This window comes from Salmo trutta, chromosome 16 (genome assembly GCF_901001165.1).
Source record: "Salmo trutta chromosome 16, fSalTru1.1, whole genome shotgun sequence".
Taxonomy (NCBI): Eukaryota; Metazoa; Chordata; class Actinopteri; order Salmoniformes; family Salmonidae; genus Salmo; species Salmo trutta.
The window spans coordinates 28,417,913-28,550,750 of NC_042972.1; the positions used below are offsets into that span (position 1 = coordinate 28,417,913).

The 132,838-nt window shown below is 40.1% G+C and overlaps 6 protein-coding genes and 1 non-coding gene across 15 annotated transcripts; 2 read left to right on the plus strand and 5 right to left on the minus strand.

The window, feature by feature from the left end:
• Positions 1–18,451: 18,451 nt before the first annotated feature.
• trnar-ucu (transfer RNA arginine (anticodon UCU)) lies at positions 18,452–18,541 on the plus strand. The gene is given in 2 exon segments: positions 18,452–18,488; positions 18,506–18,541. It is a non-coding gene; the product is annotated as a tRNA-Arg (tRNA).
• A 12,651-nt stretch (positions 18,542–31,192) lies between these two features.
• Positions 31,193–91,078, minus strand: LOC115150485 (homeobox protein Hox-C6). 9 transcript variants are annotated; one of them, XM_029693842.1, is made up of 3 exons: positions 90,190–91,078; positions 71,655–71,782; positions 31,193–31,944 (listed from the first exon to the last, which is right to left on the minus strand). In XM_029693842.1, the coding sequence occupies exons 1-2, from the start codon at positions 90,728–90,730 to the stop codon at positions 71,670–71,672; spliced, it is 654 nt and encodes a 217-aa protein (XP_029549702.1). In that variant the 5' UTR covers positions 90,731–91,078; the 3' UTR covers positions 31,193–31,944; positions 71,655–71,669. The 9 variants fall into 9 exon arrangements, with proteins under 9 accessions (XP_029549702.1, XP_029549704.1, XP_029549701.1 ...); XM_029693844.1 differs by lacking the exon at positions 31,193–31,944 and adding an exon at positions 33,990–34,971 and having other exon boundaries at positions 71,659–71,782; XM_029693841.1 differs by lacking the exon at positions 31,193–31,944 and adding an exon at positions 33,990–34,971 and having other exon boundaries at positions 90,190–91,077.
• On the plus strand, positions 35,338–36,312 carry LOC115149799 (putative uncharacterized protein ENSP00000383309). The gene has a single exon (XM_029692626.1). It carries the CDS (start codon positions 35,338–35,340, stop codon positions 36,310–36,312), a length of 975 nt encoding a protein of 324 aa, XP_029548486.1.
• LOC115150483 (homeobox protein Hox-C4a-like) lies at positions 46,669–49,527 on the minus strand. The gene is made up of 2 exons (XM_029693835.1): positions 48,266–49,527; positions 46,669–47,699 (listed from the first exon to the last, which is right to left on the minus strand). Exons 1-2 carry the CDS (start codon positions 48,702–48,704, stop codon positions 47,308–47,310), a joined length of 831 nt encoding a protein of 276 aa, XP_029549695.1. The 5' UTR covers positions 48,705–49,527; the 3' UTR covers positions 46,669–47,307.
• On the minus strand, positions 57,272–61,868 carry LOC115150486 (homeobox protein Hox-C5). Its single transcript, XM_029693847.1, has 2 exons — positions 60,043–61,868; positions 57,272–59,076 (listed from the first exon to the last, which is right to left on the minus strand). The coding sequence occupies exons 1-2, from the start codon at positions 60,548–60,550 to the stop codon at positions 58,862–58,864; spliced, it is 723 nt and encodes a 240-aa protein (XP_029549707.1). The 5' UTR covers positions 60,551–61,868; the 3' UTR covers positions 57,272–58,861.
• Positions 81,768–85,102, minus strand: LOC115150484 (homeobox protein Hox-C8a-like). The gene is made up of 2 exons (XM_029693836.1): positions 83,951–85,102; positions 81,768–83,368 (listed from the first exon to the last, which is right to left on the minus strand). The coding sequence occupies exons 1-2, from the start codon at positions 84,384–84,386 to the stop codon at positions 83,016–83,018; spliced, it is 789 nt and encodes a 262-aa protein (XP_029549696.1). The 5' UTR covers positions 84,387–85,102; the 3' UTR covers positions 81,768–83,015.
• Positions 91,079–118,485: 27,407 nt separating the features above from the next.
• LOC115150487 (homeobox protein Hox-C11a-like) lies at positions 118,486–121,694 on the minus strand. The gene is made up of 2 exons (XM_029693848.1): positions 120,875–121,694; positions 118,486–119,561 (listed from the first exon to the last, which is right to left on the minus strand). Exons 1-2 carry the CDS (start codon positions 121,578–121,580, stop codon positions 119,329–119,331), a joined length of 939 nt encoding a protein of 312 aa, XP_029549708.1. The 5' UTR covers positions 121,581–121,694; the 3' UTR covers positions 118,486–119,328.
• Between the last annotated feature and the right edge of the window lie 11,144 nt (positions 121,695–132,838).

Sequence of the window (132,838 nt, forward strand, 5' to 3'; positions counted from 1 at the left end):
GTGACACACCGCCCCAGACCATGACGGACCCTCCACCTCCCAATCGATCCCGCTCCAGAGTACAGGCCTCGGTGTAACGCTAATTTCTTTGACGTTAAATGTGAATCCGACCATCACCCCAGGTGAGACAAACCGTGACTCGTCAGTCAAGAGACCTTTTTGCCAGTCCTGTCTGGTCCAGCGACGGTGGGTTTGTGCCCATAGGTGACGTTGTTGCCGGTGATGTCTGGTGAGGACCTGCCTTACAACAGGCCTACAAGCCCTCAGTCCAGCCTCTCTCAGCCTATTGCAGACAGTCTGAGCACTGATGGAGGGATTGTGCGTTCCTGGTGTAACTCGGGAAGTTGTTGTTGCCGTCCTGTACCTGTCCCGCAGGTGTGATGTTCGGATGTACCGATCCTGTGCAGGTGTTGTTACACATGGTCTGCCACTGTGAGGACGATCAGCTGTCTCCCTGTTGCGCTGTCTTAGGCGTCTCACAGTACGGACATTGCAATTTATTGCCCTGGCCACATCTGCAGGCCTCATGCCTCCTTGCAGCATGCCTAAGGCACGTTCACACAGGTGAGCAGGGACCCTGGGCATCTTTCTTTTGGTGTTTTTCAGAGTCAGTAGAAAGGCCTCTTTAGTGTCCCAAGTTTTCATAACTGTGACCTTAATTGCCTACTGTCTGTAAGCTGTTAGTGTCTTAACGACCGTTCCACAGGTGCATGTAAATGAATTGTTTATGGTTCATTGAACAAGCATGCGAAACCGTGTTTAAACCCTTTACAATGAAGATCTGTGAAGTTATTTGGATTTTTACGAATTATCTTTGAAAGACAGGGTCCTGAAAAAGGGACATTTTTTTGTTGTTGCTGAGTTTATGTATTTAATTGTCATGACTTTGCTCTGGCATTATTAGAATGTTTTTGTACATTCTAATAATGCTATGTTGCATTTCTTTTGCATTGCGTAAGGCAATGAATGGACTATATACTTCATTCTCATTATTATACTAAATCAGCCAGTTATTTGTATTATACGCTATGGTTTAGTGGAACATTACACAGGAGTGCTGTGTAACATGTTAATACAATGCAGTAACTTGAGTAATTACTGTGTTCATTGCATAAGCCGTTTAGTGTAAAGTACTTCCATGAATTCTCTGTTCCTCTTTTAACTCTGATCACAATGGCTCCCAGTCATCAGGAGCTAGCAGGAAGAGAGGGCTGCTGCAGTACAGTGGTTTGATGTTTGTCTTGATCCTGGATACTGAATAAATCATACAGTCACCAGCTACGGGCCTCTCCATTACAGGGTGTGCAGGTGTGTGTCTGAGAGAGAGAGAAGAGGGGCCGCCATCTTAAATGGGTTTGTCTGGGGGGGGCTTGATGAGGCGGGACATGGTGTCTGTATAATGGCCATTCGCTCTCTCTCACACAAAAACTCTGACTTCAGAGCACCTGCATACTCAAAATCAAATCAAATTTTATTTTTCACATACACGTGGTTAGCAGATGTTAATGCGAGTGTAGCGAAATGCTTGTGCTTCTGAATTCGACAGTGCCGTAATATCTAACAAGTAATCTAACAATTCCCCAACAAGTACCTAATACACTCAAATCTAAAAGGGGTGAATGACAATATGTACATATAAATATATGGAAGAGCGATGTCCGAGCAGCATAGGCACACCGACAAGCAAAACCACACGTATTCAAATGCACACACTCTATGTGAACTCTGGTCTTTGCCGTGACACATGTAGTCATGCACGTGTGTAGAGAGAGTCACACATTCCATCTCACTTCCCCCCCACCTCTCTCTCTCACACTTCTATACAATACAATTGCAAACAAGCACACAAGCTCCCTTGCGTTCTTTATCTCTCTCATACATGCGAACACACACAGAATGGCACTCCACCACAGGGCTGAGAGCATAGCCGCAGTTCCCTAATGACTCCCATCCCTCTCTGTTCTGTGCCGCATTATTAATTAGCTCAATGAGCCTTGCCAATAGGACCCGCTCTGTGGATTAGAGTCCTGCGGTACAACACGCACACTCCTCTGCAAGTACCCTCCTGTGTACTGTCATGGGCCCTGGATGTGGGTCTAGGTGAAATTCAGCTGCTGTCCTGTCTCTCTGCCACAAACCCAAGCTGTGCTGCGGTGAGCAAACTGCCTGGCATGATGGAGACTGACGATAGAGGGGTTTGTTTTTGTGTCACAGTGTTCCATCCATCCATTTTGACACACAAATGTTGCTCATAGGTAAGACACACATATTATATACAGTGTATTCAGCATATAGTAAACGGGGTAAGACAATAACCCCTCAAGATAGTCCAGTGTGATGCTTCAATCGATTCTGATGTTCCTCAGGTGCATCATTTTAAATTTTGAGACTGATCCTTTCAATGTGTGTTTGACTTGGTATTTGTGTCTTGCTTGTTGCTTTTCAAACATGACAGTCCACTTGACTGATGATGTGTGGGTGTTTGTATGTGCATTTCAGCATCTTACGCCAAGGAACAATGGCGCAGGAAATACTTCTTGACAGCCTGACCTCCCGGTGACCCCACGGCCATGCGTGAGGAAAGGACAGGGGAGCTAACGTTAGCCGGCGTGGGCCTGTCAGAGCCATCGATTCTGTGATGAATGGAGGTGGCGGTTATTAAACCAGAATTAGAGCGAGGGTGGGAGGAGGGGGAGGCAGGGAGGAGGGGGAGAGGTGATAAATGAAGGGGCGAAAGGTTCTGCAAGAGAGGATAGAGGAGGTGGGGGGGATGTTGAGGGAGGTGGATGGCACATGATCAGCATCATCCCTCTTTATTATCCTCCAGGGCCGCCCGTCATACGGAGAGAGCGAGGGCACGAGAGGGGCACACCTAACTGAAAACCTCCACACAGTCCACACACACTGGAGGAAAGGGGGTTGGGGGAGTGTAGGCGGGGGTACACATTACTGATACCCCCCTTATGGAACCTTCAGTTCTGCCCCCCTCTGCTGGGGCTGTTTCCTCCCCATTCCCATCACTCTGTTTGGCCTTCAGTGTTGAGATGACTGGGGTTTCTATTGGAATATTCAGATTTTTAAATGTGCAGTTTTATCCAGCCTCATGTTTTTGGAAAATCTAGAAAATTTAAATAGATGATTAAAAAAAATGTCCTGCTTATAAGAAAAGGTTACTGTGAAATTAATTGGATAGATTTTCGTAAGATGAATGTTCTCATTAAAAAATAATTTAATGAAAATTAGAATGTATAAGTTTAATTTTCCTAAGTGTTTTGCTTATCATAAGAATTGTTGTTTTAATAAGTCTTGTGTGACTCCCATTTTTCTTGAACTCTTCTTTTTTTCTGTGGCTGCAAAGCCCATCAATCATGGCGTGCTCTCGAGAGTGGGACGGTGCTCACGCGGTACACACAGATAAGTCATACAGGCGCAGGATATTAGTCGGATCAGCAGGGGGGAAAGAACAGTGAGGGTTCACTGTGCGGTTACGACACGGACGTACATGCACACGGTCATATGGGGGATTGATTTTTCTAGGCAAATCCATTTACCATCGGCCATTGCTGTTTTCAGTGTGTCTCGAGAAAATACGAGACGAGACAGATAAATTGTCACATTTCTGCACCATGCACTGTACTAATCACTTCCCTTCTCCTCTCTCTACCCCCTCCATCGCCCCCACTGCTCTTTTCTATTAGTGGTTTATTTATCAATGTTTTAGTTACTGTCGCTGCTAATTTCTGCCCGGGTTTGTCTTCATTACACCTCTGGAGTCGTTAGGAGAGAGCGTGCTGCTGGGTTATGTAGAGGCACCACACTGCTTCTCACTCACTTAGTATGGTAATTCTCTGGCTTGGTCATGGCCTACCTCCCTCTACAAATTTAAACCACCCCCCACATTTTATCAGCTACAAGTTATTTGTTTTCCAATCTAACTCAGTTTGCCTCCTTCAGTAAATGTGGATTTTGTCGATGTTAAGGTTGGGTTGGCCTGAAAAACGAGTTCTCTCACCACCGGACCTAAACTGTCCTCAACTGTCCACATAGAGGCCAAGAGACTATTGGCTAATGCTAGTAGATCTGCTGATGCATAAGTTGTGTCATCATTATGAGCAGGTGAAGGTTCAGTGGAGTCTTACCCAGAGGCTTATAGAGAAAGGGATGCTGCAGTTCTCAAACATTCTCCAATCATTACTGAGAGGAATAGAATGTCTTGAATAAATCAGACGCTGGGCCGACTGTGTGTGTGTGTGTGCGCGGGTGTGCTTACGTGTGTGTGTGTAGTGTACGTGTGTGTAAGGCAGCAAGTTGAAACATTTGATAGACATGGCCATTGTATGCAAAGGAAAACGTGCCACATTATCAAGGTGTATAATTGCAGTACTTTTAGAAAAAAGGGTTTCAAAAGGGTGGCTGTCCCTATAGGAGAACCCTTTTTAGTTCCAGGTACAACTCTTATGGGTTTCATGCAGAACTCTCTGTGGAAAAGGTTCTACATGGAACCCAAAATAGTTCTTCCTGGAACCAAAAGGGTTCTACCGAGAACCAAAAAGGGTTGTTCAAAGTGTGGGGACAGCCAAATAACTCTTTTAGGTTCTAGATAGCACCTATTTTTCTAAGAGTGTATACTTGAAGACATACTGTATATTGGGAAAAAGCAGCCTTGGTAAAAGCACACCAGCAGAGAAGAGTTTATTGACTAAACGTTAAGCTGGCATTATCAAAAGAAGGCATACTTATTTATGGGGCGGGGGCAGTGGGAGAAGCTCCGTGAGTTATGTGTGAACAAGCTTTAGGACCATATACAGCAGACAGATATCCTGCTGCCTTGTCTCAAGTCTGTATGGGGTGAGAGCAGTGTGCATTGGGGTGCGGCCAGTACTCTTTGTGGTATTTCAGAGGCTGTGGTACTGGCTGTGGTAAGCGACGATGACAGATTCTGTTCTCTGAGTTTACAGATGGTATTCCTGAAGTAGTCTGTTCCTCTTTTATTTCAGCTTAAAATTATTCATTTGTTCTGAGCAATGAGCTGTCTAACTGACAGAGCACCTATAAATTGCTGCCCTGCTCAGGTGGTACTTGGGATTGGGTTGATGGATGAGAAATGGCGGTGGCACGTAGATGGTAGAGGGTGAACCAATCCCTCACTTAATTAGAAATGCTGCGATTCCACTGTGAGTGCAGCTTTTAAAAACACATTCAGATCTGAATATGAGACCTGCCTCCGCCAAATGTAACAATGCGTTTCTCAAGGGCACAACGACAGTGGATGGTAGCTATCATCTGAAGCCAGTAGCGCTCTGGTTTCCAGTTCAGTTCCCACCTTTATCATCCGACCCACGATTTCAACCAGCAACGTTCAGCAAACGTTCATCCTTCCAATACCAATCAAAATCTTTCAGATTAGACAGGGACAATAAGGAAGTGTAATGGCCGGTAGGGGCTATAGGTCGATCACAAGTCGCACCTTTCTTTCTCTCCTTGCCTTTCTCTCTTTCTCTCCTTGCCTTTCTCTCTTTCTCTCTCTTACCGATCCATCTAAGGGCTCAACTAGGTCAACAAACAAAAAGCAATTAAGTGGGGCAGCAGCCTCCTTCAGGGAGTGGGTAATTAGAGAGTGGTGGGGACAGCTTCATTCTAAATAGGTACTAAAAGCCCCATCCATCATCTCCACGGTGAAGGCTCCCTCTCAGGTCATGTGATGCACAAACGATGGAGAGAGAGAGAGAGAGAGAGAGACTGTGTGTGAAAGCTGATTGAATAGATGTAGTTGTTTGTCATGTTCTTTTCCACAGTAGCTCAGGCAGAAGTCAAATAGTCAGCGAGAATGACCTCCGTTGACTTTGGGTCACATGATCGCAAATGGCCGAAGGTGCATCTCTTCTTCACATGTTGGAGACTGAGGAGGAGGGATGAAATGGAGGGATTTAAGAAAAGACAATTGAAATGTTTGATTTTCATGTACACTGTATGAACAACATAACTGTAGTATACACGCACAGCCTACTTTAAGCAACTTTTAACTCCAAATGCATGTTTCTGTTCAGCCATTTAAATTGTGTTGCCACATTTGCATTGCAGAAAGGGGCAAACATATCACATTCCCCTGTGATTGGTTGGATGCAAGGCGGTGAGGTTGAGGATTCAACGTCCATGAACTGGGCACTCCCATTGTGAGCTGAAAGTGGTGAAGGTTAAACACAAAGGACACAGCATCCTTGACCTGTGCTGTTCCCCCCACCTCCAACTGCCTGCCCCTTCTCTTCCTCCATATGGTTGGGAACCTGTTAATATGGAAATCTCGCCAAGGGCAGCACAAAGGATATTTGGGGAGACTTTAAACGGTAAAGAAGAGAAGAATCCTAATTCAGTGGAGAAAAACAGTGTTAGGAACTGTTCAATCTGTTGGAGGCCATTCATTTGGATATTTCCCTACAATTACGCATTTAATATAGCTTCTAATCAGCATCAACATATTTGGGATACATTGAGCGAAATAGCTCAACTTATTTACTAAACGAAAAGAGATAAATGGTTGTTACCTTCATAAATCAGGCAATGGGTAGAAAATAATTCTACAAATTTACCACTTACCATTATTAGGGCAACAATTTAGAAGCTTAAAACCACTGGAACAGTGTTAAATTTGCCTGGTATTGGACGCAAGTGTATCTTGTCGCTACCAGGAAGATGGTTCAGGAAGCAAAGGAAAATTGAAGGGCCAAAGTTGGAGAATTACCGAACATCTTCAGTCACCAAGTCTCCAAATCTACAATTAAATGCCACCTCCATTCCAATAGTCTCTTGGGAATGGTCTATTTTGAAACTAAAAATAATAAAAGCATTTGATATTTTTTGAGAGACTAGGGATTTTAATTCAAATCGTGTGCAGCATATTTCATAACCGCCCTAAACTCTACACCCCCAGTTGCTCTGTGACGTCCCCCTGACAACTGTAAGATGAGGAAATGTCTGGTTGCGACAACCAATCATATCGCCGTCTACAACCAAGACGTAACCATGAATTGCACTTGCCAACCTATCCGAGACCCCAGTGCACCAGGAAGTAACCAAGAATTGACCAATGAGAACAGAGCTATAGAATTGGCTGGCACTAGAATTTGGGCCTTTCCTCTCCATCTCTACCATGTACATTTCATTCAACAGTAAAGTTTTTGCTGCTTACGTTATCTTTTCTGAAATCAGAAGTTTTGTTGTCTGCTGTTTTCGATTAGAATATCTAGCACTAGCAGGTAAGATCAGTGCATTAGATTACATCACATTAGTACAGTTGGCTAACAATTTAGCTAGCTAGCGAGCTATCTAGCTACAGTACTTGCAGTAACAGTGTATTTTGACAGATTGTCAAAATAGTTTGTCACATCATCATCAAAATAGTCTAATGTCAGCCCCAATACTTCCATACTAAGTTAAAATCATAAAGTGTGTGATTTTATAGTAGACCTATGTTTTGTCACACCCAGTTAGCTAATGTTAGATACTAATCGACAACAAATTTTACTGTGTGATATTGAATAAACATGCACTTTTTTTCCTAATGTGTTGAGTTGTTAAGTAAAGGTTAGGCACTATTAATTTAATGTTCCATCTATACATCCAATCTGCACACTGTGATTACATTTTACATCTTATACTCACCATTACAATCTTTTCCCGTTATTTCCATAACAGACATGGAGCAGCCCATCTTCAAAAAGTTGCCACATGGGAGCCTTGTCCCGAAAGACACCAGTTTCTACAGATGCACCATTGAGAGCATTCTGTCTTGCTACATCCCCACCTGTAAAGGCAGTTGCACCGTCCCCTGGAAGATCACAAAGGACTTCAGCCACGGCCTGTTCTCACCGCTTCCATCTGGAAGATTGTAAAGAGCATCCACCTCCAGGCCATAAGACTGTTGAAAAGCCTAGCTGTCCACCTGCACAACCTACTGTCCACCGGCACTTTAAGAGACTATTTCCACTGACTCTCTGGAACAGTATTGCTTCCATCCTTGTCCTTGCCTCAACCTGGGCTCGAATCAGGGATCCTCTGAACACTTTTACAACTTGTCACCCACAAGGCATCGTTAACTATCGCTCCACAAAAGCCGCGTCTCTTGCACATGCACGCATGCATGCACACTCACTCACTACCATCACTGCTGCTATTATTTATTACTGTGTATATGTACTGCTCACTTTATCTACTTGTTGACATAGCACATTTCATACTACATCCTGTTACTGCTAGTTTTACTCCTACTTTTGAGAGATAGCCTAATAATAGACTAAAGGAGCCTATCATTACTCCTTATAGTCCAAGGACCTTACAGGTTCTGTTTGAAGGTGAATTGGCTCTAGAAGCCAAAAGAACCAAACACTCCATCTAAACGTGAATCTATTCTCAATTGCGGTACGGTTCTAGAAACATAAATCCCTCTACTTTCACATCACATCAAAATAATTTCACAAATGCAAAATACACACTTACTGTACACTGTTTTGACTGGTTTTAACACAGTTGCAGCTGACAGTATTTTTCAGTGACACATTTGTGGCATCTGTTTTCCGTTTACACACAGCTGTTAGCAGACGCATATAGCTAATTAGCACAGGTAGTCAATTGGCTCTTGTCTTCTGTCTTTTTTCCATAAACACCAGTAGGGATGTTAGCATGTAAATCTTGGTAGGGCAACAACAACAAAAAGAAGTGTGATGCATGCCATCAAAGTCACAACACAACACTAAATAATACATTAATTGCACTATAATGGAGACAAGCGATGCCCACAAACTGTTAGGGCCTACATAAAGCTGTCCCAACAGCAGAGTCCCAACAGCAGTCCCAACACCTTACTGCTACACCTGGCTATCAGCGGAGCCTTGTCTGGTAGAGAAACAGTTCCTTCAGCCTCATTTACTGCCTTTAAAAAAAACATAGCTGATATGGCTGACTTACTTAAACAAATGCGGTTTCTGCTGACAATTGAGATGTACAAACTATGGGATATGGGGATGACGAGCGGTAAGAGGCAATCTGTAATTTTGATTAAGACATTAATGAGCGAGCTAGGATGGACGTAGTCAATATAACTATTTGTTCAGCACTTTTGAAATGTACAGCGACAGAATTCAGAACATGGGCCGTTCTTACAGTGTTCTTCCTGTACACCAAGTCAGAAACGTAGGATAAATAAAGGGGGCATATAAGCAGACAATGAAAGCTCTTACAATATTCGATGATTACATTTCACAAAAACAGGTTATAGGCTACATGTGCACCAACAAGTCAGAACAGTAGGCAAAATTAAGTGGTGAAAATAGACCAAATTATTAGGGTGAGGCACATGGACTACTAACAGCTTACTATACAAGATACACTTAGTATTACTTTCTTACCTACAGTATACATATCTCACTGGCATATTACATCATTTATGCAGCAGCATACAGTACAATACATTTTTGGACTCGTGTTGTTGTGCTGTGCTCACTTGAACAGGAAGGTGGTGCGGTGGTCCTTCGTGGGAAATTTTGTTATCAAAGTCTGGCATTCTCTGGATTCATGGTGCTTTCAAGACAACTGGGAACTCGAAAAAAAAAAAAGGTTGAATCATGATGACGTCAGTGATCTTCAAGTCATAGCTCTAGAAAGAGGCCCGAGTTCTGTATTTACAATTCCGAGTTGGATGAAAGTTCAAATGTATTTTCCCAGTCGTAGCTCGTTTTTCCCAAGTTCCCAGTTGTCTTTAACTCACTAAAGTCAGATTTTGCAGTTGCGCGGCACAAGTCATGCTTCATTGACAACATGGCCAATGTGGAATGTCAATCATTTTAAACTAGGAAAAGAGACCCTTAATCTTAGACTTGGGACTACACAGCCACTCCACTGAATAGCAGGCTAATGATTGCTTTGCAATGCTTGCAGTTAGCCACTGATTCCTTCCAAACCACTAATTGTTGAATTTGCGATTTCCAACTTGTTGTGTAATGTTTATGGCCGATGAGCACCGATACGTTTTATTTATAATTTCACTTAATTATTTCTCTTCATATGACAATGATTAAAAAGGATTTGCCAGTAGATTGTCGACTTGATTCAGGATGATGACTGCTAGCTAAGATTTTGAAAATAAGAAAGCTACTGTAGATATAACGTGATTTGATGTCATTTTATCTTTGGCCAATGACCTTGAGCTTTCTTGGATGGGCACTTCTAATGTAACTCTATGGCAGCACCCAAGGGGCTTGAATTTTTTTGCTCTACCCTTAGACTCAGTGGTGACGTAGTGTCCCCATGATTGACAGAACACTGAGCCAATCACGGCACAATGCTCCGTATTTTCTGCTGGCTTGCCCCACCACCACAGAAAACACTTTATTTCTTAAATGTTTTTATATGCTCTGCCCCACCTGCCCTGAATGACGGATCGCCACTGGCAAACACACACTGTAACATGGAGATATGGCCCTGTGGTAACACTAACCCCATAAAGGTGTGTATCAATTTAACCTTTTGTTTTTTGTTTTGTATTTGAAAGATAAGGTCCTTATGCTTCCAAAACCGTACCGCAAACGGTGCGTGTAAATGTTCAAACCGAACTTCGGGGCTCTTAACAACTTCCCGTACAGAATACGCCTTCGTCCAATGACTCTTACGTGTAATGGAATTGAACTGAGAGTTTATGACCTTCACACCTGTGCCCGGCTGGGCCTCTGTCTGTGACCTCCACACCTGTGCCCGGCTGGGCCTCTGTCTGTGACCTCCACACCTGTGCCAGGCTGGGCCTCTGTCTGTGACCTCCACACCTGTGCCCGGCTGGGCCTCTGTCCATTCTCCACATCTATGCTCGGCTGTCCCTCAGTCAGCTCCTTGTCCTCTGTTCCTTACAAGCTGGGCATTCTGATTGGAGCCAACGATCAGTCTCTCTCCATTTTAAGGTAATTATACAAAATTGTAATTATTTGTGTTCAATTGTTTGTCCCTCTGTGGTGTTTATGACCTCCACACCTGTGCCCGGCTGATCCTCTATTTTTCAAGCTTATACAGCATCATTTTTCATTGATGTATTAGTCAACAGTATTCTCCCCTTCCTCTTAATTTTCTCTGAGCACAAAACCCCTTAGCTGAATGCTGTAATTACATTCTGAACAATTAATGTCAGTCTTTGAATGCGCCATTGTATAAACTATTTAATTTTCCTGAGTGTGTGCTGTGCACTGATCTTTTAAAAAAATAGAGTATATTTGATATTCTCACATCTTCCTCCAATTATGTTGTCTTCAATTACATCCTTGATTTACAATCAAAATAACTTAGCTAACATTAAAAACATTTGTCATAAGAAACTAGCTCCCTGGTATACAGAAAATACACGAGCTCTGAAGCAAGCTTCCAGAAAATTGGAACGGAAATGGCGCCACACCAAACTGGAAGTCTTCCGATTAGCTTGGAAAGACAGTACCGTGCAGTATCGAAGAGCCCTCACTGCTGCTCGATCATCCTATTTTTCCAACTTAATTGAGGAAAATAAGAACAATCCAAAATGTATTTTTGATACTGTCGCAAAGCTAACTAAAAAGCAGCATTCCCCAAGAGAGGATGGCTTTCACTTCAGCAGTAATAAATTCATGAACTTCTTTGAGGAAAAGATCATGATCATTAGAAAGCAAATTACGGACTCCTCTTTAAATCTGCGTATTCCTCCAAAGCTCCATTGTCCTGAGTCTGCACAACTCTGCCAGGACCTAGGATCAAGGGAGACACTAAAGTGTTTTAGTACTATATCTCTTGACACAATGAGGAAAATAATCATGGCTTCTAAACCTTCAAGCTGCATACTGGACCCTATTCCAACTAAACTACTGAAAGAGCTGCTTCCTGTGCTTGGCCCTCCTATGTTGAACATAATAAACGGCTCTCTATCCACCGGATGTGTACCAAACTCACTAAAAGTGGCAGTAATAAAGCCTCTCTTGAAAAAGCCAAACCTTGACCCAGAAAATATAAAAAGCTATTGGCCTATATCGAATCTTCTATTCCTCTCAAAAGATTTAGAAAAAGCTGTTGCGCAGCAACTCACTGCCTTCCTGAAGACAAACAATGTATACGAAACGCTTCAGTCTGGTTTAAGACCCCATCAAAGCACTGAGACTGCACTTGTGAAGGTGGTAAATGACGTTTTAATGGCATCAGACCGAGGCTCTGCATCTGTTCTCGTGCTCCTAGATCTTAGTGCTGCTTTTGATACCATCGATCACCACATTCTTTTGGAGAGATTGTAAACCCAAATTGGTCTACACGGACATGTTCTGGCCTGGTTTAGATCTTATCTGTCAGAAAGATATCAGTTTGTCTCTGTGAATGGTTTGTCCTCTGACAAATCAACTGTAAATTTCGGTGCTCCTCAAGGTTCAGTTTTAGGACCACTATTGTTTTCACTATATATTTTACCTCTTGGGGATGTCATTCGAAAACATAATGTTAAATTTCACTGCTATGCGGATGACACACAGCTGTACATTTCAATGAAACAGGGTGAAGCCCCAAAATTGCCCTCGCTAGAAGCCTGTGTTTCAGACATAAGGAAGTGGATCAAATCAAATCAAATCAAATTTATTTATATAGCCCTTCGTACATCAGCTGAAATCTCAAAGTGCTGTACAGAAACCCAGCCTAAAACCCCAAACAGCAAGCAATGCATGTGAAAGAAGCACGGTGGCTGGGAAAAACTCCCTAGGAAAAACTCCTGAGAAAGGCCAAAAACCTAGGAAGAAACCTAGAGAGGAACCAGGCTATGAGGGGTGGCCAGTCCTCTTCTGGCTGTGCCGGGTGGATATTATAACAGAACATAGTCAAGATGTTAAAATGTTCGTAAATGACCAGCATGGTCAAATAATAATAATCATAGTAATTGTCGAGGGTGCAACAAGCACGTCCGGTGAACAGGTCAGGGTTCCGTAGCCGCAGGCAGAACAGTTGAAACTGGAGCAGCAGCATGGCCAGGTGGACTGGGGACAGCAAGGAGTCATCATGCCAGGTAGTCCTAGGGCTCAGGTCCTCCGAGAGAAAGAAAGAAAGAAAGAAAGAAAGAGAGAATTAGAGAGAGCATATTTACATTCACACAGGACACCGGATAAGACAAGAGAATACTCCAGATGTAACAGACTGACCCTAGCCCCCCGACACATAAACTACTGCAGCATAAATACTGGAGGCTGAGACAGGAGGGATCAGAAGACACTGTGGCCCCATCCGATGATACCCCCGGACAGGGCCAAACAGGCAGGATATAACCCCACCCACTTTGCCAAAGCACAGCCCCCCACACCACTAGAGGGATATCTACAACCACCAACTTACCGTCCGAAGACAAGGCCGAGTATAGCCCACAAAGATGTCCGCCACGGCACAACCCAAGGGGGGGGCGCCAACCCAGACAGGAAGACCACGTCAGTGGCTCAACCTACTCAAGTGACGCACCCCTCCCATGGACGGCATGGAAGAACACCAGTAAGTCAGTGACTCAGCCCCTGTAAAAGGGTTAGAGGCAGAGAATCCCAGTGGGAAGAGGGGAGGTCCTTCACAGTTTTATTTGAGACGACTATACAACCATCAAGATTAATTGGATGGCTGCAAACTTTCTACTTTTAAACTCGGACAAAACAGAGATGCTTGTTCTAGGTCCCAAGAAACAAAGAGATCTTCTGTTAAATCTGACAATTAATCTTGATGGTTGTATAGTCGTCTCAAATAAAACTGTGAAGGACCTCGGCGTTACTCTGGACCCTGATCTCTCTTTTGAAGAACATATCATTACTGTTTCAAGGGCAGCTTTTTTCCATCTACGTAACATTGCAAAAATCAGAAACTTTCTGTCCACAAATGATGCAGAAAAATGTATCCATGCTTTTGTTACTTCTAGGTTGGACTACTGCAATTCTCTACTTTCCGGCTACCCGGATGAAGCACTAAATAAACTTCAGTTAGTGCTAAATACGGCTGCTAGAATCCTGACTAGAACCAAAAAATTTGATCATATTACTCCAGTGCTAGCCTCCCTACACTGGCTTCCTGTTAAGGCAAGGGCTGATTTCAAGGTTTTACTGCTAACCTACAAAGCATTACATGGGCTTGCTCCTACCTATCTTTCCGATTTGGTCCTGCCGTACATATGTAACCGATGTGAAATGGCTAGTTAGTTAGTGGTGGTACGCGCTAATAGCATTTCAATCAGTGACGTCACTCGCTCTGAGACTTGAAGTAGGGTTTCCCCTTGCGTTGCAAGGGCCGCGGCTTTTGTGGCGCGATGGGTAACGATGCTTCGTGGGGTGTCAGTTGTTGATGTGTGCAAGGGTCCCTGGTTTGAGCCCGGGTTGGGGCGAAGAGAGGGACGGAACCTACACTGTTACATTGATGCTGTTGACCCGGATTATTGGTTGCTGCGGAAAAGGAGGAGGTCAAAGGGGGGGTGAGTGTAACCGATGTGAAATGGCTAGTTAGTTAGCGGTGGTGCGCGCTAATAGCGTTTCAATCAGTGACGTCACTCGCTCTGAGACTTGAAGTAGGGTTTCCCCTTGCGTTGCAAGGGCCGTGGCTTTTGTGGCGCGATGGGTAACGATGCTTCGTGGGGTGTCAGTTGTTGATGTGTGCAAGGGTCCCTGGTTCGAGCCTGACACCCCACAACTGACACCCCACAAAGCATCATTACCCATCGCGCCACAAAAGCCACGGCCCTTGCAACGCAAGGGGAAACCCTATTTCAAGTCTCAGAGCGAGTGACGTCACCGATTGAAACGCTATTAGCGCGCACCACCGCTAACTAACTAGCCATTTCACATCGGTTACACATACCTACACGTACGCACCTACACGTACGCTACGGTCACAAGACGCAGGCCTCCTAATTGTCCCTAGAATTTCTAAGCAAACAGCTGGAGGCAGGGCTTTCTCCTATAGAGCTCCATTTTTATGGAATGGTCTGCCTACCGATGTGAGAGATGCAGACTTGGTCTCAACCTTTAAGTCTTTACTGAAGACTCATCTCTTCAGTGGGTCCTATGATTGAGTGCAGTCTGGCCCAGGAGTGTGAAGGTGAACGGAAAGGCTCTGGAGCAACGAACCGCCCTTGCTGTCTCTGCCTGGCCGGTTCCCATCTCTCCACTGGGATTCTCTGCCTCTAACCCTATTACAGGGGCTGAGTCACTGGCTTATTGGTGTTCTTCCATGCTGTCCCTAGGAGGGGTGCGTCACTTGAGTGGGTTGAGTCACTGATGTGGTCTTCCTGTCTGGGTTGGCGCCCCCCCCCCCCTTGGATTGTGCCGTGGCAGAGATCTTTGTGGGCTATACTCGGCCTTGTCTCAGGATGGTAAGTTGATGGTTGAAGATATCCCTCTAGTGGTGTGGGGGCTGTGCTTTGGCAAAGTGGGTGGGGTTATATCCTTTCTGTTTGGCCCTGTCCGGGGGTATCGTCGGATGGGGCCACAGTGTCTCCTGACCCCTCCTGTCTCAGCCTCCAGTATTTATGCTGCAGTAGTTTATGTGTCGGGGGGCTAGGGTCAGTCTGTTATATCTGGAGTATTTATCCTGTCTTATCCGGTGTCCTGTGTGAATTTAAGTATGCTCTCTCTAATTCTCTCTTTCTTTCTTTCTCTCTCTCGGAGGTCCTGAGCCCTAGGACCATGCCTCAGGACTACCTGACATGATGACTCCTTGCTGTCCCCAGTCCACCTGGCCGTGCTGCTGCTCCAGTTTCAACTGTTCTGCCTGCGGCTATGGAACCCTGACCAGTTCACCGGACGTGCTACCTGTCTCAGACCTGCTGTTTTCAACTCTCTAGAGACAGCAAGAGCGGTAGAGATACTCTCAATGATCGGCTATGAAAATCCAACTGACATTTACTCTTGAGGTGCTGACTTGTTGCACCCTCGACAACTGTGATTATTATTATTTGACTATGCTGGTCATTTATGAACATTTGAACATCTTGGCCATGTTCTGTTAAAATCTCCACCCGGCACAGCCAGAAGAGGACTGGCCACCCCTCATAGCCTGGTTCCTCTCTAGGTTTCTTCCTAGGTTTTGGCCTTTCTAGGGAGTTTTTCCTAGCCACCGTGCTTCTACACCTGCATTGCTTGCTGTTTGGGGTTTTAGGCTGGGTTTCTGTACAGCACTTTGAGATATCAGCTGATGTAAGAAGGGCTATATAAATTGATTTGATTTGATGATTACGTTTTCGATGGGATCATGATATTACATTTATAGATTAAGCCCTTTCTCTAAAACTGGGATAAACAAGATGTAACTCCTGTGGTGTTTAGGCCTACCAAATGAACCCTTCTACAAGTTCAAAGCCTGACGAAAGTGAGTGGTTTGACAAAAATAGACAGGTTTCATATTAAAACGTTATGGAGGATGATATATGTTGGCAGAAGCCCAATGCTTTTCTACTTTCATATTTTCAAAGTAAGGAAAAGAAAGCATAAGAAACACAATTCTAGGCTAAATACAGCAGCTATGTCAAGACCATGTCGGCCAGTATGTTCATTTTTGCTTAAAAAAAAATCCTGGTGAATTCGCTACAATTATTAATTCGTAGTTGCATAACCTCGACTGATGAACGATATCCTTGTCCTGGAAAGTGCATGGGACTTTTAAGTAAAGGGTTGAATTGATTCAAAGGTTGTGGGCTCGAGTGCCATCAGAGTTTAGGTTTTGACCTGTTGATAGTAAAACATGAGTGGCCATGCACACCAGTGTCGAAGGAAGGATGAAGAAAAGAACCTCATACCTACTGTAAAATATGGTGGTGGATCTTTGTTGTTTAATGGCTGTTTTGCTTCCACTGGTCCTGGGGCCTTTGTTAAGGTCAACAGAATCATGAATTCTACCAAGTACCAGGTTATTTTAGCCAAAAACCCGGTTGCCTCTGTCAGGAAGCTGAAACTTGGCCGCAAGTGGATCTTCCAGCAAGACAATAACCCAAAGCACACATCCAACTCCACAAAGAAATGGTTAATTTACCACAAAATAAACATTTTGCAATGGCCATATCAGTCTCTGGACTTGAACCCCACTGAAAACCTGTGGTTTGAATTGAAGAGGGCAGTCCATAAGCACAGACCAAAGGATATCAAGCATCTGGAAAGATTTTGAATGGAGGAATGGCCCACCAATGTGTTCTCCAATCAAATAAAACATTTTAGAAAAAGGTTCAGTGCCGTTATCTTTGCAGGGGGAGGGTGCCGGAGTATTGAAAACAGGGGTGGCAATCATTTTAACACATTTTTTATATTTTTTTTAAAACTTGTTAAATCAAATCTCTTTCTCTGAGCAATTGTATTAATGTAAAATAATAATAGCATTTTTTTCCCACACAATATAGCTCAATATTTGAATTATTAATTTCATAGTCTTTTTTGCTCATCTTTATCAAGGGTGCCAATAATTTTCACCTGACCGTATGTAGCCTAGGTATGCATACAAGTTGTAAGAAAGTGTTAGCACAGGTGAGAGGAGAGCATACGGTTCTTTCCGCCTCACTAGAACAACATGGAATACACGTCTCTGCATCCTTTCTACGGTAATCTTTTGCAGGGAAACTATGTATGTTATATCATGCAATAAATGTGAACCTCACTCAACCAAATATCTATCTACTTTTACTCTGATAAGCCAATTTTATGTGGAAGCGTCATCAGTGGCGTTCCACAGCTCTGTTCTCATTGGCTAATTCATGGTAACGTCTTGGTAGCCGTACCGTCTCTGATTGGTTGGTGAGGGCAATTCTTCGTAACTTCTTGGTAGGAACAGGGATATGATTGGTTTTCGCTACCAGAAATTTCCTCGAATATTGTCCCAAACCGCCAGTACAATATTGTAACGAAAGACCATCAAATTCCTAATATGTAAGAGATGGTACTGTGACTGTGCTGGAGTGATGTAACGGTTGTGTTGAGTTTATGATGGGCCTATGTTTATTTTATTAATTTTTTTACCTTTGTTTAACCAGGTAGGCAAGTTGAGAACAAGTTCTCATTTACAACTGCGACCTGGCCAAGATAAAGCAAGCAGTTCGACATATACAATAACACAGAGTTACACATGGAATAAAACAAACATACAGTCAATAATACAGTACAAAAAACAAGTCTATATACAATGTGAGCAAATGAGGTGAGATAAGGGAGGTTAAGGCAATAAAAAGGCCACGGTGGCGAAGTAAATACAATATATCAATTAAAAAACACTGGAATTGTAGATTTGCAGTAGGTGAAATGTAGCGTAATAATAGATGACCAAAAAAACTAGAGTTATTGTAGGCCACAGCTTGGGTCATCTATTTTGAAACCCCCAAAATAAAAGCGTTTGATGGATGACGTGTAGATAAAAAGATGGACATGTTTCAAGGCCGAGGGTCGTATTTGAAACTGCTTCCCAAAACGTCAGCGGCTCCGTGGCGCAATGGATAGCGCATTGGACTTCTAGGTTAAAGATCGTGGCGATTCAAAGGTTGTGGGTTCGAGTCCCACCGGAGTCGAATTTTTTTACCTGTGAAACATGAGTATAGAATGACAATGAAACATGAGCATTTGCGAATACGCAAAATGTGCTTAACCTCAACTATAATAATAGCTCGACTATTCATCTCCATTGATAAGCCGAAAGGCCTATCTACACACACCGTAGCATAATCTTTCGCTGAAATTCAAGGAAGATTCACAGAAAGTTGTTTACTTTTATTTACATCAGATATCGGGTAGCTGTCATAGTCAATAACCAAATAGGCGATCCTTTACTATGCATACAATCTTGAAACATGTTAAAATACTGTGCTGGCAAAAGTTCTTTGCGAACTGCTTGTTGCTCTCGACGTGCTCGTTCAGGATTACGCAGCCTGAAAGCCTGCGTAACAGTGCACGTGGCGTAGTGGGTGTGGACTCGGAGTTGGCGGCTGGTGCTGGAAAAGGCTTCCAGGCATACAGTGTCGGAACAGAGAACTGCAACGAAAACCCATCAGTCACCATGAAACATATAACTTTTTTAGTAGGTTGATGGAAAAACACATCATCAACAGAATAATTCCGCTATGAACAGCAGATATTGAACACACGCAATAGTGCCCCAATTTCTGATAGAATCTCCATAAATAGAAAGCATTGGCTGGATAGCCTATATCCCAGTAGGAATTCCCAGTGTAGTTCATCCAGTATTACGTGTAACAGAGGTCTACTACTGAGTAGTATCAATACCAGAACATAAACAGGTATGCCGTCATGTTTTAGCAAATACTGACCACATTGTTCTTGAGGTGACAAGGCAAAACACTTAAATACAGATTAGGGAATTATGCGTTTGAATGCTGCTATTTTATACTGCAGAGACGTTAACTTCTGGCAGGCAGAGAGAAGCTGCATGTTTGCGTTCAATCAGACTGAAAACAATATTTCACTCTCACAAACTTGCAACATCAGCTCGCTCTAGATTGAAGCCTCTCTGCACGCTGGCTGTGGTCTCACAACTAAACATAGGCTATTATATTTTACTAAAATCCGTCCCACTCCATTTAGTATGATATGTTACTTTACATTAGGTAGTATGATATGCTACAATAGGGTAGACAAAGAACGAGAAGAGTTTGAATACCCCAGTATTATGGGCCCTTTGTTTCTGCATAGGCTGTTCAGACGGAAAGAATCATTCATTTTAATTTATCGTCTACATGAATCAGGCATGCAGGCCTGTTATATCTACTATGTTACACAACATTGAGGATAAACTGTAAGGTATCTCTGTTACCTTTATTTTCGGCAGCCTTATGTCATGACCGTCACGTTCAAATAACGGATCTCTCCAAATTGATATTATGAAGTGCCCTCCCTAAACGATAAATAAAAAGTATAGGCCTATACCATCAATGATCTTAATGTAACCGGGTGCTCATTATTCTTCTATTTCGCTAACATCGATTGTTTCAGACCCAAGCTCATGGTTCTGCAAATAGCGGGACCAGCCCTTATACAAAGTGATTTGTCCATTAACAAACTAAAGTTCGAGTCAATTCTTTAAAAGTATATTGGTATGTGTCCCTTCACTTAATGCCAAGGATCACCGGGTGAACTAAGGCTAATAAAATTCATATGAATAATATACCTGTTCATATTAATTACACATTACAACAACATACAATTGTCATGATAATAATATAGTTTAATTTATAGACAAACATTTATTTTAGGAATATGTTAATAATAATAATATTTTTGATTTATCATGTTTTCAATCTTATACAAAAATAAATGACTGTCAAAGTCAGTAAAAAAAAGGGCACGCATCATTGTTAAATGTGCAAGTTCCTATTCTGAGGCGATTCTACAAAATAACAGAACTTATTCAACTTCACGCCAGACAGATTTCAATTTGCAGTATAACCAGTGACAGATAAGTGGAGTTGGAGTGGTTTGTTGGTAATCGATTGAGAGAATTTTTTGAATATTTAGTCAACTGAGTGTTGCCTCTCCAACCCGGTGACCGAGTCAGCCCAAGGCGAGTCAGAGGTTAAAAGGTCGAAGTTGAAATGGGGAGCAAGTTCCATTCACCCAAGGAAAGCAATGTGGTCGAGGAGTAAGTGAAGAGCTGTAAACACCAGTAAACATGCAATTTGATGTTTCTAATTGGAGTTAATTTGCAACGAGTGAAAACACTAAAATAAATCTTTGAAATGGTCTGTAAAACGGTTAATAACATTATCCCCACTTTTTCCTGAATTTAATCTAATTCATTCCGATGTAGCAGAAACCTATGTTCTTACATTTGTATTTTCTTAACATATATTTTTTTTAAACGTGTAGGCTATACTTCAGCGTTCTGATATCGTTGTTTTGCCTTTTAATTGTTTATTTTTCAAGGAATATCTGACAAATCCAGATTCTGAACGTACCAGATGTGATCTCCCCACTCACTACCGTTCTCAATTTTCTCCCTTGTTTCCCCCAAAACATGTCAGCATAATGCGGAAATCAATAGTGACTAGTCAATTGTAGTTTTCCAACATAATCCACATTTTTATGGCCGACATTAACTTGCCAGCAGTCATTTACCGTGTTTAACTTCATTTAAGAGACGGAAAAATATTGCACGGTTGCACAAGTTAATATAGATCTAGTTAATATAGATCTAGTTAATATAGATCTAGTTAATATAGATCTAGTTAATATAGATCTAGCCCAACTTTAAAACATGTTTTGTTGGCTGCACTTAAACCTCGAAAGTAATTCGTTTTGAATTGAATTAGGCTAATTGCTTTTTTCCTTTAACCATGATGCTCACTGACTTCTGTAGCAGAAGGACTGCTGATAAAAGTGATGAAACCTATCGAGAAATTATCGGAAGTGAATTTCAAGACCAGAACTTGCTGTGTCAATTAAATGTAGCCTACTTCTTTGTAGGCAGTTATAGAACTGGCTAAAGATGACGTGTTATTCTTTTTGGCGTGTTGTTAGTTGGATCATTTTTGTTTTTTTGAATGGCCAGTAATTAATTACGTTTTTTAGATGTTAGTCATTATATAGGCTCTGAGATTGTAAGGGGTTGATATGCTAATTTTACCAAATCATATCTCTCAAGTTGCACTAGCCTAATATACTTTATTCTTTTCTCAGTCCTAATATCTCACAGTACCGCCTGTAGGCCTACTCACGTACATGTAGGCGTATTTATTACCAGAACGTCGAGGTCAATAATCAGACAATAATCATCGTATGCCATTCTGCATGCATTTCGATTGCATTGAACTTGTACAGTGTCGAACACATTTTCCATGGGATTTAATTGAAAGGGTTTACCATGTAGCCTATTATCCTGTCCAAGTGTTGTGCCAATAGTTTATCTGGGATATAAAAAAAAAAAAAATAACATTAGTCATTGTGTTAGGCTACACGATAACTAATTTCCCTTGCATAAATAACCAGCACGTGCCACTCTTTCCTGACATTCTTCACGCACGGAAGCTGCTTTAAGACCCTTTTTCAAGATGTTACCCGCAAGACATCTGTAATAGAGAACACATTGGGAATATGAAGGAAACGCCTATATCTTTGTTCTGTTTGAAATTAACATTTCCATTGTATCAAAATGTATTATTAAGGATCGTTTAAATGAATGTTTAACTTCTCGGGCTTAATGAAACCATCATAACCTATCATGAGACCTACATAGATGCTTCACAAACAATTTATAAGAAAAGTGATGATGGGTGATATAATGTATGGCGTCCATACATCTTGTGCTTGGCCAAATGTGGCATAACCGTTTTGACATCCTTTACCTAATGTTACATTTGCTTTTGAGTGCTTTGAAGCTGTACATCCTTATTTAGCCTACATAATGAAATATGTATTCTAATAATTCTTTGCTGACTACCAAAGTTGTTGAAGTGTTCATGTTACTGACCTGTTACTGCGCTCTCTGTTAGCCTACATGGGGATGTTGAGAGTAGCCCAGGGCCCCTATTGACAAAGCGTCTCAGAGTAGGAGTTCTGATCTAGGATCAGGTCCCCCCTCTTATTTATTATGATCTAAAAGGTAAAACTGACCCTAGATCAGCACTTCGAGATGCTTTATGAAAATGTACCCAGCTCGTGGATCTGGGGCATGGGGTGCAGTCATAGCCCACTGAGGTTTGGTATGATGGAGGCAGAGGCAAGTGAGCAACATCACTCAGAGGTGCCCTGATAGATCTTCCAGGGCTCTGATAAATGATACGATTGGCCCGTGCACACAGAGCCATCTCTCTTTCTGAGTCCATCTCTCTCTTCTTTATCTTCTCCTTTTTTCTTTCCCTCTATCACCTGTGCTCTCTTTTTTTCTCTCAATTGTCTCTCCAACTCTTTATTTTATCTCCCCTTTCTTTGCTACCTCAACCTCACTCTTTATCTCTTCCTCCATCCATTTCTTCTGTCCTTTGTGACCTCTCTCTGTCTACTGTAGCTCTGACGATTTTCTCTAAGTTCATTTCTAAAATGGAAGGTCATTTATAGGCGATTGAAGAACATCTTTTTACAACACCAAGCCTTCACATTTTATCACTGTTTAGACAAACATGTTACACTACTTGAAAGCAAGTACCTTTGTCCTCTCTCTTTATATATTTGGGCTCCTGAGTGGCGCCACGGTCTAAGGCACTGCATCTCAGTACTCAAGACATCCCTACAAACCCTGGTTTGATTCCACGCTCTATCACAACCGGCTGTGATTGGGCGGGGCACAATTGGCCCAGCGTCTTCCGGGTTAGTGTTTGGCCAGGTAGGCCATCATTGTAATTAAGATTGTTCTTAACTGACTTGCCTAGTTAAATAAAATAAAAATACCTCTGCCAATTGTTTCTTGAAGACCTTACAATGACCCTTAAACTCTCTTAGAACTGGGTTTAGCCTGTAGTTGGACAACATGGCTCCAAAATGGGATTTCTGTCGTGATTGCTCTGACCAAGTGTCTTATTACAGCAGCTCATTTGATAGCAATGGGGCACAGTTGACCCTCTTAGTTAGCCTATAGGAGACCACGATGTTAGGGAACTTTGAGCACGCACGTGTGTAACTCAAATTTTCACACATTAGGCTACCCATTGACGTCAATGCATGATTTAGAGCTCCTCGTTTAAAATATCATTTGAAACGTAAAAAACAACCAGAGCTGTTGGTTTCTCATCGCCTCCATAGGTTTACCTGAAACAGGCTGTTGGTTTCTCATCGCCTCCATAGGTTTACCTGAAACAGGCTGTTGGTTTCTCATCGCCTCCATAGGTTTACCTGAAACAGGCTGTTGGTTTCTCATCGCCTCCATAGGTTTACCTGAAACAGGCTGTTGGTTTCTCATCGCCTCCATAGGTTTACCTGAAACAGGCTGGCCTGTCAAGCGCCTGACTTCAATCACAGCTTCAGCCTACTTTTCAGAAGTCATTTGATCCACCGACCAGTGATGACGTAGACTGCTTAGATGGGTCCCTAGGTTTGTCCATGCAATGGTACCCTACCCCTCGCTTCGAGTTGAGGATCGAATACATTTATTTATTTAACCTTTATTTAACTAGGCAAGTCAGGTAAGAACAAATTAGTCTTTACAATGACGGCCTAATTTAGTCAAAACTTTTGTGGAAGTTTTTCATGATCTGGAAAACAACAGGATCAAACTTTGTATTTGCTCTGTTAGAATATCTAATATTGAAAGGAAATATATCAACTCGGAAAAAACCATTCGCCGACTAACTGAGGTGATCTAAAGCCATTTATAATCCGTAGTGGACTAGTGACTTCATTATGGACTCATGATAATTTCGCAAACTGCATGATGCGGGTGGGCTCGAATGGTAAGGATAAGGAAGATCAAACTTCAATTTTGGTGGTGTTTATATTTTTGTGTGAGGTGCAAATTCATAAAACATTTAAAATATACCCTGCATATCTAGGATTTATACCATTTATGTTTTCAAAGTTCGTTTTGAGAACCATTCGAATGTGCCTTGTACCACTGTGCCATTTACGGTATATTGCAGTACAAGACTCGGCACATATTTATTATGTCATGCTTGCCAAAAATATTTCTTAATTAAGATTTCTAATATAGGTCTACCTTTTCCAAACTGTAATCACAAAAATAAAGAACATTTTATCGGAGGAAAAAACAGCATACAATCAAAATCTCCGTTTTTACTGAAAACACTAGATCTATCCTCAAATCGAAGGAGACCTAGCAACACAATTAAATGAAGGTAGGTATTTTGACAAACTATTTAGCAAAAGAGATTCAACATTCTCAATTTTGCAGAACGTTGTCAACACGTTTTGATAATAGGAATTCCTGACTCCCATACATTCTGAATAGAAACCTTGAAAATTCATCATGAGCACATTTTTCTGTAGCCTAAATCTTTAAATTGGATTAATTTGGTAATACATGGACAGATTAATGTGGTCAATTGTGGCTGTTGTTCGTTTGCTATGTCTTTTAGAGACAAATTAAAACAAAAGATAGAGATAAAGCATGCTACTACTATGCTTAACCTTTAAAAACTAATCTCAAAATATATGGTTAATCATTATTTGTCTTCTTAGGTTTTGAGAAACTAATTATTTTCTGAATGTTTTATCTTTTTCAAATAATATGTCATGCTCCAACAGAATGGATGCATTTATAACAGTCATTCATTTGTAAATATCCAGCACAGTCTATTAATACTCATAATAATTCACACATATACAGCGCTTCTTTATGTAAGCCACTTACCTTCATTATGGTGTTTAGATGCCATGTCTGTCTTCACTCACATAGAGCAGGTATCAGGCGTTGTAGTGGGCTCGAGACAGGGGCATTCGGTATGCGCCATTGACACTTGAGTGTTTCTAATGTGTCTATTCACTAGCATCAGTGTTCATTGATCTCTGAATTTGTACTTGGGAAAGTTAGATTTTGGGTTGAAATGACATGGAAACAATGTAGATTCAACAAGCTTTTGTCCAGTCGGAAAGCTTTGAATTCAACCAGAAATGTATGAAGAAACAATGTATCTTATACATACATACCTTTTGTCACTATTCTTCCTTTTGTTTTCTTTTGCTACTGTCAGTTTTTCATCAAGGCAATACCACAGTATACTCTCATTATTGATTGATGTGATTGGGTGATATGGAGAATGGTAGCTAGATAAAGATGGATAGAGACAGTGTGTGTTTTCCGTAGGGATCAAGTGCAATAGCAACTCTGGAAGGTGTGGTTCAGTTGTGGAGTGGCCTGGATGGTGAAAAATAATCAGGCAAGTGTAAATGAATTGCAGTGCCTGTGCTCCTCTTCATCCAGCTGTGTTGTCTCCTCTGTAAACTTATTTGAGTGTGTTAGCATTTGTGTTCTGCTTGTGGTCAAATCCTGTGTGTTTGACTGCTAGAGAGAATACAATAAAGATCTGTAGAGAACCCAATTAAGATACAGTATGTAGCCTACTTTATTTTAAATATATATGTACAGGAGGCCTACTTGATCCCTATTCCTGATTACCATTGCAGAAACAGAAATGAATAATCAATAAACATGATTAAAATGTGTTTACTGCTTGTGATTGTTATTGTAGAATTACAATCATTATCAATATCCTCATCGCCATTATCATCATCATCATCATCTTCATCATCATCACCCCTCCTCTCAGTGTCACCATCATGGGATATGGTCTGTTTGCATTGAGTGTCTGGAGGCTGTTTCATGCAGATTTGATATACATTTGCAAATGATCAGCAATATGCAGTGTGCATGGGTACAACACTGAGATATACCCCTGGTCCCAGCTGGGCGGGCTAATGGTATCCTACAGGCTGGGATCAATAGCTCACTCCTTACATTTGCATAATAAGCAGATATGTCTGTGTGACAGCTCCTGGGGTCGTCCAGGGTTCACCTGCCTCCCCACTACTGTTTCTCCCACCCGGAGCTCGATTAATACAAATACGGGTAGCTTTTTTTTACCGTCTGAATATTCATTTACTCACAGTCAATAGTGGAGCTGCCTCACAGAGACACACAGGAAACAGCATGTATTTGTAATAGCCTGCATCTGGAGTAGGGGACAAAAAAGTGTCCTTCCTTCCTCCTCCTTCCCTTTTCTGTTTAATTAACTCAGCACTGCATGCCTCTAAAACCGACCTGCATCTTGCCAACACACACAACTCCCTAGGTTGGACGATTATACATTTTTTTGTCTGAACTCATTTTCAGCTCATTGTAATTCATGAAATAATGAATTACTAGTCTTTAACTTTGTTTAAAATTGGATCATAAATGTGCATGATGTCTCAGTGATTCCATGCACCTCCTCCAACAGTCCATAGCCTACTCATGCAGTTGAGTTTACTGGGAAATTGGGGTTCCCGTTTTTTGGTTTATCTTCTATGATAGCCTTTTCCCTTGTCTGTCTAATAATCATATAAGAGCACATAAGTCTGGTGTCTTGATAAACCTGCTAAGTGCAGTGGTGAGCCTTGGCGCAGTGGTGAACTATGGGTCTTGGTGAGCCTGTTCAACCTTGGTACTCAGGTGAAGTGAACCATAGGTCACGTAATGTCATGTAATGAATCAATGCATGCTGAAACCCCTTCAAACACTGTGGAGACAAGCACAGCCAGACAACTGAACCAAACACCTTAACTGCTTGGTGAGCTGATACAAGTAGTAGCATTTCGAAGCAGTGGACACGCCTCTCTGACCCCTCTCTCTCTCTCTCTCTCTCTCGCTCTCTCTCTAATATTTTAGAGTTCGGGTTAAAGTGTGTTAACCCATTGTCTTTAAAGGTCTGGAACAGTTTCTTAACAATTTGTTATCCTTCCTCTTGACTGTTCTTGTACCTTCGACACATAATAACATGATTTTACTGTAGCGGTTGTTCTCTCCTCTCAAACATTAGGAGAGGATGGAATTCAGTGATTTCTGAATGACAGTGTTGAAATATAAAATCGTGTTTGACACATTACGTTGTATGTAAAGTGAATCCCTGAATTCAGACCCTCAGAAAACATCCGGTCATAGGTTCATGTGTTTTCCTGTGTCAGCTACATGAAGAGTTATAACCAGGTCCCAGGCCTTCATCTGCATCATATCTGCTCACCTCATGATGAACTACATACCAATCACCTTGGTATTTAAGAACGGCATGATCACATGGGGAGGTCAGGGCTGTTATGTAGTGAGCCTCACTTGACAGGGATGCATCTCCCCGTAGCGCATTACCTCCTCACTTCCCCTGACAATGCCCTAGGAAATTATGCAGCGCCTGGTGGCCTCTCGTTTGACCGCAGAGGAGCAGGAGGCGTTGTTATTTGTCCATTTCTCGACCCTGGAAGCGCCAGAGGGATGAATTGGTGCTGGCAGATGACTGTCACCGCCAGGAGAGGAGAGAGGAGAGAGGAGAGAGGGGTGAGAGGAGAGAGGAGAGGAGAGAGGAGAGAGGAGAGAGGAGAGGTCAGCGAGCACCGCTGAAGTTGAGCTAGTGCTGCCTGGGCTGTGGAGAGAGGATGATTGGTGCAAGCTTGCTTCATTCAAACTTGCCAACCTGTGTGAGAGTATGGAGTGGTGCTGAGAGAGTGGGAGAGAGAGCAAGGGGGAGAGAGGGATCTTTTACTCCATCTTAATGGACAACACCTGCCTGGAAGCATAGTATGGTGCTGAGTGAGAGTGAGCCATGTCATGATCTAACACACTGACAGGGATTTCATATCACTAGTTAAAATCCAAGGGATATTTAATCGAGGCATTGATTTCAGGAATAAATTCAGCTACTTGAATCAGAGGGAAAAAAAGATTTATGTAGAGGGTATTCCAAATGATTGTCTATTACCAAACACACACTCTTAGAAAGGAAGGTTCTGGATATAACCAAAAACAGTTCTATGCCTACTTCATATGACACCCCTAAAGGTTCTATATAGAACCCGAAATTGGCTCCAATCACCTGCTTAACCTGTTAGGGCTAGGGGGCAGTATTTACACGGCCGGATAAAAAATGTACCCGATTTAATCTGGTTACTACTCCTACCCAGTAACTAGAATATGCATATAATTATTGGCTTTGGATAGAAAACACCCTAAAGTTTCTAAAACTGTTTGAATGGTGTCTGTGAGTATAACAGAACTCATATGGCAGGCAAAAACCTGAGAAGATTCCTTAAAGGAAGTGCCCTCTCTGACAAGATCTTGTTCTTCTTGTCTCTGTTTATTGAAGACTGAGGATCTTTGCTGTAACGTGACACTTCCTACGGCTCCCATAGGCTCTCAGAGCCCGGGAAAAAGCTGAATGATATCGAGGCAGCCCCAGGCTGAAACACATTTGCGCTTTTGGCAAGTGGCCGATCAGAGGATAATGGGCTTAGGCGCGTGCACGAGTCGACCCCGTGCTTTATTTTCTTTCGTCTATTTACCTAAACGCAGATTCCCGGTCGGAATATTATCGCTTTTTTACGAGAAAAATGGCATAAAAATTGATTTTAAACAGCGGTTGACATGCTTCGAAGTACGGTAATGGAATATTTAGACATTTTTTGTCACGAAATGCGCCGTGCTCGTAACCCTTATCTACCCTTTCGGATAGTGTCTTGAACGCACGAACAAAACGCCGCTGTTTGGATATAACTATGGATTATTTGGGACCAAACCAACATTTGTTATTGAAGTAGAAGTCCTGGGAGTGCATTCTGACGAAGAACACCAAAGGTAATCAAACTTTTCTAATAGTAAATCGGAGTTTGGTGAAGGCTAAACTTGCTGGGTGTCTAAATAGCTAGACCTGTGATGCCGGGCTATCTACTTAGAATATTGCAAAATGTGCTTTCACCAAAAAGCTATTTTAAAATCGGACATATCGAGTGCATAGAGGAGTTCTGTATCTATAATTCTTAAAATAATTGTTATGCTTTTTGTGAACGTTTATCGTGAGTAAATTGTTAGTAAATTCACCGGAAGTTTGCGGGGGGTATGCTAGTTCTGAACGTCACATGCTAATGTAAAAAGCTGGTTTTTGATATAAATATGAACTTGATTGAACAAAATATGCATGTATTGTATAACATAATGTCCTAGGTGTGTCATCTGATGAAGATCATCAAAGGTTAGTGCTGCATTCTTCTGGGTTTTTGTGACATTATATGCTAGCTTGAAAAATGGGTGTCTGATTATTTCTGGCTGGGTACTCTGCTGACATAATCTAATGTTTCGCTTTCGCTGTAAAGCCTTTTTGAAATCGGACAGTGTGGTTAGATTAACGAGAGTCTTGTCTTTAAAATGCTGTAAAATAGTCATATGTTTGAGAAATTGAAGTAATAGCATTTCTAAGGTATTTGAATAACGCGCCACAGGATTCCACTGGCTGTTACGTAGGTGGGACGATTTGGTGCCACCTACCCTAGAGATGTTAAATGTCCCCTTCCTTTGTCACCTTTACGGCTCTTATTTATTTGTCTGCTTTCTTTTATGGTGTTGGGGACAGAGGCATCAGCAAGGTAGATGGGTCGTAACTCGTAACTCACCTAAGGACCATCAATCTGGGTAAGTTGACTACCTGTATTGCTTACAACTGTTACTGTCATATTAAAGCAGCACATTATCAAAATCAATGAGGATTTAACTGCACTCCAGTTAACATTCCCCAGTGAACAGGCTCTGGTGGAAGGAGACGAATCGTGTCTCACCAAGCCAGGGAATATCTGACCAAGAGAATGTGTCATTATGACCAAACAGTTATATTTTTGCTTCATCAGACCAGAGGACATTTCTCCAAAAAGTACGATCTTTGTCCCCATTTGCAGTTGCAAACTGTAGTCTGGCTTTTTTTATGGTGGTTTTGGAGCAGTGGCTTCTTCCTTCCTGAGCGGCCTTTCAGGTTATGTCGATATAGGACTCATTTTACTGTGGATATAGATACGTTTGTACCTGTTTCCTCCACCATCTTAACAAGGTCCTTTGCTGTTGTTCTGGGATTGATTTGCACGTTTCGCACCAAAATCCGTTCATCTCTAGGAGACAGAACGCATCTCCTTCCTGAGTGGTACGACGTCTGCGTGGTCCAATGGTGTTTATACTTGTGTACTATTGTTTGTACAGATGAACGTGGTACTTTCAGGGGTTTGGAAATTTCTCCCAAGGATGAACCAGACTTGTGGAGGTTTACCATTTTTTTTGGCTGATTTCTTTTGATTTTCCCATTGAATTTTCCAAGCAAAGAGGCACTGAGTTTGAAGGTAGGCCTTGAAATACATCCACAGGTACACCTCCAATTGACTCAAATGATTTCAATTAGCCTATCAGAAGCTTCTAAAGCCATGACATCATTTTCTGGAATTTTCCAAGCTGTTTAAAGGCACAGTCAACTTAGTGTATGTAAACTTCTGACCCACTGGAATTGTGACACAGTGCGTTATAAGTGAAATACTCTGTCTGTAAACAATTGTTGGAAAAATTACTAACCGACTTGCCAAAACTCTAGTTTGTTAACAAGAAATTTGTGCAGTGGTTGAAAAACGAGTTTTAATGACTCCAACCTAAGTGTATGTAAACTTCCGACTTCAACTGTGTGTGTGTGTGTGTGTGTGTGTGTGTGTGTGTGTGTGTGTGTGTGTGTGTGTGTCAAGTGCACACAAGGAGATTGAATCTCAAGGGATTCTTTTGCAAGACACTACTTGATTTAATGTCAACATATTCCATGTAAACAGCTGTTGTTCAATCACTGAGAGATTTTCACATCTTTTGAAGGCTCTTGACAAATCTGGGAGGCATAAAATAGAGCTAATGATAATATGTATACGCCTTCAGAAGTTACACACACACACACACACACACACACACACACACACACACACACACACACACACACACACACACACAAACACACACAGTATTATTCAATCACTAAGCAGTATTATTCAATCGTTCACGCTCTACATTTCTTAACCACAGCATTACTTGATACAGGGAAGAAAAAGAAAAACGGAAGAACAAAGTGAGAAGTTTGAACAGCAGGCTTGTTTGGACCACCAGAGGCAATAACAAATAAACACAATCAAAAACAGGCAAACAGAGAAACCACTTGTTTGGTGTGGGTCATTGAGTCTTTCCTCCAGCATTGCTGCCATTACTTGGAGTTCCTCTTTTGAGTAATAGCCGTGGGATTTGGAGCCATGTGTCGCCAAAATGCTCTCTCATCTGCATCTGTTCCCACATTTACATAATTTCAATCTGAGTGTGATTAGACCAAAATGTCGTTATTCAGCAATGACTTGGGCTGCCAGCATGACCCCTTCCGGTAATGTAACCCAGAACATAGCTGTTTCCCTGGCTTCTGGAGTCATTGGGTTATGCTGTTTACTCCATCTTGTAACTCTAGTACTCCAGTGCAGGGCCTCCAGGGTAATGCTAAAGGATGAAGGGAAAACAAACAGAATTGTCATTCACAGTAGTAGGCTAGTTTTCATTACTTTTTTACTATAGGGTTATGAAAAACCTTCAATGAATAATAATGAGTAATTTCAACACAATTTCTAGAATTCTCTATTCGCTAAGACCTCAATTGAAGTTCTCAAGCCCCATATGTGAAATCTGCATAAAGAGAGGGTCTCCATGTGTTGGGTTCTTGTAGATTGAGTTGCATTAATTGTGCTGGTGTATTTCTCCCCCTCCTCTTGTTCTTCTGTGGCTGTGATTAATAGTCATATGACAGTAATAACAGAATTAGAATGGCAGAGCGCGAGGCGTGTAGCACAGAGTTGGCATTTGCTACTGTTACGAACAGGGGCCATTGGCGGGCCAACTCGTCCATTAAGCCCACTGCTCTGACTGCGTGGCTGACAGATGATAATGCAGTGGCGTATTTACAATAACAGCATCCGCGTACACAGCATACAGCCAGCCACTGCAAACACCATCAGAGAAGCAGACAGAGAGACAGATAGGGCGGGCGGGCGGGCGGGAGGGAGGGAGGGAGGGAGGGAGGTTGAGGGGAAAAAGAAAGAGAGGGGTAGGGAGAATGAGAGAGAGTAATATGGATGAGAGAAAAATAAACACTTCAAATATCAAATACACTTCACTGTAATTCTTTGATAATAATTATTTACACATTCTCAGAAATGTTATTATAATAATCTGTAGTCATTATTTGGCAAAAACCTTTTACCCTCAAAGTGTATCAGACTAAGCTAGGATGAAAACAGAAGGACAAAGCAGGATTTGATTGCAATGCAGGGATAATGTTACTATGCCCTGATGCAGGAGCTAACATTGTGTTCTATAGGGAGGAGGTCAGAGACCTGGCAGTGTGGTGCAAGGACAACAACCTATTCCTCAACGTCAGCAAGACAAAGGTGCTAATCGTGGACTACAGGAAACTAAGGGCTGAGTGCGCCCCCATTCACATCGACGGTCTGTAGTGGAGTGGGTCGAGAACTCAAGTTCCTCAGTGTCCACATCACTAAGGATCTATCATGGTCCACACACACCAACACAGTCATGAAGAGGGCACGACAACACCTCTTCCCCCTCAGGAGGCTGAAGAAATGTGGCCTGGGTCCTCAAATCCTATAAAAGTTCTACAGCTGCACCACTGAGAACATCTTGCTTTGCTACAACACCGCAAGGCGCTATAGAGGGTAGTGCATACGGCCCAGTACATTACTGGAGCCAAGCTCTCTGCCATCCAGGACCTCTATACCAAGCTGTGCCAGAGAAAGGTCCTAAAAATTGTCAAAGATTCCAGTCCTAGACTGTTCTCTCTGCTACTGCATGGCAAACAGTACCGATGCACCAAGTCTGGAACCAACAACATCCTGAAAAACTTCTACCCTCAAGCCGTAAGACTGCTAAATACTTAGTCAGGGTAGCTATTTGGATAACTATTTAACTATCTGCATTGACCCTTTTTGCACAAACTTTTTTGACAGATCACATACGCTGTTGCTACTGTTTATTATCTCTTATTTTTACTTACATGTACATACAGTATAGCCAAGTTATTGTTACTCATTGTGTATTTATTATTACTTTTATTATTACGTGTTTTACCTTTCTATTTTCTTTCACTCTGCATTGTTGGGAAGGGCCGTTAGTAAGCATTTCACTGTGTCGACACCTGTTGTTCATGAAGCATGTGACTAATAACATTTGATTTGATTTGCAAGAAAATGGTGTTGATCTCACAGCAGTCTGCAGACAATGCACCAAGGCATGGCTCGCTTCTTTCTCCTTCATTTAGAAATAATTCACATTGAATTTATGGACTACAAAATGATGAGTTTTGTGTGTTTTTAGTGTGTTTTCCATACAACAAGGAACAAAGGCTGTCTATTTGCCACTGGTAATGAATCCCTCTATTTCACAGTATGTAATCTTATTATTTGCATTTCTAATTTGAACATGCATCACATTTACATTGCTCAGTTCAAAAGACACAAACTAGAGAAATACCATCAACTCTCATATTAAAGCATTTAATAAACAATTTCACAAATGTGTACAACAAATTTAATTTCAATCTGTTTTTTCCATAGTTTATGGCTTCCATAATATTTGGTGGTGTGTCATTATCACAGGTGTATAAAACACATATACATATGTTTAACATATAAATTGTTTCAGTATTCAATATGAATATCTTAATACAATGTAGCAAAATACAATTAATGCATTCATCTAATTTAGCAATGAGAAAACAACTCACTTGAGGAATCACAATGGGCCTCCAGATATTGGTAGTTTGCAAAATAGCTAAATATTTTGTGTGTGTGTGTCCTCAGAACAATCTTATCAGAGGTACTTGTCATAGTGAGAGTCTTCTCCCAATGTCCCAACTGTAGCATCACATATCATATTAACCCGACTGGAACAGGTAAGGGTCCGTGGAGCTGGAGAGTTCACTAGCCTGCCCGTCAACAACAGTCCTCAGAGGTGTAGTCCAAAAGAGGCTGATGGCAAGATCAGTGTACTGAAGCAATTAGCCCTTGTCCAAGTTCCTGAGAGTAGCACTCTAATCTCAACGGCCCTCACTAATCATAACCTAATGTACTTACGGACAACATCACTTAATTCATAATCACTGCTGATCCAACAACGATCCCCCCTTAAGCTCTAGAGCTCAGCCTTGTTTGCTCCTCTTGTTTCCCATCGCTGAAGCTCTGTTTACTGTAGGGGATCAGAGGATGCACCATTTGCTGCAGGAGTGAGGTGGGTGCAGGCCATAGCTTCTACACTTAGGTCCTTGTCAGAGCACTGAGTGAAGTGCTGCTGCAGTCATATTCTCCCTTAGAGAATCATATCAAGGTGGAGCCCAAGAGCCAGGTTCCTCACAGCATCCATCCATGTGGCCGTCCAAGAGGAATAGGTGTGCTAGGCTCATCTGCTGTCTTTGTCACCGAACAGGATCCACCTTACTTTGCCTCTCAGGTGACATTCCTAGGGAGATAGAAAGCAGGGGAGAAAAACACATAGGGTTGAGGTTACATATACAAAACCAGAAATGATGGACTATCAGTCAATTTTGGTGGCATGATGCAACGCAATGCTTCGCACACAATTTCTGTAAAAATTGTATTACAGAAGAAAATAACATTTGTATTTGCAGACATTTTCACATTTTACAAAGCATTCTAGTTAGGTTTTTTATAAATACTTTTTTCCATCCAGGGCCTTGAACCAACACCACACTTAGAGGACAAGCTACCCTGCTTTGCCACTTTCATACCACTATTGTATGCATATTTGGGAGACTTCATGCCACATATAGCTTGCCTCCACACCCTGAGTCACAATGTTAGGTAAATGGAAACACCTATAGCCTCCACACTGAAGAGAATGCCTGTAGCCTCCACACTGAAGAGAATGCCTGTAGCCTCCACACTGAAGAGAATGCCTGTAGCCTCCACACTGAAGAAAACGCCTGTAGCCTCCACACTGAAGAGAATGCCTGTAGCCTCCACACTGAAGAGAATGCCTGTAGCCTCCACACTGAAGAGAATGCCTGTATCCTCCACACTGAAGAGAATGCCTGTAGTCTCCACGCTGAAGAGAATGCCTGTAGCCTCCACACTGAAGAAAACGCATGTAGCCTCCACACTGAAGAAAACGCCTGTAGCCTCCACACTGAAGAGAATGCCTGTAGTCTCCACACTGAAGAGATTGCCTGTAGCCTCCACACTTAAGAGAATGCCTGTAGCCTCCACACTGAAAAGAATGCCTGTAGCCTCCACACTGAAGAGATTGCCTGTAGCCTCCACACTGAAGAAAACGCCTGTAGCCTCCACACTGAAGAGAATGCCTGTAGCCTCCACACTGAAGAGAATGCCTGTAGCCTCCACACTGAAGAGAATGCCTGTAGCCTCCACACTGAAGAGAATGCCTGTAGCCTCCACACTGAAGAGAATGCCTGTATCCTCCACACTGAAGAGAATGCCTGTAGGCTCCACGCTGAAGAGAATGCCTGTAGCCTCCACACTGAAAAGAATGCCTGTAGTCACCACAATGAAGAGAATGCCTGTAGCCTCCACACTGAAGAGAATGCCTGTATCCTCCACACTGAAGAGAATGCCTGTAGCCACCACACTGAAGAGAATGCCTGTAGCCTCCACACTGAAGAGAATGCCTGTAGCCTCCACACTGAAGAGAATGCCTGTAGCCCCCAAACTGAAGAGAATGCCTGTAGCCTCCACACTGAAGAGAATGCCTGTAGCCTCCACACTGAAGAGAATGCCTGTAGTCTCCACACTGAAGAGAATAGGATACTCTCTTAGTCCCTAAAGTGGTTTGAAGGATGTTTTGTTGATATAAAGTGCAACAAATTAAATTAGTCAATTCTACTGAGCGATGTTTTCTGTCTTTGCATAACCATAGACGTTTAAAAACTTAATTTGCATTTATTTCACATTTGCCAGAAAAATAAACACAATATTGTTCCCTTTCTTACATGTGGATGGGAATGGTGGAATGGTGTGTTTACAGATATCCCTCTACAATATTTAGTTTAGTAATAGCCTGAGACATCAGTCAAACATAGTCAAACATCTGCCCCATTACAATAATGCAAATGTAATAAAACATATTATAAACAGAATGATATATTCCTTTACCCATAGAGGTACTCATACAGAGTCATAAAGAGGCAATGACAGTCATTAATATAGAAAACAAGACTTGGCTACAGTTGAAGTCAGAAGTGTACATACACTTAGGTTGGAGTCATTAAAACTCGTTTTTCAACCACTCCACAAATTTCTTGTTAACAAACTATAGTTTTGGCAAGTCGGTTAGGACATCTACTTTGTGCATGACACAAGTCACTTTTCCAGCAATTGTTTACAGACAGATTATTTCACTTATAATTCACTGTATCACAATTCCAGTGGGTCAGAAGTTTATATATACTAAGTTCACTGTTCCTATAAACAGCTTGGAAAATACCAGAAAATTATGTCATGGCTTTAGAAGTTTCTGATAGGCTAATTGACATCATTTGAGTCAATTGGAGGTGTACTTGTGGATGTATTTCAAGGCCTACTTTCAAACTCAGTGCCTCTTTGCTTGACATCATGGGAAAATTAGAAGAAATCAGCCAAGACCTCAGAAAAAAAATGATAGACTTCCACAAGTCTGGTTCATCCTTAGGAGAAATTTCCAAATGCTGGAAGGTACCACATTCATCTGTACAAACAATAGTACGCAAGTATAAACACCATGGGACCACGCAGCCGTCATACCGCTCAGGAAGGAGACGCGTTCTGTCTCCTAGAGATGAACGTACTTTGGTGCGATAAGTACAAATCAATCCCAGAACACCAGCAAAGGACCTTGTGAAGATGCTGGAGGAAACAGGTACAAAAGTATCTATATCCACAGTAAATCAAGTCCTATATCGATTTAACCTGAAAGGCCGCTCAGCAAGGAAGAAGCCACTGCTCCAAAACCACCATAAAAAAGCCAGACTACGGTTTGCAACTGCACATGGGGACAAAGATCGTACTTTTTGGAGAAATGTCCTCTGGTCTGATGAAACAAAAATAGAACTGTTTGGCCATAATGACCATTGTTATGTTTGGAGGAAAAAGGGGGAGGCTTGCAAGCAGAAGAACAATATCCCAACCGTGAAGCACAGGGATGGCAGCATCATGTTGTGGGGGTGCTTTGCTGCTCCCAAGGATGAACCAGACTTGTGGAGGTCTACAATTTTTTGGGAGGTCTTGGTTGATTCTTTTGATTTTCCCATGATGTCAAGCAAAGAGGCACTGAGTTTGAAGGTAGGCCTTGAAATACATCCACAGGTACACCTCCAATTGACTCAAATTATGTCAATTAGCCTACCAGAAACTTCTAAAGCCATGACATCATTTTCTGGAATTTTCCAAGCTGTTTAAAGGCACAGTCAACTTAGTGTATGTAAACTTATGACCCACTGGAATTATGAAACAGTGAATTTTATACGTGAAATAATCTGTCTGTAAACAATTGTTGGAAAAATGACTTGCACAAAGTAGATGTCCTAACTGACTTGCCAAAACTATAGTTTGTTAACAAGACATTTGTGGAGTGGTTGAAAAACGAGTTTTAAAGACTCCGACCTAAGTGTATTTAAACTTCCGACTTCTACTGTACATATTCTGCTGTGATTTGTATTATTGTTGTAATCAGTAGACCTAATTGGATTTCTAAAGTTTTGTCAAGTTGCCAAGCTGGGCAGGTTTATTTAAACAAGGAAAGCAATTCCAGCAAGGTTGTCAAACAATAGCAACAGCCCTGGCAATAGGCCTACATTGCACCAAATTAAATTATAGTTATGGGCTAAATAGTTACATGGAGAAGTATGCAGAAGCAATATGCAAATGAATTATAAAAAGTCTTTACATATGCTAATCACACAACTCAAATGCTTCTTAATTTTAAATTGAAATGATATTGCACTTGCTATTGCCCTGCCCATGCATACATTTCCCACAAGTATTTTCTGCCTAGACAAAAGAGAAGCAAGTTTGACAGCAATTTCCCATGTTAAATAATCCTCATAACTGATGTACCATGAACACCATAAAAGACATAGGCCTTAACAAAGTCAATGTTGGAACATTTTCTTGGCATTTTGCCTAACATTGAGCTTATCAGAAGTCAAATGTCAAATTATTATAATTCTATCCAAAATTGTGCCTTCTCAAAGCCTTCGGACATTTTGCAAAATTTTCTAAATATATCATATTGTTAAAGTGAACACTTGGATTTATTAAAGAAATCATGCAAATATTGTACAATTATATAATCCGCAATCTCTTCATTCTGAAGCAAAACTACTCTGCCATATCACTCGCAATTCTGCTTGACCACACTGATAAAAAACTATGAATGTATTATTATTAATAATATTAATATTACTTACAGAGTATGACACCATTAAACTAACATTTTAATTGTAATAATTTGCAAAGATATTTTCTATTTTGTTATTCTCTTTCTTCAGAGAGCTAGACTAGCTCAAGCCTTTCCTGTCCTTTCATTCACAAGCAGGCTGCAGCTCCTCGTGAACTCTGTGTGAACTGGGATGGCGACAATAAATCATTTTTTACTCTCCTCTCCCATCACTCGCGCCTGCCGTTAGCTCACCCTGTCAAACCATTATAATGTCTAGTCCCTGCCTTTGAGCTGGTCTAGGGGATATCGAGAAGAAATATCAATAAAAAGGAATTAGAAAAAAACTTCAATTAAATATTGAAGAAGATTTGAATCAAATAAGTCAAACTGGCTGTGTGCTGCTGGTAACTATAGGCATGTAGTCAATAAGACAAAGGCTTCACATGTTACAATGAGTTTATAATTCATTTGTTTAGGGAATTTATCAGGCAGATAGTGACGTATGAACTATACAAACAATCAATAAGACGTTTTGATTCAGCCCTAGGCAAACACAGTCACTCTCCTTGGGGTCAAATGGTATGATAGTCTATATAGGGGACAGACTGACCTGAGGGTGAGAGCAGGCAAAAGGCGAGCTGGGGAGACGTGAATAGGCGAGGTATGGGCAGTGGTTAGAACCCTGCATACAAATGGCGCTGTCTCGGTGCAGTCAGGGTAAGATTTATGACTCCATCGCGTTCTATTGCTGTAAACAACGCCGAGTAAAATATAAAAGTTTGAGTTGGCCGACGGTTGAGGAGACCTTGTTGTGTTGGACCAATAATAACGTGATAGACCGTTTCGCAGGATGGCATATCCTTGTATCAAGACAGCACAGGGTTTAAATTATAATTTAAAAAATGATGTAGGCTAATTTAGGTATCTAATTTAAATTGGGCGTTTAAGCATTTTGAAATCTTCCTCCACAATTATATTCACAACACATCAGGACTTTTATACAGGTGGAAGAGTGGGACTGTTTTCATTTGACAAGGTATTATCTACACTTAACCTAGATAAGCATTATAAATGGCCTCATGAACAGTTATTACATGACTGTTATCTCATGCCCTGGCTATAGGATTAGAGTTTATTGTGATAGCTGAAAGGTCCTACATTGTCCTATACCAGTATATGACCTAAATATGACCTAAATATGACCTAAATTGTTATATTTGTGTGTGATATGAAGGAATATCATGACCATTTGTTGCAAGTCAATTAGAGGACTATTAGACTATAGACAAATATAAGCTATTATTGTGTATGTGTACAGTGGTGTAAAGTACTTAAGAAAAATACTTTTAAGTACTACTTAAGTAGTTTTTTGGGGTATCTGTACTTTACTATTTATATTTTTAGCAACTTTTACTTTTACATTTAAAATAATGTACTTTTTACTCCTTACATTTTCCCTGACACCCAAAAAGTACTCATTACATTTGGAATGCTTAGCAGGACAGGAAAATTGTCTAATTTATGCACTTATCAAGAGAACATCGCTGGTCATCCCTACTGCCTCTGATCTGGCGGACTCACTAAACACAAATGCTTCGTTTGTGAATTTTGTCTGAGTGTTGAACAGTGCCCATGGCTATCTGTAAATTAAAAAAAACAATAAAATCGTGTTGTCTGGTTTGCTTAATATAAGACATTTTAAATTATTCATACTTTTACGTTTTATACTTAAGTACATTTAAAACCAAATACTTTTAGACTTTTACTCAAGTAGTATTTTACTGGGTGACTTTCACTTTTACTTGAGTCATTTTATTTTTAGGTATCTTTACTTTTACTTAAGTATGAAAATTGGGTACTTTTTCCACCACTGTGTGTGTGTGTGTGTGTGTATGTGTGTGTGTGTGTGTGTGTGTGTGTGTGTGTGTGTGTGTGTGTGTGTGTGTGTGTGTGTGTGTGTGTGTGTGTGTGTGTGTGTGTGTGTGTGTGTGTGTGTGTGTGTGTTACCCAGATAAACTTAGTTGATAGGCATTAGCATAACCTGTTAGCCCTACTGTCCCATCTAATGATGAGGTCATAGTAACTGCTGGAGCCTTGAGCACACACCATCTTCATTCAATTTCTTGACAAGACAGAATAATCCCTGGTGATGAAACAGTCATGACTGTTTGTGTGGGGAAAGCTTTATGTATCAGAGCACGGGCCTACTGTTGATTACTGTTGACACCCATACATCTGCAGTGGAAGCATCTTCTGAGTGCCATTTTGCTTTGACATGTTTCACACTGCATCTGTGACTGGATAGGATGAATAGGCTGACTGACCTCACTGTATTGCTCATTCACATAGAGATTTCCTATTTGATATTCTCCTCCTCCTCAAATAGTAAAATGTTTTGTCCATTGGACTAGATGGGACTGGGTATTATTCTCCACCAATGAGCCTGGAGGGAGAGTCAAACAAGACTTTATTTGTCAAGGCATAATTGTGGATCCTCCTAATGAGCCATATTAAATTGGAATTAAGGTTCCGGAAACACAACCTCCACCCTCATGTAAACAATCCTTTTTGGAATATAATAGTATACCCATAAACCTACCCACAAGCAAAGTTGTAGTGTAAAGTGTGAGTTAGACACATGTGGACAGCAGCTACCATGCGACTGAACTGAAAACAATTAACAAATGGATCTAAATCAAATTCCACCAAAGTGTTTAATTAGCCTACAGGCATATAATCTTAAGGACAATTGACATGGAAAGATATTGAAGATAGGCCAAGTAGTTTGTTTTGCAATAGTATCCCATTTGTCATCCATCACATGACTTAAAACGGGCTATTGGCGAATAACTTACAATTTTGTAAACTTGAAAGTAGCAAGTAATATAAATCTGTCATTCTCTTAGACCACATATTTTCTGAGAGAACATGTTGACACAGCCACCAGATTATTTGACTTGCAAAACTCCCTTAAGGGTGTGTATGTGATTTGTGAGGGGACTTGTAGACCTATATGAAAATACTAGCCACCTTTCGCAAAAATGATTGCTTACAATGTATATGAAGCACATCGGATAACACATGATAATATGCAAATAGTTTTGTTTCATGTAGGCTAAAGTATAATTTTTCATCACATCACGTGTGATAGGTTACAGGGAGAGGTCCTAAACGACGCACGCGCGCGCGCACGCATCCCGGGAGAAGGGAACATCTGCTGTGCTTCGGAGTTTGAATAAAGAAGCGGCTAGATTTATAACACATCACCATTGAGAGTGCCTCCCTTTTTGTTCAATAGCCAGACGACCTCTGTTTCAACCCTGGGCTCCTATACTACCGCCATGAGGCACATAACACTCTCCTGCACACTGAAACCATCGGCGAACTCCCAATAGAGATGGAATCAGCTAGGCTACCAATGTAAAATCCAAATGGTAAACTATTTATAGAAAATATTTTTCTAATAACTTGGTCATTTGATAAAATTATCACAAAAAGGCTGTGTAAATTAGGAAGCCATTGGCTGCAGCTGTGGCCTATATATCCTCCCACATAGCCTCGCCTATTCCAAAACCATTCCATGTCTTGTGGAAGAGTTCCGCATTTTTGAGGGACATGAGAGCAAAACTTGCCATAAATCAGAATGAGAAGGAGGAATGCTGGAAAGACTGCACAGTTCGAAAACAGCCCAGGGGCTGGGGACTCCTCCTGGCATGCAGCGACACAGAAAGCTATATATAAGCCCACTGAATGACACAAAGCGGAATGTTTTGAGTAATTTTATGGTTAAACCAATTGGCCTATAGGCCTAAATTGCAAGTTTGATCGCACCTTTCTCAGCCTATTAAAACGGCCTTATGCCTATAGACACAAAACTATCAAGGGTGCTTGCCAACATGAAGCTGTCTGAATTAAAGACGGATGTGGTGTTTAAGATATGACAACATCACGTCATAAAGACCCATTTGGGGAAATTTAGGCTTACGAAATAATGGTTTATTTCGAGCACCTAGACTACACACGTATTTTTGTAGGCTACCAAATTACACGAAAAATCTAAATACTACATACTACTAAATCCATTTAAACTTAAAAGTTAAAAACATGTTGTTTATGGGCATAGGCTAAATCATTTTACAAAAAGACAAAGTTCGATCTAGTCCTTCATCCCTCCTCGCATCATCGCTCTGGATAAGAGCGTCTGCTAAATGACTTAAATGTAAATGTAAACGTAAGGATTCGTTGACCTGAGAGCAAATGTCTGTCTGTGTGCGGTGTGACATGCCCACTGCACCTGCATAATAGCCTAGTTTGGTGCCAATACAGCCATTGGTCCATAACCCATACCACAGCGCTGAGTGGGTCTCTGCGTCACCTCTTCTCCTCCCTCTCCTCTAGTGTCCATCCCTGTCTCAAGTAGGGTCATGACCCTTTTCGTTGCCAGACACGAACTCACAAGTAAACATGTCATTGGGTGTTTAAATATTTATCATTGCTCGCAAACAGCAGAAAAATCCAGTGACTTGACCCTACCGCCAGAAACATGCAGTCCACACACCTCAATAGGCATGTTCTAGGCTCTTATCACGACAATAGTGTGTTTTCGTTGTTGGAGTTGCTGGTTACATCGAAATTCATTTTACAACCTATCAATTGTTCCTGAACACTTTTCTGACTCAGCCTTTTCATTAGCAAATGCAATGATGTTAGTCATAGATATCGATTATTTTTGCCAATATGAAAATGGAATGGACGTGTATTCATCACTGACACTGATCGCTCAGAAATGTCAACGTAAACACAGTAAGTGCAGAAACCCGATGATGTAGCCTATCAATTAAATCCTGACAGACACACATCTCTCTCTCTCTGTCCCGTCAAAGACACCTGGGAAGTATTAGGAGGTGATACTGTAAAACTTTTAGCCGACTGGATGGATGAACACGTGTGCTGCCTATAGGCCCATTGAAAATAGTGGATCGATTTGGTAGACTAACGCCTGTACTGAGAGGATGACACATTGAGATACATATTGAATTTTAAAAACACAATTTAAAGCTAGGCTACTAGCTGTACTATGTATCATTTAACCAAATGTAATAAAAAACGATTTGATGCTAAATATACACTGTGTACAAAACATTAGGAACACCTAGTCTTTCCATGACAGACTGACCAGGTGAATCCAGGTAAAAGCTATGATCCATTATTGATGTCACTTCTTAAATCCACTTCAATCAGTGTAGATGAAGGGGAGGAGACAGGTTATAGAAGGATTTTTAAGCCTTGAGACATGGATTGTGTATGTGTGCCATTCAGCGGGTAAATGGGCAAGAACAAAGGTTCAAGTGCCTTTGAACAGGGTATGGTAGTAGGTGCCAGACGCACCGGGTTGAGTGTGTCAAGAACTGCAGCTGCTGCTGGGTTTTTCACGCTCTGCAGTTTCCCGCGTGTATCAAGAATGGTCCACCACCCAAAGAACATCCAGCCAACTTGACACAACTGTGGGAAGAACTGAGTCAACATGGGCCAGAATCCCTGTGGAACGCTTTCGACACCTTGTAGAGTCAATGCCCCGATGAATTGAGGCTGTTCTGAGGGCAAAAGGGGCGTGCAATACAATATTAGGAAGGTGCTCCTAATGTTTTATACACTCAGTGTATAGACCTAAAAATACACTTTAGTAATTTAGCAAACACTTTTATCGAAAGTGTCTTACAATAGCGCTTAGAAACATTTTGGTATAGATGGCTCCAGTGGGAATCGAACCCACGATGCTGACGTTGCAACACAGGACCAATTTCTCCCCATAAACCTTGAATGTTTTATACAGGCCTATACGACATTTTTTAGTGTTAAATAGCCTCAGGTGTATTACATGTTAATAATCGTAAACTAAGCTTTGTTATAGGCTATTAATTTCAGACATTACTCACGCATTTACGGTATTACGGCATAATGAGATTTTAGGCTTCATATTTGTAGTTAGAGATCACAGATAGGCTACAGCATCAGAACAATTAACAAATCACATCACACACACTCTCCACAGGTCAATTAACGTAGAACAAACATCCACAATCAAGGCAACCCCATGAAGACATACACACACGTTACAAGTCGACGTTACAAGTCGAGGGAGCTTGACCGGCCATGTCAGGCCGTTGAAAAGGTCGAGCATCTCGGACTGGAATTAAGCTAATGGCACAGAAAACGTGTCCCCCGCCTGAACCCGTCTTTTATACCGTCCGCCTGAAAAAAATTTCAATACGATTGCCCTTTTCAGCCGCGCTATAGGGCGACAGAGTGGTAGGCTATAGAAAACAGATCACTGGGAGGCAGCGATTTTGGTATGCATACACCCTCATTTCTCACCGGTGTCCGGGAGTATAATGGCAGCCAGAACGGTGGGTGGATCTGGAGGGGTTCCACTCTCACCGAAAGTCATGGCCAAGTGAAACTCAGAACAGCCCATGTCGCTTTGTTCTATAAGAAAGAGCTGAGAGGTCCATGCTAAGATAGGAACATGTATATTAGAGGAATACTCCACTCAAAAACTGCAAAACTCATCATACTGTGACCTTTTCTGTATTTTGACAGTTCTATATCTTGAAACGTAATTACTGACATGCAAAAAATGTTGGGAATGTATCAACAGTGGACTAATGAAACAAATACCAAAAGATATTGAGTGGTATTTTCCTTTAAGACTTAGAATATCAAGGCTTATAACTTCAGTCTATACGGAGATGCTCACTAGCAGTATTTGGGCCTCAGGCAATTAACGCCACAATCTGTAGACATCTAACTGCTTATTAACTTATACACATATTATAACAAAACACTTAGGATTTTGTTGTCATATAAGACTTTGTAAACAGTTTTGAAAAGTATTTTTGCTTGGAATGTCATCCCCTTGAGCACTACAGATAACCTATAGAAGATATCAAGTGTTATTTGCATGTGAAAATGGCTTGGAATACAACTCTTGCAAATTGTAGATTGAAAGTGAATCTGTAGGCTACGAAGCTGCAGTGAGTTTTATAACGCTGCTAATATCAGTCTAACCTACACATTTTAAAATCACTTTAGATTGAAGAGACATAGTAGCTGGTTTGATTTGTAGTACGACTGTGTGCATGAATATTTTTCCTAGAATAACTAGACGAATTCAGTGCTTTCTACAATAAAAAATGTGTCATGAAATAACGTAATACAATATACACATATTTTTAAGTTATAGCCAATTTGTTGAGGCTTTCATAGGTCTAGTTATGTTTAATATGTGCAAAACAGTTGCACATGGGCTTATGGAAATGCGCACGCAGGTCCATAACATTGTTGGTAGCCTGCTTGAAACACGTCACCTGTGCTCGTATGAATCAAACTTTGTTTGCAAACACATTCTATGGCATTAGTTTAAGTTTTATCAATGCATAATGTGCATTTGAATTTGGGGAAAACATTTTCAACCTTTTGGTGAACTCTGAAAGGGCTATTCATGTGAGATGACTCGGAAAACCCTCTGCCCCTCTTACCCATAGAAGAATGGAACTGCTCTAAGAGAAGTTATCAATCAGTTATTCCGATGGCATACGGGCCTAGGCCTACCACCTTAAGGTCCGAGCACTTCTTCGTTTGCAATGGGGACGCTCAAGGGTTCCCCATCTCTTACATTAATACATTTTCAAAACATGGTGTAGGTCACATGTAAATAGAATATAGGTTTTTATGCTGAATACGTAAATAAAGATGACTCAAACGTATTCTAAACTACTCGACACGGTTTTATTGAGCACTACGATTATCACAAAAACACTGAACTTATGTTGTTGCATTTTACAATGATCAATTAAAATAAATCTAAATCACAAAATGTAATCACAAAACACACTACCCTCACTGACTGCTTGATAAGAGGTTGTGCTGAAAAATAAATCACAACATTTCACTGATTCACATGTATTGCAAAATAAAAACTGGCTATTGATTCTGTCACCTCTGAGATGAACAGCCTAAATAAATTGATTACCCTAACATTATTTTTCAGAGAATAAATAAAACGATTGTGTTTGTATAAGTCTACTGACAGCTATGTATTCTGCCACAGGCAAATACTTTGATAATGTCTATTACTTTTCGTCAGAACAACTTACTAAAAAATAACAAAACATGATATAATAAATAAATGAACCCTGATAACCGTAATAATCCGTTGGTACAGTATCTGCAGTAATCCATGCTATATCACATGCATACTTGAATCACTGTGGACTGAGAAGAAAAACCCGTTTACGCACAAGAACACTACCGGAACAATTATATATATATAAAAAGAATATATATTTTTAAAATAAATAATCCGTTGTTTTTTCATCCTCTTTGTCAGATACTATTTTGTGTCTATAACCTTGTAATATCCTGGTCTCGTTCGACTACGGACACTCGAGAGAGTTCCTGGGAAGCTGGCACGGTGTCGGAGCCCACAGCACGCGGGTGAGTGCTGGCTGTTGTGGACGCTGTGTTGGACCCGGAGGTCGCGCTAGTGTTGGATGAGGAGGAAGATCTCACTTTCGTGTTGGGTAGCCTATGGTCTTTTTTCCACTTCATTCTTCGGTTCTGAAACCAAATTTTGATCTGGCGCTCGGAGAGAACCAGGGTGTGGGCGATCTCGATGCGTCTTCGCCGAGTTAGGTAGCGGTTATAGTGGAACTCCTTCTCCAGTTCTAAGACCTGCTGGCGAGTGTAAGCAGTCCTGGACCGCTTTGCGTCTGCTCCATTGTAATTGGGATTCGCTGAGAGGTTTGTAGAGGTCAGTAGAAGAGAGGAGAAAGGGAAAGGAAAAGAAGAAGAAATAGGAGGGAAGCAAGATTGGCGTGAATTGAAATATGAAAAGAAATAGCGATGTGAATGGAGAATGAAATCACTATTATCTAATCCCCAATAAAATATTTCACAGTCAGGGACTCGACTCGTGGGCTCTATAATGGGTAGCACTTTCTCCACTGCGAGAGAGCAGCTGAATTATTTATTCTACATTATATTTAAAAAAAAATCCTTAGCCCTCTTTTCCTCGCTCACTTTCTCCTCCCTCTGACACATACATAACAGAAAAGCCACATGGCAATACAACTGTCCAGACTAGTGCTTCCGCTATAAAATTTATGGCGGGTGTAATTGCCAATGCTGACTCGTAAATCCACATCATATGTGCCATTTCAAAGGGGCTGCTCTCTAAACGTACGTAGCACGAGCCGGTTATAGGCCAGGCGATATAGGTAAAATAAGGGTGAAAGAGGGGAAGAGAGAGCACGAGAGGTAGGGAGAGCGAGTAAAGAGAATAACAACACAGATTGCCTACCGATACTGACGTGGATTTTCTTCATCCATGGGTACACTACAGGCTGCTTAGCCAAGGCAGAGCTGGTGGGTTGCTCCGGGGCGGCTTGGATGCAGGCAGGCGGCGCAATCGGTGGGGTGGTAGGGGATGTGGGTAACAGTGGCAAGGGTTCACATGGAGATGTATGTGCCTTCCCCGCAAGCAGATTCCCCGAGTGTGTGAGCCCATGGCCGGTCTGGGGCTCGGGCTCGGGGATGCTTACACAGTTATACGGGCGCTCCTGGTAGGTCACTCGCGGAGGATACAACTCCTGGTGGTGATGCTGGTAGCCGGTGTCTCTCGTGCGGCTGTAGTATTCAGGGCTGTGTTCTGGGATGTAGCTATTTTGTGAATATTCCTCGCAAGGAGGAAATTTCGGATCGATGTAGCTAGAGTCCATCAAATACGAGCTCATGATCATTAATTTCTGGAGTGAAAAATAATTTTTCTACCTTTGTCGTTTTTCTGGTCCATAAAGCCCTCCTACTAGCAAGCGACCCTGTAAAGTTACTTTAACCACGTGACACAGCAGTCCAATGGCAGCTGGCGAGGTAGTTCCCGGATAAGGAACCAAACATTTATTCGAATATTTTTGTAGCCTTTGTGTGAGAGTGTTTTCTCGGCTCTTCGACCAAGATCAGCATTAAATGACTGAATAGGGCAGAAAGTGGCGAAGATCCGTTGGAGGCTATGTGAGGAAACAGACAGGCATAGATACACACATCTCAGGCAGGGACTGAGGAGAGCACAGGTATCGTGACATGACTCGGAAAAATATACACCAAAACAAACAGAACAAAGTAACAATGGCATTAATTGGTGTGAACTATGCGGTTAAGTACAGATAAACCACCCCATTCTTAAACCATGACAGCAGAATGCAATCACAATCACACCCAATGGCTAACAATGATAGAAAATAACATATATCTGAAGAAAAGGAGGATTTAGGGAAAACAGGACAACATTCTTACGATAACACACGTCTAATTAATTGGGCCGTATTGATCATTGACAAGCCAATCGTTTGTAGACCATTACGCACAGGGTCAATTCAACCATTCTATTCCAACGAGGATGATGCTACTACCAGTACAATGCTACTAATATGATAATAGAATACTTATAATGCTAATTTTCACGATATGAAGAGGCCAATAATTATACTAATATGCTTAATAGGCTATTAGGCCATTACTATCCTATTGTAGGCTTGTTATGCGTTCACTACTGTAAGTCGCTCTGGATAAGAGCGTCTGCTAAATGACTAAAATGTAAAACATGTAAAATGTTATAACAACAACAATATTGCCATTGCAATTTTTTAATCTTGTGTAAACCGAAGACTAGAATATAGCATTAGGTCGTGGTATTGGTGGTACAATAACAAGTAGTTGGCAGCTGTATTTGCACTGGACTAGCAGTTATGGCTGTATAATGACCCTATGAGTGATAATGGCCTGGCGAGTTGCAGACGGAGTCCCCCTCACGATCTATATCAGAGAGACTGAGAGCTGAACCTCCAGGTTAACTGTCTACTTCCTAAATAACAGGCATCATTGCCGTGTCAGTTTTTATTGGATAAAAATAAAAACGACACATAAAAGTTAGATTGGCTTATTTATTAGAACCCCCCTTGTTGTTTGAGTTTTATTAGGCTGTAAATGCAGTAAATCAATCGCTTCAAATGATGCCCGCTCGTACGCGCGCTTTACGGTTTCCTAGATCATTCTCTCTCCAGGTTTCTATCTCGCTCCGTCTCTCCCACTCTCTCTCTTTGCGGCCCCACCTCCCCTCTCCTCCATCTTCCAAAGGTTACACGTTTGCTTACATCCATTGAAGCATTATCAGATGTTCTTGATGGGCTACTACGTTCTAACACAGAGGTATTGAAATCGCCCATATATTCCCGTAGAGGCGAATTTGCGGTTGTTAATTGTAAACACAAATTCGGTTCTACAGGGTGCATATAGACGACTTGAACTGCATTCCAATGCTGCAAGCTGTGATTGGAAATAACTGTTAATAAATCCCACTCAGAATAATAGGTAGGCCAATGTCATGCGGACATATTTTAGAGATAGCACGTATTCAGCTCGTAGAAACTTTCTCACAGACTAGCGTGTAGGTTATGACGCGTCAATACACATAACACACCACATAGTGGCCTATATCTTGAAATATGTTATAGGCTATTAATGGCTGCACATGATGGTAAAGTGTTAATAATTATATAGAATTGAACATTTCTGTCATCATAGTGTCATCTAAACATGATGCACACAAAAAACCCAAACAGTTGACACATTTCCGCAACACACTGTGAGACGCCGATAGTGTCTATTAGACCCATAAATTACTAAGCAGAGGCAAGATTTAAATCTTTCATTGCACAAAATGTATGCCTTTAGCTGAATGTCCTATGTTTGGCCTACATCTGGAATGTATAGGCTACACAAAGGAACTTCGAGAAGTAGCCAAAACACACAACAAACAAGTGAATATGCATGCGCAAAAGTCAAATGTATAATCAAATGTCATTCAACATTTCCCTGAATATAACCTTGCGGGTACCCCTTCCTAATCATAAATATTCAGTTTGGAAAAACGGAGGACACAAAGCGGCCACGTGACAGTAGAGATGAAAAATAACTTTCTATTATCCCCGAGGTATATTGTGTTCTTCATTACCATACTGACCGTTGGGTAACCCGAGTGTGGCGCGCTGAACGTACTCAATAGACTATGCCTATGCAAGATATCAAAAGTGAACTCCCCAGAAAAAATACATTGAATATAAGCTACAATGAAAAAATATAAACCTCAAGAGCAATAACAATATTAATATGAAGAATAACAGTAATCAACATTTTCAAAAATAAGTAATATGCCGTCGTCTATGTGTGTTTATTTCATATTTGATAACCTTAGTCTGCTTGATACGAATAGGCTAAGAGTCCCGTGACTATGAAGTTACTTCCTGTAGGCTTATGGGGGGGAAAGACTATCGTTTTATTTCCCATCCCCCACAGTCCTCTTTCTCTCTCATCCTCTCTCGCTGAAGGCTCATTTTAATACTAGTTAGACAGCTTGACTGGTGTTTCACCTCTTGCATTTGACTCGTTCCAATAGTTCACTGCCAAGGAGCTATTGATGAAGAATCACCAATGAAATTAGTCTCCACACAAATGCCATTTAGATCTGTTACCTCGTTCAATAACTGAGTATAGGTAGAGATGGAAAAAGTAACCCCTTGAGTAAACTAGTCTTAAATCGTGTTAGATTTTTATTATGGCAAAATGACGTTCCTTGAATCTATATGGGCTTTGTTGCAATATGTACGCTACTTCAACTCAACGCATACTTTTGGAAAACATCAGCACTACTCTGTCGGCATCCTCCACAATACCCCGGGTTTCTAGGTTTTATGCGGGGCAGGGACTATACATTTATCCATTTCTCTGAAACGTTGTGACTTGGTGGTGATACCCACTTGAAACACACTTTCAATTGATTGCAGTAATAGATCAACGACATGCCATTTTATTCAATCAAACAGACAAGGTGACTGAGCAGTCCTTCACCTGATGCCATAGCTTTCAGTGATAGAAAAAACAATAAGGTAACCAACAATGACATTCGCAGGTAATTGGCGTATTATGGATTAAAAATCCCAGGGCAAGGTTTTGGAATTTATTTTCAGTTCTCGTCAATACCGTTTGATCAAGTTGGAAGACTAAGGTACTTTCAAATTCTTCTAGTCAGGATGTTACAGCTCCCTGCAATAGTTTTCACCAAAAGTTATCTCTACAAGGCATAACCCCAGTTTGACAATCAAATGTGATAAGATACAATCAAAATGTTTGTTGCTTATGTTAGATGTTAGGAAAAAACAGAACATAGCCTCTGTCTATTCATTGCATTTTGATTAGTTTAAAAGTTCCTTCACATACACTACTTGAGATGTCTCATGTTGCCTACATTAAGGTGACCTCAGCCGTGCCCTCGCGCACTCAAATCAATTATACCCTGTGCTTGCACGAGAGTTGACCCCAAGGTCATTAGTGTGTGGCTGGCCTAGCAAGGACTGGTGTACTCCAGATCGATATTGATGACTCATCTTCAGAGATGATTCGTTTATATTGTGATCGTTTGTTAAAGCAATAAGCACATTATAATAGTGGGAATAAGGTTTGAATAAATATTAGAAATAAGTATTGAAACCCACCGAATGTAAAGCTAACGCAATCTAATCCAATGTTAAATCAAAAAAGTGAGGCTACTATATAAACTAATACGAAGTTCCGTTAACAAGCGTTGTAAAAGTAAAAGTTGAAGGGGACAGTGATTGTATTGGGGTGCAATAGCTGAGTGAGATGGTACTTGATTTGTGCTGCTACCATGTTGTGTTTCTACCATGTTGTTGTCATGTTGTGTTTCTACCGTGCTGTGTTGTCGTGTTGCTGCCTTGCTATGTTGTTGTCTTAGGTCTCTCTTTATGTAGTGTTGTGTTGTCTCCCTTGTCTTGATGTGTGTTTTGTCCTATATTTATGGGGACGAAATGAATATATATCATGGTAGGATTTTTTTGAATTGAGAGGAAGCCAGATCAGGAGAAATGTGACCCAGATGGGAGCTGTAATTTGATGCACATCATTCATTTTAAGGGGTAGTTTAAGGGGTTGTTGTTGTAAAAATGCAGTAAAGACATAATGTTATTAATACACATGTTTCAGAGTAGAAGTAATTGAGGTGGTACAACACTGATTTGAGTATCTGGTGAATTGATATGGACGTGCAACAGTATTGCAGCATTGTTAGAGGTAGCATAAAATGTAGACTATATCATAATCACAGTAATCATAAGTTTGGTGTGGGATCAGCAATGTAATAGTTTCAGAAGTGGGTTCTGTAGCCAGGCATTTGAAGTACATACAGCAATGATATATACTGCCTCTTAATTGTTTTCCGCATTAAGATTCTGAAAATGTGGACAACAGGATTTTGTCGTAAAATGTCATTTATTTCCCTAATGGAATGATAACTAAATAATATCCTAGTTATATGTGTTGCAAAATTTGAATCATCATATTTTCAAAGTAAATAGATACACTCTGCCTTTTTTCAATCATCAGAGTTCCCGCTTGCCTGAAATTCCACGATCTTTCTCTCCAAGTAGCGTGATAATTATTACTAAAAAAAAGGCCATCCTACAGGGGAGGCATACTTTCTACTCATAGGCCTATTTCCTTCCAGTTAAAAGGTCGCTATCGAGATCCGATATCAATTTGCTTTAGCTCCCACAAATAGTCATGGAATAGCTAGGCCTACCAGATCTCAAACGTGACCCAACTACTACTGACGTCATGCACCACAGATACATTGTCTCAGGCCTGATGTATTATTATTATTATCATTACATAGCCTACTATTCAATCAGCATATGTTTTAGGCTTATGTTACCAGGTTATCACCTTCCAGTCAATTGATAACCCTAATTAATCAGGTACATTTGAGAAAGAGAGAGCGAGAGAGATAAAGAAGATAAACAGTGATTATGGCCATGAAGACTGAGGCTGAGTGCTATGATCAAGTAAACATCACGCCAGCAGTTTTTTTTGCTTACATTTTACAACACTATAGCTAACATCCCCAATATGAACACAAAGGTTACACTTCTGCGAAACCTCATAAAACACTTAACATCTCCTTTTAGAGTCAAGATTATTCCGAATGTATAGCGGTGGCCTGTAGCGGTGGCCTGTAGCGGTGGCCTGTCTTTTTTAGACCTATTTTAATATTGAATATCACAGGTGCCAGTCCAATGTCATGTTAATGAGGCCATGAGTTGCAGCAGTCTGGTTAGAGCTGTCAATCGGACATGACGTCACGTGACCCAATCGTGACCCAATAAAACTACGTTAAATCCTGAGCAGTACACCGGCTCTGGCTCTGACTGTATCTGTCATGTAACAGTTTAATTCCAGCAATATTTAAATGCTTGTTGATATTCAATTTATTCATAAATTAGCTCTTAGGAACACGTGTCTACATTTCTTAGGCTACTGGTGAAGCCTAATCTAGGGTACTCAAGGTACAAATCACAACAAACATCAAACAAAGAATGAAACAAATCACCATTTGTGAAAACTGTCTATTGAACTAAAAGCAAGCCGCCATCTAACGTAAAACACAAGGAAACCACGAAGCCAACACAGCTGGAACTTTTTTAAGTTAAATTCAGAGGTCCGGAAAATTAGAGTTCCACAATCTGTTTCTGTGTTCAGTATAGGAGTCTCTAATGAATGAATGGGGTTCACGCGGTACTGGCAGGCATCACAGGGTTTAATGGTCCAACCTGTTGTTATCTCGGAGTCGCCTGCTCATCCAAGTCACACCAGATCCAGTGCTGTATTCGACATTCGCCCAGGAGGAGATGCCTTTAATACCGGCCACTAGGGGCAATGGTGAGAGCTATTACCATCAAGTATGCATGCGTCTTGCTTGGGCGTTGTGGATGGGGATGCTACTGAAGTCAATACTTAATTTGAAGTATGAAATATTTCCAAAAATTGTCAGCTGCAAAATTCACATTCACATTCGAATCATTATCATACACATTTTAAACACATTTTGGGTTGGATTATTCAGTACAATGATATAGGCCTAATAGAATTGCAGAGCAGTCTACAGTCGACATTGTATGAGCTATTGTCTCATACCAGAAGGTGCAAATAAACTATAACTAGCTCAAATTTTGGAGTCCTGGCATTCCCCCCACAATTAAGCAACAATTGATAGCCTACAATTGCCATGCTTTCATGTTTAATTTAATTTTGTTCTATGTTCAAGTTGCCTATGTATAAATGCAGTATAAATGCTGATTGCTGAATCAAAGCTGATTGACTGCCGGATCAACAAAAACATTGCAATGTTGAAGTCTAATTATGTAATGACAACCACACACATATACACACACGTCAGGAGAACTCAGGGGGCTTCCGATATGCTACACGCTACAGTAACTGAAGGAAACGCACATAGCCTATACTGAACTGTTAACCCCCACAGCATCACATTCATATCACACGCAACTAGTCTACTTTCAAAGGTCATCTGAGTTTAGAGAAAATGCCAACATGTCAAGAGCCTAATAGAGAACCATTAACGACAGATCACCAAGGCATTTCTCAGGCTAACATTAAATTACAGCATTCATTTAATGTTAGCTGGGTGTTACAAGGGGCAGGTGTCTATTTCATTAAAAAGCAAGAGAAACAAGATTATTAACTTACTGCACCGTCTGGGAACAATTTTCCGGAGTCGAACGATGTGAGTGCAGAGCATTGGGGGCTAGATAATCCTCACTAAACGCCTCATACCCCTCCGACCACTCAGATAAGAGGACCCAACAGCTGCGATTCACGACAGTTAAGATTATATATGATGTAAATATATCGAGGGCTGGTTTGTCAGCTCTCCCAAACCATAAAATGTACTTTAATGACATCACGTGTTCTCTGTGAGCCACTCAGGGTCAGCGCCCTAGGGCCTTCAGCATACACAACCTCCAAAAGTTTAAAAGTAAAAAAAAAAGACAGACGGAAACAAAAAAGTATCCAATACCAAATCCACCCTACTCCATGCCGTAAGCCTGCAACTGGCATATCCGAGAGGAATGTCAGACGCAGGACGTCCTGGGGAACTATAACCACAATAACATAGGGGTGAGTAATGTTTTTTTCATTCTCTCTCTCTCTCACGTGGAAGCAGGGGTTTTGAAGTGTAAATAGTGTTTGGGAAATATTGCACCAAGAAGTCGCAGAGGACTGCGTAGCTAGACAAGAGTTTTCCCTCTAGTCTAGTATAATGAAAAGGCTACTTCAAAAGTGAAAGGGCATGAAGAGGGGTGGGGTGGGGTTGTCCAGCACTGTTACCTGCCTGTGTTGATACGGTGTGATGGCGGCTCCAGCAGTTCCTCTTAAGGGGATTTACTTGGTTTCATACTGCTCCCGGCCCGGTGTAGGACACATCCAATGACATCATGGAGGCAAGGCGTGTAGGTACTATTCCAGGAACGACATGGTAGTTGACCCTAAACATTTAACCAAACTAGAATTCACTTTGAACAGAGGTTTTGAAAATGATCGATGCATCGGTATCAACTTTACAAGTCACGTTTAGTGGACGTTTCCATCCAAAGTGGCTCCTTAAATGTGTGTTTTGTGGAAATTTCTGTCAGAAACATAGATATGGACAACATGTGGAAGAAGTGTTTGGACCTGTTTTGAGTACAGGTAGTCGTGTGAACTGATTATTACGGATACATGATCGTTTCTGGTACAAGGTTACCGCTGATGGATCATTCAAAACATCTAAAGAAAACTTTAACATTATCACGTAAGTTTGGTAGGCCTAGATATTGTGTTGAATGTTTCTGTAAATAGCCTAGGATTAGAACGTATTTTAAAAGTACTTCAAAAGTTGAACTGCAGCTTGGGATTTTAATTAAAAGTTTACTTTTCCTTGGGAAACTGATATTCATTTCATCAACCTTGGGTGATTCATTTATTATTTTATCTAAGTGAACAGATTGGCTACATTCAGTGGAAATAGCGTTTTCTTATGTATTCAGGCTCAAGAGTCGTGCTGAATGTGCATCTGTTTCGTTAAACAATTGTCGTTGTTTGAGAGGTGTTAGGGAGAGCTGTAAAGTTTTATGATGCGTCAGGGCCATAAAGTTTTACAGGCATCCGTCTGTACTGTACTGTAAATAATTACTGAGGAAGTGGAGGCTGACAGAGAACTGGGATCAAAACCTGAGACCACGTTGAGAATTGCTAAGGGCCAAAGAGTAAAAAAACAGCCACTTCTTCTTGGAGTAATCAAACGACTACTGAATTGGCTGCACACAATTCCAGTGGGCCTATACCCTTATACTTCCCCACCACAACCCGTTTTCCCCGTGACATCGTCAAAAGACAGTGGTATGAAGCACATGTTCACCCATCTTTATTTCATTATTTAAAACACAAACATTAACGAATGCCTTTCTTCTCAAGATTTCAGTCCACTTCAAAGACAAAACTTCAGCTATCTAAACAAGGTGAGCAATGTAAAATGTAGGCTCTACCATGGTGCTGACTGTTCTAGATGAATGAATAGGCCATTAAATCATTCCAGTGCATATTGTTCCAGAGGATCAGCCCCCATTCTACCACTCAATAGATGAGTATTTCCACAAAGTGAAACTGGGATTTGACAAGAAAATGTGAACTGTAATATGTGAAATCGTTTTACCTACAAGGCCTTCAAAGTTTTCTTTGTGAGCAGTTATAACCATGCAGAGTATGAGAAAAGGTTGACATAACACTGTTTTGTGGCAGACGCTGGAAACGAGGGTGAGAAGGAAATGGTTTAATTGTTAGCTACTCATTGTGGACATGAGCCTCCTGCCTCATGACAACATTTTTGTGAACTCAACATCTCAAACATTGGGCAAATGAATTTATATTTTTCCATGTTCCCAAATAATGGGACATTTGCAGGAAATGTAGGGTGACCAGAACACTGGTCCACGTATTGCCCAATTATCAGCAGAAATCCTCTATTACATGCATTTGTCGTGTTTTACCAAATATCTTCTAAATTGTTCATAATGATTTGTCACAAATGTAATGCTGAGGCAAAAAAAATCTCATCCCATGATGGATCATACTTGGCACAATGAGTCAGATCTTATTCAACAATCAGGCCAAATTCCCCCAAATATGAATCTCCTGCCGACTGGCAAGTTGTATATTACAATATACCTTTCATATGAGGAAACCAATCACAGTATAAATGTTAACTACGAAATGTATAATAAGGTTTAATGTTTTATCGAAACTATTTAGATTGTACGAGTATCTCACTGTTCTCACGACACTGTTGCCAAAATCAACAATTTTACGTGGAATATTTCAAATACAATATCGTCATTGAGAATGATATAATCCCCGCAATTTACTACAATCTGCCTGTTACAGCTTAAGATCCCTGGTTGTTTAAACGGGCCTGATAAATACAAAATAACAAAACACAAACAGAACAGAAATATACAATAAGTTTGAAGAGTAGGCTAACTACAATGAATTTACCTTTCATGGTTGTGTTTTATATAAATTAATAGAAAACTCACACGGAGAAAACAATGGTGATAGTACTGTAGGAATAAGATAATATCAATAACATTCAACTTGAAAAGAATTGAAGGAAAAAGAGGGGAAGGGATGAAACGTTAAAATGATTAAAGTAACATTTTCTATAATGAATCTATTTCAAGCGTTTACATTCTCACAAGTTCTATAGGACTCTGTTGCACAAGTTCATATTCCAAGATATAAAATAAAACAGTACAATATTCAAACAAAATGACAGGTATATTACATCATCACATCCATAATCGAAGAATGTTCATTATTATCACACTGAAACATCGCATCACAAAAGTCACGGCTTGGAAACGGGTGGTGATGAGAGTCTTTGAATGTCATCTCAAACAGAAACGTTGATTTCGTTTGAAAATGCTCCCCTGTTTTAGATGGACTCTTTCATTTTAAGCTTTGAGTCCTTCTTCCACTTCATTCGTCGGTTCTGGAACCAGATTTTGATTTGCCTCTCATTCAGACAGAGCGTATGCGCGATCTCGATGCGCCTACGACGCGTCAGATACCGGTTGAAATGGAACTCTTTCTCCAACTCCAGAGTTTGGTAGCGCGTGTAACTCGTCCTTGACCTTTTGCCGTCAGCCTCTGTGGTGTAATTGAGAGAAAATGTGTGACCGCACTGGAAATGTGAATATTCATATAAAAACAGAGTAAACATTATCACTTAAAATATACCTTAACTTGTCAATGGACATGCAATGACTTGTAGCTTACAAATAGATACGAATGAATAGCAAAACACAGCCTGTAAGTCACTATTCTGTGACTACATCACCATGTCAATAGATGACTTTAAAGTTTTAAAGTTACTGTATGGCCTAATGAACGTAAGGATAGCTGGATGGCTGGATGAATGATCATCAATATAGAGCTGTATGAGTTATCAAAATGTGGCCATTCGGGTTTACTCAATGAAACTACAGTGATTGTATTACTATTAGGCCTATGACTAATAATAGTATTGTTATTATAATTAAATAGTTTTTTTAAACAATAACTAAAACAAGGGCAAGAGTCGTTACGGTTACAGAAATATCGTTTCTCCCTCTGAAGTAGCCTACGTGCCCTGTTGTATAACAAACAATAACTTACCAAGGCCAGTAGCCTATATACATCTTTTATTACATTAGAAACGTTCAGTTAAAGCGTATACAGTGAAATCCACAATCTCACTCTTCAGTTCAAATATCCTCAAAATAAGGATCATGTTTATCAAACTACGTTGTTTTGGTTCTAAATATAGAACGCACACATTGTTTGTTGAGGGTTTGCAGAGACTTGTGTCTCCCTTATCCAATTACCCTGTCATAAATTTGGACGCAGATCGCCTCTTCGTTGTGACAGGACAGTTTTACGAGCAATTGATGCCTTTGTCATACAATTTATGACTGCGAGTTTTATTATTTACGAATACGGCCTATAAAACTCATAGAAGAAAAACTGTGAATGGACTCAAGAGGGTAAAAAAGATAGAACACATGGAGGAGAGAGGGTGAGAGGGACACTTTCCCTTCTGTATAAAATAAAGCGAAAAGAAACATCAAACTTTACCGTGACCCATGTGTAGTTTAGTCATCCAGGGATATATTTGTGGTTGCTGCTCGCTGGTTTGTGGCTGAGTCGAATGGTTTGCTAGTGATACTGGCTGGACGGGTTGCAAAGTTCCGACTTTGATCTCTCCTGTTTGTGTCTTGCGGATGGGCATTTCGCTCAAATCTGAGTCCGTCACGGGTTTTCGACGATACAGTCCCAGATTTAGAGATCCCTGGCCGCTTGTCTGCTCGTTCATGAGGTGTCTCTGGGTAGAGTCTCCTGTGGAAGACTCTGGCCGTGGTGTAAGGTCGCCAGGATTGCCACGCAGCACAGCGTTCATCTCTCCCATGCCAATGGAACTCGAGGACCGTGGGGACGCAAATGACCCGCGGTGATCATGCCCTCCATAACCACTGTAGCCGGACACGTTGAGTTCGGGGTTAGATCCGTAGCCATGGTTGTGCAAAGCGAAAGCTGACGCATCGTGAGTTTGCTTAAACAATGAGTTGGCTACGTAAGAGCTCATTTCAAGAGAAAACGCTAAGGAAACGAAATGGAAGCATTTATACTGACTAAATTATTGCATTAAAGTTTTGACATAACGCGATAATTGTAAAATATGTACAGATAGCTGTTATAACGGTGTAGTATTGTTATTGCGTTTGCGATTGATTTGTAGCTCTTTTGAAGTTCATGGGGTTTTATCCTAAAAATGACAACGATTTATAGGTGGGGTATTTTTTTATTTTTTTATCCATTGCCCAAATATGGGACGTCTAAAAAGAATCACGTGCTCGTATCGGCCAGTCATAAATTTGGCTAGATCACATTTGGAGCTTATTAATGGCAATAGGAGAAACGCCTGATATCCGGGCATCGGGGACCCTGGTGGGGCACTGGCGGTGCAGGGCTGGACGGAAGGCGGAGAGCGTCACCTGGTGCCAGGGACGGATAAGAGCATAAAACACACAAGGGCATAGGGCACCTTCTACTTCTCCTCTCTGCCACACTATGTCTTGATCTACCTGGCAACAACTACACAGTTATGCGCAACGAGGCATGCGCGCACATAGAATATTGTTATTTCGTAGGATAGAAGTGCATTGATGGCCTAATCTTGCAGACCAGCTAATTGATTACCACCATAATCAACAATAGTCAAATTGCTCTATAGGTTTAAAATCAGCCGTAAAAGTGTAGCGTAGAGCAGGCAGTCGATCTCCAAACAATACAAGGTCAATTTTCAACCTCCTTTATAATAGAATTGTCAGGCTACATAATGTCTGACCACAGCTTTACGCGCAATTGTCAGAAGGGTTTCGCTATACTGTAAGTTCGCATTTTTTTTCACTTTGGCTATATGTTTTATATTGAATTGTATCTGGAATTGTTTTCTAACTGGCTTGACTGATCACTAGCAACACGTTTCTCGATATGGCAGGTATGGCAGAAATCGAAATAGTCGTGCATAAGTTTGAGTAATTGTATAGCCTACAACGACTCTTAGAATGATAATGCCAACATTATGATAATGCCAACATAATAATTCTCATAAGAGTAAATGAAACCCCAAGTTCTTTTTATTGAAGTTGCATCACTGGTTTATCTGAAAAGACAAAGGCAAACAGAATGTCCTCCGTAAACAACGGTAACATCGCCTGGCAATGGTTTTAAATGGCTTGTGTGTGACTGAGAAGAAGGCCTTTTAGTATTATGCTTGGTATTACGTTACATATAGGCCTACCTAATAACACGAATCACAACCATACAGTGTAAGATGAAATGGAAGTCTATTCAGACTAGGAAATTAGATAGGCCTCACAGACAGTGATTTTCTATCGAATTGTGTGTGATTTGCGTTTCCTCTCCTCTCCCCATCCACATTTTCCAATATTTCTGTAGCTATTTGAAATGACTAGCCTATTCAAAGAGTTCCCTGCATGGGTAAATTGAATTGCTTTAACTTCTCAGTGAGCCCTACCACAGAGAGCCACAGACAAATATCAGAGAGCCACAGACAAATATCAGAGAGCCACAGAATATTCATTTATTTTAAGTGGCAAAGCTTTGAATTAAAAAAAGAACGTCAATAAAACATATAAGGGTAGCTGGCTTTGGGTCTATTATATGACGAATAAAAAACTTGAACAATGACATGTGTACACATTTAACCTGCATGGAGGGCTATAATGCTGCTGTTTGATATGTACCAGTAGCCCACCATAACTTGGTATGGTGGGCGCAAAGACATGGACAACTTTTTTATTAACAGTTTTATTAAATATGACGACGTAAATGTCATACATCACTGTTATTGTTTAGTTTTAGATTTTCATCTAACGCTACAATCTAAGCCACGCCGGTCAGTTATTATTTGACCACATACTCAATGTAGGCTACTGGTACATATCTAAACATAAATAATGTAGGCTACTGGTACATATCTAAACATAAATAATGTAGGCTACTGGTACATATCTAAACATAAATAATGTAGGCTACTGGTACATATCTAAACATAAATAATGTAGGCTACTGGTACATATCTAAACATAAATAATGTAGGCTACTGGTACATATCTAAACATAAATAAAGTGGGCTACTGGTACATATCTAAACATAAATAATGTAGGCTACTGGTACATATCTAAACATAAATAAAGTGGGCCTACTTACTACAAAAAAGTTGCGGGTTGCACACAAATGCTCTCACAGGGCTAAGGCATGTATAACAGATACACATATATATACACAAACGTATAAACGATTTAGGTAGTGTGGGTCGTTATTATTCAGCATAGGTTTTTCGTACAACAGAACAGCAAAACCAAAAAACATCAATAAGTTACACAAGTGGATGTAACGCTTGTAGTTTCATTCACATATTCTTTTGACAATTCTTTTTGGAAAAACATATTCGTCATAGGTGTACAGACATCTGAGAACCATGTGTTTTGCATCGTTGTCAAACCACGTTTATGAAAATACAATAATGAACGTCTTCGCGTTACACACAGTCTGGGTAGGCTATATGAGGGAATGTCAAGTAAGGAAAGAAATTCTGTGGTCACCGTGAAAAGTTCATATCAATACAGAATAAAATGAAAAAGGCAAACATTGATGTCTGATGATATCTTGCATCCACATTGCATTTAACGCAGCCATATCTTTGAATACACTAGTGTTTTTATTGTGCCAAAAAATAGTTGATAGGTACTTGTTAGGTAGTTAAGTTATTCTCACATCACGGCGGATTGATGCATATAATAGGCTAAAATATGAAGTCGTTCATTCTTTCTTCTCTTCTGTCGCCTCTTTTGTGTCCTCTTTTCCTGTGTCTTGACTTGCCCCTGCCGAACCACTTTCGGCGAGAGTGGAAGTTAGATTGCTTTCCTTTTTCCATTTCATCCGGCGATTCTGGAACCAGATTTTTATCTGACGTTCCGAGAGACAGAGTGCATTGGCGATTTCGATACGTCTGCGTCTCGTCAAGTAGCGGTTGAAATGGAATTCTTTTTCGAGTTCTAGAGTTTGGTATCGGGAGTAAATTTGGCGTCCTCTTCGTCTGTCAGAACCGTATCCAACTCCTGAATGGAAACACAATTTTGAATGATCATAATCAGGCATAATCAATCTTTTTACGTAGGATATGCAATGTCACTAGCCGAACACACGCGCACACATAATCACAAAAAAACACGGAAAGAATCGATGTGTAGGATATAGCCTAATCGATGTGTAGGATATAGCCTAATCGATGTGTAGGATATAGCCTAATCGATGTGTAGGATATAGCCTAATCGATGTGTAGGATATAGCCTAATCGATGTGTAGGATATAGCCTAATCGATGTGTAGGATATAGCCTAATCGATGTGTAGGATATAGCCTAATCGATGTGTAGGATATAGCCTAATCGATGTGTAGGATATAGCCTAATCGTGTCAGTTCTTACATGCTAGCCAATGTTGTGCAATTATCTAAATAATCAACAACAGTGGCGGTGCATACTGACGCAACACACACACACACACACACACACTTTCGCTATCAGGGGAACCCAGTCCACTGAGTGATATTTGAAGAGATTATAGGTTATTCGTCTTTAAATACCGTGAACTCTTTAATATGGGTGACAAAAGGATTAACTTAAAATATATAAACTATTTTGTTTTGAGGGACATGGGGATGGACTGTGACTGAGACTTTTTCCTAGGAAGATAAAAGGCCTTTATTGCATGCGACAGGGTGCTGCTGTAGTAATGGTTTATGGGGTGATAAAAAGTAGCTTCCCCAGTCGTAAAACGGACCAGCTCGTTTAATTCATCTCTAGGAGTTTGTAATAGGCCTACTCACCGCTATGAGAGTTCATCCGCTGCATCCACGGGTAGATCTGAATGTTGCCCTTTTGTTCCTGTGAGCCGTTCCTGCCTGGATCAGACGGGTAATCCTGCGCGAGCGAGCTTTGTGAACCCTGTCCCAAACTGCTCTGCCTACAGCTGGGCAGCACGTCCTTGTCTTGGTAAAACACGTTGGATCCATACTCGTACGGTCCCCTGGTCGAGCCGAATACAACGTTGTCTTGGGGAGAATAGAAAGGCGAGGAATATATCCGGTTTTGGGCCACAGCGGTTCCGTAGGAGAAGTGTCGGACTGGTTCATAGGTAGTTGAGTTTAGGGCCACGTTTGGTAAAACCTCTTGACCACCAGCTAAATGGCATGAGAGCGACGGGTTTGCGAAATAAGAATTCATACCTCCCTCTCTCCCTTGCTCCCTCTCTTTCCCTTTCCCTCCCTCCCTTTCAATCTCAGCTCTCTCTTTATTCTCTCCCTCTCTCACACTCACTAAGTCACTCTCTTTTTTTCACTGTCAGTCTATCTTTTAATACAGGCACGCTGTATGATTTCTTTATAATGTATTTCTGGACGCCAATAAAGATACAAGGCACCGCCGAATGTTGTCGCTAAAGCCTCACTCTAGGATGGACCAGATGACAATGTCAGCTGACCAAATTTCCTCCAATAAAAAGCAGGGAGTAGAGGGACTGAGGGAGAAAAAGTAACTTAATTAAAAAAAATTCTCAGTCGAAACTACTCTCGCATATGCGCGCGCGCACACACGCCATCGCAAGCTAACACATGCACACATGCGCGTGCACATACACGCATAAGGACTACATACATAGGGAGCATTTACGCGCACGCACGCACGTACACACACGCACACGCGCACACACACACACACGTCACCTCTTGCCAATCTGCTCCTGTAACGCAAATTCTTTGTTGTACAGTACTATCCCATAGCAACATAATAACACTCCTGTTCACAAAGGTATAAAGAAGATTCAGTGTGAGGATGAATTAAATCAGATAGGCCTTTAGCAATAAACATTCACAATAATGAATTAGCCTAAATGTGGAATTTAATTATTGAGAGAAATAGATGCCATCGCTAGACAAGCATGCTCTATTTAAATGATTTAACTTGAGTCCAGTCTCTTGTAATTTTTTTAAAAGATTGGACCTTAAAGAAGAACGGGAGTTATGTTTCTATACCCCTCGCGGTTGAGAAAATATGATTAGGGTTTATAACCGCAATACAGTGTGATCGAATTATTCAGTTCGAAAAAGCTTGACAATATTGCCCTCTTAAATCGATGAATATGTTTTTCTTCGGTGTGAGTAACATAGTTTCTATACGGATTAAAAAGCATGATTTATGTTGAAAAAAAAAGGATTAGGCGGGCCTAATCCAATTGTTAAAATAGAGTCAAGAAAACGTGTTTGGGTGACTTTTAATTATATTATTTATAATAATAACAAATAGATAGATATGCTTTTAGATAATGCTTTAGCCTAATATGAATGGACTGAATGTTGATGTACTGATAACATGAAGGCCCATAACACAATGATCTAATACTTCCAAATAGGAAGTATTGAGTTAATCCAGTTTGACATAAAATAAGTCCTAACACAGGTTTGTTTGAGGGCTACAGGCTGGCAGGAAAACTGAACACAGGAGTGTGCGACACACACACTCACACACCTCACACACACACACACACACACACACACACACACACACACACACACACACACACACACACACACACACACACACACACACACACACACACACACACACACACACACACCTTATTTTCTCATTAGAGTTGGAATGACACGAACATGCAAAGGGTTCACTGTTGCTTATGACAAGAGAGGCCTCTTATTGCTAATGCTAGCCATAAAAACAACTTATGTATATATTGTTGTGGATAGACGGGCATGTCTTTTGGGGCATTTCCATCCCCAAAGGAACACACATTGTCACCAACCTTGCTATTACAGTGTGGTTAACCAAAGCGAGAATCTGCATAGCTAGGTAAATACCCATCTTTCTGATGTGTGTAGGGAAATATTAAGTCTAGGCTACATTAAGTCTAGGCTACATAGGAAATATTAAGTCTAGGTCTAGGCTACATTTGATAGCGTGTGAGGTTGCCCGATATAGGCAACGTTTTATAAGAATTAGATTAGACCTGGTGCACAAAATTCGAGAAACGTATTCGAAGAGGTAAGAAAAGTCTTATATTGGGACACGAGGCTTTTAGCTGCGTTAGCCCTTTGTTCAGTGATAATTCTTTCGGCAGAAAGAGCGGGTTTTATGGTAGTTTTACAGCGAAAGAATGTCTTAATGCCTGTGTAAGCCGCAGAAGTCATAAAACCAGACAAATGACGGATTCTAGTCTATACTCTTCTCCTGCATGCACTGTGTGTATCCGCGTGTGTGAAATCCTCGCCCATACAAATACATTAAATGCACTAGTGAATGGAAGGCTTTAGCGTTAGAGCATGGAAAGAGAATACACTTTAATTAAAGACATTTAGTGGTGCCTTTAAAAAAACGTGTATTACTAAAAAGAAGGCTACAGGCCTAAACCTTACAGCATAAAATGCAACAGCAAGAGAGCAACATTTATTGCTAGGCTAAGTTACAGTATTGCAGTGCAACATTAGAGGGTTGTAACTGTAATAGGTTGATAATTTGTTGATGAATTAGCGAAGCCAGTGTGGAGATGGAAAATATGAATCATTGTCGGAATAGGTCTATTGTAGAACAATGCAATACAAAATAAAGAATGAAAAAAGAATATAGCTAACATCTTGATTTTCAAATATCCACTAAACATATTTAATATGTGTTTCAAATGTGTCTGTGGCGTTTTGTCTTGGCCTCGATATCAAACTCAGAATATTAGACTTCCACACAAACAACGTAGATCTAACGTTATTTGTATGACTAGACACTGGTAGACTATTATTTTTGGAGTAACATGGGAAAGATAAAACCGACTTTTATGACAAGTTTGATGATTTCGATTGATATCCACATAGCCTAATCAATCCTACTCTGCCTTCCAAATAAAAGTTCAGCACTCAGTTTAATCGAACTAATGAGCTCACGGGTGTGGCAGAAGTTGTCGGATAGAAACGTGGTGTTCCCCAAACAGCCTTTGATCTCTAAATCGAACGCTTTTAAAAGGCTATTGCTTTAATGCGGGCCATATGACAAACGCAGCAGTTGGAATGCAGTGGGATGTTATCGGTGAGCCTTTCTGTAAATTGAATAGAGAACTTACATGGAACCTTTTATCTCTGTAAGCCTTGTTTGTCATGCAACTTTAGATCATTAATACATGTATTAATTGACCCCCCCCTCCTCATACACACAATATTAGACAATACACGTTGAGTAACATATCTCTTTAATAGTGCTTCTTATTCCTCGCGTAAAACATATGTTGTTGATGCGCTATCTGTGAAGGAAACGTGAATTGGGTTGGGGGAGAGGTAGAGAGTGGTTTTATTGTACTATAGAAGTGGAAGTGTATGGGGAAGTGTTTTATTGCACCCTTTGTGGAAGACAGTCTGGCATTTGCACGCAAAAACAACTGGTCACTTATAACCTTTGGAGGTCTTGAGGTCTGCAGGTACTGGCCTATATGCTAACATTTGAACCAGACAAAAAACAAATCGGACTAAAACCATGTCGTCCTGATAATGTTAAAATGGTGTTCTATGGCAGACACAGAAAGTCTAACAAAGCCTTAGAAACATACAAGGGTAGCAAAATGATGCATTCTAAAACAAACTATTGCAACTCTAACTCTGTCTTATGCGCCAGTAGCACGAAGAGAATAGGTTAGTAAATAACTATACTACACTAATAATAACAAGTATGGTATCAGGGTTATAGGTTATATTCAATATTACTGGTCTAAGATGAAATATTATATAAAACCATAATTAAATTACAATTTTATCTTATATGGGCAAAACAACCCTAAACGTAGGCTATTTAAAATAAATTAAGAAAAGCAGCTGTCCAAAATGATCACATAACTTGGCTACAATAGTCTCTCTCACATTATAACGATAAGGCTTTTGTTTCAATGCACTTTCATATTATTATTATTATAGAACATAATTATTCAGAATATTTCTAATAGTTTAATAAAGCACAATAGCAGAATGTGCAACATAGCCTTCAGAATTTTAGGGACAATCGCCTACCAAAGAGATTCAGGCCTATACAGTTGCGATATGCCCAATAATCTCTAAATACTTTGAACCACTTTTTTTTGTAGTTTCAAAGATTTGTATCAACAAATAAAGCAACATATCGAAGGCCTATACCTGTAAGTATAAAGCTTTTAAAAGTTAATTTACCCTATGCCATTCTCTAAAACCCTCAGCAGTTTTTAGAAATGTCCTGATTAGGTGCCAGTGAAGGTGACAAGACAAGCGCATTACCAGTTCACTTCCTCCTGCAACCACCTACCTGCTTTTACAGCAAAATAAATGAACATTAAACTGATATGAAAACAACCACAGCATAGACAGAGTGCGCCTAGAGAAAATCAATGGTTTTTCTAGTAGGCCCGTGCATTTTAGGTGCAGCGTTTTGGGTTTCAACCAAATATTACGCACAGGTTCTGTCCAGACGCCCAAAATGTTATCGTGGCATGAAATTTGCTGACTCGAATAAATATTTAGTCTTAATGTTGTACTTGATATTCATTTTTCATATTGAGCTTGAGTAGCTAGAATGTTTCTGAAATGTTGTAGTCTAGTAGACTATTCACACGTAGGCTATAGGCCTACACATCTGCTGTCTATGATTCAATTCAGTATAGGCAAGACATGCATGTCAAGCCTTTTGTGATGATAGATGTTCACCTACAAAGAGTTTCCTCACTTCACTACGCGTCCATAAAATGGAAATCCCAAACAAAGCCAAGCGACACCTGGCTCTCACTGTAGAGAGCTGAGAAAGCAGCAACAACAGAAGTTATAATAATAATAATAATAATACATCTTCAATAGAAAGAAGTGTACAACCCTCAATGTTGGCGAGGAATGGCACTTTAGTACGGTAAAGCCATTGGGTTGTTGGTTGCTGCAGTGTAGTCACACGGTTTTCCCCACGTGTCATATAGGTTCCTAACAGTGAATCTTTACAATAGGCCCTACTAATGACACACAATATATGTATGGAGCATTACGAACAACACCGCGTGCAGCTTACTGTGGGCTATCCAAACAACATAATGTTGTTATTTTGTCCTATATTGTGTCAAAGCTAACATTGAATTAGGTAAAACCAAGGTGACTGAACACACCCTACTGACATAGACCTACTGTATGTATGTATGTGTATGTATGTATGTATGTATGTATGTATGTATGTATGTATGTATGTATGTATGTATGTATGTATGTATGTATGTATGTATGTATGTATGTATGTATGTATGTATGTATGTATGTTGTCGCATTATCGATCACACAGTAGTATTGGCAGTGACAGGATTTTGAGGTGCTGCGATCTAACACTAGATGGCAGTGTTCACTGTAATACATATTAGGTGTGGGAAAAGAGGTAATCAAAGTTTGATCCTGAATTTATAGGCTATTGCCAAATGCAGTGCATGACAAAAACACGTTTGATTTTATATTGCTGTGATGCGTTATTGATTTACGCTTCGAACAAACCGCCAGTGTCATTGCATTTTGTTACACCAGAATTAGATTCATTTCCAATAAAAAGCAGCGTTTGCCTTGCAGCATTGCGTTGCAGGGGAAGTTGCAGTGCGTTCGGTGTGGTGCATACATTGGATTTATCGAACGTATGCGTCAAACTGTATGAGTAGACCGCTTGACAGAGATTATAGCAGAAGGTGAATTTTGAACTTTTGTTTCATACATATCCAGATGATGTTGCGTATTATTTTCCACAAAACACTGTCGGTGTGTTCGAAGCGTGAGGCTATCCATTGTGTAACTAAAGTGTTTTGCGTTGGTGATCCATGATGACTAAGTGTGTATTTATATATATATGTACATTATACACAATACACATTAGTGTACAGGCTGCTATGTAGATTATACACATTATACATTAGTGTACCAGTTCAATAAACAAAACGAATACTTGCACAATGTTATGATGATGACACCACCACAACCGTCAGCACAACCAACCATCAAAATTAACTTTGTTTTGCCTGCTCATGTTGCATTATGGTTCAGATAAGTAACTAACTGAACAGTGGGTCTTTGATTTACGCATGTGGAGCAGCTTTACCTCCCTATATAATATTATTGTAAGGTTTATAAGAAAGGCTACAGCTTGGCCCATCGCAATATATTGCCACACAGAGACATCGGTCCTAAACATTATGGCAAAAAATTAACCTAGGCCTGGTAGTAAGATATGGTTAGTAATGAAATAGATGTTCCCTTTTTTTAACATCGAATGCTTGACTGGAGACTAACTGAGAAAACTCAATTCCTGAATCACACCAGGGTATCATAACCTATCACACTCGACATTTAATGCGCGTACAATTCAAGAGTTAAATAAATGAAATAGCTCAAATTCTATCGGAACCATTACAGTAAATAATGCCAGGCATCAATGCACCAACCAGCAGGTTCTATAGCCCACAGGTACCAGTTACTTTCTATGGTCTGGTACAAGAAGCGCTGCTACAAGCTAGTCCTGGTGATGCCCACAGGCCCTCTTTTTCTGTCACAATCAAAATGATTGCTCACGTGGGTTACCGCGAGCTACTACTAATATCAGGAATAGTCCCCCAGTCCCACTTGTAGATGAATTGCAGAATATATAGCTTGGCCTATTACTAACATTTACAAACACAGGCTCAGGTCCTAAAAAGGCAACTTACCTGCACTAACCAATATTCTAGAACAAGATAAAGCCTTTAGACGATCAATTATTTTATTACAATGGCAGAGTGTGTAGCTTATTACTAAACAATAATATATACACTATATCTTTATTTTGTGCATTTGATGTTTACGCAAACAGGTCTACTAACGCTACAATAGTTATACCTATATCAGGGGAAAACATTATGTCCATAGACCATAGACCTACAGTGGCAATACAAGTATACATTAGATGCATGGTTTGGTTAACTTCTGCATTTTTCCCCCGTTAAGCAAAATATATGTTACATATTTAAATACATCCAAAGGCCACAGACCATTCGATTAATTTTAAACCAATAAGGAACGCAGAAACACAAACTTACCCACGTTCTCCGCTGCTACAGTGACGTACATCCACTGGTCCAGCAGATACCAGCGCTGGAGGGAGACCGAGGAGACCGAGGAACCCAACTTGTTAATATCCAATATGTCGCTTGTATTCTGTTCAACGCTGTAAAACGAAATGAAAGATATTCAGGTTCTGAAGTATGACAATCCACAACCTGAATCCGAGTAATCTACTCAGGTTCCACGTCTGATTTAACAGCGATGTGCGCGCAAGGGGAAGAGAGAGAGAGAGAGGGAGAGAGAGAGAGAGAGAGAGAGAGAGAGAGAGAGAGAGAGAGAGAGAGAGAGAGAGTGAGGGGGAGCACTGGATAGGGACGGAGAGACACAAAGCGAGAGAGGGAGGGGAGAAGGAGAAGCAGTCAAATGGAATGGCAAACATGTAGGTGTGCTGCAAAAGAAAACACATTTCTGTATAGAACGCGAAAAATGCTGTCGCTTAAACGGCCAGGTCGTGTACCGATTGAGAAAGATAGTAATCAGGGGGAGACAACAGTATAAAGTCCATGTTCATGGAGAGAGAGTCACATGTCAAGTTACAGCCAATCCAATTTCCGATTCAGTCGTAAAGTTTTATTACTCAGCTGAAAATGTCCCACTAAACAACCAGGAATGCGTTGCGCCTCCTTCCTGCCTGGCCGACCCATTCTCTATATCTTTCATTTTGCATAAGGACAGTTCACTATCTATGGAATAAGGTCAACAACTCCAGAAACTCACATCTCATTCAGTATGTGTCGATGAAAGCTAGTCTACTTAATTTGCTTATTCGTTCCATACTGATGTGCCTCCCTTTACGCAATTGTATAGTCCTATATGCCAACTTACATTTCCATCGATAAATATTGTTCTGTTTTTCTTTGCTTCTGCATCTGAAAACATCAGTCACATAACCTACATTTTAGTCAGGGCGTAATACAGCATTTACACGGCGGATGTATCCAGCAGATGCACCAACCACTCCTCCACATGCGCAGTCATGCGGGTAAACATAGCGTCACCAAACATATGCGCGCGCACGCTGTACCTTCACCCCAGGTCAGCAGCAGCAGCTCATTCTGTACATGATGGAGATCAGCGATAAAATATATCTATAAAACATGTTTTAGACCTATGTTTACATGAAAACAAGACAGAGACACATTCATGTTATCAATTGATTTGACGACAGGGTTAGATTGTCTAACTCTGCCAATAGAAATAGCCTAATTGATTTGATTATAATCCTATTGAGTACATTGTCAGATTGTCTGTACACCATTTTAAAATAATTCTGATGACAGCATAGTTTGCTTATTAATGTGAGACTGCCCTGGTATTCATTCCTGCCTTCATTCTCTACATGTTGTTGGCTATGTGAGCACATTGTAATAGGCTATGATATGCTCGTAAAGGTCCAATGCAGCTGTTTAATACTTGCTGTTTAAAACTTGCTGTTACTGGCAGAGAGGTTTGGAACTATCTTTCTTATTGGTCTATTAACTAATTTACAGCATGGTGATGTCACCATGGAAGGACAAAACTCCATCCCACCAAAACAGGCTGAAATTTCAGGCGGTCATTTCAAACAGCGCTAAAACATGAAACACACCGATAATCTCACTGCTGATAAACTGCCGATAGGTACTTATCACAGTGGGAGGCTGTTCCTTCTCTTTCTAGAACAAAAGCAGTACTTGCTACGTGCAGACACATTAGTGACGAACCAACACAATGCTTGTCAGTGGCCACCAACTTGACTTTGAGCCAATTGGAGAGCACAAACCCCCACTTGGGGGAGCTCCCCAAAAAAGGATAAAAGAGGGCGTTTTCTCCATACACCCATGGATGAGCCAGTGACACGTCATATGCAATGTAGGCTATGGGATGGTAGCTAGCTAAGTGCACAGACACAATGTACACAACACTAAATACTTCCTACAAGCTAGTGAACCACTGTAGCTAGTATTGACATTATTATGAAATCACAATGGATTAGTTAGTTTCCATGAAACAGCTGCCTGTGTTAGGTGCCAAGTTTGTGCAGTGTCCTTAGCTAGCTAGCTAGCTAGCTAGTTATGTTGTGCTAGTGAATATGCTAACGTTTGCTAGCTAGCTAAACATTTGTCTATGGGCTGGCACTGGCAGTATGGGATTATGGTGAGTGAATTCAATTGTTTCTTTGTCTTCTTACTAGGTAGTTAACTAGCTGTGGCCATCTGGCTAGAATCAACAAAGGCTTTCTACAAAACAGCAACATTAAAGCAGATAGCTTGAAATCTAGATCATAAGCAATACGCACAGATATGCATTAACAAACAACGCTACTGCCTCCTTGTGGTTTGGACTATTTTAAGAAGTGGCTGATGACTTCCAAGATCTTTGCTGTGTGAACACAAAAGAGATTGACTGCTGACACTGTTCAGAGGTGCGAAGTACTGTTGGCAGGTAAATGTTTAACAATCCTATATTTATAAAACACAGGAAAATCATGTTTTTGACTGCACTGTGAGGGAGAAACATGTTGCACCATGGATTGAAAAATAAACTTATCCTCTGTACAAATGAACAGTTTTAATTGTTTAACAATCCTATATTTATAAAACACAGGAAAATCATGTTTTTGACTGCACTGTGAGGGAGAATCATGTTGCACCATGGATTGAAAAATAAACTCATCCTCTGTACAAATGAACAGTTTTATTCTGCATATTGTTAACCTTTTACTGTAGTTCGCTAAATCAGGGTCACACAGAGTGTTTCTTGGTAGTCTTAAAGAAATCATATCAAATGTTATTTGTCAAGTGCTGAATACAACAGGTGTAGACCTTACAGTGAAATGCATACTTACAAACCCTTAACCAACAAAGCTTTAAGAAGTTTTAAGAAGAAAACAAATTTAAGTAGAAAATAGAAAATAAAAGTAACAAATAAGCAGCAGCAGCAAAACAACAGTAGCAAGGCTATATACAGGGGGTACCGGTACAGAGTCAATGTGCGGGGGCACCGGTTAGTCGAGGTAATTGAGGTAATATGTACATGTACGTAGAGTTAAAGTGACTATGCATAGATAATAAACACAGAGTAGCAGCAGCGTAAAAGAGGGGTCTGGGTAGCCCTTTGATTAGCTGTTCAGGAGTCTTATGGCTTGAGAGTAAAAGCTGTTAGAAACCTTTTTTCGGGACCGTTTGCCGTGCGCTAGCAGAGTGAAAAGTCTATGACTAGGTTGGCTGGAATCTTGAACAAAAATCTACTTTGAAACAAAAGTATACACCTCACACACATAATCATGGGCTTAAAAAGAAGAAGACACCTGTACCAAGTATAGAGTTGAAATGTATACATTGTTTTTGTATGCATCCCAATATTACACTGTATATACATCACAGAAGACTGAAAATGTTTTTATAAAAAACTGTTTGACATAGAAACACGGATTTTCGTCTGTTTAATTATTTTAGTTTTTTATTCATTATGAAATTATGAAAAATATGAATAACATTCCACAAATGAGGCCACAAGGTCATTTGACTGCAAGAAAGGGCGACCTGTTATTATTAAGCGATGTAATGAGGGTGATCACTTGCCCACAGCGGAATAAAGGTGCATGCCACCTTCACATGATGCATATTCCTCTTTCTACTGAAATATTGAGGTAATATCGGAAATGCATTTTAGTTATTGGAAAAAAATGTCCGCCATAATGGAGAACATTCTTGGTGTGCACAATTAATTAGGAGGATAACTCAAGAGTGGCCATCTTTGTTTACAATTAACAGAATAATGGATAGCCTATATCTAGAGAGTTGAGCCTCGATTTATTTTTCAATTCTATGAATTCTTTACGTTGTAGCGTGTAAGCCCACTACATTTCCTTTTAACATTTCTAGCAATTGAATATGTAGCCTATACACTTTAAGTACACTTTAAATAAGTCGGTAAAATACATTAAAGTTGGGCTATCTAATAATTACAGTTTTAAAGAACAAATATGAGACTTAATTGTCCATATGGCTGTGTATTAGGTTTTCCTCTTTAAACAACTGGTCAAAGAAGAGAAAACCAGACAATCGTATTGTTTGTGGAGGCCTACACTGAAAGCACCAGTATACTAGCCCAGGGGTATTCAACTCTTACCCTATGAGGTTCAGAGCCTGCTGGTTTTCTGTTCTAACTGATAATTAATTTCACCCACCTGGTGTCCCATGTCTAAATCGTTCTGTGATTAGAGGGGAACAATGAATAAATGTAGTGGAACTGGCTTCGGGGTCCAAAGTTGAGCTTGAGGGCTACAGTGTGTCAGAACACAGAGACACTGTCGAGTTTATTTGCCGTCCATAAAGTTTACAGGTGGTTACGACCTTATTACGGAAGTGGTCTCCCCTCATGACAATATAAAGTACAAAGGGGGACGGGTAGACAATGCTCACAGACAATTGTCACTCTACAGAAAACTTCTGGAATTTCGGCAGTAAACAGCTTATAGAATTGGCTAAGTCTAGCCGGAGACATTCAAGTCAAGAGAGTTTTACTATAAGGGGCCCAGTGTAGGTAAGAAGGCATCTGAACATCTGACTGTGGCAGAATTGATTGACAAGGTGAGTTTTATTCTGTAAATGTACATGTTAAGGATATTTTTTGTATTTTACCTTGATTTAACTAGACAAGTCAGTTAAGAATACATTCTTATTTACAATGAAGGCCAAAACCTAACGACACTGGGCCAATTGTGCGCTGCCCTATGGGACTCTCAATCACGGCCGGTTGTGATACAGCCTGCAATCGAACCAGGATCTGTAGTGACGCCTCTAAGCACTGAAATGCAGTGCCTTAGACCGCTGCGCCACTCGGGATATCTTTAACACAGATTTCTCATTGTACAAGCTGTTCTTGAGTTGTTTGTAGTCGTGTTACGTAGACCTAATGCAGGTTATATGTGCCATTTTTTATTTTATTCCAAGAGATGGTTTAAAAAAATATTTTGAGTCTAGGCTAGGCCTGTGTGGTGTAAAATATGCATAGGATATGCACCATATTCCAATTGCCACACTGTGCTTGTTACGAATATATTTGGTCACCTTATTTTAAGGGTTAGCCTCCATAAAATAACAGATCCCTAAAAGGTTTCAGGAAAATGTTAGACAGGACCGATAGGCCTCAAAGGACTTAACATTTAAATATAAACCTTTCTTATTTCCTGTAACCTGCAGACTGTAATAGGCCTATGTGCATATGATTTCTTACATCGACTACTCTGAGTATGATTTGATTGAATTTAAGTAACCCAGAGTAACACATCGCAAACATCTTGTACAGTGCCTTCAGAAAGTATGCATACCTCTTGACTTATTCGACATTTTGTTGTGTTACAGCTTGAATTCGAAATGGATTAAATAAAACAAATTCTCAACCATCCACACACAATACACCATAATGACAAACTGAAAACATGTTTTTGCCAAAAATGTATTGAGAATGAAATACAGAAATATCTCATTTATATAAGTATTCACACCCCTGATTCACTACTTTGTAGAAGCACCTTCGGCAGTGATTACAGCTGTGAGTCTTTTTGCGTAAGTGTCTACCAGCTTTCCACACCTGGATTGTGTCACATTTGCTCATTATTATTTTCAACATTCTTCAATCTCTGTCAAATTGGTTGTTGATCATTGCTAGACAACCATTTTCAGGCCTTGCCATAGATTAGAGCTGCCAAGGTAAAAATCTGTTGTTCTGCCCCTGAACAAGGCAGTTAACCCACTGTTCCTAGGCCGTCATTGAAAATAAGAATTTGTTCTTAACTGACTTGCCTAGTTAAATAAAGGTAAAATATATTTTTTTAAATTCCAGTCAAATTAAGTCAAAACCATGACTCGGGAATATTCAATGTCGTCTTGGTAAGCAACTCCAGTGTAGATGTGGCCTTGTGTTGTAGGTTATTGTCCTGCTGAAAGGTGAATTCCTCTCACAGTGTCTGGTGGAAAGCAGACTGAACCAGGATAATCTCTACAATTTTATTTGTGCTTAGCTCCCTTCTGTATTTTTTATCCGGAAAAACTTCCCAGTCCTTAATAATTACAAGCATACCCATAATATGATGCAGCCACCACTATTCTTGAAAATATGTAAAGTGATACTCAGTAATGTGTTGTATTGGATTTGCCCCAAACATAATGTTTTTTATTCAAGACAAAAAATGTATTACTTTGCCATATTTTATGCAGTATTACTTTAGTGCCTTGTTGCAAATATGATGGATGTTTTGTAATATTTGTATTCTTCTTTTCACTCTGTCAGTTAGGTTAGTATCGTGGAGTAACTACAATGTTGTTGATCCATCCTCAATTTTCTCCTGTCACAGCCCTTAAACTCTGTAACTGTTTTAAAGTCACCATTGGCCTCCTGGTGAAATCCCTGAGCGGTTTCCTTCCTCTGGCAACTGAGTTCGGAAGGACGCCTGTATTAATAAACCAAGTGCAATAACTTCACCATGCTCAAAGGGATATTCAATGTCTGTATTTATTTGATTTATACACATTCACCACTAGATGCCCTTGTATCATTGGAAAACCTCCCTGATGTTTGTGGTTAAATCTGTGTTTGAAAATCACTACTCAACTGAGGGACTGGACCTAACAGATAATTGTATGTGTGGGGTACAGGTAGTCATTAAAAAATAATGTTAAACACTTGTATTGCACACCGAGTGAGTCCATGCGACTTATTATGTGACTTGTTAAGAAATGTTTAAGCTTAGTATGAGCACTTATTGACTCATGATATTTCAACTTTTTTTTTCTTCATTTATTTGTAAAAATGTCGAAAACATAATTCCACTTTGACATGATGGGGTATTGTGTGTAGGCCAGTAAAAAAATTATATTTAATCAGGCTGTAACATAACAAAATGTGGAAAAAGCCAAGGGTGTGAATACTGAAGGCCCTGTAGGGTACTCTAATCGTTGCATAATAACGTATTGACTACAAGAGATTAAAGATGCACATAGAAGCCTACACACCTGTTTCTCTTTCCGTAATAAAAATACATGTTGGATTGCATTTTTGTTACTGGGCAAATAACAACTTGAAAAAGAACGTCAAACAGTACTAATATAGTGTGTAACAACTGACTTGGCAACAATACAATTTATCTTGTCTTGTAGGCCAAATAGTATAATATACTACTCGACCGTCGTTCTTATAATTGAGATAATTGAGGTTATCTCAGATATAACTAAGCTATTTAGTGATTTTATACCTCTATACCGTATAGTGGTGCACATACAGTATGTGTTGAAGAGGTAGAGTATACAGACTTTTGACGTCCATAATAGGTTATGTTGAAAATGTACCACCAAAACATAGCATGGCGTTTATCTTCCCATATATCCAGACAGCTACCCAAGGGTAGAGGGTATTTGAAATGTTTTGTAAACATACAGCAAGGTCGCCAATGCGGTTGAATGTGGAAGTCACTAACTTCTGGTATAGGCGGGTCTTAAACAAGAATATAACTGCCTCCGGCACACACACACACACACACACACACACACACACACACACACACTAACATGTACAATCATTTATACTGTATTTTGGGCACCTATAAGGTAGCTTGGAAGTATGAGTTGCGCAGCGGTCTAAGGCACTGCTTAGTGCTAGAGGCGTCACTACAGACCCTGGTTCGATACCGGGCTGTATCACAACAGGCCGTGATCGGGAGTCCCATAGGTTGGCGCACAATTGTTCCAGTGTCGTCCGGGTTAGGGGAAGGTTTGGCCGGGTTAGGACCAGGGGCGGAAATCCCGGGGGGGACGGGGGGGACACGACCGCCCCATCCTGGGAAAAATAGGATTTGTCCCCCCCAATATATCACTGAAACATAACTATGTAATTTAAATAATATTAATAATACGCAATGAAAGCAATTGTGCTGATTATAGACACTTAATAGCGCGTTTTTAAGTTTCAAAAGATTGCGACCCCCCCACCCTTTGCCTCACAATGGTTTGATCCACTGCCAGTTCCTTAGTTGGCAAGGTAACAGAGGGGTCGTATCTACTGTCTGAAAGGCACTCAATGAACGTAACTGATGTGAGGTTAATCTAGTCAATCGCGCACACACACTAGCTGAATATGCAGAGCTAGCGCACAAATATTAACTATTAAGCTAGCTAGTACCTATTCCATTTATGTGGCGTCGTCAAAGATGAAATCTTTGCTATCGTCAATTTATTCCAAGATCAGCATGCAGATGATGTAAGTTAGTGCTTCAAAGTCCCTGTGATAAGGTTAGCGATAAACTGAAGTCCAAACTGAACAGAACTACACTCTCTTCTACCATTGTCTTAAATATATTTAATGGTCTTGTTGCAAAAGCTAAATTGTCGCAAGGGAACTTTTATTTATTTATTTTATTTCACCTTTATTTAACCCGGGTAGCAAAGATTATAGCAAACACCACTGAAACTGAATTGGTGCTCGCTAGCTTTGCAAATTCAGCTATTGTTGGAAGCCAGCCAATATGAAACAAACTATTAAAATTACAAAAGGTTGCAGCATATGCTGTGTAAATGGTGAACTCATACAGCTGTCAACTCTTGTCATTTTAATCCGTTTCACATTTGCTAGCTACCTTTTAGATCGAAGCCCAAATAGAATGATAGAAGATTATAGAAGCCCATCTCCTACTGAAAATAACCTACACACTGTGTGTGTGTGTAGCCAGCCAGCCAGCCAGGTAGAAAAATGGCAGAAAAATAAAAGGCGGACATCAGAGTATTTTTCAATACACCAAAACGCATAGTAAGAACCCTAGTAGCCTAATATCTCAAAGACTAGTTGATAAAATGTTCATAAGAAAGAAATGAAATTCTAATGGAAATGTTTCACAATGATGTCATTAGGCAGAGCAGGCAACAGATATGCAGGGACAGACTGGCAGAGACAGGGAGTCTCAGGTAAGTTTGTTGAGTCTTTGTTTGGCAACATTATGAAAGGTTCTCAATTTTTTTTACTTGTAAAATAGGAACATAATTGGAAAATGCCATGGATACCCCCACTCTCAACTTAAACTGGTGACTGAACTAAGATTTGTTAAAGGCAATGGTATTGCTGTTGTGATTAGTTGTGTAGTTTTGGGTACCGGTAGTTAGGAGTACGGCAAACACCTTATTTCTTTGGTTCCTCAATATACATTTACCATATTACAATGTAGGCTATGTGTTACAGCACTACTTTTGGTGTCCCCCTCAGGAATTGCTCCTGAGAAAATGTCATGTAATTGTCCCCTCCAAAGTTGATATCAGATTTTCGCCCCTGGTTAGGACGTCATTGTAAATAAGAATTTGTTCTTAACTGACTTGCCTAGTTAAATAAAGGTAAAATAAATATAATAAATGAAGTACTCAAATGGATATCGCAGATTTACGAGCACTCGAAGTGTAGGCCTACGAAATAGTTTAGGTAAGGGGGAGCTTCTACATCATAAAACCACTCTGCTTATTGGTAAAATAACTCCTTATATATATATATATATCTCTCTCTCTATATATATATATATATATATATATATATATATATATATATATAGTTCCCTTTATCAAATATAAACTACGTTGCAGGCGTTTGTGTCTCAAAACTAAAAATGTCTATGAACCACTATCAATACAGGCGTATCCATTCCTTCCTCCATTGGTCTGACTGAAAACAAGTCATGATAAAAAATATTTTCTATAATGTCATTTTGTTTGGGTGTAAGATATTGTGATTAAATGTTCTTAGAATTCATTGATGTTATTAGGTAAACATCATAAAATTACAAAACAGACATAATTAGATGTTTGGATTGCCTACCTAATTTGTGTGTGTGTGTGTGTGTGTGTGTGCGCGTGTGTGTGTGTGTATTTTGGTCTATTGCAGTTCAGAGAAATTGCGAAATGGTATCGAGAATGAGGAAGAGAAATTCCGATTTTTTGCCATTTCTTTGAACATGTTTATGCCAATCAAGTGTGTGTGCACTCGCAACCAACATCCCCTCCTTTAACTTTAAACATAAGAAATCAAGCTGATTCATACAATAAGAAATACGAAGACATACAGAGGTCATATTCAGTGCAATAAAAAACGAGTCTATTGCATCAGCACAATATTGTAGGCTAATGGTATTTAAAAGCTGAAGTACAATTCTTTGTTCAATTATAACATATTGGTTAAATACATGTGCATTACTTAAGGCAGTTGAAGTTGTTGGGACACCAATTTTTGTTACACCGTCCTTTAGCTGGCTAGGTAGTATGGCGCAGAGACATTTGTTTCGAAGATCAATATAGGCCTACTATATCGCAACAAGTAACACCATAAGTATCGTGCAATCAAATGCAATATAATGTTTTATAGGCCTATCATTGCACTGGCTTGTCCCTTCAGTGAGAATGTATAGATATAACATTGCTAATGACAAAACCGTTTTCTTGGTAGATTTTAACATCACCTCCAAGTGCATCTAGATGTACTTAGGTAGTAAAGAGTTCCCGGTCTATTAAAACCAATATAGGCTAATAATCACGTCAAAATAACTTATTGCTGCCTTCTAGAATCTTACATTTTTCAGAATTAGGTCAAGAATCAAGAAATATTCTACATATGTCGAATTTCCGATTTGTTTTGTTTTGATATCGGATTGAATAGGCCCGGACCATTTGCGATCAAAAGCTCAGACAGCGCTCACAATGTTTACAAAATATAGGCTACATTACAATACACAATAGTAGGCCTATATTTGTGAAAATAATAGGCGTATAGATTGAAATTTGAGACAGAACAACATGAAATATCCCTTACTGGCCGAACGATCTTAACCACTGGGCCAACTGCCATCCCTTTCCCCACCTTTGGAATTGGCATTTATGAATAAAATAAAATAAAACTCCCATCATCCCAATACACACACACAAATCCACACAAAAAATACTCGAGGAAAAAAAAGTACAAAGAATTTGTATTAATAATGAACCCTTCTCCTCGAATGACAACATTGATGGAACATTTAAACATTTCCAGCCATCCTATCCTCTTGTGCATTCTGTGATATGGACATATGCGTAACAATATGATTTGCAAGTGCTTTAGGTCTTTATGTTATGAGAACCTTTGCAGCATTTAGAGACTGTATAAGCTAAACATGATTAGTAGTTATTATCCTCATAGAGAGAGCCATTTGCTGGAATGCAGAACAGTTATTTTTCTCTCATCTTGTTGACTCAATACAACGGTGGAGATAAAATGTGATCTCCTTCTCCCAGGACCATATTTCAACTTTTAAGCCATATAACCATAAAAAGAAAGAGCAATAAAAATCACTCTTTCGCCTCCTCTTCCTCTCCCGTTTCCTTTTTGTCTCCCTCTTCTCCTTCACCATCATCATTGCCTTCATCATCGCCCTCTCCCTCTCCCTCACCATCTCCATCACCATTACCCTCGTTCTCCGTCTCTACTCTTTGATACGGAAATTGGTCCTTGATGTTCTCCTTTTTCCACTTCATCCGTCGGTTTTGGAACCAAATCTTCACCTGCCGCTCCGTCAGCCCTAAAGCGTGAGACACCTCGATCCGACGCTTACGGGTGAGGTAAGGGTTGAATAGAAATTCCTTCTCCAACTCCAGTGTTTGGTATCGACTATAGGTCTGTCGGCCACTCCGTCTTCCGGGGGCTATAGAATGGAAATAGAACTTACAATTAAGCAGGAAATGTTGCAAGACTGTGTCTGGTTCACTATTGTTTTTGAAATATAAGATACATTGTTTGAGATTTTGTGTGTGTGTGTGTGTGTGTGTGTGTGTGTGTGTGTGTTTGACTATACATACCCTCTACCCTTGGATAGCTGTCCGGATGTGTGTGAAGATAAACGCCATGCCAAGTGCTTCTGGTGAACTTTCACTGAATTCGTTTTTACCGTTGTTATTAATCTCCGCTTATTTTCTCATCTACTAGCGATCAACGGAGCCGCCATTAATGGCACAGCACTGATGCCGATCTACTGGTATTTATACGCCTGTAATCAAAGTAGCTAAGATCTGATGAGAGCGAGTCATTATGCCACGGTTACGTGACGAAGTTCTACTGAGTGATAAGTGAAGCTCCGAAAACGTTATAATATGTTACCGGATGTAGTCTACATGCCATGAAAACTACAACAAAATAACCACACAAGAAGCCTAACTGTAGCCCAGGCTCATAATGTTAGAGCCTTTATACTTGCACTAATGCACATATAAACAAGTAGCCTACTAACCGTGCGGTCTCATCCATGGAAACATGAGACTAGGAGACTGGTTTTGATTTAGGTGGCCTTGTCCTTCTCCGAGGTTAGTGCCATTTGACGATTTACAGTCTGGGTATAGCGCCACGCTTGCCTCTTGTTGGGTACCATAAAGCGTTTGTTTTGGAAGGGCTTCGTATCCATAAAATGCAGTGCCATCTCCATGGCAAGCCAAGGCGCATTGATTCTGCTGGTAGCCTGGTGTGGAGATCGCCGGCGTCCTATGGTGAAAGAAGTCTTGGATGTGATGGGGCGGGTGCTGAAATCCCGTCGCCGCCGCTCCCGCACCGTACACCAGCGCGTGTCTCCGGGTGACGCCTTGAGGGAACCTGCAGTCGTAGTAAGTTGGTTCCAACGTTTCACTGCCTTTGCACGTGGAAAAGAGAGGGTTCACGAAATAGGAGCTCATGTTTTACGGTTTACAATGTTACAGTGGAATAACTTAGTTTACGACAATTCCAAGTATTGCCTTAGTTTTGTTCCTAACCCCACACATACAACGAACGAAACCACGAAATCATAGAGACATGTTTAAGAAATAAGATATTACAGCCTGTTTCCTTATCCACCTCTCCCCTGTTAAAACACTGCCCTGCTACCAAAGGAAGTCCTTTGCTTTTTATTGGCTTTTTCCTTTTGGAGCTTCAAATCAGCTGCTTTTGTCGTGCATGGTTGATGTGTGCTATATAGCTAAAGCGGCTAGCCCCTCCGACACACAGTCACTAGCGTTTTTGCCCCCCCCCCCCCCTTCACGACATCGACCCCCTCCTCTCTCCCCACCAACCTTCAATCCCCTCCCATTCTCATTGGGAAGCTACTGTGCATTTTGCTTTACAATACAATAACATTTTGAATATTTTATGTAGCCTAGACTCTGTGTCAACTATCATTTTGTTTAGTCCTATATACATTGTCTATTTGAAAGAGTAGTGTTCAAGATGTTCCTCTCTAGACCTTCCTCCCTAGTTAATAGGCCTACCGTTTATTGCCCTTAAGAACGTGACAAAAACCTCGACCCCAGACTCTGTGAAGGCAAGGTTTATGCATTACGTCAATGATTCCATTCAGGCACACATGTACGCGCACCCAGTGGCGGTGAAATGTTTTGTAGCCTAGCCTATTTCAATTAAAATATTATAATCGAAAATGTTTACATGTAGCAAAATTGTATGTGCTAATAATACAGCCTAGATATTTGGTTTGATATGTTTTTTATGTTACCAGAATTATTTTATAATGCTTAATAGTCGTTGATGACGTTGATGAATTATTGTACATGATTTACATGATTATTAATGAAAATAAAAGTGAAATAAACGTGTTTGGTTGAATTTTTGGTCTTTACTTAAAGCAAACATAATACAAATATGAAAATATTTTTCACAATTACAGACTATACATTTTGACATTAAGTTAGGCCTACATGTTCTGATGTTCTTTTGAGCCCATAGTAGATGTAGCCTACCTTATGCTACTTAACACTAAACATAGGCTATCGATTAACACAACAGTAAAACATAATTGATCAGTTATAACTCAAATAATTGTTCTTCATAACAATACAACACCAAGACAGAGATAGAGACCCACTGACAAAATAAATGGGTGTACATAAACATAGGCTAAATAAATTGGAATATCGATACTTAAAAAAATAATGCAATATTGCCATATTACTGATATACTACTGCCTATAGTGTAGGCTAGAGAAGAAAGATAATTATTATCCGTAAAAGTTATATGCAGACAATGAATAACGGACGTTGTTGGTTGTTCAGCTCTACGCATGAGTTGTTCATCTCTACATTTGTGACTAGTAACCCTAGAACAGCCTTTAAGAACATTTTCTCCCTCTAGTCATCCAAAGGTTCCCATAGAAAAGGTAAACAGGCTACATGGGCTCGAAAATGTTAAATACTTAGTCAACAGCGACATCCAGTGGCCTTTTTTTTGTGATTTGTACTGCACTAACTGGACTAGTTCTAGACCTACAGTACTTTCACATAACCATGAGAGGCTATTATTTCGTGAGATATAGGCTAGGCCTACACATTTGTATGGTATATCATGATAGTGGAAGATTGGATCGGCGATAGATTTAAACCATAGGCCTAATTATTAGCAAATAATTTAAATACATACTATGAATCATATGAATAGAATGTTTCTGCCACTACTGGGCCTACTGCTAGTGCTGCTAGCTTGCTAACACGCCAATCCTCGTAAGGGATATAGTATAAGAATACTATAGCCTAATAGTGAAAGTAGAAATAATAACCATTTAATAATGAGCAATGAGGATACCTAGGATACCTCTGAGGTTCAGAGGAGTATTTATGTCTGTAATAAAGCCCTTTTGCGGGAAAAACTCATTCTGATTGGCTGGGCCTGGCTCCCAAGTGGGTGGGCCTATGCCCTCCCAGGGCCACCCATGGCTGTGCCCCTGCCCAGTCATGTGAAATCCATAGATTAGGACCTAATTTATTGATTTCAATTGACCGATTTCCTTATATGAACTGTAACTGTAAAATCTTTGAAATTGTTGCATGTTGCGTTTATATTTTTGTTCATATAGATTTGGAATAAAGGAAGTTAAATTTGGGGCCTTTCATGTGTTCCTCCTTCCCCTTCTGCCACATAATTCAGAGTGGGTAAATACAGGAGGATGGAGTCACGTTTGCAGCAGACAAAAACAAGTGCCAGAAGCCTCCTTTAAACCCGCACACCATACCTTGAAATAAGAACAATAAAGTCATTTAGCCTAGACGTCTAGCCAGTTCTGCTAGGTTTGCTTTGTTAGATTGCATTCAAGACGAACAGCGCTGCCCGAAGCAGGGTCGTAAAACCCAACATTTCTCTGTGCACCACAACGGAAATGTTCAATTATATTGGGCTCTAAAATCTCTGCATCCTGTCAGTATTGTTTTTGACACTTAAGGGGAAAGCCAATTTAGTCCAGCGACCAAGAAAGAAAAATAAACGCCAGAAAAGATACTTCACACACCTCAAATGAACTTATCGGGTAAAATATGCAAAAGATTACGCGGCAAATTAGTGTGGCGTCCAGAGGGTGTCCAAAAATAGCACCATGTCACAGGGGAACACTTGTATCGCCGTTTGTTGTGGGTTACATACCCACAACACATGGCCAGCATGACCCATCTAAAATACAACATAGAGCACCAACTCAGCTAGATCAAAATAATATAGCGCACTGCTCGGCTCACAATAGCCTCAAATCAGTGACCGAAAGTTTGCATTAGTTTATTACAAATGATTTCGTAACGTCAACAATGTGTAGACTAGGCCCTATATTCGCGATTTATGCTATGGAAACAGCCCACTGGGCAAAGACATCAATTCAAAGTCTATTCCACGTTGGTTCGACGTAATTTCATTGAAATGCCGTGGAAATAACGTTGATTCAACCAGTGTGTGCCCAGTGTTAACACTCATATAGACTACATCTGTATTATAAAATAGTGTTGTCTCTAGGCTACAAGAAGGCTAAGTAAAAACTATAAAACACCTCACGCGGTGAACTAGCCTACGTTGTTTTAAACTACGCACGGATAGGCCTATGCCACATTGTTGCACGAAATGCACTCTCAATGCACACCTCCGTTATACCTGAATCTCAATAATCAAGTTAATATGTGTGGCATGTTTTGTTAAATGACCACCAATTAGAAATATGGCCAGGCCTGGACAGATGACGGACTGAAAACGTTTCAGTGCCAGAATAACACGCTAAAGCCTTTCCTTGAAATAGTTACAATAATCTTAAATGCGTATGATTGGATAACACGTATAAAGGAAAGAACGCGATGCAATGCGTTTACACAAGGCCTCAAATGTCACCTTATTTCCCCCCAGAATCATTCACATTTCAGAAAACACAGCGGCTGGAAGTGGTCAGGAAACGTGCTTTATAAAAGGAAACAGAAAAGGAAGAATAATGAGTTAAAAGACACATCTGCTTTCAATAAGGAGTAGTCCGTATCTAATGCTAGTCTGTAGCCTATTGGAATTGTTGAATTACTTATATCCCAACAACAACGGCGAATTATAGTTTTGTACCCTACTCTCTTGTCAAGCCATCTCAGAATGTCATTTTTGCAAGTGTTAATATTTATGATAAAGGTAAGGTTTTAACGTTTTAATATTGACCCAACAAAGACAGGAAATTAGATTATTTCGGATAGAAAGATGAGCACAATCTACATTATAACGTACAAATGTAGCGTCGAGAGAAAATAATATAAAAACCATACAACAAAATCTATATCCACATAGGCCTAGACGAAACACAAGACACACGTTCCATGTACTTCGTGTACAAAACATTAATTTAAACTTGAATAGGCCAAAGATGCAACATCTACAAAAATACACAGGTTTTGTTATACACAGTTATCCAACTTGACCGTATACCTTTCTTTACTAATGTCCTATTCGTGTCTTGACTATGAAGCAGTAATAAAGGATAAATAGTCAAAACAAGCTGCATACTGTCACAGAGAGACGTGGCCCCAATTTGCAATGTGCTACTTTGTCAAGAATAGGCCTATAGATCTCAATTATATCAGATCAAAAAGGAAAACTATAGCTCTCAAGAGGAGAGACCATTGGAGAGGAGAGAACATGAGTGACATTTTTTCTGAAAGTGTACAAGTCAATTTGTCCATACAGCACGTTACTGCTCATTGCTTTCTGTCTACTCTTTATTCATTTTCTTCATCTTCATTCGCCGATTCTGGAACCAAATTTTGACCTGTCTCTCGGTCAAATTAAGAACCCGAGCGACCTCATATCGACGGTCCCTGGTAAGGTACATATTGAACAAAAACTCTTTTTCGAGTTCGAGAGTCTGATATTTTGTATAAGGACACCGTTTCTTCCTCGTTGAACGAGCGTGTATCCAATTCGCCACCGGGTTGCCTGTAAAATGATACATCAGAAAAAAGTAAATACATTGAGCACTTTTGCTGACCTTTTCCAGTGTATAACCCAAAATCATTATCATAAACACTTCGACAAAGAATAGACCAACGGAGAGCAGGCCTACTCTCTTATACATGTTTTGGGGGAATACGTCTATGGTTCAATATAATCCATGTACATTGTCAAATGTGTCATCAATGTTTTCCTTAATAATTATAAATAATCATCTCTCTTATAGACATGATCCATCTTCAACAGTGCTAGAAAAGGGCCGAGTCATAAAACTGTGAGTGCACCCGTTTGCTTTATTGGCCCATAAAATATTTTAAAAGCCTTTAACTTCAAGTCTCGGCAGGTCTGCAACCGAGCCAGCTAGATGCATTTCACCCTGGTATTCCTGTTGTGGCCTAAAATATTCTGTTCTGTGTTTATTGTAGGGCGTTTTCTCGGTGTTGTCATGTTTTTAGAAGTACTGATATGAAGAAACGTCCATATCAATGGTTCTGGTCCTTGCTGAATAGGCTGTATTTGAGCAAAGTTATGTTTTGTGATTTGCTCGGCTTCGGTTGTACCAGAAAGTTGAATAATCACGTGAAAAATCTGCCATTATTGACCAAATAACACGGGGCAATAAATAAGTAGAAGTTTACATTGAATGAAATGAAATGAGCCATTATAATCATACTGCAGATAAAAACCATGGTGACTTGGTGGTTTCTGCAAACATGGATCATCCTATTAGCTTGTTGGTTGATTTTAGGCTTCTGGATGTGCATTTCAATCGAAGGCTATAATAACAAATAATAAAAGTATAATAATCCACTATAACACAAAGCCTAAATCAGGCCACACCTCTTGTGTATAAATTACACAACATCAAATGTCTCGATAAGTAAAATAAAATATGCTTTTACGCACAAAAAAATGCTTTTAGGCACAAGTTTTGGCCATGTAAGAAGACAGTGGAGTGGAATTTACTAGAGATTCTGATCTCGCCAATGAAAAGCTTGCTTCCAGTTTCCCCATTGTATAGCTGTTTTATAGCTAATTCATATTTTACAACCTTAAGGGGATTGGCGTTTGTCCTGTCTAACACTGTCTAACAGCCCCAGTTCCCCTCTCGTTCAAAGGGAAGAGAAAATAGACGACCATTTCGTTTTATAGCGGGACAACAACCACGAGCAAAAACCCCATGGATGACGAACACCGCCACCTCACACACAAACGACTCCTATACCCGTTTGTAGACTGGCATGGCTTCCACTTACTTGGGTCGAATTCTGTCTTGTCGTCTTTGTGCTTCTCGGAAGCCAAAACCTCCGACTCTGGAGAAGGGACGCTCTGCTGGGCCTGGTCTAGGATGTCCGCGCAGGTGTTATAGAAATAGTCTGGGTATCCGCAATTGTTGGAGGTGATGCAGTCTCCGGCACTGGGCTGAGGGAAACCATCCGGTTTGAGTCCGTAGTGTCTGCAGTTAGCCGGGTAGCCTGGAAAGGATACTGTTCCAGATATGGGCTCCAGCCATGAGCGAACATACCTCGAGTCCGTTCCAACATGAGGTTGGTGGGTGTATGGGTGGTAGACCACTGAGGATTGGGAGTGAACTGGGCCCCAGGAGGAGGTAAAGACAGAAGGTTTCGGCGCAAAACTGCAGGAGGGATAATCGGAGCACCCTGGTACTACTGTCGTCTGACGCGAGCGGGTGGGGAGAAGCTCTCGGGCTGAGAACCGCGACGCCAGCACATCCTCGCGCTCATGGTTTATCCAAGAATCCACATAATAATTGCGTATGTGACCCGTGGTCGACATGGCGATGCTCTGGTCTCTTTTACATGCATCAGATTATTAGATGGAGTATATGTGTACTTTTATTTTACCCCTAGAACAATCAAGGCAGGTAATTATTTATCCCGGGGTTCTTTGACTCTCATTGGCCACGGTTGAACACGTGATTATGTTTACCCCAAAATGTTACAGTCGATTAATGCGCAAGCAGTCACAGGTCAGGGGTGTGTGTACCTCAAACCTTTGAATGCTATTTATGTACAATAATGATATTATATGAGCAATCATTAAGAAGGATTCACCACCTATAATGTTTTCGTTTTTCCTTGTTGTCCTAAAAGCATGGAGAACTGACTATCCCCTTGTATTGGAGCATGAGGTACGTTGATCACAGTGCATGAAGCACTATTTATCGATGTAATTGTCGACAATTTTAATAATTATTGAGGTAAAACAGCTTTGGAAAATAAGAATTCAATTTTCCTCTAGAGTTTTTTTCCAATCTTAATGCATTGTATAGACTTCGATGGGTGTAACATGCACAATAGCAACAATAGATTAAAGATCGAAGAATATAATAATATACGCCACATGTGTGATTCACATGAGGCTTTTATGTTGTAGAAACACATAACACACGGTGCATATTGTAAAACTTTGTGACTGTGTAGAGATTCGGAACACTTGTTCACCACTGCAGCTAAATTCGGAGAGAGGCCGCTCATGTTTTATGTCCCTCAATAAATGTTTACGAGAACCATTTGATTTTTCATAAACTTGTGGTTAATAAAAAAAACTCTACCGAGTTATTCATAACACATAAACCGAACATATTACCAAAAGAACAAGATGCGAAATACAACTATGGCAGGAGTTATATAAAAACAACATTCAACAAAAATGTTTTGCAGGAAAAAACAAACATGCTAAACCTATATTGCAGAATGGAATTGGGCATCACGGGTCTGAGCGACAGTCAAAAGTAGAAATAGGCCTATAGACATATCCTACAATGAAAAGTTGGTTGGATAGTTGTGGGTGAATATATATTTTTTAAGGATAAAGCTCTTTATAACCAGACAGGTCACCCATGATGCAAGTCAGTATTCGACGTCCATCCATGTCTCAGGATGTCGGGAGATGACGTGGAAACCGCCCACTAGAGGCAACAGTGGGCGCTGTTTTGCTAGGGCGTTGTGGATGGGGATGGCGGATGGGCTTAAGCATCTGCCTCTGGTTCAAAAGGTTGCATGTTCACATGTTGTTTTAAGCCTATCCCAAACTTGAAACCTTACCTTAACCATTCGTAGTTAATGCCTCACCATAAGAATTCGGAGTTAATGCCTAAACTTAACTGTAACCTAAAAAATGTGGACTTAATGCCTAAACTTAACCTTAAACACTTCGAAATGTTATGTTTGGAACAACTTCGAAATGTTATGTTTGAGAAACATGGATGAACGTCTAATTCTGACGTGAGGCTTTGAGAGCTTGTTGTGATAACAGCAAGTAGCCTATAGGCCTACCACAATACAATGTGTTTTTGATCATGTAGGCCAGGGGTCTCCAACCTTTTCTAGCATGAGTGCTACATTTAGAAAAATTAAACGTGTCTGAGCTACTATTTTTTTCTAGCATTCAAATAGGCACATTCTTCTCCTCTCACATGTAACTCTTCCTGGGTCCTTAGTGTACAAGAGAAAGTAGTGCACTATAGTTTCTGTCAATATACCTGGTAAAATAATGGTTAATAAACCACTCTAAGGGGGGCCCAATAAAATCTGTGATGTCTTTCCCAAATTCTGTTTTATTTTTTTCCAAAATTATGTTTTCTCAGTTTTATTTTTCCTGGTTTTAGATTTTTTTAGTTTTTCACTCTCAAAATTACAATTGTTCATAGAGAAACAACGAGATTGTATGTTGAGTCATGTTAATACTTAAATCACATCAGAAGACCAGAAAAAAAACGATTTTAATTCCCCTTTAATTGCGCATCTACTGAGTGAGGTATGCAGTCTAATGTTCCAGTCTCCGCTTCTGCCCTAGTAATAATATGACAAACTGCCATGTGGAGTAAACACAGTTTAGTTTGGATTTAAGTGGTAATATTGCGAACAATCTGGTGTGCACAAATCCTTAAGAGTCTATTGATGCACCCGCGCGTCAAACTAATTAACATAATAGTTTAAGGTAGAGTTACAGTATCCGTTTTTGTTGTTTTTTTTTGGTCCCGCCTATGTTGGCCTTCCGCATCTGCAGTGGAAAAGTGTCAGAGCTACAGCACTGTTTGTCAGACCAGGAGACATCCTTAACATCGTCTGGAGAGTCTGAACCAGCCTACAAACTAATTTGATGAGACTCTGAGGAACACCATGGCATTTGTCTGAAGTCGGACTGAGGACACATGGCTCCCGAGTGGCGCAGCGGTCTAACATGCTGATCACACCACTCACGTTGCAAAATACATTTACACAAATATGTTATTCAATCATTGTACCCACACTGCCATTGAGCATCTGCGTTGCCAAGCACTAAAATAGAAGTCAGTTCTATTTGTGACGCTGAACGGATGCAAGTCCTGCCTCTCCCATCTCCTCATTGGTTAATAGAAGCAGATACCCATGTGCCATCTCCTCATTGGTTATACCCACGTGGGTGATTGAAAGATGAACTGAGGTTGTGGTCGTTTTGGTAATACTATGAAAGTTAGATGCCAATCGCCATATAAAGTCCAAACAAGAAAAAGCCTGGAAGGAGGAGAGATGACTAGAAACGATTCGGTTGACCGTTTTATGTGTGGATTAATTGTTGGAGTAGTGGACCTTCTGCATTTCAGGTAAAATATCAACTCAACATTTATATCCCAGGGCAAATTAGCTAGCAACTGCAATAAATGTTTAATCCTTTTTGACCTGTTCCCAAATTAATATAATTGGTTCAGAGTTTGTTTTGATATTAAAACCTGCGTGTCGTGATCACGTTTGGTGTGGGGGGACAAAATCAATTTGCGCACGATGGCGCACGATGGCGCAAGTGCGCGTCCGGTCTGGGCATGGTGTTAGGCACTGCATCTCAGTGCTAGAGGCATCACTACAGACCCTGGTTCGATTCCAGGCTGTATCACAACCAGACGTGATTAGGAGTCCAGTAGTGCAGCGCACAATTGGCCCAGCGTTGTCTAGGTTAGGGTTTGGCTGGGGTTGGCCGTCATTGTAAATAAAGAATTTGTTCTTAACTGACTTGCCTAGTTAAATATATATATAAAAAAACATGCCAACTTCTCTCTGTAGCGTCTGAACCATTTGGGTTACAAACTAATGTGACCCCACTATGAACACGAACATGATGGTGTTGTCTGTCTGCCTCTACGACCCCCCCACAACTCTCACAGGACTCGTCTGAAGGTAACCATGTACTGGTTTAAAAACTGAATGGAATTATGGAGGTAGTTTTGTGCCAACAAAAAAAAGGTTACATATGTGAACAAAAAACGAAATTATTTCCTGAGCTTATTCCTTATGAATTTTTTTTTACTGGCTGTTTTTCCATTTTTTTTGTATGTGTTATTCAATGCGTTTCTATGGGCTATAGTAATAAAGCCCAAATGAAATATTTGATCAAATAATGTTTTTATATTTTTGGGGATACCTACAGGTGTCCTAAAACCAAATAGCTAAATGATCCATAGTATGACCACCTTAAAACAATATGTCAGCTTAGAAGAACAGCCTCCCCACAAGTCTGTGCATGCTCTATCCATCTCCCAACCTCAAACTTTAAATTGTGCTCATCAGGAAACTCGTAAAATCGTCTCATATAAAAAAACAAGCACAAAAACAATTTACAAGAGTAAATTAAATAACCTTACCAAAATAAGAAACCTACAATTACCACAATATCTCTTTAAGAAATGTTTGGATTGGGTAGCCTAAATCTGGAAAGTTAGTAACATGATGAGCCATTGGGATAAGTATACCCTATATTGGCTTAGGACATTGGATATATAACTTCTCCAAAGATGAAGAGGTATGCATGGAGTACTAGGGAACTCTGCAGTGTCATTCAGTTGGGCCGCATTTAGATAGGCAGCCCACTTGTCATATTTGTCCCACTAGTTGGTCATTTGACCAATCACATCACATCTTTTTACATCAGATCTTTTTCAGAGCTGATCTGATTGAGCAAAATATCAGAATTCGGCTGCCTGTCTCGACGCAGCCTCTGTCGTTCAGTCTGGGTTAAGCCCTTTGCCACAACACTTCAACCTGCGTTTTTCTCTTTTCGCTGAGAATAGGGTGCCAAGGCTCAAATCACCTTCTATTCCCAAATGCAATATACTAAAAATGCAATAACACCTGTATTTTAAGATTTTACAATGCTGTCTTTTGAAACCTAATGGAAAAGATGGCTGACTGAATTAAGCCACTCCGATTAATCGATTCAATACCTTTAACAACTACAGACTAGCTACATGACTCTGTGACTGTTGTTGAGAAAACAAATAGACTGTTTGTTGCGCCTTCTCCAATCCAAAACTGAATCAAACTCCTTTGTTAAATGATCAGCCTAAGATCCATGTTAAAATATAATTTGCTGGAAATGATGTAGCCTTGTGCCATGCTGAACATCAAAAAGCTATGTTAACTGGTATATAAAACACAAAATGTTGGAAAAAGTAGGTCTAGGCTGTAGGCTATGTTCATTTGGTGAACCTATCAATCACAATAAAATGTAGGCCTGCCTACACATTAGAATTTGGTTTAGATTCTTATCCAAATTACATGTATACATGGGCTCGAATATATAGGTCATGGACTGGGGTAGCCATGACTTTATCGCCAAATAGATAGGTATGGAAATGTAACGTAATGTATAACAAGAGGCGATAATCGTATAGCCTTGATAATCGTTTTTCTTGCTATCTATTGCTGGCGTCCGAGAGCCAATGTTAATGCCAACAGACATCCAGTAGGGCTACACACCCAACCACTAACACACACAACAAATTACTACGAATAAGATCATCTCAAAAGTATTCTGTATGCAACCGTCAATGGTCAATCAAAATGCAACTTTTGATAGGCCTATATCCAGTTTTATGTTATTATCGATAATTGAATTGCTCGTTTTGAGAATATATTTTTACAACATCAAAATATCTGGATTAACTGATAATTTATAGATAAACAAGAATGTATTTGAAAGACAAATATTTAACATGAGCGTTGGTTTTGAATTGTGCTACTATTCGTGTGCGCAAACTCTATATGTCATGCGTAAAAGAATACTAGGCTATTTGCATTTCCTAAAGGCCTAAGCTTTGACTATATTATCATGATATTCATTGTCTCCTGATCTTGGTGGTAGGGATATTTCAAATATTCTATAAACATATACTTGTCAAATTATAAATAGGTGGTAAACAAATATATACTGAAAATTATCCATACGTTCCTCTGCATCAGCAATATGCAACAAAATAATGAAAAATATCTCCAAGAATTGTTTACACATTGACGTTACACATTACAACTTCAAACTAGGCCAAACTATACAATGATACATTCTACGTTTTTTTGCATGCTTATCTTTCCTTTCTCTTTGATTAGTTGTTTCTATTGTAGTGGCAATCCTTATCTATATCGTTTTTTTGTTTTGTTATTTTAGTGCCAACTATAGCAAAGCACTTCCGTAGAAACCCATAAATTCCATCTCTAATTTCGGTACAGCCAAATCGAACAATCGTTCTTAGGAATCAGCCTGATTAACATCTCATTGGTAAGTGTACAGTAGTTTACATATAAATCATGATTCAACCTTTAGAACTGTATGTTCTCTAAATTGGCCAATCAACATGTGTGTAATATTTGAGAATGCTACTTAGGATATAGAATTACAGATGTTTGTGCATAGACCTATCCCACATTTACACGGTCTGCTCTGGGGCGTATTTGGAGAGATTTGGGTACCGTGTTCTAGTTACGGTCTGCTCTGGGGCGTATTTGGAGAGATTTGGGTACCAATTACCGTGTTCTAGTTACGGTCTGCTCTGGGGCGTATTTGGAGAGATTTGGGTACCGTGTTCTAGTTACGGTCTGCTCTGGGGCGTATTTGGAGAGATTTGGGTACCGTGTTCTAGTTACGGTCTGCTCTGGGGCGTATTTGGAGAGATTTGGGTACCGTGTTCTAGTTACGGTCTGCTCTGGGGCGTATTTGGAGAGATTTGGGTACCGTGTTCTAGTTACGGCTTTATTGAGTTGTAACGATGTAGGACTAGTTTTGCACTCATATAATATCATCCATATTCTAGTTATGGACGAATCTACATCAATGTAAGGCTTCAAACGCTTTTTGTCACATTTCCATGTCAGCTTTTTTCCTTTGTTTTACCTTTAAAATGAACAAATAAACAATGATTATTGAGAATTTGTGTCCATTGTATTTATTTCTTCAAATAAGTCAAAATAGGTGTTGACTCCATTTCAAACATTTACGTCAAACAACTCACATTATAAAAGATCATAGATCCTCCAAAATATACGTTTCAGGGATGGATATTTTACATTTCAGTTCATTTAATAAATAAAATATCTGGATCTGAAATGAAATTGACATAAACAACCCTGACATAATATTGGGAAGATCCAATTGAACCAACACACACAGACACACGCACACACACACGCACACACATGCACAATGTAGACCAGTTGCAACTGATTGATTCCATTAAGATATTTTTGTATTTCTTTTTTACAACGTTTTTATGCCTTACATAACAACAATATACTTAAAATACATAGGAGGCTTTACTTTGATTAATCACCCACTTCAAGCGCATTTGAGCACCATGCGGTTGCTAAGAAAATGGAAATGACACATAGCCACACTACATGCAACGTTGGTCCACTCCGGTGACATCACTGTTCCACAGTCTAGTGCAAGGCATGTAAACATGGGGCCTTGACTTCTATTCACTGTTACAGCTATATTGGCTTTATTATTTAGTAACTTGGGAGTGTTAAAACACTCAACAACGTGCTAAGAAGAATTAGCATACAACAAGAACCATATGAATGTGCACATACAATACGAATGTTGATCAATGCGAATCAGGCAATCTAAGCTATTAGGCTAGTAGGCCTAGTTTAAGGTGACATCATCACTGCCCGCAGTAGGCTGATGTGAGGTATATAGGGCTACTTGTATTTCAGCTAAGCTGTAAAGTATAGGCTACACTGCCCGCAGTAGGCTGATGTGAGGTATATAGGGCTACTATTTCAGCTAAGCTGTAAAGTATAGGCTACACTGCCCGCAGTAGGCTGATGTGAGGTATATAGGGCTACTTGTATTTCAGCTAAGCTGTAAAGTATAGGCTACACAGCCCGCAGTAGGCTGATGTGAGGTATATAGGGCTACTTGTATTTCAGCTAAGCTGTAAAGTATAGGCTACACTGCCCGCAGTAGGCTGATGTGAGGTATATAGGGCTACTTGTATTTCAGCTAAGCTGTAAAGTATAGGCTACACAGCCCGCAGTAGGCTGATGTGAGGTATATAAGGCTACTTGTATTTCAGCTAAGCTGTAAAGTATAGGCTACACAGCCCGCAGTAGGCTGATGTGAGGTATATAGGTCTACTTGTATTTCAGCTAAGCTGTAAAGTATAGGCTACACTGCCCGCAGTAGGCTGATGTGAGGTATATAGGGCTACTTGTATTTCAGCTAAGCTGTAAAGTATAGGCTACACAGCCCGCAGTAGGCTGATGTGAGGTATATAGGTCTACTTGTATTTCAGCTAAGCTGTAAAGTATAGGCTACACTGCCCGCAGTAGGCTGATGTGAGTTATAGAGGGCTACTTGTATTTCAGCTAAGCTGTAAAGTATAGGCTACACTGCCCGCAGTAGGCTGACGTGAGGTATATAAGGCTACTTGTATTTCAGCTAAGCAGTAAAGTATAGGCTACACTGCCTGCAGTAGGCTGATGTGAGGTATATAGGGCTACTTGTATTTCAGCTAAGCTGTAAAGTATAGGCTACACAGCCCGCAGTAGGCTGATGTGAGGTATAGAGGGCTACTTCTATTTCAGCAAAGCTGTAAAGTATAGGCTACACTGCCCGCAGTAGGCTGATGTGAGGTATATAAGGCTACTTGTATTTCAGCTAAGCTGTAAAGTATAGGCTACACTGCCCGCAGTAGGCTGATGTGAGGTATATAAGGCTACTTCTATTTCAGCAAAGCTGTAAAGTATAGGCTACACAGCCCGCAGTAGGCTGATGTGAGGTATATAGGGCTACTTGTATTTCAGCTAAGCTGTAAAGTATAGGCTACACTGCCTGATCACTGAATAATGGTCATAATGAATAAAAAAAACATTAGCCATTTGAAAACGTTATTGAAAACATTAAAAAAAACATACTGGCCTTAAATGGCCATGTTCTGTTATAATCTCCACCCGGCACAGAGATCCTGGTTCCTGTCTAGGTTCCTGCCTATTTGTAAAGATAGGCGGGACTATCGTTCATTAGTTAATTAAAAGTTGATGGGTTTTTTCAGAAATATAGAAGTTTCAGCCCACAAAACCTTTATTGGTGTAAGAGGATTGAAAAAAATGCTGTTTATGTTTAAAACATCATCAATACTCTTGTTATTTCCAATAAAAAATATATATGCCATTAATAATAACATTAAGAACATGAATACAAATGAGCTAAGAGACTGACAGCTCAGTGTGTGCAAGCAGGTGGTATTAAAATTCATATTGAAGGTGATTTACGTGTGTGAGAGAAAGGACGTAAATATAAGAAAAAGCTATTTCTCCGTTAATTCAATTGTATATGCCTATCCTAATTCAACACAGCCATATTGGTTTAAGCTTTCATAAATTCTCATACAGCCAAAAATATAAATACAAATATTACGTTATTTCTTGGATATAAGCTCCCGAGTGGCGCAGCAGTCTAAGGTACTGCATCTCAGGCGTCACTACAGACCCTGGTTCGATTCCAGGCTGTATCACAACCGACCGTTATTGGGAGTCCCATAGGGCGGCGCACAATTGGCACAAAGTAGTTAGAGTTTGTCCGGGGTAGGCCGTCATTGTATTAACTGACTTGCCTAGTTAAAAAAAAAAGGTTAAATAAATGAAACATTATTTGGTATGAACCCTGAAAGATAGGGTATTCAGTATAAATCAAGTTTTTTTAGGTCAACGGAATGCATTTTGAAATGATATACCAGTTAAATGGGTGTCGCAGCGGTCTAAGAAACTGCATCTCAGTGCCAGAGGCGTCACTACAGACCCTGGTTCGATCCCGGGCTGTATCACAACTGGCCGTGATCGGGAGTCCCATAGGGTGGCGCACAATTGGCCCAGCGTCGTCCGGGTTAGGGGAGGGTTTGCCCGGGGTAGGCCGTCATTGTAATATAAAAATGTGTTCTTAACTGACTTGCCTAGTTAAATAAAATGTTGCTAGCAATAGAGTGCATAACATACATTTATATCTATGCGGTGAGATTAAAAATTGAGAGTAGTCGGATTGGAAGAATGCTGTTTATTACAGACGTTCATTTCGTGGAGTGGACTGGAGTAACATTGCGAACTCGTAAACACATTTAAAGACCACTTAAAGGCCTTACTGACTGGAAACGTTTGATTAAAGCTCTGGTCGTAAAGGCATTCCTATTACGACAGCAGTATTGCCTAGGCCTATACCTTCTCTGACGAGGGATCAAATTTGTAGACTATATATTTGCTAAAAAAATATTTGACATCGGAGATGGCCACCATACACGGCGGATTAAGTAAAGTCCTAATTCCAATGAGTCATATTGAGTCCTAGCGTTGGCATTGCAAACCTGTAGATAGACAGCTCATGTTGTCAATGACAGCGTCTGCGTAGGGCTATGTGTGATTGTGGTCCGTAGGTAAAAGTGGACCCATATATATCTATCTATATCTATATTCTTATTTTATACAGGGAGTCACATTGAGACACATGCCTCTTTTACAAGTGAGCCATGACATACACAAAATACTAACTAAACAGATCAGGGAAGAGGCAATACATCACTGCATGTGCACTCATGGGCTAAGATTTGCTCTTGCGGCTAACATTTTTGTGTCAATTTCTATGTATGTCGTTCATGGAGGATTTTAATTACATTTTGTCTACGTAATGTTAGTGGTGATTAGGACAAAAGAGCGAGTAGCTGATATCATGCAATGGCGAATACTGAAGATCGGCTAGTGTTACCGGTCTCAAACCGGATGTAATTGTTTTTGAACCCATTACGCTAGTAATATCCAAAATATTTCATAATACAATAGGCCTTTAATAGGCGATAATAAACAAACACACATATATTTGTTAAAATGTAACATAGGCTAGGCTACTTACAACTACAACTGGCCTATCTACAGGCTATAGCCAAGGCTTAGCCTTTTGGATAAATTATGAATGTCTCATTTTACGAAATCATTTGCATTCTGCCTGTTTTCTAGCTTCTCCTCAATTTACTGGCATATCTAACGAAGATAAGTAGCTATATGTAGCAAAAACGTTGAGGTAAATTCATAACGGTAAATTTAAGAAAACAAAAAGGCCCAGATCTAGCCTACTAAATCGGTTCCAGTGGCACGTTTCAGCGTGCTGGACATTTCTGTTCAGGGACTATTCGATAAACAATATACTGTTTTGTGATGTCGACTGAATTTAATGTTTCAAAATGGTTTATATTGCAATGCATGTTAAATTTAAATTTCTAACATTTTGTGCAGGCTTTATTTGAGCCGAGATTAAGTGCAAAAGAGAAAGCAAGCCCACCATAATGACGAATAATATAGGCCCAAAACAAACCCTTATAATCACAAATGGTCATTTGATGTTCTTTGATTATATTTCAATGATCATACAAGTGATATAATAGAATATGTCCATTACAACAAAAGCATGAGTCCAGAGATGAGACTGGGATTTTTACTACTTGGCAGATGTCCCATGGCACCTGGAGACTCTCTTGGAATGCTGAGTACCATCCCTAAAATACCTCCGGTCAATAATCCCGTCTACAAGGCTAGACCTCTAAAGTCTCTGCGCAACAACACAAAGCTGAAAAGGATTTTTTACCCCGTGATGTTTACAACCCAAATTCTCCCACTGCAGCAATAGACCTTTTAGTGTCCACCACATAAAGCCAAAGAGCTAAGAAAAAAGGGCTCGTCGTGGATATTGATGCCATTTGCGGCGACTCCTGAGCCGAGTGTGTAATCTTGCAGAAATGGACGCCCTTGATGAAGGCGAACTGACGTAATCAAGGCAGTTTCTTGTTGCCGAGCCAGGAAGTCAATCCCAACAACATGAAACTACCTAAACCACGTATCAGCTGAACGTGAAAGGTCAATCCATTGAGAATTAGAGACAATATCAAACGTATCTCATAGTCAAATGTTTTTCTATGTACCCATTGGGGGAAAAAATCTATAGAAAATAAAATAATAACAAAAATGCTGCATATGTAGACCAGGAGTAACGATCCTAGGCTATGCTGCGTTTCCATGTTCATCAGTTAGATCCAGGCCTACCTGTTAAACTTCGACAATAGGATACTGGACTAATGAGTCCTTTGATATGCTTGATGTCGTTTCGCATATTAGTCATATTTGAAAATAGCAAGATAGGCCTAATATTATGATGTCCACGACTTGAATGCATATCCAGCAAGGAGTGATCACATTTTGCAAGATTCTTTGTAATATTCTATTTTTTGTTAACAGGATAGCATGCTCCATGAACACATTCAGGTTCACAGTCGTCTGTTCATTCTATGACAAAACATCGTTGTCCATCCAAGGCAGAGGTAAATTGAACAAAACTGTCACAGCACACATCATAATCCAAAGTCCACTTGGAAATCGCGAGCAGCTCATCAACATTGAAAACCCCCACAATCATCACTGGTCGGATCTGGAATGTCTGCATGAGATTAAAATAAAGCAACAGAAAAACACGAGATACCTTCGGTGTTATGGAAATGAATGTGCTGCCTGTTGCAAATATGACAAATGAACAGAGCCAGACGTGATCTAGTCCAAAGCAAAGAAGGGAAATGCCAGCGGCTAGTCCTACCTTCAACGCAGGTTGCATTCGGGGATCCGTTGCCATGTTCCTGCAGTCGTGTAGTTGCTGACTCTGTTCCATCATATACATTCCTTTAAAGTTATCACCCGGTCTCCTTTTGCTCCATAATTTGCTCCATCATCCGTTGGAGAAGGTCACATTTCCCTCATCTGGTGAAAGAAGTGGCGTGCGCATGTTTAACCAAGCCCATTTTAGCCCGGCTCTGTGGGTACTAACCTCCTCCTCCTCACCTTTAAACGCATCTTTACTGCTGCGGTGCACATTATACTTGCAGATCATAAAAACCACCTCTAGCGCTGTACTCCAACCATCATGACGTTACTATTTTATGACCTTGAATTATTGTGGTCACCTGGCTATTTAAATCACCGCTATATGGTCGGTCTTTCCACTCACATTAAAACTCCCACTATTGCGCCCTTTCCCTCGCCCCTCTCTTTCTCAAAGCAAGCCATAAAGGAAACGAAGGAGAAGGAGAGCCAGGGGAAATTATGCTCCATACACATTTTATTTATTTTTCTATAGGCTTATTTTATATCTTTACAAAACGTCCAGACACATACTGTTTGCGATAATTATTTGGAAGAGCATTGACTTTATGATGCTGTAATGCACAGGACATCAAGTTCAGATGAACAAAAAACAACAAAACACATAACAACATAAACGAAAGAAAGTCAGAGACCAAGTAAAGACATCAAAATGCATTAAAAGTGTATGGAAAACAATTCAAACGCACTACTGTCACTTTAAGACATTTTCTAAACAATTCATGTCCGGCGTTTTAAAACAATGTGCATCTGGAGAGGTTCATAGCATTTCACTGTCAAGTCCTAAAAACTGAAACATTTGACAAAACCATGCATGAACTCCATTTATAACCTGCTCTAGATGCTTTCTCCTGCATGCGTGTAGCGTGTGCAAAGCTGGGCCTTGTTTGCCTATGTGTAGCAAACTTCATTAACAAGGGAGTGGAGTTTAGTCTGCTAGCTTATGTGTAGCCTAAGTGTAGTTTTTGTGAAATTTCTCTTCAAATAAGGTGTAGTCATAAGCAGAGGTTAGCGCTCTCACTCGACTCTCCCTGCGGAATTTCTTGAGTTTCATGCGTCGGTTTTGGAACCATGTTTTGACCTGTCTGTCAGATAAGTCAATACTCTTGCTTATCTCCAGGCGGCGCTCTCGCGTCAGATACATGTTGAACAATAACTATTTTTCCAGTTCCAGAGTCTGATGTTTGGTGTAACGCTTTTTCCGTCCACTTTTAGCTATGATCCAGTTTTCAATGCAATTCTCCAATCTGGTGTCCCCTGTAAAAAAGGAATTAGTTGAATTAACATAATTATTCGTGTATAGCCTAAACGTAGCCTAATTTGTGATAGAACATAATCACTGGCATATGCCACACACCTCCGCAGCTTTTAGGGTTGGGGACCCCCTGGAGGTAGCCCCCCTCCCCCATACACCCACCCACACACGTCATAAACCATGGCAAAAATGTTCAGAATTATAGAAAATTAGCTGTTAAAGTGCAAAATATTCTCTCAGCCTCATGGCAAATGTGTAGAATAACAGGAAACTAGCTTAAAAATTTCAAAATGTTCTCTCAGCCTCATTGCAAAATGTGTAGAATAGCAGGAGATTAGCTATAAAACGGCAACATTTTATTTGAGCTTCACAGTAAAATGTGTAGAATTGCAGGAAATCAGCTTTAAAAATGCTAAATTCTCACAGTCTCATTGCAAAATGTGTAGAATAATATGAGATTAGCTATAAAACTGCAACATTTTCTCTCTGCCCCATGGCAATATGTGGAGAATTACAGGAAATTAGCTTTAAGAAAGCAACATTTTCTCTCAGCCTCATGGCGAGATGTGTAGAAAAGCATTGCTCAGACCTTGTGGCCCACTGATAAAACACGAACTAAATCAGGTTACCAAGAATGCCATGTCATTTAATATCATTACAGGATTTTTATCTATTGGCCATTCTATTTACAACTTCACTGTAGGCCTATAGCTTAATGGAGTTGCTAATCGATGCAACTAAGTGGAGAAATATATATAATTTCAACTCCAAATGTTTTCTTTCAAGGTTATATAAAGGTCATAACATGTCGTTGTCTTTGATGCCTTAATGCACGGAGGTATAGCCTAATCATAGACTTTCGTGAGATGATAAATTACCTCTTCTTAGAGAATATAGCTTTACTAATGCTGCATTATTTGCGTATCTGGTGAAGCCTACGCTCAATCAAGGCCAATTGAAACAATTAACTATATAGAAACACAGGGCCTACGAAAAATGTGAGTTGATCTCATCAGGCAAAGAGGCTAATACAAATACATTGCTAATTCAAATGGGTAACTCATGTATTTTTTGGCGATAATAATTACATTATGTTCTTTCAATCCCCTCATAAATAGCATAAGAGATACATTAAATGTAGATATTAGTTAATGCCACAATACAGGTCTTGGTAAGAGGGATGGATACCACGGATGATGTCCGGGGTGTATAGTCGAGTCTATTCATAAAGGAGTCCGGAGCAGTTTCTGTCTGGATTAGGCCTAAATGGTGCAGCGGGCACGAATAATAAAACTAATCACACCGTTCACATGGGGAAAACAATCCGGAAATCATAAAGGCTAGTAATTCAACGGCGCAGAGTTTTTATCATTTTTCAGTGAATTACTGATGAATTACTCTTTTAGAATGTGGGATAAAAGTCTTATATTTTAATAGCAAGTTATTAGTAGGCCCTATTGTAACGAATCTGTCAGATTTAAGGAAGAGAGAAATGATGGACTGAAGCAACTTTTAATATTTCGCCCTAAATCATACGTTTAATTACATGGAAATAGAAGCCTCATATCTGCCGGATTTAAACAAGAGTTAAATAAATAAAACATTAATTGCGTAAGCATTGGCGTGAATTTCGGATGCACATGCCGTGGTCACATATGCTCAATACCAGGCCTAAGAAGAATACATAAATAATTATAATAATAATAATAGTCCTAATAATATTAATAAACGAATCACCATCAGCCTAAAGTTCACCAGTTGGTCCTACAATTGTTTTTATAACTATTTTTCTTTCCTGAACTTACTAAATAAAACGTCATAACTTGAGGTTATATGTGTTTATTATTTGTTATTTTATACTTCGAAAAATGATTTACCGACAATGTATCTACAAAATGTTGTTTCAAAAGCGAACAAGCTGCAAAAACATAAGCAATCATACAAGCACCCATTCCGTTACCCTTCCAGAAAACTTTCATAAGCAAAAGCCTACATTTGTTGTATTTTTGTCTGCACAGTTTGTCTGTAGGCTGTCTTCTCGGGTCGGTTTCCCGGGCACTGATTAAATACAGATTAAACAGTGAGTCTCCATTGAACATGCTTTTTAGTCTAGGAATCTGTGTCATCTTCTGTTTAAATCCAATGAGATATAAACCAGGCTACATTAGAAGCACATAACAACGTGAATTATGCTTTATTTCATTCATTGCCGTAACTATATAATTACTGTGTATTCATTTGGATAGGCCTCCCATTTTACTAGTAGCCTATTACTTTAGTATAAAAAAATCCAAGCGAGACATTGGGATTAGGTCTATCCAATCTGATTATTATTATTGTCATGACCACCAATTAGACATAACAAATCTCATTTGTTAAACCTTCTCAAAATAAGAATGAATGAGCTCCATCTCAACTGCAAAGTATCTGAGGCTGTGCAGTTTCATTTCTCAAAATCAGAAATGTAGTTCAATGGTTAACGGACTATGTTCCTCCCAGAAAATTGGCAATGGCCTGGCAGCTTTGGGAACGAAATAAAGTTGCATAAATGGGCTATGTCAAGAGCATACGCAGTCTACCCTTCCAGATCGCCCTCCAGTGAAATAAACAACGAAAAGTAGCCTACAGGCAGGCCTGTGCGTTAACCGGTGTTGTGTGAATGTTATTTGGAGATGTTTAGGAAAGAGATAAGGAACGGAGATTCTATTATTATAAAGATGGAGTAGGGAGGGAAGTGTATGGCTTAGGCTATTCAATTTAGGGGAAATGTCTACTTAATCAGCGTGGTCTGATAATGCTTGTTTTGGGGATATAATCCGTGTGTGTGTTACCTTTAACCTCACTGTCTCTTTCTCAGACAGTTGTTTCGTTGGGTTGTCATTTTCCTCGAGTTTACTGTCTGCCCGATACGCCTCCTGATTGGTTTCGCAAGTGTAGTTAAATGGTTCTGGATTCTCTGTCCCAGTTTCGACCACAGAGAAGATACTATGTGGGCCGAAGCCATGCACATTCTCCTTTCTCAGGTACCGTTGACGATTCCGGACGAGAATGTTCGTGCATTTGACTGTGATGGCGTCTGTCAGCCATCCTGTTGTAGGAACAAGGTCAAACAACAGTCTCCGTGCGTCCGTTTGGATCCCCGCTATATAGGAAACACATTGAGTCCTCCTTCACACTTTCTGATGGGAAAGAACATGGAAACAGTGGTCGGATAACAGGCTGTGTTACCTGGGATGCATTTGTATCTTCAACTCCAAAAGCATTTAGCTGCGTTAGGTAATGTTGGTGATGGTAGGTGGTGAGAGCCGTCTTTGTCAGAGTTGGCGCACCTGGTCCTTTGGGAAGACGCGATTCCATAATTTTTTATGTTGATACCACTCTTCAGAGCCCTCGTAGAGGATTATAGTCGGGTAGGAAGCGGACATATTCGAGTCGGGGGCGTGGAGTATCAAAAAACTTCATCAACATAATTATGGACGTACGAGGCATGCCACGTGACTTTCAGACCAATAGGTGTTTGAAAGTGGCCTTGATGCACCAGACTGTCATGACGACACCAGGGTCAAGTTTTCGAGTTTTTAGCTCTATGACAGAGTAAGGGCGCCATCTAGCAGGACAGATAGAGATAGCGTACAGACGCAAGTTCTCGAACATACAGTAGTAGAGACTAATTCAAATAGTGTTCTATTGAATTATGTGTTCTAGAAAACAAAAGTGAGCAATGGAGCTGGCAAAAAAGAAGAGGATAAACCTAAAGAAGATATGTTATGTAAATTGCACAACATGTAGGCTGACATTACATCATGATAAGTGTTGTCTTTGATTCTTGTGTAGAGGGTCTGCACTCCAAAAAATACGATTATTGTCATTTCATACTATTTATTTCATTTAAAGGCATCAAGAGCAAAAACAAACGTTTTGACAATGATTCTTGAAATATCAACTGCCAAATAGTTGTATGATTTGTTCTTATTATAACTATGTTTTCTAAAGGTAATAACTAAACATGATCTGTTGTTTATATTTCTTATAGTTCGTTAAAACTGGACATGGCAGTACTTAAGGTCCCGTTCATAGAGTTTTATAAATGGCATGTTTTAGTAGTGTATAATAAATGAGAAAGAACGATACAGTTGATGAACGCAGTAGCTGTGTTTATAGGCTGTGCCAGAGTGATAAAGAAAGGAGTGGAATGAGAAAGTGTATCCGGGATGTAAGGTTTATAAACACTATTATCGATAGCCAAACGGTAATGTAATATGTTTTAGAGAATTTATCACATTACTATGCATTAACCTGTTATCAAAAGCCTGTCCTTTTTTGGTGTACAAACCTTTACATTTGTTTTTAGTTATTCAAAAGTTATTCAAAAGTAAGCGAAAGGCTACTACCCCTTTGTTTGCCTTTTTTTATGTAAAATGATGTAATCCATTGAATTGTTTATGTTTTTAAAAATCTATTTTTACTGGCCATTTTCTTGCATTAATCATAGATCAATATAGTTGAACCACATATAGGCTATAGGCTACAACAGTGGCTATAATAGTGATGAAAATAATGAACGACGTGGAAGGTGTGTTCCACTATGTGCTATGGGATTTAAACTCACCTTCCACGGAGTTTCAATATTTTCCAGAGGATGCATGGAGCCCCGAGTTGATTATCCCTTTAAAACCATGGCTATAATTTAACACATTTGCCACTAGAAATGTGTTCATTTTCAAGCAGTGCTTGACTTGGACTGAAATAGGTTCCAGTACTCATTTTGGGTGCCGGTACTGTTTATATTTAGGGGCGGGAGCTCCACAATACTGCAGTAGACATTTTGAGGTGCCTGTACTCAGCTCCAGTGAGCGCCTGCCCAAGTCAAGCACTGTTCACAGGTAGAAATGTGGTCAACATCCACTGAAGCAGCTAGCAAGTTTACCAGAAAGCTGTTTGTTTGGTAACCAAACAAACAGACTTGCTAGTTTAGCTAACCAAACTATCAGTCCTAGGTTGTTATTATGAAAATCGAATTCAATGCCAGAAAAAAATTTCAATTCGATTTTTGCTTTCAGAAGCAGCTCAATAGAACATGTAAGAATGAACTTTAACCATCTAACTGATATACCGTGCGTTACAGGGAAATAAGGAGCACTCTAGAATGCTCTTCAAGCCAATCAGAAAAATGTTTCATCAATGCCACGATATAATTAAACAATAAGGCCCGAGGGGTGTGGTATATGGCCAATATACTAAGTCTAAGGGCTGTTCTTACGCACAACGCAATGCGGAGTGCCTGGATACACCGTGGTAAATATGCAACAAACCCCCAAGGTTCCCTATTGCTATTATAAACTGGCTACCAACGTAATGTTCATTATACAGTTTAATTATAAACTGGGTGGTTCGAGCTCTGAATGTTGATTGGCTAACAGACGTGGTATATCAGACCTTATACCACAGGTATGCCAACACATTTATTTTTACAGCTCTAATTAAGTTGGTAATCAGTTTATAATAGCAAAAGGCACCTCGGGGATTTGTGGGATATGGACAATATACCACAGCTACGGGCTGTGTCGAGGCACTCTGCGTTGCATCCTGCGTAAGAACAGCCCTTCGACATGGTATTTTGGCCATATATCACACCCCATCGGGCCTTATTGTTAAATAAACCCATTTTATCATGGTTAATCTATTTCCAATTCTTGTAAAACTTACTGCCATCACTTGTTTGAGGCTTCTAGGCCTAAATATTGGCAAAAAATTGTGTGAGAGGCAATTTCATAGAGAATCATCTGTTTCCTCATAGCATGAGAAAACCTACAGAAGAGGCTTGGGAATAAATAAATACAAAATAATATAATGGCAATTGAGTGTTGAGTTTTCTTCGCTGATTCTTAATCATTGGATTCAATCATGTAAGTGTTAATTGTGTTGTGTGACTCAGTAAGTAGCCTACAGAGCACACTGCTAGAAATGCTATGATCGTGGGTTCAATTCCCGCAAAGATCACTTACAGAAACAACATGTAGTCTGCTAGTGGCATGCATTATATATGGTGAACTATACTAGATGTGCATCTGAATCGTTCATATTTTCCTTAGTTAAGTTATCTTCCTGTTGACCTAGCCTACATAATCCATGGTGATTCAGAAAATACAACATAACATTACATTCTCCTTTACTGGAATAACAGATATGCATATAAGCCTATATTTGATCTAATTTCTCAATTAACGTGTCGCTATCATAATCTGGCAGAGAGCCTTGCAATTCAAAATAAATGTAATCCACAAATGAGTAAACTATAGCCTACCATCTAAGAATTATTGAAAAACTGGTTTGTTTTGCTGCGACTTTTGCCCTTAATGGCGCTGACAGAGAGGTCACTGACAATGACCCAGCCTTTTCACAGCATGTTATGGTGTAGCCTAACGATTTAAACACGGATCAGGGGGGAGAGAAAGTGAATGTTGGCTATGCTGGTCGAATCCTATAACTGTAGGGCTAGGCTACATCTGCACGCATCTTAAATCGCCCATTTATATCAATAGTTTACATGATTTATGCGAAACATCCCATACTTGGCCGTTTCTAAAATAAGAATTCAGCCCTTTGAGAGTGAGCTTGATTTCAAAGCAATACAAAATGGTGATGTGGCTGTCCATGTTACAATTGATAATATCGCGTCCTTATGTCCTTATGAAATAAAACAAAACAGCTAGGCCTACAGCTGGCCTGCCTACAGCTGGCCTGCCTATAGATGGCCTGCCTATAGCTGGCCTGCCTACAGCTGGCCTGCCTATAGCTGGCCTGCCTACAGCTGGCCTGACTATAGATGGCCTGCCTATAGCTGGCCTGCCTATAGATGGCCTGCCTATAGCTGGCCTGCCTATAGATGGCCTGCCTATAGCTGGCCTGCCTATAGATGGCCTGCCTATAGCTGGCCTGCCTATAGCTGGCCTGCCTATAGATGGCCTGCCTATAGATGGCCTTCCTATAGCTGGCCTGCCTATAGATGGCCTGCCTATAGATGGCCTGCCTATAGCTGGCCTGACTATAGATGGCCTGCCTATAGATGGCCTGCCTATAGATGGCCTTCCTATAGCTGGCCTGCCTATAGATGGCCTGCCTATAGATGGCCTGCCTATAGCTGGCCTGCCTATAGATGGCCTGCCTATAGCTGGCCTGCCTATAGATGGCCTGCCTATAGATGGCCTGCCTACAGCTGGCCTGCCTATAGATGGCCTGCCTATAGATGGCCTTCCTATAGATGGCCTGCCTATAGATGGCCTGCCTATAGATGGCCTGCCTACAGCTGGCCTGCCTACAGCTGGCCTGCCTATAGATGGCCTGCCTATAGATGGCCTGCCTACAGCTGGCCTGCCTATAGATGGCCTGCCTATAGCTGGCCTGCCTATAGATGGCCTGCCTATAGCTGGCCTGCCTATAGATGGCCTGCCTATAGATGGCCTGCCTATAGATGGCCTGCCTATAGATGGCCTGCCTATAGATGGCCTGCCTATAGATGGCCTGCCTACAGCTGGCCTGCCTATAGATGGCCTGCCTATAGATGGCCTGCCTATAGATGGCCTGCCTATAGCTGGCCTGCCTATAGCTGGCCTGCCTATAGTTGGCCTGCCTATAGCTGGCCTGCCTATAGATGGCCTGCCTACAGCTGGCCTGGCTATCGATGGCCTGCCTATAGTTGGCCTGCCTATAGATGGCCTGCCTATAGATGGCCTGCCTATAGCTGGCCTGCCTATAGATGGCCTGCCTATAGTTGGCCTGCCTATAGCTGGCCTGCCTATAGCTGGCCTGCCTATAGATGGCCTGCCTATAGATGGCCTGCCTATAGCTGGCCTGCCTATAGATGGCCTGCCTACAGCTGGCCTGCCTATAGCTGGCCTGCCTATAGATGGCCTGCCTATAGATGGCCTGCCTGCCTATAGATGGCCTGCCTATAGATGGCCTGCCTACAGCTGGCCTGCCTATAGATGGCCTGCCTATAGATGGCCTGCCTATAGATGGCCTGCCTACAGCTGGCCTGCCTATAGATGGCCTGCCTATAGATGGCCTGCCTATAGATGGCCTGCCTATAGCTGACCTGCCTATAGATGGCCTGCCTATAGATGGCCTGCCTATAGATGGCCTGGGCCTGCCTATAGATGGCCTGCCTATAGATGGCCTGCCTATAGATGGCCTGCCTATAGATGGCCTGCCTATAGCTGGCCTGCCTATAGCTGGCCTGCCTATAGATGGCCTGCCTATAGATGGCCTGCCTATAGCTGGCCTGCCTATAGCTGGCCTGCCTATAGATGGCCTGCCTATAGCTGGCCTGCCTATAGATGGCCTGCCTATAGATGACGTTTTTAAAGAGGGTGGGCTGACGGTGAGGAGCTAGAGAAGTTATGTGACTGAATGTTGTCCGTAGCACCTGGTCGACCCGTCTTCCACACATTTGTGAATATCAACAAGATATTGTCAGTAGGCCTATATCATTAGGAACAAAACGAATCTTTTTTACAAGGGTGTGTTTAGACAGAACTGATCCAAGGCACTGTGATTGGTTGTTGGCTCTTGTATAATTAAATAAATGAATAGACCGTCAGCATTCAGCAAAATCAGCGTTAGAATTCCAAACGGCCTTGAAGTAGGCACAGTGTGCTGAAATGGTAGTGTTTTATACCCATTAGATTATTTGGAGGACAGAATGTGCAACTATCTTAATTTTTTTATGAAACGCCTTGGATTACCATGGTTTCATAATCTGTATAACATATTAATAGCACTATAACATAATATAAGTGTATATTTCATAAATAAGATCCGTAGAAAAACATCGGATCAGTCAGATGTTTTCAGTAGACAAAAAAATAAACATCTGGGTTTTCTATAAAGGGCTTTCGATTAATAAAGTAGCCTTAAAATATTTCTAAATCTATTGGTTTTATTGGGTATCGCGATGGAATTCAACAGATCTGAAAAATCATTGCTTAAATAAGAAGGTATGAGATGTAGGCTATGTCGGCGTTCGTTTATTGATTTTAGGTCACCTTGCTGCCGACTCACTACACCCCAAAACCTTAAAATATAGAATCTTATTACACAAAACACACACACATGCTCAAACCCTGTGACATTCAAATACACCAGGGTGAACGACCTTAACATATGCACACCCATGCACACAGATAGCCTACCTGCGCGGCTACGCTGAACGGGCCAGGGGTCTAGACCTGCATAGAAAGTTTACAAGTTAGAATATAAACACGAGCAGATAAAATACCAGTCTGAATTGAAATATAGCATGCACATTTTCTGAAAATTGCAATCTTAATGATAAAAAGTTGCATCAATGGAAACGTTTTAATGGTTAAACGCCCATTGCTAACATTAAATGGACTATTATAATTTATATCCACGTTCTTATTCTTCACATTCACATTCCTATATTCGTAATTAATTTGAGCTTAATATGATTAGACTACTATACGGGCTAATTATATATGTGTTTTAGAGTACTTATTACTATTTCATGCTTCACGTTACTTTTCTTGAAAGGAATGTGAATTACTTTTCTCGAAGCATAACATGACGTGATAAGAGTCAAAATCATTCCCGAAAACCTAAAGCCTTGATGGTGTAACATTATTACTCACGCAGCTAATCCTCCACAACACACACTAAAATGGAGTCCGCCTTCATGCCATCAAAGTTACAGTAAAATAATATTACATTTGAAACAACGTTGAGCTATTTTGCACTTGAAGCCCGCTTTACTATACCTGTACACACGAATGGTACATTTACGCTCGACGCAGGTTCTCTGCCTTAAATCAAATTATAAATCTGCCAGGTGTGATATAGGCCCATAAGATAAGTCAGCATAATATTACATTTGAACATCGTAAAAAACCTTAAACAATTTACCAAACTGCACAGGGCTGGTTATTTATAGGCTTGTCATCACCTTGCTGGATTAAGCGAAATGTCGTTCTCTGAAATAATAGGCATACACACAGTCTATCTCTCTGTCACACACCCACCCACCATTATGCACACCATACACCAGAAAGACCTTTACGCACAAACAATTGCTTTTTGGAAACCTGACCTTGATTTCCTGAAGATGTTCATCACTGCATCTTCTCGTCCAATTTCATGCCTTCATACCATAAGCCTAGCTAGCTTGTAGGCTAAATATTATTTTTAAATACCCATACTAACAAAGCCTTCAAAAGAGCAAGCTCGTATCGCAGTTGTGCCTGTTCAACCATTCAAACACATAGCTTACAAGCAATGTAGGCTATATTCGAAGTAGCTATTCTTCTTTCTCCTCCCTGTGGTTCTCTTCTCACTAGAGGGCTATAGTACCATTAGGGCCTTGTTCAACAATTGTCTATCTGGTGCGGAGGCGTCGCCTCGTGGTCATAACAAAATTGACGTAACAACAAATAAAGCGCAGGTTTTTGTGGGGCCCTGGATTTGTGTGGGGGTCTGGATTTATTTGATTGTACCACAGCCACGACTCCTACCCGATTAATAATGTCAAGAGGTCGATTTTGAGAGGATGTATTGATTATGTCAATATTGTAAACAGAGATCTGACACACCTTTGAGTGACTTTGGACACCACCAGACAGAACGTGATATCCGCGTCTTACTCCAGAGGCCGCTGGTCTCATAGGCACATGCACACAAGAGTAAAATGAGGGAGAGGCAAGAGCCAAGAAGAGCAGGCAATCTGATGCCGTGAGAGGGACCCTGAGTTGTGAAAAACTCCAGTCCAGGCCCAAGGTCCCTCAGCGGGGTGTGAGAACAGTAGTGTGAGAGTCTTGATCTCCATCACTGATCCAGAACCTACTCCTCTTCCCTCAGCCATATGTATTTTATCACCCGGTAGGCATATTATGCAAAATTAGTTTGGGGGGGAGTTACAAGTTAATTGAGCTATAAGCCAAAATTATACATGTTCGGTAATCAGCCAATCCATTTTGTATTTGGAACTAGTTGAAAAGAAAATGGAAAAGGCGTATTTGAAATACACTGAGTGTACAAAACATTAGGAACACCTACCTAATATTGAGTTGCACACACTTTTCCCCTCAGAACAGCCTCAATTCGTCAGGGCATAGACTCTACAAGGTGTGGAAAGCATTCCAAAGGGATGCTGCCCCATGTTGACTACAATGCTTCCCACAGTTGTGTCAAGTTGGCTGGATGTCTGTCCTTTGGATGGTGGACCGTTCTTGATACACACGGAAAACTGTTGAGCGTCAAAATCCCAACAGTGTTCCAATTCTTGACACACTCAAACCAGTGCGCCTGCCACCTACTACCATACCCGATTCAAAGGCACTTAAATTTGTTATCTTACCCATTCATCCTCTGAATGGCACACATACACAATCCATGTCTGAAATAGTTTATGCTGCAATAGTTTATGTGTGGGGGGCTAGTGTCAGTCTGTTATATCTGGAGAATTTATCCAGTCTTATCCGGTGTCCTGTGTGAATTTAAGTGTGCTCTCTTTAATTCTCTCTCTCTCTTTTCTTTCTTTCTTTCTTTCTTTCTTTTCTTTCTTTCTTTCTTTCTTTCTTTCTTTCTTTCTTTCTTTCTTTCTTTCTTTGAGGACCTGAGCCCTAGGACCATGTCCCCAGTCCACCTGGTCTTGCTGCTGCTCCAGTTTCAACTGTTCTGCCTGCGGCTATGGAACCCTGACTTGTTCAGCGGATGTGCTACCTGTCCCAGACCTGCTGTTTTCAACTCTGTATAGACAGCAGGAGTGGTAGAGATACTCTGAATGATCGTCTATGAAAAGCTAACTGACATTTACTCCTGAGGTGCTGACCTGTTGCACCCTCTACAACCACTGTGATTATTATTATTTGACCCTGCTGGTCATCTATGAAAATTTGAACATCTTGGCCATGTTCTGTTATAATCTCCACCAGAAGAGGACTGGCCACCCATCATAGCGTGGTTCCACTCTAGGTTTCTTCCTAGGTTCTGGCCTTTCTAGGGAGTTTTTCCTAGCCACTGTGCTTCTACACCTGCATTGCTTGCTGCTTGGGGTTTTAGGCTGGGTTTCTGTACAGCACTTTGTGACATCAGCTGATGTAAGAAGGACTTTATAAATACATTTGATTGATTGATGTCTCAATTGTCTCAAGGCTTAAATATCATGCTTCCCTTCATCTACACTGATTCTAGTGGATTTAACAAGTGACAACAATAAGGGATCATAGCTTTCACCTGGATTCACCTGGTCAGTCTATGTCATGGAAAGAGAGGCTATTTGTAATATTTTGTACACTCAGTATATGTAGGCCTATATCTAACTATTATTTCATCCTGTATGTATGAGACTTTTGAAGTAGCCCATAAGAGGCCACATGAAAATATGGAAAATGCAAAACGTTTAGGTTATTTGGAGTGTTGGACAGTGTTATACACTTAGACCTCAAAGTTCCAATCTGGTTTTAACAAAATATATGTTACACTATTCAATTGCTTGAGGATGTCAAAATGCTGCATTCCAGAAGTCAAATTGGGGCTGCTTTTCCATTTCAATTAGCCTACAGCAAATTAATTATAATAGTATGATCATGCATATAAAGTGTACCCAATACAGACCAACTGTTTTGCTTATTTTGGGTTCACAAACACCTAAAATGAAACAGATATTAAACAATAGCAAACAAAACATGGCAAATTGTTTTTCAAAACTCTACCACATGCATAACAGTTTGAAAAAAAAACATTAGCCTATATGCGTCAGTTTTCAAGAGGTCAATGGTAGGTTCTCTAAACATCCCCCTTCAAACCCCATCCCCCTTCAAACCCCATCCCCCTTTCCCCCAGACACTCTTTCGTTTGCAACCCTCATTGGCTGGCTCACCAGTTGGTACCCGAATTTCCGAGAGCAAAGCCAGTCTCGGAATTCAACTTTATTGCGTAGGGTTAAAGGTGATGGCCTTGACTTCACGAAAGTTCAAAGACAATATCTCTTTCTTTCTCGCAATACATTAAAATACACCTAAACGTTCCAAGTCCTCCATATCTGTAAATTGTTGCGCATCGGTATGACTTACATTAGATATAGCCTATGCATAAATGCGTCGGCAGCCACAGAGTAAAAAACATGTCACAGCCGCAGGACATCAGTGGTGCGGTATAGGCCTATACCAAATGGTCGATAAACTTGAGGTTTTTTTTCTCTCCGGAAACGGATATCCAAGTTGTCGTCGTTTTGTTGTCCCAAGCGCAAATGGATAAAGATATAGGCCTAGTGGATGACGTGAAGACAGTGCGCTCGGGATGTTATCTAAATTAGACTTGTTTCAAATAGGATGTTTCTATGTTTTTACGTAAACGGCCACCTATAGCCTACTCGACCTCTCTATTTACGATGGAAGGAATCTCTCCACTGGGCAGATAGGATGTTTCTATGTTTTTACGTAAACGGCCACCTATAGCCTACTCGACCTCTCTATTTACGATGGAAGGAATCTCTCCACTGGGCAGATAGGATGTTTCTATGTTTTTACGTAAACGGCCACCTATAGCCTACTCGACCTCTCTATTTACGATGGAAGGAATCTCTCCACTGGGCAGACGGTGTAATTAAGAGAAAAGTAGCTATTTAGTGCCCTGTCTTTATGACAGTGTCTAGACCAGGCCAGCTCATTGACACATTCACTCAACAACATCACTAACACGCGCACACATGCACGCACACGCAAATGTGTTTTACTTTACATATAACCTATAGGTCATACATGGGTGAAAATCAATTCAACATTATAGCGCCTCTAATTATTTGCAGAGTTTTTCCTGAAAATAAGAGTAGTGGGCAATTAAGACACATGTAGCACCCTCATGTTCATGACAAATTGCGGCTCAAGTCTATAGTTTAACTATGTTACAAGCACTCCCAATATTTTAATCTGACTTTTTACCTAGTTTTAGCCTATTGATTTGTGTGTAGACAAGGACTTTTGATTTGTATCAATTAGCCTACCTAGTTGAGTTCTGAGATAGAGCCTATATTTATTTTCCATGAATCTTAACATGAAATCTGAACGACTTGTCAGAGACACGTATAGGGTTTCACAACGTTTTATTGCTATACTGTGCTATTAAGGGCCTACTTAAAAAGTCAAGTAGCACGTAACTTGCAATGCTCTTCTACAAGCATTGAGGACTAGCCCAACTGATTCTGCAAAAGACCAAGCATTCTGCATGAATACACAAAGTATAATATTACGTTCTTGATAGTTGATCTTTGAAATACAGACCTAGACCCAGTAAAAAATAATAATATAAAACTCTCAAAGATTGGCTTGATTTAAGAATCACTATTCGTTTATTTTTTATGTTACATTCTTTCACTTGATATAGGCCTATGCAACGTCATATCTTCATACTGCATAACATGTAAACGGAAAGCAATCAACAAAAAGCTCGCTATAGTCAAAGAGCTTGTAGCCCTAGAGCTAAGTTATTTTTTGAGTTCTTGAAAATATAGTAATTAGGTTAAGTGGTAACATTTTATAAACAAATGAAATATATATATATACAGTCATATAGTCAAAGGAGATTCATTTGGGACCGATGATTCGTGTCGAAGTTCTTGGTTGCTGCAAAAATGTTTACATATCTGCATATCTATGAAGAAGAGTCTGTGCGGCTGTCCTCAAGTCGGTTTAGTTTGTAGCAAAATCATTTTCACAAAGAAAGAATAATGAAGTAATAAAGAGATAAAAGAGAGAAATGTCACTGGAAAGACAGAATTTCACAAGTGAACCGAAATAGGCTATAATCAAACAAAAAGAAATACTGATGTCGTACTTGCCCTTACAATGTTTCACATTTTTGGCCAAATGTGACAAACGCGTAAATATAAATCTTTCATTGGAAAAAATTGAATAGTTTACCTTCATTGCTCTGCTATTGTCAGAGATACAGTTCTCTGAGGTCTTGTTTTATGCTGGTTCTTGTTATTGGTTCAACAAAACAAGAAACGTAAAACATATTGATAACTGATTTTCTTTCCAGTCCCAGCGTTGACCTAACACTTGTTTTTGGCTAGTCGACTCCGGCCTTGTCCTCCAAAGGCAATTCCGTTTTAGAGATGATAATATTGATGATTATTTCTCACCAAAGCTACCAGTTTAGAGTTTAGTTCACAATAAGGGATTTCCAGAAAAATACTGCAGCCGATCTCGGCTTAATTTCTTTTCTTTCATTCGGCGGTTCTGGAACCAGATTTTGACCTGACGGTCAGTGAGGTTTAGCATTCTGGAGAGCTGCAGCCGTTTCTCCTTGTTGATATAAACATTAAAGAAGAACTCTCTTTCCAGTTCCCGAATCTGGAACTTCGTGTAAGGACACCTCTTCTTCCTCGTGCGTGGTGTACCTTAGAGCAATATAAAACAAATAATCAGAAGAATGTAAGGTCGAGTGTATTCAACATGTAATACTACACTTTTTTTCAAATAAAACAAGCATTAAGATACACGCTGAAACGTATGGGGATTCAGAACGTAGGTATGTTAAGTTTGATAAAATGTAAGTGTCCTAAACACGTAGCCTACCCTCAAACCTGCACATTCATTTTCTTTCTCTGTATCCTTAAATCCATGGCCATCAGTGCCATCCTCTTGTAACATACAACTATAATCAGCCATCTCTATAAAAATCTCTTGACGAGTTTTGTAACGCTATTCACGAAACGACAAAGACATTGCACTTCATCACCTCACTACCTGCCTTGCTTTCCCCACCCAACACTGCCATAATAAATGGGAATATATGGCTATCATGGAAAATAGGAACCTTCCTTTCATATCATAATGCGATCATCTATAGCAAATTAACACTGGATACCTAGATAGCATTACCTGGCATCAAATAGGTGGGATATAATTATAGGCTAGAGACAAATTCTTCCATGCCACTATGGGGGCGCTTGGGCCTACGGACTGGGAGCCGCTGTTTATTAGTCTCAAATGAATATGAGTGAATTATATCTAGGCTATTTGCTCATTGGTTTATCATATTCTACATGGACTATAACAAAACCGAACGAGTTTGTTGGTGATTTACAGAATAGCCTAGACTAAGATCTCAACGCTTGGAAGATTTAAATCATTGATTAGTCTACAAACCTACTTGCACGGTTACCAATACAGATGCACGTTTTGAGAAGAGCATAGGTCCCAAAGAAACAAAACATTATGATTATCACAACTATTATTAGGCTTGTATTTTTTACATGCAATCTCGATCGAACATATAGGCTAGCTGCTGTTAATGCGTAAAGCAACCTGTCCAGAATAGCAACACAGTAGCATTTCTGCATTTTACAGGAGGCTGCTGAGAAGGGAAAAAAATCAAAGGACGCCCAAAAGCAGTGTTCTGCTCAATTGCTTTTTACCCTCGACAACTTGGTGAAACATCGCCCAGCGCAAGTTCATGATCAAAGTTAGCGTTTGTCACAATAGCGGGCTCTTAAAATTTCACAGACTGGGAGAGCTGCTGCATGCTGCCTGTGTGTAACGTATCGTTTTTTTCAAAGCGCTGTCCCATCGTAAAAAAAATTCTTGTTGTAAGAAAGAGCTTTGTAGGTTATAATAAAATCCTTTGAATGCTTATAAAACTCCACATAAAATCAGACCGACAAAAATACCGGGCTAGTCCCTTAACCTTTTTTACAGCTTCGGTACCTACTCGAGTGGCTTGTTTTGTTGGCGCTGTCGTCTTTCTTGCCCGATGAAGAAGCACAAGAACCAGAATGAACGTTTTCCTCTTCATCCTCTGGGTCTTTCTCAGGGTCTGTGGCGCTGCGGAGGAGGGCGGCAGGCGGCTGGGACGCCGAATCCAGCTTACTGGATTCGCCGTTCTGAGCACAGTTGTCTGTCGAGCTGTTTTCAGTCCCATTGTGTGTGCTTTCGAAAAAGCGGTCAAAGCCCTGGGGTAGAACGTGGTTTTTCCCCACACCCGAATAAAAGCCCGTGGATAGGTGGTTGGAGCTTGGGTGGTTGTGGTGATGATGGTGATGGCTGTATACACTTTCGTTTTTCAACAGCATTTCTGTCATGGTGGACGATGGCGGAAGGCAGTCTCTATGTACCAGTTCCTCCCCAGAGTAGCAGGACGCATAGTTCCCTCTATGGTGCCACTTAGTTGAGGGGTCCAAACCGTAAGAAACGTCCCGAACCGGTTGCACTTGGGAGAGGTTCGTGGAGTAAGGGTAGGTGATTTGCCGAGACGGGGCCTGTGGCAGGAACGAAGAGACAGCAGAAAATTCGGGGACGTAATATGTGCAGCTGGGGAGGTAAAGGTTGGACGCACAGCTCGCTCTGTCTCCGAACTCGGAAGTCCTGTCTTTTCGCGTCTGTGAGCAGAAGTTTCCCAGATTAACCGAGTTAAACATCTTTCACCCCGTTCTCTTGCACTATAGATAGATGTTTTGGATTCGAACTGCAGAAGCAGAACATTTGGGAAGGCGAGATGACGTGCTATCCGTCTAAGTCGCCCCAAGACACGTGATTGAAAGTAGATATTGTCATATATCAGTTTGGAACACTTACATGTGTAGGAGTGGTTCACTTAGGTAAGATACAGAAGGTTCAAACGATTGGTTTTCCAACACTGCATGAGTATTATAAAAATCTATATCAGGTATCTTACCATTTTTTTCTTTAGTCTCTAAACGATATAATCAAAATATGAATACCGTATAGTTCACGCGCAATGCAATGCATAGCAAAATAATAACAGGTACGGGTTTTTGATTATAATAACAATGATTATTAATGTTATTATTATTACTATTATTATGGTTATTATTATTATTATGAGGCCATGTGAATGTCAGCTATAAAGGGTATTTTGCAAGCCCTTAGTGAATTTCGACTATGTGAGCGTGCAGTGTTTGAGATGACCCCTTTCCCCAATTTATTTTCCTATCAATGAAAGACCTCTATTAATCCTCCATCCTATCAAAAAACCCTTGAGGGGAATATTGAACATATTCTACAAACTCTTGAATTATTACAAATAATGATGATAACACTTAGAATTTCTTACAGTCGTCTTTTGTGAATGAATTTGCATGAAGGCCCAACTTCCATATAACCTGTTATTTCAGCAAATAAAAGATAGATCAAATGTTCATTATCATGTAGTCTGATGGTTTAGTTTATATGTTATGAATTACAAGTAAACCTGCTGTAATAACTGGTTTAAAGATCTCGTTAAGAACCCAATTTTAACGCGGGTCATTGCTCTACCCCCATAACCAAGATCACGGAAAGAAAGAAACATGCATTTACATTTGCCTCGAAATTATGAATATATTTTTTGTTAGGCCAGTGTCTGGCGACGTGATGGAAACAAGGAAGTCAGAGAGCAAAAACATAGTTATTGAGTTTATAACCTGTGTGTGTGTGTGTGTGTGTGTGTGTGTGTGTGTGTGTGTGTGTGTGTGTGTGTGTGTGTGTGTGTGCGGTCGCACCCATGCTTTTCCCTGCATGAATATGTTTAGACATTAACCCGGCTTTACATATGTAGATTTTAGCTTATATGCCTACTCGTCCGGATTTATATATGTTTGACAGATTTTCAAACCACTTAATATCAATATATTTGTATATTGGCCATCTATTTATGGGATAAATGCTCGGTCTGTAACATTTCACTCATTTGAATGTATTATTTAATTTATATTCCGTTTGCACTTTGCACGTTGGGAATAGGCTAAAAAGGGAGAAGGCCTATACATAAACGGAATGCAAGCTCTCTACAGCACATTAGTTTTCTTCCATGCATTTTTGCATCAACCAGAACCCGGGATGACAAGCCATTATGCATATTCGAAAACAAAAGTTTTCCATCACTGACAAGGACCAAATAGTTTCATTGAACTAGAAGTGAGGAAAAGCGCTCAATAAATAATGTTAAGATATAACAGTGTTCAATATATAATGCCAGACTTCTTACAGAAAGTGCTAAAGCTGCATTCCGGGTGCTATTTATTTAAGATAGTTCAGCGTTATGCTGTGCGGACAAATAAATACTGCATCTTTTGAGATTCTTGCAGCAGGCGGCAGGTAGCCTAGTGCTGAGACCGTTGGACTAGTAAACGAAAATTCTGCCCCTGAACAAGGCAGATAACCCACAGTTCCTAGGCCGTTATTAAAAATAAGAAATTGTTCTTAACTGACTTGCCTAGTTAAATGAAGGTAAATGAAATAAAAAATGCAGGAACATGTTCAGGACCTGAGGTCGAGGCGCAAGAAGCCTGCAATCAAGTACAAAGAGATCCGACAGCTGTCCAGACACAGCACTTGAATTTGACCACCAAAATCCTGAAAGCAACCGCCATAAAAGACGGAAGAGCTGCAGTAAATAGGCTTTTCTTCACCTCTTTGGCTAGCAGGCTTTTGTTGAAAGGAGCGTAGTTTACATAGATTTGTGCCATTTTAATTCCTTGCATCTCGACCACAATCACAAAATATAGCATACCTGAAACAGACATTTACAAGAAGACTATACATCATTGTGTTTACTTACTGTGTTAAATATTTCATAGGCTACATGCATGGCATTCCAAAGCTGTTGAAATTCAAGGAAAGAGAGGTACGATGTGTGCACAGTATAATGTTAGCAATAGTGTTTGCTTTGAAATATATCTGTATATCTCTAGTCACATTCAGCAAAAGATAAGATTGAATCTCGGTACGCATAAACTGCACCCGGAGAGCAGTAGAACTAATAAACAAATAGCCTGCCATAAAAATGGTATTCTCTTCCTGGGACAGCCGGCCGTGTATGGCCATTAAGTGCTCTCTTCCATACTGCAGGGATGCCAAGTGCACTATACAGTGTTCATTTGAATGTACTGGCTATACTGTTTCTTTTCGGCACACTATAAATTCTTTCTACAGATTATTTCTCAATACAGATTAGCATGTAGCCTATAGCATCTGAATGTGAGTGGCTACATTGCTTTCATGAAGGCCTGTGTGCACTTGGAAAGCTAGGTTAGCTCAAGCCTGCTCGCAATAGGACACTGATATAAAACAAATCGAGATGTTCCTTCGACCTGAATAAAGATATTTGTCCTAAAACTGTCTCTCTTCAACAGTTTAATATTGTGTGTAGCAAATATAATCTCGATGAGGGTAGCCTAATATCCCTAAAAGCGTCAATAGACTTGAACACGAGCTTTTTTGTAAATATTTGCCATTCTCTGCTTGAAAACAACACTGTTGGGGAGAAGACTTGACAAAGTGTCTGTCCGCGAAATCCACGTAATGCCTCACCACCCTTTATAGTAAACTAACAAGACTATAGACCTTGAGCATTTTTAATCCAAAGAGAAATCATGAAAATAGAGACCAAAGGGAGAATAGAATAGGCTATATTTTCTCTCAAGACAGTGGTCAAGTTAGCTCCATCAAATGTCTACACTCACATAAATTCGAGCTGAAACAAGCGCTCAATGTGGCGAGCGCGTGAAATAACATGATTGTCCCCCCATGGCCCAGATCATTTTAATTGGATGTAAACCAACCTATTAAATTCGGTTGTATGAGCTGTGAAGAGTTTCAAGCATCAGCAAAAAAGGCCATGGTTACACTGAGGTCCTGGCAAAAGCAACGAGCCACAGCGACTGAGAATGGGAAACGGGTTTTAACACACAGGCCCTTACGTGAAGATGCCATAAGTTAATTGTGCAGTAGGCCAAAGCACACAACAGTAGGCCTTGGTTGTGCAAGTTTTGTTTGGCAAAACATTATTGAAGAAGAGAGGTTTTATCATGTGATGGCCTATTGATTATGGAAATTAGCCATATAGATGATAGGCTATAAACATATGCTACAATATATAGCCTAAAACAATGATAAACAATGAATAAAATACTTTACGATAAAGTACCCAACGTTAAATGTGTGGATTGTTCTGTCTCGTTATTGGTGGGATAATTTATGGAGAGGGTAGCCCACTCATGCATATAACAAACCAAAATGAGCTATGAAAAAATATTTTGGAGGGTTAGCTGAGGTATGGTCTAACCCAGGGACAGTCAGCGTTGTAAGAATTTCGCTCCTCGAACGAGCTATATTTATTCTCTGCTTGTGTGAGCAATAAACACCAAAACCGCGACAACATATAATAACGATTTTTTTTTCTTCATTCGTTGTTTATTCATAGCCCGTCTGTCACTTCCAATAGGGTCTAATATAAAAATGAAGGGATGTGGTTTGATTTTGGTGGACAATATTCTCCACCTTGTGGCAGAGTAATTTGTAGGCGTATGGTTTAGAATTTAGTGTTATTTCAATGAGTGCATTTTTGCATTATACGAAGAAGAAAAAAAACGAATAGGCTGCAATTTACATATGTATTTGTGAGAACTGTCTGTCATTTGTGGGTCGAATCTGCACGACTGGCGTGGACAAGCCTACTGGACCATCATCTCTTATGACAAATAGGAAACGGGCATAAAGAAAGAGAAAACCCTGTGCACAGCAATGTGTCTAGATGCTGTCAGGAAAAACTAGTATCAACAAACACTGAAAAGGTTATAATTAAACTTAAGGTCGGTTGCCTATCTTCCCTAGTGTGCGGCTTTTACACTGGTTTTTATCTGTCGTTACCAAATACTCATTTTGTTACGATCCCAAAAGCAACAACAAGTTAATATAGCCTACTGTTACCAAAGCTGTGGTTAATTGTGTTTCCTCTGTCTTAAATAAGCTACATACAAATTCATGAAAACATTTGAGTAGGCAAAGCTTATTTCTTAAAAAACACACAAAAAAACATTACAAATACTTATAAAGTGGGTCCATAAGCGATAAGCAATGTTCGAGTTAGCCATGATAGGCCTATCAAAAGTTGACGATTAAAGCCAATCATAAAGCCTATTTTTTTTAATACTGTATATATATTTGCAATATCTGCATTGTATAGATTAGGAATATAACGGATTGATTATTCAAATAACATACGTTGGAGCATGAATACGCCGAATTGTGGCATTATTTTCAATCCTAATATAGCCCAAATTAGCCTATGTTACCGTATTTGGAAAGGACTCAACATTCATCCAAGTGTCTAGATTTCGTTTGTACCTCCATGTGCAGGAACAAACGCAACGTTTGTGCAGTTGGCCTAATGATAAAAATCTACTTGTCAAAAACAGTAACATTTCAGACAAAACTCGTCAAGGTGATTAGGTCTCATCAACGTTGAAAACGAATTAGATTATTAAAAACGAACTAACAAAACACACTTGTCTTGGTTCAAACCAAAATACACCGACATGCAGTAGTGTCACATGGTAATGTCACATTGAGCCAACAACAAACAAATATTGATCAAATTGAATATTAAACGGACATCCAGTGGAAAGCATACCCCCTCAAAACAACAACCTAGAACCTAAATAGCTATAAAAGTACTATATACCACCACTATATTGTCACTACGACAAACAATAATAAGCCAATGAGGCCCACATGTCTTTATCGTTCAGACTACATGTGCCATGTCCCGTGGAGCTCTCAAACGCATTATGGGCATGCAAGTGATTCACCAAGGCGTCATCCGTCAATTCCGTTATCTAGCTGAGATTCAACTGGAAATTGTCCAATATTAGGTTTATGATGATCCAGTTGGTTTGAACATGGTGCCTGCAAGATCAGGATTGTGTAGGCCTATATTTCATTCCCGCATGGCCAACATACTTAGCCTAACATACTTAGCCTACCGTACTATTATATTTTGAATGATGGTTTCCATCAAAAACGCTAATTTAATTTGTATTAATTTACTGAACTGCCCGAGTTTCAATTGAATTGAAGCCAACTCGTGTCTATTTGTTCGTCCCATAGGCTATTTGACGAGAGGCGTCATAAACCTCATGAATTGAGAATTATCCTTCATATATTTGTATGGAGTTTGGATAACAAGTCATGTGGTCGATATCCCAGGACCAGCCAATGTCTCCATTTTGCATGGACATACTCTTTAATCAACTGATGACCACAAGTAAGCCTACATTGTAATGCATCATTGACTTTGATAATGTTCTGACAAAACGTATAAAATCACCTGCTACCTTTTGTGAAAATAAACATGAACCTAAGTAACCACAAATGTGTGAATTTATTCATTAAAAAAGGGAAAATAGCGTGGCTCAGATTATGCGTACTACTATGCTAGCGCAAATCAAAAGGTAGTCTATTCCCGATTCTATAGTATTAATAAATGGCATAACATTGCTTAAAAATCACGACATGTCCAAAATACACGATGAACTTGCGCTGACTTGAGACATTTGGCATTTGACTATCTAAGACCAGACAAAAAACGCGGTAAAACTTTTTTCTTAAGTATCTGAAAGGTAAAGTAGATTTATGAGAGAGGAAATAGAATCTGTATTTTCTTACCGAATATCCGTCTTTGTTTCCTACAGGATTCGGTAGCGCTTAAGCATTGGGCCCCTAATTGAGCCTCTCTCTTTATGATGTTTAATTTCCTTTCCAACTCTAGACACTGCTGCCTTCAGATCTAGCGGAGACTGCCGCTTTTGAAGTTGGCATTCCGATCACTTTGGATATATTACATGTTCTATTCTTGTTGAGAAACAATTTACTCTCTCAAAACGTGCCCTGGAACCTTTCCTCTCCCGTCCCTCTCTATCCACATAAGTTGTAAGTCTTTCTTTATACTCAACGAGAACTTTAAAATAAAATACAACCACCATATAGCTCCGACTTTAAAGAACAGTTTTCCCCCCTCTTTTTTTAACCGGTCTTTCTTGCCCTTTTCCCAAAACATTTGCGATGGACAGTGGAGCCCCATATAAGGAGCTTACTAACTTGACCTTCAATTTGTATGTGGGTTCCCGCCCACATAGACGGCAGGAAACACTGGGACGATGTGCCGCACCGTCCTCTGGGGCAGATGTGTGGAAACCTTGAACATCAAAACACTGCCATTTGTATGATGCACTCATGTGGAAACAAATGTTTCTTTGATATCCACCTCTGAAATAGTTTTGTGTATGGCATTTTTCAGTAAGCATATAGGTCTTCATACAGTAGGTAGACCTGTAGCCTACAGGCAAATATGACGAAGGATTATGTCGCAAGGCCTAGTACATGCATATTGAACAGCCCAACAAGATTCCAAATACAGTATAGTGATGACTATGACTCTAAACAATACTCAGGTGATGCGTTTTAGTTATCAAGACATTATGGAGATTAATTAGGCAATTTAATAACAGGCCCACTTTGAATCTAAGAATAGACAAAATGTGTGCGTAAAACTTAAACCTATCTGACAAGCGTGTATAAAAGTCCAAATTCTTAGCGTGCGTAAAGGTCGGAATTCTATGAGGAGACGCACATGATATGGTGTCTAAACAGCTATATCGCAAAAAGAGTAGACAGACAAAGGGCGTGCATAAAACCTACTTTAAATCTAAACATATCAAACATACCAACATAGCCATAGGCTATTTTATACCAGACCTACTTTAAATCTAAACATATCAAACATACCAACATAGCCATAGGCTATTTTATACCAGACCTACTTTAAATCTAAACATATCAAACATACCAACATAGCCATAGGCTATTTTATACCAGACCTACTTTAAATCTAAACATATCAAACATACCAACATAGCCATAGGCTATTTTATACCAGACCTACTTTAAATCTAAACATATCAAACATACCAACATAGCCATAGGCTATTTTATACCAGACCTACTTTGAATTTAAGAAAAGATAAAAGGTGTGTGTAAAACCTAGACCTATCATATAAGCGGGGAATATCGCCAAAAGAAATAATAGACAAAAGGTGTGCGTAAAACCTTCTTTGAATCTAAACATATCAAACATATCAACTCGGCCATATGTGGAAACATAATCACCTTAAAAGTAGCTTATATTGTTGAAGCGGTGCCGAACCAATGCGCGGTTAGTCTTACTGAAATGAATCGAGGTGGTAAGCTTATATGCCTTGTTTGGACGATGCATTTTCATTTTGGGGGGAGGGGGGGCAGAATCTAAGCAAAATGTGAATGAAGACTATAACTAGGACGACAAAAAAAGCATGCAAATACATTTTTTAAAAACAATTTCTAAAGAATGTAGGGCCTAATCTTAATTTGGCATAGGCCACCTTTTTGTTTTACCATGCTCCCATATTATACTGGGGTGTATAAATTCACATGCATATTCCAATTCAGTTGTTGTTTACATTATATCTGTGAAAATACAAATTAAAAACAATTAAAAATAAGAAGAAGGCCATCTCGGAAAATGTCAACATTTAAATTCCTTCCATTGGAAGAGTGTTAATAACAGACACCAACATCTGCCGAGATGAGCAAATTGCCCGATTACAATTTGATAGTTTATACAAACGGATACAACTTAAATAGTTTTAGATTAGTTTGTTTGTTTTAATTGTGTTTAAACATTTTACAAAAATGGCATCGCCCATATGGGTTTTGAAACAAAACCGCAATTCATTTGTTGTCACTGAAGAAGGTGGGATAACAACACCTTCGTCTGAGGTTTGGATATGAAGTGTAATTCAATATTATGTTAGATTCGTTGTTCAGATATCACTGATATATTGTTCACAAAGCCATATTTCAAGATCTATCCGTTGCTTGATAGAGAATTGTGATACGTGTCTGTAAATAAGCAGCACATGCTCCAAATATGACCTTGACACCGATTTACCGAATTTAGCGGGAAAAATCCGAAGACCTTAGCGATGTCGGCTACAACTATGGTTTGACACTCGTTAAATAGTGCCATGACAATAAAAGACACAGTGAATACTCCAGGCTAAATTGTGTAGCCTCTCTTTCTTCTCTCTCTTTATTTCCCGCTTACGAGCACACGCACACACGCACGCGCAAACAAACAAACAAACAATGGTGTCTGAACTTGGCAATTGGCTTTGGAAGTGAAAAGCAAATGGTGGAAGAAGGGGCAAGAATGAAGGAAACTTCCTCTTTAAGAATACAATGTATCCAGAAGCATTTTCCAGTGATTAATCTAGGCCCACAGGTTAGTCGATATAAATGTACATTATTGTAAGCAAAATAAAGGCACATGGACGTATAATCAGTCCTCGTGTTTCTTAAAAAATCCAAAAGCAGGCAATTAATCTCTACTTGGTTTGATAAAACTATTGTGTTTCATTAGAAACTAACATTTTTGTGTATTGATTATAGAAAACATTATTGGTATTAACAGTGTAATACTCATGCTTATAGTCTACTGTTTATAATGTAGGTATATCATGTCATTTTAGATTTTATCAAGGCATTGTTATTAGCTTAAGCATGGATAACGACTACACACAATCCGTCGAACAGTATTTGCATATGCTGCTTGGCATAGGCTATTATATAATTTCCTTAAGTTGTAAATAGATCAACTCGAAAGAAGAAAACTGAGGGGAGTAGCCTATTAAATAGTCGTTATCAGTTAGGAAACGTAACAGCAAAAAAAATAAACACACTTTCTTCACATTAAGGTATGCCATTGCTTTTTCATCCTGAAATTCCAGACACGTAGGCCTATAATAACTCGTCTAAAGACTAGTGATCTGACTATAGGCAAATACTGAAGCGCTCAAATGTTACATCCCGTAGTTTGTCGATGAAGATGCTGAATGAACACAATAACACTTTTTGGAAAACCTCTAATTGTTTTCGCTTACAGCTTACAGCTTACAGCTTACAGCACAGGCAAAGGCATAACAGAAAACGGCAAAATGTATGTATTTTGGTTTTACACACAAACCTCACGCGTAAAAGAGTGATATTCACTTCTTGTAACTAGCCTATAACTTTTCTATTTGTCTATCCCTGGACCTAATCAATCAATTATGACATTTACATGGAAAATAGAAAAATCTACTTGAAATACACATTCTCTCAATAGACTAAAGTGAGGAAAAACAATGTCATAAATGGTCACATAAAATTTCATACAAATCTGGTAAAACCATCCAAAAATATGTAAAACATTTATTAAGTTCTCATTCGTGGCGTAATTAATACCGGAAGAAGGCTATCCTATGTATGCACATCTAACATTAAGAAGGAAATGACATGCCCTTATTCTCTCTCTCTCTCTCTCTCTCTCTCTCTCTCTCTCTGTGTGTGTGTGTGTGTGTCATTTTGAGTGGATGATTATGCACGACGTTTTTTGAGACTCTTGGTCTTTTCTATCCTATCTTTTGTAAATATATATAATTATAGTTCAAAACAGTACACTCAACTCTAAAACTAAAATGCACACAACGTTCTTGAGGCCAAATTGCGATTTAGGTTCTTTTGGATGTGACACAACGCTATGGAGCGCAGAGACTCACAAACAGAATCTCCCAGCCGGTCTCTCTCCGCAGAGGGAGGCCTCGGTCCCACATTCAAGGTCTGCGTCAACGTAGACAGCTCTGACCTTTGAGCTTCACAGACAAGCCGCCATAAAAGAGCCTGCAGACCGTCTCAAAGTCAAAACTAGCTGTTGGTTATCCAATATGATATATGTCATACACTTGCATCTGTATTTTCAATATACATGATACATTCAGCAGCTCCACTTGGACGCACCAGATGTAAAGGGAGATTAAGTCTATACAGACACATTTGACCAAAAGGTTTAGGTGAAAAACGCATTCAGCGTCTCGGTGCATATGGGAAGATATTATTTTAGTGCATTAATAATTAGAATAAGACATTGTGATTAGCCTACTTGATAAAATGGAACCGTGAGAATAAATCTAAACACGACTTGTTGTTTGACAGCAAGAACATGAGTATAATCAGTGCAGACACATAGCTCTGTATAAAGAGTAATGCCTACCATTGGTGACTCTTCTCCCCCGCTAAACATGCATGGCCAAAACTAGTGAATTTTACCTTTAAGTGCAGCCTAATTCACTTCTCGTTTCTTTTTCGCAGACATATAATATCTAGGTTAGATTTAAAGAACCGATTACGATAGGCTAAAATCCAAATAATTAGCTAAATCTCAAAAAGGCTTTTAAATACATGTTTTTTTTAACGCATATATATGGTCAAGACAAGACATTTGGATAATGCTTTAATTATCTGTAAAAGGAATTTATGCTAGAGAGCCTTAGGCTAGAGTATTCCTTTAGCATACTAGATGAGTTGATCTAAGATTAATTGTATTTACTAAAGTTAAAAGTGGTTGAAATGAACACTATACTATGTTTTCGCTAAACCCAATGTCAAGTTGAATAGAGGTAGCCTATGTGTGATCAGAGGCAGGCCTACGTGTGAATGTGGGAATCTGAAAGCATTTCTAGAAATAAAGCTTTAAGTTAACTGGATTTCTCGCAGTGAACTTGAGTTATGTAAAAGCATGAATATGATGGAATAAGCTTTTATTCTGAACACAAAGTGGTAGTTGCTCTGGAACTGTAACACGGCCCGATCCAATGGTTCTAAACCTGCGCTGAGAAACAAATGTTTTCACAACTTAAAGTTCCTCTCATAAAACAAAATCTATTCAGCAAAGTGTATGTTTGAAGATAAATGACAAATTAAAGAGCAAAGCAAAACAAAGACTGATGCGTTCCTAACAAAAATATCGTAATGTTACAATTTC

Coding starts and splice junctions, on each gene's coding strand:
- LOC115149799 (XM_029692626.1), top strand. CDS start 35,338: ATGGAAACACCTATAGCCTCCACACTGAAGAGAATGCCTGTAGCCTCC.
- LOC115150483 (XM_029693835.1), bottom strand. CDS start 48,704: ATGATCATGAGCTCGTATTTGATGGACTCTAGCTACATCGATCCGAAA. Junction 47,700..48,265: donor GAAAATCCACGTCAGTATCG/GTAGGCAATCTG, acceptor CAAACCTCTCAG/CGAATCCCAATTACAATGGA.
- LOC115150486 (XM_029693847.1), bottom strand. CDS start 60,550: ATGAGCTCTTACGTAGCCAACTCATTGTTTAAGCAAACTCACGATGCG. Junction 59,077..60,042: donor TAAACTACACATGGGTCACG/GTAAAGTTTGAT, acceptor ATTACACCACAG/AGGCTGACGGCAAAAGGTCA.
- LOC115150484 (XM_029693836.1), bottom strand. CDS start 84,386: ATGAGCTCCTATTTCGTGAACCCTCTCTTTTCCACGTGCAAAGGCAGT. Junction 83,369..83,950: donor TCCATGGATGAGACCGCACG/GTTAGTAGGCTA, acceptor TCCATTCTATAG/CCCCCGGAAGACGGAGTGGC.
- LOC115150485 (XM_029693837.1), bottom strand. CDS start 90,730: ATGTCGACCACGGGTCACATACGCAATTATTATGTGGATTCTTGGATA. Junction 88,919..90,189: donor CAAGACAGAATTCGACCCAA/GTAAGTGGAAGC, acceptor ATCATTTTACAG/GCAACCCGGTGGCGAATTGG.
- LOC115150487 (XM_029693848.1), bottom strand. CDS start 121,580: ATGTTTAACTCGGTTAATCTGGGAAACTTCTGCTCACAGACGCGAAAA. Junction 119,562..120,874: donor CAACAAAACAAGCCACTCGA/GTAGGTACCGAA, acceptor TATTGCTCTAAG/GTACACCACGCACGAGGAAG.